The following is a 144,179-nucleotide window of genomic DNA, read 5'->3' as shown; positions in this document are numbered from 1 at the left end:
TGGCAACTCTTGTTGGAAAGGAAAGCAGAGAAACACAGCCTTCACGAAGAGAAGAACAGAGAAAACATTACAAAAGGAGGTATAAAACGGTACGAAGGAAATTCCAGATGACGTGAAAATTTCTCATTCTTGCCTCTTTTTGAGTATGTCACGATAGCTCTGATTTAAGATCAAAGAAGACAGCTCTGTGTCCTTGTAATACTCTTTTTGCTTAGTCTAAGCAAGTGGTCTTCTGATGCTTTCAAAGAAAATTCCTAATACGTATTCTGAGCAGTCCTTGCCTGGTCCCAGATCCCAGCTCCAGACGTTATCCACTGCACACCAGCTTTTGGATGTCACCAATTTTCTGGCTTGCCTCTCCCTCCTTAGGATGAATAGTCTGGGGGAACTGGACCATTAGAATTGTAGTTCATTCACTTAATCACTTGCAAGAATCTGTCATCCCACACTGCACTTCATTTATCCTCACCAATGGCTAAATATTGGACTCTGAAACACCTGCAAAATAGTAAACTCCGACACTTTGAACTCTGCCACACCTATTCTCCTTTCAGATTTCTTACCAATTATTTGCATTACAGCTGATTTTTTTCTTTTGCTTTCTCCTCCTCTCCTTCCCCTAATTTTGCTCCTTTTCTTTCCTTTTCCTCCTCCTCCTCTTCTTCATCTTCTTCTTTCTCTTCACCTTCATCTTTGTCTTATTTCTAAGTAGTGGGGTCTCCATTCCTTTGACTTCTCCACTTACTACCTATCAAATGAAGTCTGCTTTCATTTTCTCCCCTGAGGTTGAATCAACCATCATTTAAATCACCTTCTGGCCAAAATCATGTAGTTGTTCCCATTGCTTTCCTGTCTCACTTTTCTGACAAAGCCACAACACTGGATCTATCCAAATGTCTATTTTTCTCAGAGCCTACATCCAAGCTGCCAGACACTACAGGAATTACCATCACATTATTGTCACTAAGATTCATGTTCATTATACTAAAGCTAGTCCCCCATGCTTCCAGAAAATCCTTCTCTGATTTCTTTTTTATATCTTTCATTCATCTTCCAAAATGCCTGTTCCAAATGAGATACACTCTCCCCAGTCATTATTCCAATTGCCTTTGTTCTTCACAAATACCTCACTTATACTTTCCCCCCTCCATTTGTACATTATAGAGGTAAAAGACATAGAGAAGAGAACCTCCTGGCAGCAAACCTGCACTTGTATCCATCCTAGTTATTCCACTTTAAAGTTTGAATTGTTATCCCTCATTTTGCACTATGTGCTGTCCACCCCAACAGATGCCCCTTTTCAACAAGTATCCTCTCTTATTGACTTCTTATTCTCTGTCTATCCTTTCTATCAGTATTTAAATATACTCGTCTGTCTTGTGTGAAAGAATACATGAAAAGAATGACAATATTTGAGCCTATGTTTCCTTCTATTTTTTTCTTACTTTTCCCTCTCCTAGGCAAAATTATTTTAAAAATTTATCTACAATTACTTTCTCCATTTCTTCAACCATTGAGAATTCTGCAGTACTCCATAGTCTGCCTCAACCCTCACCACTTCAAGGAAATTGCCCTCATCAGGGTCACCAAGGACCTCCTTGTTATTAAAATGGATTGCTCTTAGTTTCATCTTCCTTTAACTATCAATGTGTTTCACATAGTTAATCCTTCCTCTTTTTTCAATTCTGTTTCCTTGGTTTCCATGACAGCATATTCTGACTTCCACTTCAACTATTTTGCAGGTTTCTCACATATCAATATATATCTCAAATGAGAACGCTTCTGATTCTCATTTTTAACAATGGTCCTGGGAGGTCTTATTTATTACCATGGTCTGTGTTACCATTTCTATGATGATTTATCCCAAATATAAGTCTGAGGTTTGGGAGCTCAACTGGAACCTTATATCTATAAATAACCTCTTTTATATCCATTCTTTGGATGCCCAAACATCACTCACCCAAAACACATAATCATTATTACAACCTTCCTAAATAGTGGCCCAGCCTCTATATTTAAAGCAAGTCAGCCTTTGTCCTAGATATTAAAATCAACTTCATGTTATTTATTTTTCTTTGAATTTAAGGTCAGAACAATATTTTCTCTGTTATTTGAATCTATGCAGGGTAAATTAGTAAACAGTCAAACATGGTAAACCATGCTTCTTGTATAACTCATAAAATTATCATTGGAGCACATGAATAAATAATTTTACAATGATTATTTAAAAGACTGAATAAAAGGCATGTTTAGGCCACCATAATCTTCAAACATTGTTACTTATCTTTTTAAAAATTGTCCTCAATTGTAATACAGCACTTCAAAAGGTATTTCCCATTTTTGTGCAGTCGGGTCTTTGAGCAAAATTTCCCCTTAATGTTAAACATGATGAGTTCCCAACTCAGTTTTAAAAATGGCAAGAATGAAGTCCTTCACCTCTCTCACTAAACAGTCTCATTTATCAAAACATGCATGAAAGCCACATCGAATTGAGAATCTTGTGTAAATCAAACAGCTCTTACCTATTTATTGTATAAAGGAATAACTTATTTGGCTCTCACTCACTCTAAAATGCTGGAGTCAAAAGAGAAATGACTCTCCAATATTTTGTCTAAGTAGCACTTTTTCTTCTCCTTGAGAGCAATTCCCTGGCCCATTGTTCTCTATGGCTTTGATTTTGCTTTTGGGAGAAACTATTACTCACATTATATTCCTTGAATAGATGTGTAGGGGGAACTGGAAAGCAAAACATCCATGACACCTGAGACCCTTTCTCAATCTGTTTCCTGCCCAGAAAATAATGAAATAGTTTTAATATATTATTAATGTGGCACTACTAATATATTAGTATAAACATATTATTATATTGAATAGACAATACTTAGTAAATAATACAATATGCCACACAAAACCACTGTAAAACTTTCACCTTCCTTCTCATTTTCAGTTTTTCCTTCCCAGTTAGGAGTTACTAAAAGTATCATCTTCCTACACCCCGGATAGATATTTTTTCTCTTGTCATCTATCTATGAAACTAGACTATCTCAACATATATATCTCAAATAGTAACCACAATATCATCTCTTATGTCTTCATTATTCCTGTTCACTCCCCAAGGAAAATTGCTAAAATGATTTTGATATTTTTGCATAAATCCCTTTTCTTGATGAAAATGATTATGAGAGATATAAATAGTAGAAAAAGGACTAAGAGAAAATCTAGGCCCAGAAACTGCCTGTGTAAGTCAAATATGTTTGCTTATTTAAGGACACTGAGGAAAAAAGACATTCAAGATTAACTGCACAGAGGTCAACAATGTTCTCAAAAAGAGGTGCAAGTGTCAAGGAGTTTATACATTGCCAGTAGTTACACAGCGTAGAGGATAACAGTTGTGAAGATAAGGGTGACCCTTGAAACTTTAGAGTTATATCTACTTTTCTATGCCAAGCCTTCTTTTCAGACATAAAGCTAGGTGAATTTTCTATACATACCCTGTTTGAATACATGCTAGAGACCAACTGACTGGGGCTTGTATAATGCACAAATTTCATTTATACAATGCAAAATATGTATGTCAGTGTACAGCATACAGAATATACTTAGAAACTCAATTTTGCCATCAACCTCACTCCCAGACACATTCAGACTTATCCAAGAACATTTATGAGCTTAACGCAGAGTAATTGAGGCTAAAAAGTTTATCCAGATGATTCTAGAAATCAGGTTAACATTTTCTCTTATTTAACCCAGCTACAGTGTGTATTTCCTCTTATTTAACCCAGCTGCAGTGTGCATTTAACCCAGCTATGGTGTGCAAGTAGAGTTGCTTGGTCATGGAATAACCACATTCGATTTTCTTTTTTATTCACTGCCGAATTTCTATCCTCTATCCCCAATAAATACTGTATAAAACCAAAGTGTGTAAGTTTGTATTTCCTACTAATTTGAGAATAGTAGTAAGAGATAAGTAATAAAAGTTGAGGTCCAACTGGTATCAGAGCCAGAAAAATATGAGAACATTTAGAGCATTGTTGGGACAATGACATTTACAGAATGAAATTGAGAATCAGTTATAGGGGTTTTACAGAAGGGTTGGCATGATATGAATTATTCCTTAAAAGCACCTTGGCCACTCTCAAGAGCAGATGTTAGATTGACCTTACTTTGCTTCTTATTTGAAGAAAGTACACTAGTTGGCTCATTAAATAAGACAATGTCTTGGCCAAAGTCTGGACATAGTGAAAGCTGACAAGATTTTGGACATATTTTGATAATAGAATTAATAACATCTTTGCTATTAATGGACGAGATCTATGTTGTGAGGAAAACCAAAGAGTCAGTGAAGACGACAAGTGTCTTAGGGAACTAGAATGATGAACTGCTGAGGGAGGTTGTAAAATAAGAAGAATAGGAAGGGATGAGAATTTTGGATTTGGTTCTTTTGACTTTGAGATATCTCAGCCATTGAAGGGGTACTGTTGAATTAAAAGTTATACATATTGGTTTGGACTTCAGGAATGATGTCTGGTCTGGAAATTAGGGAATACAGATAGTATTTAAAGCCATGATGTCAGATGAAATCACCAAGATAGTATGTGTATATAGAGAAGATAAAAGATCTAAGGAAGAAGAGTAGAAACTTGAAAGGAGATGGAGAAAGTATAAAATGTGTATTAGGAAATAAAGTTTGGTGACTTAAATGCCAACTGAAAAAAAAGAAGAAAACAGTGATAGATTGTTAAAAATGTTGCTTATTGATCAAATTAAAGGTGGACTGATAATCAAGCATTGTGTTTGGTAACACTGAATCATTGCTGATTTTGACAAAAGCAGTTTCAGTGGAATGACATGGTGAAACCTGACTACAGTGCATTCATGAGAAAATCAGAGAATTAATATAGAAAAAATTTTCAAGATATTTTATTTCATAAAGGAAGAGCAACAACACCCATGTCTTTCGCCTACCTCTATTTTAAATGGTGGCTTCTATTGGAGCAATATGATAAAGACTATTTTCAGAGATGAGGTTGAATAGGCATGATGCTTTTAATGGAACATGGAACACATATTCCAAAGAACATAGTGTAATGGTTTTATGTGTTGGAGGTAAGTAGGAAATGGAACAAAACAAAGGATGTGTGAGCCTTATGTGTGTTAGTATAATATGGTCACAGATGAAGGACAATATGGGACTTCAGAGTTTCTTTTGTTTTGTTTCTTGACAAATAGAGAAGAAATACCTGGTGGCATTAGTGTACAAGAAAACAGGCAAAAAAATTAAATATGTTACCTATGATTACATAACTATTAAGTGGAAGATCCAGATTTTGAACATATCCTAAATGAAGAGTATTACTCTTAATTGCTGCACAACCCTACCAATATTTAAATGAGGGGGTTTACTTAAGACTTCATGTTTTTCTATAAACAAACATTCATTGTTTACTTTCACTGTCCCTCTCTCTGCTTTTAGTATCATTTTCTTTAAGGTTAATCTGGATGGGTGTTTGATGCAAATTTACCTCGGAGATTGAGTTTTATAGAGATTCCTATGTAATCTGGAGGGAAACAGAGCCAGACATTTCACTATTTTTGTCTTTTCTGTGTTTTATGCAGATGCTGCAGGGGAAGTCTGCCCATCAACAAGAGAGAAGTTCCGCTGTTCCCAGTTTTCTGTTACTATGGTTGCTGCAGAAATCTATGGTCCTCCAATGAAACTGTTGTCATATTTTCTAAGCCTCGGTGGAAAATGGATTCTAGGTGTAGGGCTCATACCAGCCTCATGACTCACATTTCTTTCCAGCCTTACAACCTTCAAATAGGAGTTAGGTTTTGCCACATCCTTTCTACTGACTTCTCAAGATGCTGTTTGTCTCAGGATTAAGGATTTTTTAGTTAGGCTTAAGTACTTTCTTATTTTATTTTAATTTTTTCATGTTTAATTTATTTTTTAGAGAGAGGCAGAGAATCTCAAACACACTCCATGCTCCACATGGAGCCCAACACAGGGCTCAATTCCATGATCCTGGGATCATGACCCAAGCCAAAATCAAGAGTTAGACCCTTACCCAACTGAGCCACCCAGGCGCCTCCTAAGTGATTTCTTATTCAGATTACTACCATTAGGCACAGGAATTTTTGGAACTTTTTGGCATATGAAAAACTCCTTTCCTAAATTTTCAGGAGGACTTACAGTTTTTGACAAGTGTCATTGGCCATTTCCCTCATGGTCTTGGAGTTGTATATGTTATGGGAAGAGTGATGGGGGTGTAGGTGACAGTAGAGGAGATTGCATTGGATTCCTGTGCTGAATGTTTATTATTGAAAGGGGAACATAATTTGGTTAACAAATAAAAACAAGCAAAAGAAAAATTAGACTAATACCAATTTTAAGTCAGAAAGATTTTGGAAGAGATCTATTTTATTTTTTAATTTAAAAACATTTTTTTAATGTTTATTTTTGAGAGAGAGACAGAATGCAAGCAGGGGAGGAACTGAGAGAGGGAGACACAGAATCCAAAGTAGCCTCTGGGCTCTGAGCTGTCAGTACAGAGCCCAATGTGGGGCTTGAACTCACAAGTTGTGAGAGGATGGACGAGCTGAAGTCAGCTGCTTAACCAACTGAGCCACTCGGGTGCCCCAGAAGAGGTCTAGTTTAGAGATATTTAGTTCTTTGGCATTTTATCATTTGTTTTGGATGAGTTATCACCAATAGGATGCCACTTGTCTAAAATATTGCAAGCCTAGTCATATATATCTGATAATTTCTCTTCAATTTCACTTGATTATTACTGATACATTTATCACCATCTAAATTATGAGAAGCAATCTCAACATAAATATATACCCTTTGTACAATGGCTTTGATACAATAGTGATATCTCTTATCATAAAAAATTAGTGTTTATGTCATCCATCTCATTGAAGACTAAGGGCTTTATTCAGATCTCTTCTACTTACAGAAAATATCCTCTGTCAATATGATCTTGCATAAATTATGATACATTACAGAATAAGTGAATTTATTTGGCTACTGGTTTCAAGTGACAAGTTCAATTAAGAATGTTTATTCTTGTATATCATATTTTCCAGTTAGTCTGTCTTCTTTCAAACTAATTTTCCTTGTAAAATTTTATCAACAGGAGTAAATTCATCCAGACCTTGCACAAGGCTATTACAATGATAAACTTTATTTTTGTATTCTTTGCTTTACTAATGACAAAACATTTAACAAATTTAGTATGATTATATAATGACAGAGTGACAAAATATCATAATAGAAAAATAGATGAAATGTATTCTAATAACACCTCTGATACCATTCAGATAAAAATGTTTATTCACAGGAGGAATTAAGTTATTTTCTTTAAGTATTAGCCTATAGAATGAAATAAGGGTGAATCCAATGCTTCATGAAATTTTGTTTCAAAATTAATTTTCCATCTCATCTACTAAAGAAATGACACATGAAAATAGTTCTAATTTCTGTGTGACCATGCTAAACAGAGAGCGCATTTTCAGAGCTGGCTTCACTGATAATATTGTTCCAAGGTTAAGTTTATCTGCATCCCAGGAAGATGAAAGAAAGAATGTAGCATAAATGATGGTTCTCACTTTTTCTTGAATAAATGAGCCTTTAATCCAGTGAACTATAATTAAACATTTTAATATTCTTCACCTTGTTCTCTTCTATATTCCAAGCCCAGGAGTGATGCTTGCTAGAAACACCTCTGAAAAATTACATCAATTATAACCTTCTTTGAATTTGAATTAAGACTGTTATCTTGCTTTCTTTTTTCCCTCTGGAAAATCATACCAAAATGTATTCTAATTTTCCTTGTATTCCTAGATAAAATTTATTTTTCACCTAGCTATTTACCAGCAAGAACAATAAACCCGGGATGATAAAATTGAGTCATTTCATTACTTGCACTTCTACATATTAGCAACATTGATAAATTATTGTGAACATTCCTAGAGTCAAGAATTTTTATACTTTAATTGTATAGCATATTTGTTTTTCATTCTCTTAAAATTCCTATTGGCTGGGTACAATATTGTACATTTATTTGGGTACAGTGAGCTCAAACCTAAATGGACAATAAAAGATCTTAAGTAAAAAAGCAATTTTTATCACTTCTTGAAATTTAAACCACAAAGCTGTCAATTAGAATTTCCTTGTGTTACAAGAGGAAATGCAAATCTAAGTTCCTTTTGAAGTCAATTGTTTAGTATCTTTTTAAAAGATATATATTAAATTTTAAATAATTCCACTAAATCTTTATGTGTTTTCAAAGGTTTTTTTTTTTCAGGTGATCATCTGTACAGTTTATTCTTCTGTGTCCTATAAGAAAGCAGACGCTAACACAGTACTTTATAAAAGGAAAACATTCACTAACTAAGCTCAAATCCATAGGGCACACTAACGAGAATCGATTGAGATAAATGGAAAAGTTCTGGAGTCCTATAAATAGAAAAACACAGGAAACTGACAAATAGGGAAAAAGGATTCTAATAAATTTAAAGTTTTCCTGGGACCCTACAGTGTACAAGTTAGCTACACTTTACTGTACTTTACCAAAAATTCTCAGCAAGCTCACATGTGTTGAATTAAAAATCTCAAAACTTTGTCACAATGACATGATTTTCTTGGAGCTCCTTATATGTAAACAATGTGAATTTTGTTATCAGGAAATATCAAGAACACCCCCCAAGCAACATACTGTTAATTTTCAAAGAAGCAAGAATGCATAGACCTTGGCCAATTCATTTTCTGTTTGATAATTTCTACCTGTCTAAAAAAAGTTTCTAGAAAACATTAGGGAACCAGTAGAGTGCTTGTGCAAAAAGAGTTTATAAATGCCCAGGCCTGTCTAATGGGAGACATTTCAGGACTGAGCTGGGAAAGTGGCTGAGTAGGTCAGGGCAGAGTGTAAATCCAGTCTGCATGATATTATCAAAATGTAACCCTCAGAAAATAGCAGTGAAAATACTCTTTCTGCACATAATCCTTTTCCTTTATTCTTCTTTTCCTTGCCTTGTTACCTGTGTGGTAAAGTCAAGACTTCTATATTTGCTTGGGACTGCTTAGCATACTCTAATATTATACACTGCCTAGGTCTGCCATGAACAAGGCTGAATGGCTCCTCTCTGTGGTCAAGCCCAGGTAATCAAGAGAGTTCAGTGGCTTTCAAAACTTCAAATCTTTAGTCTTCCTGGTTGCCAAATATATATATACCAAATACATTTATAAATTTTCCTAAATGATAAGGACAGGCTGTGGAAGGACTGAATAAGTTCAGGAATGCTAGGCCCTAACCAAATACCATTCTTTCAAAAATAGCCTGCAGGAACTTACACACTATCTTTAGTTTGCTTGGGCTGCCCTAACAAAACAACTTAGACTGGATGTCTTCAATAAGAGAAATTCATTTTCTCACAGTTCTGAAGGCTGAAAATCTGAGATCAGGATGCCAGCATGGTTAGCTTCTGGTGAGATCTCTCTTCCTGGCCAACTTCTAGCTATGTGCTCATATCGCCTTTCCTAAGTGTGAAGAGGGAATGAGAGAGGAGAGAGAGAGAGAGTGAGAGAGAGAGAAAGAGAGAGGAATCTCTCTGTGGTGTGTGTTATAAGAGCACTAACCCTACCAGATCAGAGTCCTTCCCTTATGACATCATTTAACCTCAATTATTTCTTAGATGCTCTATCTCCAAATATAACCACAATGGAGGCTAGGGCAGCATATGAGTTTGGAAAACACAAATATCTAGTCCATTATAGGTACTATTTCATTTATGACAGAATGAGAAAGGAAAGTATTAAAAAATACCTTTTAAAATCCTACCACTCCTTAAGAGATGAAGCAGAAATACATCTATAAGTAGTATGCGTACACGTTTTCAGCCCACTTTCTGCTGAATAAATATGAGAATGGGCTAAAGAGAGAGAAAAAGGACAAAGGGAAAAAACAAAATCACACCCAACTCATTAGAATATTGTCTTTAAAACTGAATATACACTGAAAAACAAAATCAGAAGTGAAAGATTACAGTTGACTTATTCGTTCTGTCTTATATGAACAAGTCTTAAATGAACAATTTTTTTCTTTCTTTTTTTAGCAACTGAGTGAACTTGAGATTGAACTGCAAATTGCTGCTTCTACTTTCCCCAGGCTGCTCAAAATTTGAATTTCTGTTAGAGCTGCCAAAGAAAGCCAAAGCCTGAATAGATCAAATCAGCACTGTCAGTTCACTGTGGCCACATTATAAGGAATTAGTTCTAATGAGGAATGACTTCGTAAAGGCGGAGACCCAGAAGGATGAGGAGACAGCTCATGGGTACTCACCTTAAAAGGAAGCTTCATGCTGAGTTTTGTGTAAGGTAGGAATTTTAAAAGTCAATATGGAATAGGATATAAAGTATAAGAGTGCAGAAGGTCCTTGACATTTACTGACAGAAGACTGCATTTAATCTAAATGATAGCAATTTTTCATTGATGGAATTTCAGAAAGAAAAATAATTGGGCCCAAACAGTGAGCATACAAAATAATTGTGAAGAAAGTTAAGAACAAACTTTAGACAGAAATGACCAGACAAGAGAAATTTTGAGACCTAATTATGTGAAGGTAAGAATATAATGAATGCTTTACTGACGACAAGAAATGGGAAAGTTATGTGAAATTAAAACAATAGGATTTAGAAAGTAACAGAGGGTTTAAGTTGAACATGAGTAAAATGTTAAGCTAATGACAATATTGATGATAAGGATAAAATTAGGCAATAAAGAGGTTTCAAGTAGAAACATCAGGTAATATATGCATTTTTTCCCCATTGAATTTTGGGTACTCATGGGAAGGTTTGGAAAACACATTTCACGCAAAAGAAAAAAGTTTTATTCAGGAGTTATTTGTACAAAAATCCTGTGACATTAATTTCTATGTAATCTTAGAAATTAAGACAAAAGTTGCTTTTCATTTACACTATGAAATATTCCCAAAACTTTAACTTTTGGAGTAAAAACTTACTTTAGAATATTAATATGGAATTATAGTATTAGAATGTGAAGGTCGTTTTAATAAAAATCCCCTCTCCCTTCTTTAAAAGATTAAATCACTTCTGGGTACTAAGGCCCTTTTTTGTACATACTTCTTTGGTCACAGTCTTGTCATTGGATTTCATCTCCCTACTATGTGGTAGGTTTTCTTCCACCCTAATTAAAACTCAAAGTGATGTTCAAGGTGTCTTGGGATATTTTTATTAAGTAGAACGCTGGTATGTAACCATGTCAACAATATTCCAAATGAACTTAACCATGCATTCACTGTTGGAATTTAAATTTATCTAGGATATGTCTAGAAAGCTTGTAGAGCAGCAGGTTAATTAAATTCAGAGGAGCCTTTTGAGAAAGACTTCTCATCCTGAAGGATAAAGTACAATGTTGATCTAATAAGACCAGAATCATATCAGGGAAGGCAGAATCTCTTGCTATTTCTCTTGCCCTATCCACTTTTTTTTTTTGCATTTTTCCCTAGGCAACCACCAATCTGCATCCTCTCATAATAGATTAAATTCAACCTTTAGAGTTTATATGTATGATTTGTTTCTGCCTTCTTTCACTCCGCATAATTCTTTATGTATCATTACTTTTTATTTCTGAGAATTTCCCTCTTTCTTTTTTTACTCACCTGGTGATGGAAATTTGGATTGTTTTCTTTTTCTTTTTTTATTTTTATTAATAAACTGGATACAAATATTTGTGTATGGGTCTTTTTTTGTACCTATGTTTTTTCTTGAATAAATAGTTAGGAATGGATTTGCTGGGTCATATGCTAAGTATACATCTAGCTTTACAAGACACAATCAAACTGTTTTCCAAATCAAGTGTTCCATTTTACATTCACATTTAATAGTATCATTCTTTTAAAATTTAGCCATTCTTTTGGTGGGCATGGTATTTCAGCAAAGCAACATTTCATTGTGGTTTTAATTTGTGTTTTCCCAATTACTAATGGTGTTAAACTTGTTTTCACATGTTTATTTGATATCTGTATGCCTTTTTCTGGTGAACTGTCTATTCAAATATTTTGCCATTTTTAAATTGGGTTTGTTTTGTTATTGTTAAGCTTTGCGTGTTTATCATGTATTCTGGATGTAAGACCTTCATCAGATAATATGATTTACAAACGTTTTCTGCCAGTCTTTAGCCTGTCTTTTCATTCTTTTAACAGTACCTTTTGCAGAGCAAAATATTTTACTTTAGCTAGGATGCATTTTATAAATTTATTTTAAATTGTGCTTTTTAATCCAATCAAAGAAATCCTGTCCTATCCCAATCCAACAAAGTGTTTCTTTTATATATTTTTCAAGAAGTTTGGTTTAGGTCTATGCCCTATGAAGGATACAGTTTAGGTACAAGCCCCATATAAGATTAATTTTGGGGCATAGTGTGATGTGGTCTTTGGTTTTATTTTTTACTTTTTCTGTGGATACCTATAACCTTTGTTTAAAATGTTATATTTTCTCCATTAAGTTATTCTCATGGTGTTTTAAAAATAAATGGCCGATTTCTGGCCACTATATTCTGTTTCATTGATCCATATGTTCAGACTTAAGTCAATAAAACAATGCCTTAAGTCTTTTTTCCAAGTGCTCTCAGTATTTATTTGATTCCTTTGACATGCTTTGAGGTAGGACAGACATTTCATAGACACCAAAGTCCTATGATTTGAAGGTCACAAGCCTATATCAGAGGATTATAGATTTATATATTGAAATTAGGTAGCATAAGTATCTAATTTTGTTCTTTTTATTTTTTTCCAAAATTGTTTTGGCTATTCTGAGAAATATTTTGCACTTTAAAAGTTTAGAATCTGTATGTCAGTTTCTGTAGAAGTCTGCTGGGATTTTGACTGAGATTGCATTTAATCTCTAGATCAATTTGGAGGGGATTTACATTTTGATAATATTGAGTCATCTAATCCATGAACATAGTATATATCCCAATTTATTTAGTTCTTTACATTTTCTCAGCAATGTTATGTGATTTCCTATGTATAGATCTTTTACATATATTCTTAAAATTAATAATGAAGTATTCCTTGTTTTCATTCATATTACAAAAAGAGTTAAAATTCAACTTGAATTCTTTATTAATATATAGAATACATTTGAGTTTTATAGATTGCCCTAATATTCTAAGACCTTGTTAACTTTTCTTTGAATTTCAATAGTGCTGTACCCTTTCAGACAATATGTGAGCTGCTCATTTTCCTTTGTAAAATGTAAGATTAGTTTTCTCCAGAGTCTCAATTGCTTATTCCACTTTTTGTTCTTTCCTTGATAATTAGGCCTTACTGAATCTTTTGGTCTAACATGCAAGTTATGGGAGAAAATGATAAGAAAATTCACTTTACAATTCTTCTGCTATTCTTCCTAGCATACTATACCTATCTACCTTCTTTTAAAGTCAAAATTATGAGAAACATATATCTACCACTCATATACAACGTGTACATGTTTAATATCTATTTTTAAAGACCTTAAAGCAAAAATTTCTTCTAATCTTAAAAGTTTCTACTGCAACACTCTTCACAATAATTTACTTCTTGAAGCACATATCAGATAATAACAAAAATGATATTCCTAACATATTAGACAATTTGGTATCACACTTTAAGAAGAAAAAAAATATCTACGTAATCATCTAAACATTTTAAGTACAGAAAACAAGTAATTTTGATAGGATTTTATGAAAGCCATCCTAAGCTTTATCAAACATGCCAAGTTTAAAGAAGCCCATCTGTGCTTAAGATGGAATTAATGGAAAGCCTCTGGAATCAACATATTTATCAATGACATAAAATATATTTTTAATATGAGCTGGATATCATTATATAGAATTATCATTTATTCCAAGTAAATTTTTTTAACAGAGTCACCATTTTATTTTAAAAAATACTATATAACTAAATGCCTGCGTATGAAATTATAACCCACTCCAATGGTATTTCATAATAAGGATCTTCACCCATTCATAGATATACCTTTGCTCAGCTTACCATAAAGTAGCAGCAAACAAAATGAGAACCAAAGTAGGCAAAAATTCTCCTCATTGCCCAAATTATTACACAATACTCTGGAAAAGCAACAATAAGTTATTTTATAGTTTCAATATTTTCCCTTCATGACAGTTCTCTCTTCTACTCATTATTCATTTTCATTAAAAGACCCTTGAAACCCTTTGTGATGGCATGGGGCTAAAACATTTTTTGTGACCTAGTACGGAGAAGGGCATCTACCAACTTATGAAAAAAAAACAAAAAAACCTTTTGAAAAAATGAACTAGCATAGAAATTCTGACACTCACTAGGAATAACAAACTATCTACTTACAAGCTCTCAGGGAGCATGGTGAATAACAACCAATTGGCCACAGACCAATCCCTTGGGCTTGCTTGATCTAAACCCCATTCCTCTTGCTGGCTTTTGGTTTTAAAATGGGTACATGACCCAATTCTCACTAATAGGGCATACGAGGGAAAGAATGCTTGAGTAGATTCTAGGAACACTTTTCCTTTTCCAAAGAAATATCAACATTAAGAGATATTATATAACCTACTTCTAGATATGCATATCTGGGTGTGGTATCTGAAAGCATTATAGTCTTGCTCTAGATCTGATGATGAAATCAGTGATAGGGCAAACAAAATGGAGAGATGAAAAGTTGTTGATATTTCTGTTACTAAATCAAATAACCCTGAAAACCACTCTACCTCTGGATTTGCTAATGTATGAGATAAATAAACACCTTACCATTTAAGACAACTTGAGTTAGAGTTATTGTTTTTGTGGCTGAAGCAGCATAACTGATACAGGTTGGAAGTCAAAACCAGAGATTAAGGTAGGTTTTCAGACACACTACTCACCAAGTCTGTGTAGGTTTACTTTTGGCAATAGACTAAACTTTAGAATGCCAAAGTGTCATTAAGGGAGCAGCAGATTATTTCCAGGTCCTACTCACTGGTACAGCACTTCCTACTATACAGTTGGGTCAAGCTCTTATTTATCAAGGGAATAAATACTTCACCAGGGAATAAATTATCATCCACAATTGAATAGGACAGTGGCAGTCAGGCACTGAAGGATTCCCTAGGTATTTAAATCTTATTTCTATTGTTAATTTTATCAAATACATTTCATTAGTTCAAAAGTTAAATCCTTCCCCTCCCAAAGAAAACTTACAACTCCCAGTGTACAACATTATAGCTCATAGAGCCGAATCGGACGCTTAACCGACTGAGCAACTCAGGCACCCCATCAGTTCTTACATTGTTAATGTGTCTTGTCTTCCTATCTCTACGTTGCTCAGACGTCCAGAAGAAAACTACCAAACAAAAAGGAAAGCAGAAACACTCCAATATTAGAAGAGAGACTACTAGAAAAATAGAGGAACACTGAAGTGTCTTCCTGCGTGGTTAGATAATTTGGGCAACTGATCAGAAAATCTAGAAATGTGTACTTCTGATCCCTTTGACTCATGAGTTCTCTGCAGTATCTATACTAATTCAATTAGGAAGGGGAGCAAGAACAAAGGCAGCATTACTGAACTATGTAATACACACTATGTGCATTAAGAAACACTATTTAAAATTTTTTCAAATGGCTTAGACACACTATACTTTTATGATGCACATGCAACTATGCCATTTTATTCTCTAATCACAGAGGGAATTGAGTTAATCTGAGGGAAAGATAGGAGCTGGCTACCAGATAAAACAAGATATCCCCCACCTTCCATCTCCAGGACATTTCTCCTCATTTCCATGATCCTACTTAATACAACAGTATATGTGGTTTTATAATGTGTATATTTATTACTTAAAAAAATTTCCATATCAAAGACCATACTGAGAGCTCATATGAGCTCTACATTTGTAAGGAACACAGGAAAATAGTAATCAGGTACTTGCAAAGTTTACCTGACTCAGCCGTGGCTCATCATGGTCTATCTGAAATAAGAAAATGTGAATTCTACCATTTGGCTTTGCAGTGTAAGTAGAGACAGCCCTTTCAAAAGAGTTTCAGACAATTTGATACTTTAAAAAAAAATCCCATTAAAAAAAACTTTCTGTAACTTTATTAGTGACCAAAATATCTGGTTGGGTTGTCTATTAAGTAATCTAGTATAGGTCTCCCGTTTATGTGTTCATTCTATTAAATGCTATCCTTTATTGTACACTAGGAATTAAAGAGATATTTGGAAAGAGAAAAAAAAAAAAAAAAAAAAAGAGTTTCAGACAAACTTATAAATAAGCTATTGCCAACTAAGGAACACCATTAAATAACAACACTTCCATTTATTGGATGCTTGCCAAGAAGGCCGAGCAACTTAACATGTCTTATTCCAAGGAATTCTCAGAACACAACATAATAATAAGATAACTATTGTTTACAGATAAGGAAACAGGTTTAGAGCAGTTTAGTAATCACTCATGGTCATACTGTTTACTAGTGTTGGAGCAGGAGTTTAAACTAAGTTTTCTTGAACTCCATCTTATGTAATTAATAAATGAATACCTACCCCTATCAACAATGAAAAATAAAATTTAGAAATATATTAAGCTAAATGATAGTAAACCCTGAAAAAAAGATATAATTATTTTCTTTTAAATCTCTTTGAAGGAAGAATAGGCACATGTATAAACATCTACTATGTAGAGAAAGAAGGAATATATTTATACAAAAAACAAGAAGAGAATTACAAGTATATGTTGCCATAGTTAGAACTGTTTTTCACAGCAGGAAACATATCAAATCAAGGAATCAGGGGCAAAATTAAAAATATCTTAAAAGTATAATATATCATATCCAAATAGAATTTACTCCCAAAGCAGGATAGCTCAGGATAAAGAAAACAATTTATAAATGTTATACATCATATCAAAGTAAAAATATATTCAATAATTATAGAAAACATGATTAAATATAAAACATTTGTAACTAATTTAAAAAATATAATAAAAAGATATATCCTTAACCTAGTAAAGATTATCACCTTAGCAACTTTAATAAACATATGCCTTGCCTTTTGAAGCTGGAAATACAGACTTTAAAATATAATTCAATTGAGATAAATACTGTATTGAAGAGATTCAGGGAAATATGCATAGATAGCATAATGTCATGTGATCTGATGAAGAAAGATGTTTACATCTAAAGGATGGGTAAGAATAAGCTATGTGAAAGGGGAAGAGGTGAGCACTCCGAGCAGAGGGGTGAATACCCTCCAAGGGACCAGAGAGAGAAAAGACTGTGCTAAATCCCAGGAATCAAAAGGTCCAATGTGTTTGTGTTTGGAGAGAGGGGGAGGAAGGAAAAGGAAAGGAGTGTGAGAAGAGAATTTGGCAGAAGACTTAAGATCTATATCTTAAGGAAATGGTCATTTGAAGATTTAATCAGGAATGTTATCATTCATTTGTTCTTTCTTCCAGTTACTCAATTATTATTCAGCTCCTACTATGGACCAGACTGTCTTACATATTGATTTATGGCAGGGAACATAATAAAACTCTGCTCCCAATAAGCTCTAGGAGGGGAAGATAACCTACAAATAAAATCACAATTAATATATAAGATATGAGGAACTCATAAGTACTATTAAAAATAATAAAATCAGTATAAAAATAGAATACTACTAGACTACTATTCAGATTTGAATGTGCATAAGAACTATCTAGCATTCTTGTTAAAGTGCAGAGTCTGACTTGACAGTTCTGGAGTGAAGTTTGAGATCTCCATTTCTTTGTTTTTCCCTTTTTCTTTTATTTCTTTAGTTAGCACACAGTGCAATATTGGTTTCAGAAGGAGAAATCAGCGATTCATTACTTACGTACAACACCTAGTGCTCATCACAAGTGCCCTCCTTAGTACTCATCACCCATACAGCCCATCTCCCACCCACTTTTCTCTATCAGCGCATAGGTTGCTCTCTATAATTAAGAATCTCTTGTGGTTTGTTTCCTTCTCTTCTTTTTCCCTCCCTTCCCATATGTTCATCTCTTTTGTTTCTTATATTCCACATATGAGTGAAATCATATGGTATTTGTCTTCCTCTGATTAACTTATTTTGCTTAGCATAATACATTCTAGCCCCATCCACATCATTGTAAATGGCAAAATTTCATTCTTTGTGATGGCTGCTTAATATCCCATTGTATATATATACCACTTCTTTATCCATTCATCAATGGACATTTGGGCTCTCTCCATAGTTTGACTATTGTTGATAATGCTGGTATAAACACTGGGGTGCATGCACCCCTTTGAATCTGTATTGTTCTATCCTTTGGGTAAATACCTAATAGTGCAATTGTAGGGTAGTTCTATTTTTAGTTTCTTGAGGAACCTCCATACTGTTCTCCACAGTGGCTGCACCAGTTTGCATTCCCACCAAGAGCACAAGAGGATTCCCTTTCTCCACATCCTTGCCAACACTGTTGTTTCTTGTGTTGTTAATTTTAGCCATTCTGACAGGTGTGAGGGGTATCAAAATAGTTTGATTTGTATTTCCCTGATGATGAGTAATGTTGAGAATCTTTTCATGTGTCTGTTAGCCATCTTGATGATTTCTTTGGAAAAGTGTCTATTCATGCCTTCTGCCCATTTCTTAACTGGGTTATTTGTTTATTGGATGTTGAGTTTGGTAAGATCTTTATAGATTTCGGAGATCCACATTACTAATAGCTTCCCAGGGGATGCCGATGTTGCTGGACTGCTCACTATGTTTTGTGTTGCAAGAGGACAGAGAGTGAAGAGTTTATTCAGGAAAGCCTGGTCTGATGGATTACATTTAATTCATAAGTACAAACCTAATAATAAAGCCCTCAAAATATATGAAGGGACAAATAGACAGTTGTATAATAATAGTTGGAGATTTTAATACCCCGCTTTTAATAATGGCTAGAAGAACCAAACAAAAGATCAATAAGGAAATAGGGAATTTGAACAACACTATAAGCCAACTGGAGCTAACAGACATGAACAGAACATTCCACCCAACAATAGCACATTCTTCTCAAGAGCACAGGAAACATTTTCTGGAATAGACCATATGTTAGGACACAAATTAAATCATAATAGATTTAAAAGATTAAAATCATACAAATAATCTTTTTGGATCACAGCAGAGTGAAGCTAGAAGTGAATTACAGAAAGAAAACTGGAAAACTCACAAATATGTGGAAATTAAATGACACACTCCTAAACAATAAATGGGTCAAGAAAGAAACCACAAGGGAGATTAATCACCTTGAGATAAATGAAAATGAAACATAACATGCCAAAATTGGTGGGGTGCAGTGAAAACAGTGCTCAGAGGGAAACTTATAACTGTAAATTCCTATATTAAAGAAGAAGAAAGATCTCAAATGGATAAACTAATTGTACATTTTAAAGAACTAACTTATGAAGAGCAATTTAAATACACAGCTAGTAGAAGGGAGGAAATAATAAAGATCAGAATAAAAATAAAATAGAGGATAGAAAATTAGGCATTTACTTCTATCAACATAAAATACAAGGTAATTATAAACTCCAGTGTAAAATTATTGAGGTAATTCTATAAAGCAAATAAAATGGCATGATTTGGAACAAATTATGGAACTCAAGTAAAGATACTCCATTAAACCTGCAGCATTTTTTTTCCGGGGATTAGGGTATGGTGACACTAAAATTATGACCAAGGAAGCATAATTGTTAAAAACTCATTGACTCTGCAGTAAACAATAATGATCATAACATAAATGTGAATTGATTTTCAGTTATTAGAATGGGCCCATTGACAGAAGATGATAGACACTGTTATATAAAATGATTTGGAAAGAGAAAATTAAATGTGACAAGCTTGACAATGTAAAAAAGTAAAGGCACAACTCTGAGAAGCAGGCAAGAGAATTGCTGGGAGGGAGAAAAAGGTTAGGGAAAAGTAGGTAAATTGGCATACTTGTCTCATACCATGGAGAGGCAAGAAAGCTCCATGTAGTTGAAGGAAAAGGAGATTGAGCATATTGATGTATAATTATAAGCAGTAGAAAAACAAAAGATAAAATATAGCTACAAAGTAGATAGATTAAAGGGTTTTGAGGTGATAGTTTCAAATAAGCTTATATTTCTATTCTTTACAGCAGGGATGTAAAGTCTAAAACTCAGAAGTCAAAATAATGGTGAAATCATATTATTTAAGACCGTGAACCTAAGCACAAAGGTAAAGAAAAGCAGAAAAATGTAGTAGGAACTGCTTCTAGACAAAGTCGAGGGCTGGAGATGTGTGGAGCAAGGAACAACTGATTTTTATTATTAATTTTTCAGAAGATTGGTTTTTTTAAAAAAGAATAAAATAAATTTACCTTTAAAATGAATTAAAAGAGAAAAAAATAAAGAATGTTTCAACAAGTAAAGAAAGAATATTATCTCAAGAAGATGTCCAGATTATTGTTTAAATTCCCTAAAAGCATAAGTTGTCAGTGACTTCCCAGTGAAGTGAACAGGTAACCAGATAGTGCCCCTGAAAAGGAAGAACTATATTATGTCAAAGGCTTGTAAGACTTATGACTGTAATCAGGAAGTTCAATAATTTCCCTTCCTCACAAGCAATCAATCATCCACTGAGCCAGCCATCTTGGAGAAACTATCTCTCACTGTCATTTCATTTTGTTTTTGAAGTCACAATCAATGTAGTACTTTATCAAATGAAACTAAGAAGAGCAAATATTAAAATGAAAGAGACCATAAAATCACTATTTTCAGATGGCATGCTATATATTTGAAAAAGTGAAAGGAATTAGAATTGATAAATTAGTTTAATAAAATAGTCAAAACCAAAGCAAATATGCCAAATTCAATAGTACTCAGTGACATCACCCATATCTAGTTAATGCACACAATGAAGGTAAAGATAGCATCTGACATAAACAAATAAGTATATGAATCTGTAGAAAAAAACTTTTGAAACCGTTGCCTTTTTGAGCTTTCCCAGCTTTTACATCTGTTTACTGCACCATCCAGTGACATCAAACTCCTGTGTTTTCAAAATCCAAATGCACATTTCTCATGAGTTGTTTTACTTAATCTCTTAACTAACCCCACCTCTTTTTTGAAGACCTATTTATTTTTTAGTGTTATTATACCACATCTTCCAATATTGTTTTCCCACTTTAAGGTCTGATCTTTCTCCGTCTAGCTTCCTTTTCTTCTTGATCCACTCTTTTAAATATTAAACTGATTAGGATTTGGTTCTTAGCACATTTTTCTGATTACAAAACTATCTCATGCCCTTCTATAGCGTGCTTCCACCTTCATATAGATGACTGACAAAATCCCAATGCCTACACCGCTCCCCTAATGTTAAGGATGATTCCACATTCCTCACATATTTCAAATGCCACACTTTGCACATGGAATTTATAATTTTCCCAACTTCATGTAGCAGTGCATGACTCCAGCATCAATCCACCAAGCAAGTCAGGATTCTGGGTGTGATATTTGATCCATCCTTCTCTTTTCCCTCACTCATCTAATCTAGCACACAATCCTATAAATTGTTTTTCTAAATGTATCTGGAATTTATCAATTATCTTCACTTCTACAATTCTAATCATAGCTACTGCCAGTTTTCACATGGATTAATACCCCGGGCTCCAAACTGCTCTCCCCCCTCCTCACTTTTGATTCCCTTTAATTCTTTTACAGAAGCTACAAGAGCCACCATTTAATCTTATTATGTTACTCTCCTTCTGAAAACATTTCCATTGTTCACCATCTCTTCTTAGAATGAAGTCTGAACATAAAATAGCCGCTAAGACCATCTGGTTACTAGTTTTTGTTTTTTTCATATTAGCATAACTTTCGTCTCAATGTCCCTCATATAGTTAGCAATTCAGCCTCACAGAGTTTCTTCCAATCCCTTGAAACCCCTATTTTTCTCTTGGGTCTGGGCATGCTGTTTCTTATGTTTAGAATACTCTCCCCTATGTACATTGTTTTGACAGTTACTCCTATTCATTCTTTAGGTCTATTTAAATCACTTGATTGACTATAAAACTGCACCTGATCTTCTCTCTATGTATTTCTGCAGCACACCCCACTTTTCTTTATCACCTTTATTGTCATTATGTCTCCCACTAGGTTGTACATTCTTACATGGCAAGAGGTATGCCTATTCTATTCATTCTTGTCTGCCTGGGGCCGCAGCAAACTTGGCACTTGTTAAGCACTCAACCTTGCTTTCCACTTCATAGAGACATAATTCTTTCAATTTCTCAAGATTTTACCTATAAAAATTCATATCTGAAGTAACTCTTTGTCCCTTTCTTCATTCTCAAAAACAGACTGTTCTGTTTGCTTTTCAGTCTAAGTCAGCCATGTATACTCTTCTTCTGATAGCCTTATGGCTTGATATTGGCTATTCACTTTCCCCCAAGTATTTTAAACTTTTTCCTTTCTAGTAGATTCTATACTCCAGAGTATAAACTGTTCAAATTTTCTTGCTTACTAAAAATATCTCCCCTTGAGCCTCTATTTTCATTGAAGTACTGCCATCTCTCCTTTCCTTCACCATCAAGACTTCTAACAAAGTTTCTAAAACTGCTGCCTCCACATTTCCTTACATTATACTTAGTTCTGTAAGAGAATAAATTCGCTAAAACAAGCATCAACCATTCCTGCACTGATTAGAAACTATTTGATGGTTTGCATTACCTCCAAGAGACTCAAATTGTTTATAGTAGGACATAAAAACACTCTGCGTCTTATTGCTGTCTTATTACAACCATCTTGTACCTGTGGTTCCTTAAAGAAGCCAGAATTCCCAATGAGTCACTTGAACCAAAGTTCCTGGTGGCATTATTATTTCCTCCTGTGTAGCCTATGCACTGGGTTGAAGAATGTCTTCCCAACACTCACTTCTGCCCTGAACCTTGGAATGTGACCTTATTTAGAAACAGGGTCTTTGCAGAGATATAATATAGTGAAGATGGTCATACTTGATTAAGGTAAACCCTAATCCAAGACCAGTCCCCTTATAAGGAGGAACAAATTTGAACACAGAGACATAAATAGAGAGAACCCACCATGAAGACATAGAAGATGGTCCCATGTGAACACAGAGGCAGATTTTGGAGTGAAACCCCTACAAACCAAGAAAGGCCAAAGATTGCAGGCAACTACCTAACAATAGGAAGAGGCAAGGAAGGATACAGGATACTCCCCTAGAGCCTTCAGAGAGGGTATGGTCCTCCTGATGCCTTGATTTCAGACTTCTAGCCTCCAGAACTATGAGGCAATAAGTTGTGCTGTTCTAAGCCACCAGGTTTGTGGTAATTTGTATGGAAGCCCTGGGAAACTAATACCTCAAAATTCAGGGCAACATATCTTGATAGTTGCTGATAAAACACAAGTCAAAATCTCACTAGGTGATCATTTATAAATTATAGTGTTTTTCAGTATATGGGAGCTAGTGGTGCCATTTTCTCCATAGTATTAGAAAGTCTTCTTTATTGTGATATTATCTAAATCACAGGACATTACAAATTTACATTTGGAATTGCCCATAGTCAGTCAAGTTTAGCAACTGTAATCAAAGCAATCAATAATATTTGGGTAACCAATTGAGATCTATCCTCTTTTTGTAAATGAGCCTTTCCATGCAGTTTTTGTTGTTGTTGTTTGTTTGTTTGTTTCTTTTTTTTTTTTACCTTGAACTGGTTTCAGAGAAATCATAAGCAAAGGTGTCTTAAGCAATAAAAATAAATAAATAATATCCATTGTTGCTGGTGTTCCTTTTTCAGTCACCATTGGCAAGACCTGTGACTCATAATTTAGAAGTATTAACAAAGAGATGGCTAGATAGTGTGTTAAACAATTTTCTCAGTCAAGAGAGTCTATACTTGTCAAATCAGTGCTGATATTTGTTTCAGTTCCTGTAGACCCTCAGGAATCAGCTGAGACTTACACATTCATTTCACTTACATGGTCTATTGGGAGGGCCAATGGATCTGTTTAACTTTAAGATAATGGCTATCTAATTTCTTTGCTAGTAGATATTCTTACATTTGTCACGTTTGAATAAAAGCCTGTGCATTTTTACACGTACATGTACACACACACACACACACACACACACACACACACACACACATTTTATCCCATAAATCAAAGAGGATCACCCAACCAATCATTTTGTTTTATCTAAACCTGTGGAGACTGTGAGTTACATTATTTGCATTCAAAAGAAAAGACAGAAAATTCCCAGTGAAATAAAAATGCTTAGTTTTGCTGGTTCAATAAAGCAGAAAAATGAGGGAAGACACTGATTTTCTTTTCTTTTACAATATTTGTACTTCTGAAGGTTAGTGGACTTCTGTGGGGAAAAAAAATCTCTCAGTGATATTTTGGTTTGGAGACTCAAATCTAAAAAACATGAAAACCTGGTGAGAACCGGGAGACTACCTGACAGAGTAAAAAGGTCACTATTCATGCTTCATCCTCTTCTACAAACACAGAAACCTCTGGAGTGCACTTTAGGAAAATCCTGTCAGAAGAAATTGTGCCAGAAGCAACCCTTGATCAGAACTGTAACTGTAATCATAATAATTGCACTAAAACTAATGAAAAATTATATTGGAATTCATCCTTGAAATATTCATGGCAAAGTACCTATTCCTTTCATGCTGTTAGTCATTAGTCTCTGAAAAAGTGTTGTGGGAGTAAATGTCAACCAAACTCCTTTTTCATTTAATGTATCTGCTAAGTTAATAGACAGAAAAAAAAAATGATCCAGACACAGCAATTACATAGATGGGCAAACGAGAGAGAAAACAAGTCTATCTGATGAAGAGATATTTCAAGGGATACATTATTGTAATGCAAATGTTACATTTTCCTGATGTTTTGTTTAAAGAAGAAACTGCTTTATTGCTGTTGTCAATGTAAGGCAAGTATTATTGGTATGCTGGACATCTTGAACTCCCAAGTTCATTTCCATTTTGAAGTATACTCCTCCAAGGAACAGGTAATAAATCTGACTCTCTACCTGGATCCCTGAAGAAGACAATGCTTCAGCTCGTGCACAGTACATATCAGTCTAGGCATTTCTGTGAGAAGATGATGACCTTACAGCAGCCAGTGTCTTCCAAATAACAGACAGATGGCAAAACTAGCCTGACAACACCAAGATGAAGAATAAAAAAAATCAAGCGTAAACAAAATCATTTCAGTCTGGTTCACAGTGAGATGTACTTTGTCATTGAGCTTTGGTGTCAAAGAACACTAAAGAAGATAAAGTTGGCAAGATAATTTATAGGTTACATCTAGCATACTCCATGGCATATTGAAAATGTAACATGTCCATATCAGAAACTTCTGACATTATCATTAACAGCTATGGGAAGCTTGACACTGAATCTATTACCTGTATTTCTCCCTTTCCAAAGACAAAGCAGGCTTCTCATTGCACAAAAATTGTTTTGCTTGTTCTCTTTTCTTTCCAGAGTAAGTAGTTACTGAGCAAGATGGTGGAGAGATTTTTCTCTTCCTGAAAAAAGTGTAATTAGTGAAATGGCCTGAGTTTCTCATCAGAAGAATAGAGAAATGTGGCAGCTTCCCTGCACTGGTCATAAAATGGGTGAAATATTCACTAGTTATTTTTTAGAATATTCTTCTAAAAGATAATCTTATTTATCATTATGGAAAATTATTCCCCTAGAAGTAAAACTATCTCTTTATTATTTTCTGATATATTTATATTCTCTATTCCACTGTGTCTTTTGGAAACTTATATTCTATTTTTCTGCAAAATGCCTTTCATTTTCCAACTGATTTTTTAAAATAGTCCATTTACCTTGTATAATTTTCAAAAAATGAGGCTTCTTCCAGTTACAGCATGTGTTTTTGCACTTTACCTCTTTGATCTTCTTCAACTAAGGGAGAGATTGATTACCAGAGCTCTAAACTACCTTTCTCACTGGCTTATCTCTTTTTTATTCCACTTGATATTGAAGCTCCAGGAAATGCTCTACTCAGGAAGCCCAACACTTAGCTCAGATTTCCTCATAATCCCCATTCCACACCATCATCTTAAAGGGCTTATATGGAAGATCAGTATGAGTTTTCAGCCTTACAGTTGTTTCATCCTCAACTATTTTATTTGGAAAAAATTTTTACATCATCTATGTGTCAGGCAGTGTCCTTCAGAAGAAAGGCAAGTAAAAAAAATGGTAGCTTTCTCAAGACTAGTCCAATGTGGAAAGTATAGGGGTTATACCTCCTATTACTCAGCCTGTCCTTCCATTTGAAAGCAAATAGGCTTGCTTTATAGCAGTCAGCACCTGTATTTATTTTCCTGAGTGCTTTCTGCAAGATCCCCCCTCTCTACCTTGCCCAAAGTGAGCCGTACATGTCAGAGATGGTTTCTAGAAGAAGTACTTAATTAATAACCGGTAGGAGTTTGTGTATTGATATTCTGACTCCTTTTCCTTTGGGTGGGATAATTCTGTGACTCAGATTCACTTTATCCCTTATTTTCTTAGTGGGAATAAGATCCCATTGTTTATATAGTGCTAATTTGCTTTTTTTAAAAAAAAATTAATGCTTATTTATTTTTGAGAGAGAGAGAGAGACAGATGGAGCATGAGCAGGGAAGGGGCAGAGAGAGAGAGACACAGAATCTGAACCAGGCTCCAAGCTCTGAGCTGTCAGCAGAGAGCCCAACTGGGACTCGAACCCATGAATTTGTGAGATCATGACCTGAGCCGAAGTCAGACGCTTAACTGACTGAGCCATCCAGGGAACCCTGCTTCATTTTTTTAATGTTTATTTATTTATTTTGAGAGAGAGAGAGAGAGAGAGAGCACAGGCAAACACAAGGGGGAGAGAGGGAGGGAGGAGAGAGGGAGGGAGGGAGAAAGAATCCCAAGCAGGCCCCATGCTCGGCGTGGAGCCTGACCCAGGGCTCGATCTTGTGAGATCATGACCTAGTCAAAATCAAGAATAGGATGCTTAACTGACTGAGCACCCAGGAGCCCCACAGTAATTTGCTTTAAAGCAGTCATTTCATTGGCACTTTCCCTTCACTTTGTTACTTCTTCCTGTCTTAGTTTAGGAGCCTCCAGAAGCAGAACCTGATACAAATATCAAACACAAGTCATCTATTTGGGAGGTATGAGGAGCATTGACAGAGGAATGAAGAAGTGATACAAGGAAGGAACCAATCCATTCAATGTACATTACAAAGCTAGGGTTAACAACTAGAGTTTGCTTAATTCTAGGGGAAAGAAAAGTACATGCTTCATTGTTGTGTCAACCAGAGGAAGGGAGACCTCGGATTTCACACCAACTCCCATAAATTATTGATTGAAGGCTCTGGTATTCATTTAGTTCCTGATACTTCCAACCTGCCAATCACAGCAGCAGAGGTCTGCATTTGGAGAAAGTCCTTCCTCATGGAGATGCAAATACTGGTTTTAAGGGAGGATACTAAGTGTGTTGAAATGAGATGGTTTGAGAATAGTGGGTAGGATACTGACAATGTTTTCTACCCTTTCCCATTTGTCTCCCAATGTTTCTTAGGATCATTTTTTTTTTATTGTTTACTTATTTTTGAGAGACCAAGCAGGGGAGGGGCAGAGAGAGAGGGGAAAAGAATCCCAAGCAGGTTCCACGATGTCAGCACAGAGCCCCACTCAAGGGCCAAACCCACAAATGGTGAGATCATGACGTGAGCGGAAACCAAGAGTCCAAACCTCAACCGACTGAGCCACCCAGGCATCCCCTGGGATCATTTCAAAGAAATTATTTGCACTATAAACTTTCTCGGAGGGGTTGCTCTTGGAGGATCTTATACTAAGATAACCATGTTTACTTGTAAAGATAGATAAGTTACCATATTCTGATAAATACTAAGATAAATGCAAAAACAATATGCTTTGCAGGGAACGGCAAGGGGGACAACAATCAGGAAATGTCTCTTGAAGAAGATAAAGATTGGGATAAAAATTTTAGAACCAGTACGTGTTAGGTAAGTGAAGTCAGGAAGAGGGAAGCAGGTGCCAAGAAAATTTCATCAAGGTCAAGAGGTAGGAGAGCATGAAGGGCAGGCCCATGGGAGTTGTCTGGCCTGAATGCAGGTAATAAGGTTGTGCATTTACTTCTACAGATTTAAACACAATAATAAAATAATGTCAGTTAGAAATTAGTCCAATTTTTACTATCATATACATACTCTATTCTTTAAAATATCAGTGATAATATATTTTACCTCTGTTCTTAACTATTTTTGCATTGACATAATATATATGTATGCTACATTTTTAATATATTTGTTAATAAACATACTTTACACAGCAGTTTGAAGAACCCAAAGTTATCTAACTCTCAGGAGCATATGTTTTGTTTCAAGAGTTTATAATAGTTCAGAATGATCTAGTTCAATTTATGTCTTCAACCCAGATAATGCCTTATACTTCTGTATTTAAACAGTAGGTTTGAAATAAGAAATGATAGCCCAGAGATTATAACATGAAGAAACAGAAATTGAGTTACTTCTATTCTGTCATTTGTGAATACCTGGAGAAATGACAAAAAGACTATATTCTTACATTGTCAGCAAACATAAATGGCTTGTGTTTGAATAACTTGTTTATATCACAAACTAGACACTATAGCAATAATATCTGCAATGTTTATTTTCAGCTTTTTGGGGAATTTTTATGGGGTGAAAGGTAGCAGCAAAAGAAAATCTTTGAAAGTTTTTAACAAATACATTAGAAATTCTGGGTCATTTTTCTGAGAAGGAAATTAGTGGAAATGTTTTGACTGCAGAAATATTTGAAGCTTTTAAGATTCTCTGGTAACCACCAGTTTGCACTGAGCTTGACATGGGGCTTGATCTCACGATTGTGAGATCATGACTTGAGTTGAAATCAAGAGTCAGTTGCCTAACCCACTGAGCCATCTAAGCACCCCTCTCTGACTTATTTCACTTAGCATAACACACTGTAGGTCCATTCATGTTGTCATAAATGACAAGATCTCATTTCTTTATGGCCAAGTAATATTCTTTTGTCACACACACACACACACACACACACACACCCTCTTTACTCATTTATCTAAAATTGACATTGAGTTGTTTCCATATCTGGCTATTGCACATAATGCTGCAATAAACATAGAGGTCCATATGTCTTTTTGAATTAGTGTTTTCATTTTCTTTGGGTAAATGCCCAGTAGTGAAATTACTGGATCAGCTGGTATTTCTATTTTTAATTTTTTGAGGAAACTCTATACTGTTTTGTTGTACAAATTTACATTCTTGACAACAATGCATGAGTGTTCCCCTTTCTTCACATCCTCACCAACACTTGTTATTTCTTGTTTTTTTTTTTTTTTTTTTTTTTTTTTGACACTAGCCATTCTGACTAGTGAGGAGGTCTCTCATTTTGTTTTGATTTTCATTTCCCTATTGATTAGCCATGTTGGGCATTTTTTCATGTGTCTGTTGGCCAACTGTATGTCTTCTTTGGAAATACACCCTTTGTCAAGCTTGTTAGTAAAAACATCTGAGTTGGGAAATTTCTTATTTAAAAGGTTTTTTAGTATAACTTTTATTTCATTAGTAGTTATAAATTTCTTAGTGTTATTTCATCTTAGATGATTTTGAAGTTTGTAGTTTCTAAGGAATTGGACAATTTCATTATCTTTCAGAATTTATGTGTATAGAGTTTGTAAAATTCCCTCATTATATGCCTGATGTCTAGGGAAATAAAAGCCTATAGTGATATTACATATTTCATTCCTGATATTGGTAATTTATTTTTCCCTTTATTTTATTATCAATTTGAACAGGTTATAATTTTTATTGAACTATTCAAAGAAACAGGCTTTTCATATCAATGTTTTTCCTTATTTTATACTTTCAATTTCATATATTACTCTTCTTTATTATTTCCTTTAGTCTCTTGCATTTTGCTCTTATTTTTTAGTTTCTTAAGGTAGAATCTTAGATTATTGTTTTGAGAACTCTCTTCCATTATAAGAATTTAATACAATAAATTTCCTCTTTGATTTGACTTAACAGCATCCTGAAACTTTTGATATGTCATCTTTTAATGTTCTATCAGTTAAAAAATATTTTAATTTTCCTTGCAATATCCTCATTGACCAATGAGTTATGTTATTTATTTCTAAGTGTTTGATTTTCCTGATAACTCATTAATTTCTAGTTTAATTCTATGACATCATAAAGTATATTTTGTATAATTACAATTCTTTTGAATTTGTTAAGGTATGTGTTATGGCCCAGGATATTGTCTGTCTTTGAGAATGTTCCATATCTGTTTGAAAGAATGGGTAATCTGTTGTTAATAAATGGAGTACTCTGTAAATGTCAACTAGCTGCCCTTGGTTGATTGCGTTATGCAGGTCTTCAACTTTGCCAATTTTCTACTAGTTCTATTTATTACTGAGAGAAATTCTTGACATCTCCAAATATAATTGTGGATTTGTCTATTTCTCCTTTCAGTTTGTCAGTTTTTGCTTCAGTTATTTTAAAGCTCTATTTTTAGATGCTGTGTCAGTTTTCCATTGCTGCCATAACATTTTATCAAAAACTTCATGAATTAAAGCAACAGAATTTTTTTCACAGTCCTATCGGTTAGGCTGGCTTGCCTGGTTTCTATGACCCCGGTTTTACAAGGCCAAAATCAAGGTGTCTGCCAACTGGGTTCTTATTGGAGGTTCCAGGAAGAATCTACTTCCATGCTCAATTATGTTGTTGACAGTCTCTTCTAGCTATAGAATGGAGAGCCCCATTTCTTTGCTTGCTGTCATGCTGGGAATGCCCTTAGGTCTGAGAGGCTTCTTTCCAGTTTCTGCACATTGTCCCCTACATCTTAGGGTCTGCAATATCAGCTAAAATCCTTCCTGTGCTTAGATGAGCTCTGACTTTGTCTTCTGTCACATCTCTTGACTGTAGCCAGAGAAAGTTCTCTTCTTTCATGTGTTCATGTGATTAGATTGAATCCATCTGGATAATTCAGGATAATTTCTCTATCTAAAGGTCCATAACCTTAATTGCATCTGCAAAATCCTTTTTGCCATGTAATAAAATATATTCATAAAATTGAAGGATTTGGGTGTGACACCTTTAGAGAGGGGAGCCTTCTGCTCACTACAGTTTCATACTGATGTATGACAATTACATCTCTGTGATAAACTTGCCTTTTAATCATTAGGCAATATTCCTCTTAATTCCTTGTAATTTTTTCCTTGAGGACTACTTTGATAGTAAATGAGCCTGTGTTTCTTTCTTTTGATGGTTTATTTTTTCCATTTTCTTTAAACAACCTATATCACATGATTCAAGTGAGGTACCTTTAAGCTACCTATATCACATGATTCAAGTGAGTTTTGTATGGACAATGTATAGTTGAACCATTGGTTTTTGTTCATTCTACTATTTAATTGTATGTTCAGACCATTTACATTTTAGTTCTCAATATAGTTTGATTTAGGTCTATCATTTTGTTATTTGTTTTCTGTTTGTTCCTCCTGTTTTTCACACCTCTATCAAGAATATTTCAGTATTCCATTTTAACTTATCTATTATGTTTTTGATTATACACTTTCATATAATTTTTGGCAGGGGCAAGTGGCAGGAAGACAGAGAACAAAACAAAAGCAATGGGGATTGCTCTGCCACTGGGGACCATAGGTCATCCAATAAAAGAAGAAAGCTGCCTTGCCTCAGAGTTTTAGGCTCCCATGGTTCTCCAATGCTGATATGGTCAATGTTACCGCTGTTACAGTTATGGTATTACCTATGGGCAGGGGCATAGAAAAACAGAAAAGATAAAGGGAGAATTCTCTTAATTTTTGTAAGCATTATTTATTTCTTTGAATCAGAACTAGAGAGCTTCTTTGGTTTCTTTGGAGCTCTCTTTTCATTCTTGTGTCTATTTCTTGGTTTTAGGCTTTCCTGTTTCCAGGCCAGGGAAGAATGGAGGAAAAATTATAAACTCATGGCTAGTTTGGAAGTATTTCAAATTTTCCTCATCTTCTTCAATTCACTCACTATTGTTTATGTTTCAGTCTTTAAATAGCTGTTTCATACAGTTGGTCTAGGTTTTATAATTGCCCTTACTGAAAGACACAGGGAGAAGTCTGTCTGGTTCATCTTGTCCTTAAATAAGCAGATAATTTTGATGAAGTCAATGGCAAATTTGTAGGATTTTGGCTACAAAACAGAAACTGTTGCTGGGTAGACTAAGGACACCCCTGGGCCCTTAGGACTTCACCCAGGTCTGTCCTCAGGATGTGGCCAGATGCTCTTGGTCTTGATGTAAGAAAGAATTCAAGGACAGAACAGACACAATGATTAAGTAGTGCAAGTAGGAAAATTTATTAAAGCAAGAGTACATTCTTGAGATGTCTGAGTGGGCAAGCTTAAGAGAGAGCTGCACCTGGGTTTGGGTCTTTATCTTTACTGAGAGTTGTTAACTAGGGGGAGGAATATTACATGGGGAGGGGATTTCTTGGGAGCAGGGTTTTGCCTTTTATCCCTTCCTCAGACAGCGTTTTTGGTCGTCTTTATCTTGGGCCTGTCTGGTTTGATAGGACTTTTTGTGACTTTGTTTTGGACTGCTACCAGGACAGGTCTATAATTTTCTCAATAGGTAGCTATGACTCCCCTTTTGGCAGCATCCTATTAAAACCTAACCAACTGCCTACTCTAACAAAACTATAATATTATTAACTTATTAATAAGGCAATACGTAAATATGTTTTGTCCCCTTTTAAAATCTGTATTAATGAAATTAAAAATTATTTTTCTATTATTGTATTCATATTATTTTAGAGTATTCCCTCTCTCTCTCTCTCTCTCTCTCTCTCTCTCTCTCTCTCTCTCTTTTCCTGGCATAATTATGTACAAATTTCAATAAAATGTCACTTTTTTCTGGCCATTAAAATTTATCTAATTCCATTATTATTAATCGAAATAATTTTGTCAAATAGAAGAGAGGAAGTTAAGCGATAATAACACTCCAGGTTTCAGATATACAAAGGCTTATTTTGCCTTAGGAAGCAGCATTTCAAATGTCTGGGAAGAATGACATAACATGACAATTCTTGGAACAACAAGAAATTCAGTATATGGCTAAGTGACAAGTGAAGAAATTCAGGAGATAAGTATAATGTAGTATGTATAGTAAAGCTGTTGACTGAACATTTGTATTTATCTCTGCTCCTAAACTCAAGCAAATATAGTAAAAGGACAAAATAATAACAACAATTAATAGAAGGGGGGAAAAACAGAGGGAGCAGAAAAAAATAAGGAAAAGCCCAAAATGACAGGTTTAGGTTAAAAGAAGAAAGTGAACAGTCTACACTACACTGAAAAAGTTTTTATTGGAAAAATAGCTTCAAGAAGTTAAAATTAATAAAATACATGACATGTCTATCTTAAGAAAAGATTTATATTTATTTTAAAGAGATTGGAAATGAATTAATAATGGAAATTAAGAAAAAAAAGCAAAAATGCAATGACTAATTCCAAAGAAAACAAACAAAATACAGCCTACCTGAATGGTGCTTACATAGAAATAATAATATGCTTCATGTATATTCCTATCACCAAAAATTATAATATAACAACTGTGGCATAAAGAATGTGATGTTTGACAAATAATTTCTTTCCTCCTGGGTACACAAAAAGAGAAAACAACCCAGTTTGACTCATTCTATGTATGGCTAAGTGGTTATTTCTGACCAATAGAATATGGATGGAATAGTGTAGATCAATTCTAAGTATGACCTTAAATTTTCTCAAAATTTCTTCTACCCCCTTTTTTTTCCCCCCTCACATTTGGCTGAATGAGGAGAATATGACACAGATATTTGAAAGACATCCTTAGTTAGAACAGTTTGTATCCTTGAGTATTTGATAAAAGGAAAACTTCCCAATCTAGAATATCTAGATTAGATTTTGATTGAGAAATAAATGTTATGTTACAGGGCTATTGATTGATTGATTGATTGTATAAGAGTTAGCATTCCTTGGCTTAACTAATACAGAAATTGGAACTAGATTTCCACCATGGGATTGCTGAAGATAGCATGAGTCATTCTGTGTTTGAAGGGCAAGACTACTTTTGAGGTTTGAAAGTGTTCTAGGAATTTGAGCTTTAAACCATAAGACAACTGTAGAATAGGTACAAATTAAAGGGTCAAATTTATTTTCTCCTTCCCTCCCTCCTCTCTTTCCCTCCTCCCTTCCTCCCTTCCTTCCTTCTTTCCTTCCTTCCTTCATCAGGGTTCTTCAGAGAAACAGAACGAATAGGAGATATATATCTAGATTCCTATATATTTATATATATTATAAGCAATTGGGTCATGTGATTATAAAGCTATAGAGTCCAACATCTACAATGAGGGCTGGCAGGCTCAACACCCAGGAAAGCCAATGGTGCATTTCTGGTCTGAAAGCAGTTTACTGGACAATGCCTCTTGCTCAGGAAGGCCAGTCTTTTTGTTCTATTCAGGTGTTCGATTAATTAAATGGGGCCGAGCCACATTATGGAGGACGATCCACTTACTCCAAGTTCACCAATTTAAATGTTAATGTCATCCAAAAACAAAACTTTGAGTTGACACATGGAATCAACCATCACTACACTTCTTTTTTTTCTTTCTTTCCATCCACCCCTTTTCTGATAGAAATGTTTTGAACTGACTTATATACTTACCTGCTGAAGAAGCCATAGGAGAAGAGGCAGAAGTTTTAGGAGAATAAGGTATGATTGATAAAACAGATTGCCCGAATTGTTTACAAAGCACACATGGAGATAATAATCTGAATCACAAAGAGAGAAACTTCAATTGCTGAGAAAGGAGAAATCCTAGTGCTCTCTATTTTCACTGTACTTCCACTCCCTACACCCCTATCTTCAGCTTGGTTACAAATATACCATCTTCAAAATGTAAAATATTGCTATTTTGCTCTTGAATTGAAACCACTCATTTCATTTCCCTATTCATTCCTCCTTTCTCATCAACAAAACTGCCAACCCACCATTCCTCCCAGATCTTTAGTCACAATATTAAAAATTAATAATAATAAGGCTACATTTTTATAAAACCCCAACTCCTTCTTATCTTGCTAATTTAATACTCTTGTTCATTTGCCCTCCCCCTAAATCAGCCCTGTAAGTAGTGTTGGATATATTCTTATAATTTTGTTAATGGGATTCAATAAACGTCATGCTGCTTAACTTCATCCAGGAAGGACATCGGTTAACTTCAAAAACATGTTTGTGTCTTGTTGATTGCATATAGTTGTCAGGGAGGAACAATTTCCTCTGTCTCTCAAAGTCCTTCTGGTTGGACTAAGAGTCAAATTGACATGAGACAGACTAATAAGAGAAAATAAAATTTAAAAGTGTACATATGGGGAATCCACATGGACATGGAAATTCCAAAAACAGTGAAGCAACATGATGCTTATATGAGCTAAGATGAGGGGTAAGGGTCTGACCTTACAAAGGGGAGACAGACCATTAGCAAGAAGGTGAAAGGAGATGTTTGGAAAACAAAGGCTGCCCTTTTATGCACATAAGTTTCTTAGGCAAAGAGGAGTCTCCCTTAATAGCTCTCTTCCTGCTACAGGCAGGCAATTGAGTAGGAGGTAAGGAACTTCTGAAATCTGCCGCATTTTGATTGCTTTTACCTCAAAATAATGTTCATGCCAAAGTGGTCCATCTTGGGGCTGCCTGTCCTTGGCCCTTACACAGTGAATTTCTGGGACCTAAGGTGATTTCAGCATGCAATTTTGCTTCCATGTGCTTCCTTCCTCCTCCTAGGCAACACAACACTTAGCTTACACAACACTGTACCCAAACTGCTGGAATATTAGCAAATCTTGTGACTGAGTCAATAGTCTTTCCTCTGCCTCCATAGCTCTTTATTTCTATAGGATTTCATTATGTTTACCATGTTCTTGAAATAACCCCATCTCTTGGTTTCGTTACTCATTATTTTTCTGTTACCTTGAACTTCAATGAGGAATCAAAAGTTTGGTTTTTCTCTCAAAGTCTCTCAAAGTTTTTTAAATGAGATTTTCTCCTTTTGTACTCACAGTTACAGGGGGGAAAGTTAATGTGGGGAAGTGTTAATGCCTTTTTTATCTTAACCAATACCTAGCAAAGCTTTAGAAGTGAATATTTTTCAAAAGATGTTATTTTCACTAGTTAGCTCAGGACATTTGGAAATGCTTGGAAACAGTATTATAGCAAGCTTTACTAGGTAGAAATGAAAGGACTGTATTGCTTTGATACATAATGAAGAAAATATAACTGGTTGGTCACCTAAGACAGAAGTTGACATAGGTAGAACTGGTGAATAGAGTTTGCACGTATGCAGCTGGGCCTGAAATTAAGGGGCTTGTAAACCACAGGTAGTGCTATTATTAGTATCAACAAAAAGACAAGCATTTTACTAAATTAAGGCTATATAAAACTTGCACAGCAAGGAGACCAACCATAATAACTGTCATACATATAAAGGCTTGTTATGAGAAATAGAATAATAAACTAAGCTTAAATCACAAAGTAAGGGTTCAGACTCAAAATAATTAAAGCCTCCTTCTCTCAGAAAAGGTCATTAAATACTGGGAAGAATTAATTAGGAAATTAAAATCTAAGAAGGTTTTTAATAACAGGATCGGCATCAATCTACATGACATACACACAAGGGCAAGGGGTTCTTGAGAAATTTGTATGCTACATGCTAAGAACCAGGATGTTTACAACGAACTCATAAACAACAGGGTTAGGGTACACCAAGAAAGTAAAAATAATTGGATAAACAATTGCAAACTTCACAAAAGAAAACACAATTTCCTAATAATATTCTTCAGTTCCTTTACTGATTATGCCATTAGAAAGCAATTTATTTAAATTTCATTTCTCATTTTTTCTTAAATTTTAACCAATTACCTAATTGGAAAGGCAATGTGTGTGTGTGTGTGTGTGTGTGTGTGAGATTTGGGGACAATATTACCATTACTAATATTTTTTACTTTACTACTATTGTTTTCCACTGGGAAATACAGAAAGAGGGAAACTTGTCTCAGTCTCTGCATAACAGAGAATCATGCTGCTGACCTAAAGGTGAAAAACTGTGCTTATGTGAGCTCAAACCTTTGATCTATCCAATATACTAACAATATTATTTTTGACAGAGATCCAATGAATTTCAAATCTGGTTTCTATAAACCATTTATAGCTATAAGCAATCGTCATAGGCAGCCTTATTCTGTATTTATGAATCCTTTTGGGGCAGATTTCTTACCATATCTCCATTTTATTGGAATAGGAGAGATGCAGAATATCAATTTCTTACAAAATTTTTTTTGTCCCTAGACACATGTAACCATATTCAAAGAAGAATTTGCTAGAAAAAGTAAAACTCATTCACAATCAATTGCTCCTTTCTACCAAGCAAATTCACTTGGGACTGCACTGATGGATATTTGTAAGATGAGGCAGCAAATGCACTGGCTGAATATTTTGGTATTTAGCTTGAATAAACATTTGTAGAGAATACAAAGTGCTGGAACTCTAAGCAAGACAATGCTATGAATAAATTTTAGAGACATTTACAAGGAGAAAAAATGCCATTCAGAAAGACAACTTCTTTTGTTTTTGACATTCCCAGAATTCAGTAACCTTAACAGTAAGAGCTTGCTTTGAGGATAAAAAGTTTTGGCTAATGAAATAATAGCTCTCACAGTTCAGGGCTGCAGTTTGTGGGAAGGGCAGGGAAATTACCATTGCCTCCAGCAGTCAATGCTATACTTTTATTCCTGGTTCTTTCATTTAATCACAGATATGCTTCTAGAAGCCTATAGCAGAGTTCAAGATCCATGCCTTGATCAAAAATTATTCCCTTAGTGAGAATTACTATAATAATCTCAATATTATTTCTAACATTAGAGATGAAGTTCCAGTATAAAGTTGCACCTTGTGATATTGTGTCTTCACAATAAGTGTAAGGATGGCCTTCAATATTTTCCTTCCATCCAAATCATCACTTTAGTTTTTTATGCTAACCATTATTGAAAAGCACATTGAGGAATCATCGTATGTAAAACTGTCCTAGATTTGGACATGCAGAGCGAATCTCACCTTAAAGGATTTCAAACAAGAGTATTTTAAGAAGAATGAATTAAGGACTGAATTATAATGAAGTAAAAGGTAGAGAATCTCAACTACGTTATACTGAGAAAAGTGTAGATTCACTTACACCAGTAATTTAATTGCCAATTTTTAATAATGCTATATAGTTTCTCCTGGGTATATGGAGATTTCACCATGAACTATTTTTGATATGACAGCAAAATACAACATGAATCACTTGCAGTATCTCAAGTACCTGTATTATTGTATTAATACATTTATACCACTCTCATAATATTTACACCATTGTACTTGACACTACTTAAAATTATTTCTTAAAAAAAAGAAAATTCTATTCTTCACCATGAAGGGCTGTGATAATTTTATGTGTTAACTTGGATAGGCTATTATGGTCAGTTATTTAGTCAAAAGCCAGTCTAGATGTTATAATCCAAGTACACACTTGGGTTATAATTTGATTATAAGCGTGTGTTAAAAATGTGATTAATATTTTAAATCAGTAATATTTGAGCACTCAGATTAGTGTCTATAATATGAGTGGTCCTCATCCAATCAGTTGAAGTCCTTAAAAGAAAACATGAGAGAATTCTGGCTCCAGGCTGCCTTTGGATTCAAGATTGGAGCACCAACTCTTCCTGGGTCTCTAGCCTGCCAGTCTGATATGCAGATGTCAGATTTACTAGTCCTCACAATTGCATGAGCCAATTACTTAAAATAAATACCCCCTATATACACACACACGCCCACATAGATACAAAGACTGACACACATCCTATTAGTCCTGGAGAATCCTATTATAGAACCTCATTCATACTCATTGAGAACCTTCCAAAATTAAAACTGCCTCTTTTATTGTTAATCCTAATATTATGGCCACTTACTTGCTTTTATATATTTATTCAAAACCATTAATTCAAAAATTAAGAGCTTTTAAAATATGACATTTCTAGAGAGTTTTTGCTTATTCATATATTCAAGAGTTATTCATTAAAATTGAACTAAATGCAGACATTGTTCTAGCAGCCAAAGACATAATGGTGAATAGACAGACAAATTTCTGCTCTCAAAGGCTTTCCATCTTTATACAGATGAGTCAAGATCCCTTAAAAAAGTCACTAAATTTTTAAACCTAACTCATATTAAGTATTATCTAATATTCATAATTGCTTACACTGGAAGTTTTTATATAAAATGAAGATGCTTCTAGTTTAAGAAGATCTATTTTATGCCAGTATTTAATGATTTGAAAGCTTTTATTTAATATTTAGCATACAGCTGAAAATATGAATATATAGGAATTGTTTGATTAATTATTTCATTCCTTAACTCATTCAAATTATCTATCTCTTACATGTCTAACAGGTATTTAGGACAACTTGAAGAGAGGCCCAGTCATTGTAACTGTAATTTATGTAGTTAATAGTGTAAAACTCAAAAGAAATAACCAGACACAGAGATAACAGTTTTTCCTTATTAAAATTTAAACTTGGATTATAATTTTTCACAGGAAATCACTTATTTTAAGTGGTTTCTATAAAGTACTTGCGTTTCTAATTCACATTCTGGCTCCTAAGTACTGCTACTGGCCCTAATTGAGGGCTTCATCATTTCTCATTAGGACTATACTAACAGGCTCTGAACAGAGCCGTCTCACCTCCAGGCTCTGCCATGTCCAGCTTATGCACCACATGAATATGTAATTACCCTATGCAAAAATCTTCAGTGATTTCACTTCTCATTCAGAATATCCATCCATGAAGTTTCTAAAAGTCTGACTATTTCTCAGCCCCAAAATTTTGAAGCATGAAAAAGGCAATCAAAGGTTGATATAAAATGAAAGTATAACTTAATTACTGCTAATTAACAGTATAATGTATATGTATATAACGTATATGTATATGTATTTCTTTAGATGTATAATCTAAAGAAATAATATATCAACAAAGAAGCAGGTGGAGCTGCCATAGGATGAAAGTAAATCCAGTAGCATTCAGAGAATGTTTGTTTAAGAAAATATATCAGATTCTAGTTAGATGTTTTGTCAAAAACCGTGAATGGTCTGAGATGCTGAGATGTTATATATATATGTATGTATATATCTATACATACTTTACACTATATATATATATGTATATATATGTATATATACACATATATATATATATAGAGAGAGAGAGAGAGAGAGAATAATTAAATATAGTTATATATAAAACATGAGATACCTGAGTCAAGAAAAAGTTTTTTTCTTGATACAACCAGATCAACAGCCAGAGTAACATGGTTAGCATCCATCCCCCACATCTAGACCTATGACGAAGGCATTAGGAGTAATGAAAACTTTCTACATGAGGGGTGTGTTATATTCTGTAGAGGGAGGGATGGCATGGAGAACCATGGATTTTCTGTTTTTATACAGGAAAGAGGTAGGTGCTTCCCCTTCCCCTCCTAGAAAGATGTAAAATTTGGCTTTATGCAGATGTGATGTAAAGGATCCTAGGTTCTTACTGGAACTCTTTGGAATATGGATCCTGTCTCTGAAGAGCCAGATAAGTCACAGAGTCAAAAGGAAGAACTGGGCTTCAACCTATTGACAGTGCAAACATTTAAGGGGATAGTGCTTCAATTTTCTTGGCACTATGGGAGTTTAATTTAGGAGCTTGGTCTAGGCTGTAACCATTGGTGATCTCGGGTAGGTAACAAGTCTAATTATCCTTTTGCAACAACGCAATTAGCTAGATGAATGACTACAGCTTCAATTCTCATGGTCTGTTTGGAGAAAAATGTTTCCAGGAAGAGAGAAGGTAAACATTCCTTACATTTATATTGTATACATTTCTATATCTAAGGAGGCTGGGGATTTTCTCAGGAGCACTAAGAAATCACCACAATTGGTTTATTCTATTTCAGTGCTAGAATAGTGCATTGGGCTTTGTCATGGCTTGGATAAGATATTAATTAAGGCACAATATCTCTCTATGCCAAGAAAAGTCTGGTTATAATTTGATTTTTTCCCAGTCATAGGAGAAAATGCACTTACTATATTACATTAATGAGTAAATATCTGTTTTTGACTATACAATTCTCTTATTGGTCAGATTAAGGCAAACTAATGAGCATGGTCTTTCTAGATATACCTGATTAAATCTAGCTTTTGTACCTACAAAACTAAAAACTAAATCCAAACTTTTCCCTCCAAGAAAAATCTACCCTGAACTATGGCTGACTAATCTTCAGATTTCTCTAAATAAAAACATGTTCAGATTTCTCCTGGAAATGGTCCATACTTTTCAGAATGGATAGAATTTTTGGAATGGTCAAACCAGTCTTTCTGGTTCACATGCTCTCCATTGCCTAATCTTAGAAAGATAACTTCCAGACTTATATGGATGGTTAGCAAAGACAATCCTTGCCAAAATTGTTTTTAAAACGTTCATTCAAGGGGCATCTGGGTTGGCTCAGTTGGTTAAGCATCTGACTTCGGCTAAGGTCATGGTCTCACAGTTTGTGAATTCAAGTCTGGCATTTGGCGAGCTCAATCCCTACTTCGGGTAAACCTGAGTCCTGCTTCAGGTGAACCCACTTCTCTCTCTCTCTCTCTCTCTCTCTCTCTCTCTCTCTCTCTCTTCCCCCCACCTCGTGAAACTCTCTCTGCCACTTGCTCATTTGCAATCTCTGTCTCTCTCTCTCAAAACAAAAAGATATTATCTATAGAATTACTGACCCATAGTTGTCTTACTCTATTTTTCCTTCCTCTCAAATATTTTTCTGTGCTGTATCTTTTCTTTTCAGGCTAACTATCTCTGTGGAAACACGGTAAATGAACTCAAGGTTTTCTGGTAATGGATGTTAACATATTCATTGAAAGAACAAATGTGTACCTACCATGTACAATGTGAACAGCATGCATATGGTTCCAAACCTTATGTACCTAACAGAACAACCCAGGACAATGTATGTTTGAACAGAAGAGTCTTAATCCATAACTGGGGAGATAGTAGGTGTATTATGAAGAAGGCACTATGTACCTCTGTGTGTATGTGTTTGTGTGTACACATGCATACACATGCATACATACTTTTATTTTTAGTGAAGGCCTTGCTGGAACAATAATACATATAGCTGGAATTCTAAGCTTTGAACATATAAACCAGTTATATTGATAGACTTGGAATTTGGTGCTTTTTTTTTCAGTATATTGTTTCCAAAATGTCTTGTTATAAATGTAATTCTATCAAAATTAGAGTCCATTAATAGAATTCATTACTTTTGTATTCCATTCCTTCTTTCAAATTATCCTGTACCATCCGTGGTACCCATATAGTATTAGCTTTCTATAATAGTGATATTTTTAAATGTATATTTACTTTTGAGAGAGAGAGAGAGAGAGAGAGAGCACGAGTTGGGTTGAAGCAGAAAGAGAGGGAGACACAGAATCTGAAGCAGGCTTCAGGCTCTAAGTTGTCAGCACAGAGCCCAACATGGGGCTTGAACCCATGAACTGTGAGATCATAACCTGAGCTGAAGCAGAAACTCAACCAACTGAGCCACCTAGGCACCCCTATAATAGTGATTTTTTTAATCATAAAAAATGTATGCTCAATAAAGTAAAAATAGAAAATATCCACAAAGAATAGGAAGTGCTCATTAACACAACCACTAGTATTTCATGTTTCATTATTTATCCTAATAAATATCAAAAGTCTGCATAACTTTTTTTTCTAATTTTTCTTCACATTTTATTTAAATTGGACCTTTTGGTAGTTTGTTCATATATGAATTGATTATATATGTTTGTTTTATATTTTTATCTTTTTGCATAGTTTTCTTCATTGGCATGTGGAATGCTTTTGGATGGTGACACTGTTGAAAGTGTGAGTTATGAGACTAATAAGGAATATTTTAAAATCCTATGAATATTACAGTGAATGACACAGAAAAATAATTTTCATGACCTTTGCTTAATTAAAAAATTAGTATTAAACTTGGGTTTTTTAATAAAGATCTGAATCGAGAGAATAAAATTCTGCAAGTTTTAACAAGGTATCTATTAAAACTTCTGTTTGTGATTTTCAATTGTCTTAGGTATTATATTACTATCTTTCTACTAAATTAAGGATAATTAAAACTTTAATTTATATGCTTATTTTCTCCCAGACTATTGAAATTATCCATCATAAAACACATTTTTAATATTTGCAAAAAAACTAAGAGCATTAGCATACAATACTTCATAATGTTTGCCAATTTTTATGTAGTGTTTGTAAACTAGTTTTTTGCTAAATTGGATGATAAAAGAGTAGTAATACTGAATGTTTTGGGCAAAAATATTTTGCTCCTCTCCTACTTGTGAAAGGAAAAGGAACTAATTAATACTATTAAAAAGATAATCTCTGCCATATCTAACAAATCCCCTTCAACATAAGTTTCCATATTCTTATTAGATCCCTGAATTTTTTTCCTTCCTTAGTTAGAAAAGTAGTGGTTACTTAATATAAACTTTAATTTATCTTTTAATTATCCATTAAATATAATAATAAACCATATAATTGTCAAATTAATCACCAAACATTTCCTCTCATACACAGCTCACCAGTATGAATTTAATTGTCTAGAAAGCTGTATACAATACGAAAGCTACTCACAAAAAATCTAAGTTTTCTTTCCTTCAGTAGAAATAGTATGCTGAATTTTGAAAATATTATCTAGATTTTACCCCAGATATTTTATTTTCAATGTGTAGGTATGAAATAAGCCCTGTATATGTGTGTGTGTTTATCTTAAAAGAATTTATGAGGCGCCTGGGTGGCTCAGTCGGTTAAGCGGCCGACTTCGGCTCAGGTCATGATCTCGCAGTCCGTGAGTTCGAGCCCCGCGTCAGGCTCTGTGCTGACGGCTCAGAGCCTGGAACCTGTTTCGGATTCTGTGTCTCCCTCTCTCTGACCCTCCCCGTTCATGCTCTTTCTCTGTCTCAAAAATAAATAAACGGTAAAAAAAAAAAAAAAAAGAATTTATTATTATTTCTGACTACTGCCAGGGTTCAATTAGAAAATGATGGGGCGCCTGGGTGGTGCAGTCGGTTAAGCGTCCGACTTCAGCCAGGTCACTATCTCGCGGTCTGTGAGTTCGAGCCCAGCGTCAGGCTCTGGGCTGATGGCTCGGAGCCTGGAGCCTGTTTCCGATTCTGTGTCTCCCTCTCTCTCTGCCCCTCCCCCGTTCATGCTCTGTCTCTCTCTGTCCCAAAAATAAATAAAAAATGTTGAAAAAAAAAAATTAAAAGAAAGAAAGAAAATGATGCATTTCAGGGCACCTGAGTGGCTTGGTAAGTTAAGCTTCTGACTTCAGCTCAGGTCATGATCTCATGGCTTGTGAGTTCCATCTTGTTTCAGGCTCTGTGCTGACAGCTCACAGCCTGGAGCTTGCTTCAGATTCTGTGTCCTCCTCTCTCTCTGCCCCTCCCCCACTCATGCTCGGTTAAGAATCAACAAACAGTAAAAAAAATTAAAAAGGAATTGATGCATTTCACAAAAATATAGTTTTCGCTGACCACTAAACCTTGATAACAGCAAACACCTTTTCATACTATAAAAGAATATTTTCACTGGAGATTGAGAATAAGTCAAAATGTCCCTGAACATTTCTATTTAGTATTTACTGGGGAAATATTACAGACAACATACTTTACTCACACTGAAATAAAATTAGAATCTACACACACACACACAACTCAGAAATGTCCTTCAACCTGGAAATTTATAGATATCCTATTAAAAATCTAAATAAAAAGAGAAATAAAAACTGAGGTACACAGGTAATGGCAACAAAAACTAGCACTTAGAAAAATTTATAGGTGCAATTTAAGGGGGAACAAGGGGCCAATTCATTGTTCCAGATAGTAGTTTTATCAATAAAAATAAAGAATAAAAATAACTGAGTTAAATCCCTAGCTCAAAAATTATAAAAAAGACTAACCAAGGAAATTTTTAAAAAGTATAATGAAAGAAATAATAAATAAAAAAAGCATTGATTAATGAGGTGGAAAACAGAAAATAGTAGATTTAATAAAAATATTAGTTCATAAAAACATTAACAAAATAGACAAACCACTAGCTAACTTGATCAAGGGAAAAAAGGTGCAAATATACAAAAGAAGAAATAAAATGACATAAGTAACCATTAAAACAGAAAATTTTAGGGGTGCCTGGGTGGCTCAGTCAGTTAAGCATCCAAATCTTGATTTCAGCTCAGGTCATGATCTTACCATTCATGGGATTGAGCCCCACATTGGGCTCCGAGCTTACAGCTTGGGATTCTCTTTCTCTCTCTTTTTCTGCACCCACTCCCCCACTCTTGCTTGCATGCTCTCTTTTTCCCTCTCTTTCAAAATAAATAAACTTAAAAAAAAAAAGACAGAAAACTTTAAAACAGTCATAAAAGACTACTCTGAATACCCTTAGTGAAAAACAAAAATTTTAAGTTTAGCTGAGATAGGCAATTCCTTAGGGAAAACCAAATCACTAAAGTTGACCTTACTTGAGTTAAAGTACTTAAACAGATCAATTTTACATTTAAGAACTTTAGAAAATAAAAAGAACTTTCAATGTATTCACAGAGGACCTTCCTTTCATTCTTTCAGATTCATTCACCCTCCTTCTTGATCCTCGTATCTGTCCAAGCAAGCAGTCCTCTATTGGACTCCCCTCATGTCTAATTTTTGGCAGTGTTTTTGAGTCTGGCTCTATATGTTTCTACATCTATGGACATGATCATACAATTTCTTCTTCTAATTGGCTCTGATGAAATGATGGGTTACACAAAAGGACTTCAAAATACTGAGCCATCCTTTCATGCCTCATATAAATACTATTTTGCCAAGATGAACATTTATAATTATTTCTATTATGCTATTGGTTTCCACTTGTCCATATTTTAAGATTATCAGAAATTTAAAAAACACATTTTATCATGATAAATTCAAACATATAAAAAGAAAGTCCATTTACTCATCACCTACCTTCCATGAAGGCATTCTCTCATTTTATATTATCTGTGCCTCCTCCCAACGCCCAGAACTTCACCCAATGATTGATATCATTATTATTAGTTATTTTGAGGTATATATATATATATATATATACATATATATATACACATATATATATATATGTATATATATATATATACATATGTATATATATATATATATGTGTGTATATATATATAAATGTGCAGATATCCTATTCTGTTGTCAAATATGCCATTCCTGTCTAATTTCTTATGTACTATCCCGGAAAAAAAGTAGTAACTCTTATTACTCACAATTCCATAGTTGTTTTAAAACTTGATTGTGTTGAAACAATATCATTCTTTCTGCATATGTAGTTTCCTAATACCATTTAGTTAGTGCTAGCTACACCACTGTTCATGATGCTGCATTTCATTGGGCTACTTGAGAATATTGGCTTATTGGCTTCCAACGATTCTCTCTAAAGTTATTACTGTCTCACTGACAATGAGCATGAAAAGAAATGTTCTCAGATCATGCAGAAACACATAAATGATAATGCATTTTCTAGACATGTTAAATTTACTGTTTAGAATTTTACAGCATTAAGGTAGAATGACACATTTTCCAATCGTGTTTTCTCTTGAACTCTCAAGATCATAATCAGTGCATGCCTATAATGTAATTCCTTTCAAAGTTGACTAAATCCCTGTCTTACAGACATTGCTATCAGTGGGAAAAATAAGGAAAGGAGTATGAGTGAAGCAAAAAAGCAGTCTGATTTGCCCAAGGAATATGAGTTCCTGTCCAGTATGGCCTAAAACAGGTTTTGGAGAGCAGGGCCTCATCACTTCAGAGGTAAGAGAGAAGATCATAATCTGAAGGGCCTTTTGTCATTGAAGAGCAACAGTCTTGAAAGCTCTTAGATGAGAAAGTCATGGCCACCGTCACAAGAATTCCTGATACATAGCATAAGGGCGGTGTAAGGGTTATAGTGGCCACCCTGGGTGCTGGGGGCAAGGAATACACAGGGTGAAGGATGCCTGACTCCATGTCCACTGTCTTTAAATGCAGTAGACTAGAGGAGACATTGTGGTCAGAGCACAGGCAAGCAAGATCTGACAAATGGAGCCAGATATGCATCTTAAACCCAAAGGGTTGCAGCAAACCTAACAGCCTGGTGCCCTCAATTCATCCTGTGTCCAACATGTGGCAGAAAAATCCAATCCAAAATTAACACCTTTTTGATAATGCAAGCTTGTGTGATCATTCAAAAGAAACAGCCCGGCAACCAGTGAGACTAATAATAATGTGCTTTTCAGAATTCCCTTCTAGAAATGGGCTCAGCTATAGGCTTGGACAACTTAAAGGCTCAATTTACCAAGCACTGTGGGATGACTAGTTGACCCCATGCATGGATTTGAGATAACTAGGAAACAGAAAACAAGGCTTAGAAGATTCTGGACCAGGCTCAGAGCGTTATCCCCAGATGCTACTGCCAGCCCTATATCCCAACTACTGGGAGTAGACTTAGAGGGCCTCCTTGCCAAAGTCAGAGAATGGTACTGCTTTTCTGCCTCACTTTAGCAATTGGACTTTACCGTGGATATAACAGTTGCCTCCAGACTCCAGATTATCTTGGCATATTCAGAATCAACATTGTTAGTTTCTTTCACAGGTGACAGCAGCAGCCTGGTAGCACCTGACCTTCTAACACCTGTGTTCCAGCTTTGCAGAGTCCCTCTTGGAGCCTGAATATTTGAATACTTTGGCCTCTTCTCTACTCCAACCCTAAAGGAGTTTACCTGTTTCCTGTAGTTGTCTTGAGGTGAGCTCAGTTTTCCTTCTTGCTCATTAAATGCTCCAATACCTGCATAGACCATTTTCTACATTAAATTCCCTCTATTGAAATAACTGGGACGATTTCTTTTTCCTTGATTCAACTCTGACTGATACCCTTATAAATTAGGGATAGAGAAACCATTTACTTACTGAAAAAAACTTTCTAAAACCGTTTTGTGCCAAACAAGTATATGATCTACTGGTTTACAATTTATAGCAGAAAAACTGATTTGATTAGGAAAGACCCAAACATCATGCTCCCTTTGTTTTAAGATAAAATTGGCTAATTTATATAGATTTAGAATTAATATGGAATGATGTAACACATAATGGACTATGACACCTCTAAATTAAATTCATTTTTGGGGCGCCTGGGTGGCTCAGTCAGTTAAGCGTCCAACTTCGGCTTGGGTCATGATCTCACAGTTTGTCATTTCAAGCCCCATGTCAGGGCTTTATGCTGACAGCTGAGAGCCTGGGCCCTGCTTCAGATTCTGTGTCTCTCTCTCTCTGTGCCCCTCCCCTGCTCACGCTCTGTCTCTCTCTGTCTCAAAAGCAAATAAGCACTAAAAAAAAATACAAATCACTTCTGCAACAATTTGTTGGTCCTCCTGTAGTTATTGACAACATATGTTAAACATCACATATGTAAACACACATATTTGTTGTGTCACTTTTATTTCCCCACAATTATTAATGAAATTGTAACTTATAAGTAGATCTTGATGCTTGACTATTAGATTCTCACACTTGGTATTGTGTTCGCCAGTATTTAAAAACAGTAGGATATAATCATTGAAAGATACAACTTAGAAAATATTCTAAAACTGTAATGATTAATGAAGATGAACTTTAAACAAAAGGAGTTTTTTCAGAAATGATCCAGTTAAGGGCTTTCTATATTTTATTTTCTCTATTATATAATGCACTTGCAATAATGAAGTAGAAATGAGTGCTAATAGGATTAAATATGAACTATACCATATCCAGCAGGGATATATATTTAAAGCACTGTGCTACAGCATCAGTTAAGTTTCCACAAAGAACAATGAATATAATCTTTTCTCCTGAGTGTTAGCTCAGTTACTGAAGTGGAGAACTGTATTCACAGTATTGACAAATAACACAGACCATCTCCTAATTATGGTGAAGAATACTGGAATCTTTTACTGTGTCTACTGTTATTTCTTATAATAACTTTAAAATCAACAGCTATAGCTCTACTTATGAGATGAGAAATTTTATAGACAGTAGTACATTCTCTCACACTGTAGTAATCAAAACAATGATAAATTATAAAATTGCAAACTGAAAAGGTCCAGTCTTAGTTGGCAAAATGACCCAGACCTATAGGTGAGAATGGGCACATAGAAAATATACATTTGAGCATTTATCTTACTCTTTGACTTATGTCAGAGAGCACAGAAATCTCAAAAACCAGAACTCAGCTTATGAAGACAGGAAGACTTTAATAATTCACTTTCTGGTTTAAATATTTTTGTTTATTCCCCAAGGGTTTGGATGATAGCATTACTGTAATTAGTTTCAGTCTATAATGAGAAAAAATATTATTTAACATACTAATAAAGAATTCTTATTGCATGCTTAAAAAATATTAACTACTGGAACTATAGTAAAATGCATCTTCCTGTCTGTTACCTTAGTAAACCCATGACACTTTGTAGTAAATAATTTAAATTAAAATACGTTTTAACATCTAGAAAGTTAAAGAAAACAGTAAGGGAAACATTGAAAATAGAAATTTAAGATTTAATTGATAATTACATTGCATAAATATATGTATTTATTTATTTGTTCGTTTATTTACAGTAGGTATTGCACCCAGCATGGAGCCCAATGTGGGGCTTGAACTAACAACCCTGAGATCAAGACCTGAACTGAGATCAAGAGTCAAACGCTTAACTGACTAAGCCACACAGGCACCCTTATACTTCAAAGTTGAAATAATTGTATCAGTGAAGTTTTAAAAGTCTATTCACATTTTTGTATTTGGTCAAGATGCAGTAACATGAACTGAATTTATCTGCCCACCTGAAAAAAACAGTAATCAGATACAATATATGAAACCATTGTTTTTAAGATGCTGCTCATCTGGCAATAAAGGAGAGTGATCATTGTGATGTGGGAAACAAACAAGATTATTCTTATGATTATCTCAGCTTATATCTTTCAGAAAGTTTCCAGGCCATAGTACAGGTACAGCAAACCCAAGAGTATTAAGACGGAATTTCTGAGGAGACTGAGCTGAGTATTTGGGAAGGAACAAGGCATTACAGTTTACAGCACAGAACACTGGAGAAAAGAAAATAGCCTTGAAAGAAAGCTGTGGGGATGTGCAGAGGGCACCCCTTGAATATTCAACAGAGCACTGCTCGGTGCATGAATGTGAGGAAATTATCTGAAGCCAGAAGGAGATCCTTCTGAAAGGATTAGAGCACACAACACCCACTGTACACAGGACCAGAAATAATGCCTGATAGATTGGAAAAAATTAGAGTCACCTAGTAGAACATTGGGAAGGGTCTTGCCTCAGTAGTGGGGAATAATTATCCTTAGACTACAAACTGCTCTGAATACCTCTAACAAATACTAAAAACATGGCTCAACAGAAGCAATCTTTTTAATTAATTAAGTTAACCTTATTCCAGAACAGAACTTAAGAATATCTATAAGAATACAAAAAATATTCAGCAAACGAAAAGTTAAAAGTTAAAATTATTAATGTCTGCTATCCAGATTAACAAATATGTAAATGAACAGAATAATATAAAATGTAGTGAAAAAAATCAACCAATGAAAACCAACCTAAAACTTGCACAGATGTTCACATTTACAGACAAGTATATAAAAATTACTATAAATCGCATTCCATATGTTCAAACAGGTAAATAGAGACATGAAATAGATGAAAAGGCCTAAAATAAACTTCTAGAGATGTTTGAGGAGAAAAACCCACTGTACAGTGCTAACAAAAAATTAGATATTGCAGAAGAAAAGATTAGTAAACTTAAAGCTATACCAAATAGTTTTACAGAAAATAGTCAAAAAGAGTGGAAAACGCATCAGTGAACTATGGGAAATTTTCAAGCTTCCTAATATTTGTGCCATTAGGGTCCCTATAGTAGATGCAAGAATGTATTTCTTAAAAAAAATTGAAATAATGGCCAGAAAAATTCCAAGTATGATTAAAATGATACAACTATAGAACCAAGAGACTCGATGAACCCACAAATTCAAGTAATTCAAGCATAAGAAATGTAAACAAAACAAATTCAAGGCATATCATAGTAAAATTGCTCAAAAACACTGATAAATAAATTTATAAGTACACATAGAACCAAGAAGCGTTACATACAGAGAAACAAAAATAGGAATAACAGCAGATTTCATGTCAGACACAATGCAAGTGAAGAGAGATTAGAACAACATTTAGAATATGAAAGAAAAAGATAAGTTGTCCAAATAGAATCCTATACTCGTTAAAAATATCTTCCAAAATATACACAGAATAGAACTTTTATCAGACATACCAACTAGAAATAATTCATCACCATTATACCTCCACTACAAAAACTAAGGGAAGCTCTTCAGGTAGAAGGAAATGGATACTTGATAGAAATATATATCTACTTAAAAGAATGAATATCACTGAAGTGTAACTAACTACCGTTAAATAGCAAGATTTGAAATGGGCAAAATCTTTGAATAGACACTTTACTAAAGGGGATATACAGATGGCAAATATGTACATAAAAGAATGTTCAACATCATATATTTGTACAGAAATACAAATTAAAACTAAACGCTAAATACCTATTAGAATAGCTAAAATAAAGCCGACTGCCCATACCAAGTGTTGAAATGGATGTGGAGGAAATAGAACCCTCTTACACAGCTGGTAGCACTGTAAAATTGCACAAACACTCAAAAAACAATTACCACATTATTAAAAATTTAAACATAAACTTACTGTATGAGCTAGCCATTCTACATCTTGAGATTTAGCTAAATTTGTCATAATAAGAAATGTATATTTGGCCATTGTTCCTCATTCTTAGCACAGGCTTCCTAAAATCTTTGGAATTTCCTGAATTATAAGGGTGATAGGAACACCTTTTGTTCTAGGAGGCAGCCCTTGGCAGACCCCTAAACAGTTTTAGGATTGAAGCTGGATACCAGAAAGACCAAGCCTTGATTAGAAGCTTGGAAATTTCAGCCCTACCCCCAACCTCTGGGGAAGGAAGGGCTGGGAATTAAGCTAATCACTAACAGCCAATGATCTTCAATTGTGCCCACATAATGAAGCCTCCACGATAACCCCTAAACAATGGGATTTAGAGAGCTCAGCTGGTAATCACATCCCTATACTGGAAGGTTAGTGTGCCTCAACTCCATAGGGACAGAAACTTCTGCATTTAGGATTCTTTCAGACCCTGCTCTTTGTACCTCTTCATCTAGCTATTGCAATAAACCAATAAACATAAGTGCCTTCCTGAATTCTGTGAGCCATCTAACAAATCACTGAACCTAAGGAGAGGGGAACCTCCAATGTATAGTTAGTCAGTTGGAAATACAAGTGGCCTGAGATTTGTGATTGGCATCTGAAGTGGTTGCCGTCTTGTGGGATTGAGTACTTTAACCTCTGGGACCTGATGCTAACACTAGGTAGATGGTGTCAGAATTGAATTGAATTGTAAGATATGTAGTTAGTGTCAGAGTTGGAGAAGGTACTGGAAAAGATACTGTGTATTTTGTGTTAGGAGGAAAAAACCCAGATCATTGAGCAAAAGCACAAAATAAACTTGCTCATGCATGTTTACAGGAGGATTATTTTTAGTAGCCAAAAATCCAGAAAACATTCAAATATCCTTCAAAAGGTTCATGAATAAGCACTTTGTGGTATATCCATCAAGTAGACTACTATTCAGCCATAAGAAAGAATAAAATATTGATACATAAACACCATGGAAAAATACCAAAATAATTGTGCCAAAAGAAAACAAGAAGTTCATACTTGTATGATCTGCTTACGTTAAGCTCTATAAAATGCAAACTAAACTACAGTGAACTTGGCAGTGGTTACTTAGAAAGCAGGGCACAGACAGGGAAGAGAGGAAGGGACATGGATTGAAATAGGAATGAGGAAAGTTTGAAGTGGTGAATATGTTCACTATCTTGATTGCAGTGATAGAATCAAGGTTGTATATGTAGGTTAAAACACCATATTTTTGTAGTATAATTGTCACTTATTATAGTTCAATAAAGTTATGTTAAAGTAATATTTTACCTATTTTGCTTCTTATCCCTGTCTTTTCTTCTATTCTCAATTGTGCACGTGAATTCTAATGAAAGCTAGGTAAAGGCAAAGAGATTTTGCTGAGAATAGAAAAAAATTAAAAGGAAAAAAAAAAGCTCGTTGCTTCACGTTGCTTGTCTGCCTGAAAGGATAATAATGCACTTGCTGTTTTTGTCTGTGGTATGAATGCACCCGTTTTCATTGCTTTTTCCTAAACAAAGTTACGTTCACTAGAACTGCCCACTTATTGACATATCAACTCACGTTCACCATTTTGAAGTGGGAAGCCATCCTAAAAATAAAGTATGGCCTAAATTATCTAAAAAAGACATTTAGTAATCTAGTACATTATTAAAAGACCTGGTTAATTATGAATCACTCTCAGAAACATCTATTTACAATATTTTGTAGGCTCATTTCTCTTAAACTGAATTTGTTTTCAGTGAAGAGAAGGGGAACCTCTATTTGCAAATACTTGTAATATGCATGGTGAAATTTATTGAAATTTTAACAGAGTTTTTTCTTAAGATTGGAGACATTCTTCTGTTATTAAGACATTTCTGAGGAAAATGTCACGGATGGTCATGTGTGAGGCTTTAGGGCAAGATCAAGAAATGCAGAGCCTTTTTAAGGTTTATCAGTAATTTATATATATGCAGCAAGATTCTATTCTTTGCTGAGACCATTTTCAGTGATTTTAATAACTGGTGGAATATCCTACTTGGGGTAGCCCATAAGTAGGAATAGAAATAATCTGAATTCACAAAATACAAAGGTTATCTCAGATTTATAACTATCTTAGCAACCAGTACATCCAGAATTAAATTACATGATCAAAGCCAAAAACAAGCAAACAAAAAATAAAAATCCACTCTTTTCAGTAATGGATTTAACTATGAAGCTTCTCACATCACTATAGAAAACGGTAGATAGAATGTAAGTATATCATTTCTTGTAACTTACACAGAGCTCTATTGATTTATTTATATTGAAACTGTCACTCTATCAAGCAGGAAAACACACAGAAGCTAGAAATGTGACTAGCATACCTAATATAATCACTGCAGGAAATAAAAAATTATATAATCCAGGAATTGTCAATTTCAAGGTTGTGTTGTTTTTAAAGTTAAACTAAAAATGTGGAATATTTAGATGCATATCAAGATATGTAGAAAGAAAAAAAATAGAGAGATAGCTCTATTTTCACAATTTTAAATACTTACAAAACAATCTCCTAACAATATTGTGAGAGTGGTGATTGCAGAAGAAGGTCTAAAAACAACAGGAAAATACACTTTTAATTTAATTTTCACCTATAAATTTCCTTTCATATATATGTGTATACGTGTGAGTGTGTATGTGTTTCTAACTATTCTGGCTTTTTCCTTCACCCTGTATTCAATATAGGAACTTCAACACTACCTAAATCATTTTTAGCTATAACACTACATTATCTGACACTTGCTAATAATTTCTGGGAAGTAATTCAGGATCTATTAGGTTTGGAAGGTGAAAATAATATTTACACGTGACTATTTACAAAGCCGTGTGTGTGTGTGTGTGTGTGTGTGTGCGCGCGCGCATGCGAAAATACAAGATTATTTCAAACGTATCCAAAACGCAAGGGGACTAAGACCAAACCCAAATAAAACAATCAAACAAACTAGAACTAAGTGAACTATACTCCATAATTCTTATTCTTCATCTTAATAATGGAAATTCACTGTACAAGAAAAGTGAAGGTGGGAAAGGGGAAGGTGTTTGCACAAGGATTGAGATTCTTGATCAATATTTCCAAGAATTGTTTCTAATTGGGTACTAGTCTCATAATATATTCATAGAAATTTTTTAAAAAAGATTAGAAGGTGAAATAAATGTGGAAAACACAACCTATATACTAGCTACTATAAAGGCCTCTTAGAGGTTTACATTTCCTATTAGTATTTTAAAGACTATGTAGTTCATAGTAGAGAACTTGTTTAAAATATCCAAATCAGAATAAACTATAGTCATTTAACTATAGAAACTTTTTTGGGAAGTATTTTAAATCATCCCTTGGCATTAATGATCATAAAACACATTTTGGGAAATTCAGACCTAGGTTATTCTTAAATTATTCCATTTCTTATTTTTCCATTCCTATAATATGATTCAAGTAGTTTTTCCATTAGAAAGAATATATCTAATTCAGAAAAGATGAAAATTTATAGTGTGCATGTTTGGAAAATTTCTTTAAAGTTAATAGCAGCAGAAAAGGTGTATGGTGTACTTACTGATATTAATTTTCCTGTAATGTTTTTAGATGCTCCTGGAATTTAGTTACCTGCCATTTATGCTCCTCAAGATGAGTTCCTGAGGGGCTAAAAAGTAGCAGATTCTCCCCACTTAAGAAATTATAATTACTCAAAAATTTGGTAAATTACTAATAAATAGTTCTTACATATATATATAAAACAAAGGCAGAATAAGCTGTTTGCTATCTGGCCATAAGAACCAAAGAAGGAACTTACAGGTTTTAATAGATTTGAAGCATACCTATGGTCTTTGGTCCATATTTTGAGAACAGCTTCCAGAGGGGCTCCTGAGTGGCTCAGTCGGTTAAGCATCTAACTCCTGATTTTGGCTCAGGTCATGATCTCACAGTTTGTGGAATCGAGCCCTGTGTGGGGCTCCATGCTGGCAGCACAGAGTCTGCTTGGGATTTTTCTTCCCATTCTCTGCCCCTCTCTTGCTCGTGCTTTGTCTCTCTCTCTCTTTCAAAATAAATAAATAAACTTTAAAAACAGAAGGAGAATAGCTTCCACAGATCAACTTCAAAACATTAGAATAGATTAGAAATTCATAGCAATTTATTATTTAGAAGTACCAAAGAATATGTCTGGGCCTGGGGTCTTCATAATTAACTAGTTCTCCATTATGTAAGAACCTTGTAATATTAACAAAAAGGTGTAAATATTTTATTAATAGTGAAGTGCCACTGTTAATGACTGATTTCTTTCACAAAAGGGATCAGATTAAGGATGAATTATATAGAGGTGCTCGGATTTAGTGCCCAACTCTTGATTTCAGCTTAGATCATGATTTCATGGTCATTAAATAGAGCTCTGCATCGTGCATCGCGTAGGGTTTGGAGCCTGCTTAAGATTCTCTCTCTGTGCCTCCCCTGCTTGCACTTGCTTGTGTGCACGTTCTCTCTCTCTGTCTCTCAAAAATAACCAAATATATTTTTAAAAAAGGATGAATTATATAATTATACCCCTCTTCCTTGCATTCTGATAAATAGTCTTCACTGGAATCAAACAAATTAAAGTTAAGGTGTTGTGTACTGTAAGTTTGAGTTCTATTATTAGACTTTGTAGTACAGGTAAAACATATCTGTCATGTGAGTTGTTGCAGGAAATAATTGAAATCCAGGACCTAGTAATTTATTTTAAGACATCTTTAACATCCCTAACAGGTGTAATTATGTCTATTACTCCATCGAAAATCTCTTGATTTCCTTTGTAGTTCTGCAACACGGACAACATTGAAAGCATTCTGTGAATTGCTTACTCACCTCCTTCCACAGGCCTTCTTGTACTGTAAAGTCTGGAAGCTAAAGGCTCTGTTTCCCAGGCCTCTTCCTGCCAGGGTTTTAGAAGTGAATTTCATTCTACAATTGAATACAGAATTCCATGTAAGATTTTAAATGAAAATCAATAAATGTTCTCTCCCTGCCTACTCCTGTTTTTTTACAGGCAAGTGAACTCACAGAGATCCAAACGTCAAGAGGATACTGCAGCTTTCCAAAGCCATCACCAGATTATAGGCAGCTGTGGAAGGAGCAACAGAGCTGAGATATAAAGAAGTCTGTTCAAGCACCAGCAAGTCCTGTGGCCCCTGTGGTCAAGGGGCCCCTTGACTCCCACTTTGCCACCCTTTCTCATAATTTCCTAAGCATCACATTCCCTGTATTCCATTTCAGCTTAAAATATCAAATGTGGTTTTCACTCCTTACACTGAATCAGGGCTGATACAATAGGGATGACATACAAACTAAATGCTACAGAAAAGGTTTTAAAAGCTCATATTAAAAAATCTGAACAAAATTAAAGCACTAGAAACAAGTTTTCTTTGCAATGCACATGGAAATGCACATGGAAATACATGTGCATTTATTTTCTGTAAAAGTTGTTGAAAAAATTTATTAAAATGGCCTTTCTCCATTAGACTGGTACTGAATAAAACTAGGATTATGTTGATAAAATATTAGTTTACAATAAGCATATGGTTTTAAGTTACTTACATGTTTGCCTCCTTATGCATAGTTTGAGATATAATCAATACTTTGAACAATTTTTAAGTGAAAGAGTGTTATCTGCTTAACTTGATAAAAAATGCTTAAAGTATGACTTTCAAATTATAAAGAAGGCAAAATTCTGCAGTATCTAATACTTTAAAAACATGCAAATACATACACATATACTTATAAATGATATTTTCATATATTAGCTTATATAAATCTCTTAATTTCATTTCAATTACTGCTATTTTGCAGAGGAAGAAAAGGACACCTGGTGAACTTAAATGCTTTGACCAACTGGGTTAGTCAAGAGGAAGAATTAAGATTGCAAGCCAGATGACCTGAACTATGAATCAAACAGTGCTTCTACTGCATTATTATTTCTGTGTATACAGCATCTGGTATTTATTAAATTTTAACTGGCTGACAAAATTATGAACGAAGATGAAAATAAGTACAATATTCAATAAGAAATTAAAGATACATTACTATCTCAGCCCAGATTTAAGTTAAATTCTCATTGAATAAAATTCATATTTAGGGGAATAAAACTTAACTGAAATTATATATATATATATACACATATATATACATATATATACACATATATATACATAATGTATGTATACACATATATACACACCTATATATGGAGTTGTTCCCTCTTCCCAAATCCCATTATACTGATAAATTGCATTTCCTGGAAAAATTATATATGATTTCAAAGAAGAAAGTCAAAATATTATCAGATGTATTGTATATTACCTTAAAAAATATTAAATTAACAAAAGAAGAATAGCTTTCAAAGGAGCTAAGAAATTAGTTAAGAGTTATTGCATCTTGACTCTGGCCTATGGAGACCATGGCATATTAATGAATATAAGTATTCATAAATACAAGTATTCATTCATAAATCTTGATGGATTTATAGTGATATTAAAAAACTGGTAGAACTTGGGATCCAGACTCTTTAAGATCATCTACCTCTCCATTTCTAATCATATTTTCACCATGCAATTCTAAGTTTTCTATCTACATGGAGTGGTGAAATTAGATGCTTGAGTTTGACTGAATTTAGATCCACCATGTATCAAATGTGTGACTCTGGAAAATATTCAACTCATAGTGATTTAGTTCCCTCATATATAAATGAAACTGGTAGTAGCATTACTGTCCCAGGATCATTGAGTTAACACATGAAAAATCCTTAGAAGATGGTCTGACATATGAAAAGTGTTAAATAAGTGCTAGATAACAGTAAAGACTAATTAACATGCATTGTTTTCACTATGGACCAGGAACAAAGTAGACTTTTTTATGCTTTTTTATGATCTCTCTTTTTTTTTAATGTTTATTCATTTTTGAGAGAGAGAGAGAGAGAGAGACAGAGACAGAGACAGAGTAGAGTGCAAGCAGGGGAGGAACAGAGAGAGAGAGGGAAGAATCTGATGAAGGCTCCAGGCTCCAAGCTGTCAGCACAGAGCCTGAAGCCGGGCTCAAACCCACGAACCTCCAGATCATGACCTGAGCCTAAGTCAGAAGCTGAACCGCCTGAGCCACCACGTGCCCCTTATGCATGATCTTCTTATCTTTACAACTCATTTATAAGAGATTTCTTTAGGTGAGGAAAATGTACAATAAAGAGGAACCCACTGATTATCAGTGATTACTCATATTCCAAAACATTTTGTAGATATAAGATTTCTCACTTATGTCTGAGATTCTTAACATATTAGTCTCCTGTGAATTTGGTTACAATGATTTATCCCTAAGAGAGTAATACATTTTAGGAGATCAACTTACTTCATGCACTTGCAAAGCTAAAGATTAAATTTTCAAAAGCCACGAGTGACCTTACAAGGTACTGCCTTCTTATGAGATTTTATTTGACCTCAGATGATAGCTCCACTTTGCCACTTTATAAATTTGAGGACAATTTTTTGTCTACCATTTTTATGGAGTAATTATGAAATCTTAATTCAGATCTTGTAATTTGATCTAAATATTTAGAAAACAGATCTACACATTCTAATATCAAATTCCCTGAGAATATCTATGAAAAATTTTCATGAGCTATTTAATTCAGTTTTACATTGTATGTTCAATAGTCATATGATATGATTATAAATAGACTGACCCAGAGGGTGGGGTAGCAATTTTTTTCTGGATCTCATGTTTACAGATGAAACACTAGAATGACCTCCCTGGTCTCTTTCATCTCCTTTTCTACTCTTCCCTAAGGGAGGGAGAATGACCTCTGAATGGATATGTGCATGGAGTGTGTGAGGAAAAGGAAATTGGTCCCTTAATTTCCTTTAATCTCTGTTTCTCTCATCATGACTGTCATCATCATCATCATCATCGCCATAATCATTAGTATCTTAACCTGTCTGCCTTCAGAGAGAGTATATTCTACTCAGCTTTCATGTATGTGGCAAGTTTAAGGGAGTGGGTTCTGCTTCCTGAGGAAAGGTGCAGGAGGACTAGAACTGACTACAGTCTCATGTAACTGGGGTAGGTAAGTTTATTTTCTTCTGGGATAAATTATCAATGAGCTATTTTGGTCACAGATCGAATATCATATTTTTAATCACTCTTTTAGTAATAATAAACATATGGCTGAATTGTATATCAACCTCTTGATTAGTTCTGAATTTTGGAAGAGGTATGATATTAGTCCTCCCCTAAAACTTTCAGCACATAGGATCATCACAATGACCTTCATGGTGGCCCCATAAAGGTAGAAAGAAAGAAAACAATAGAAGACTAGTTACAAAGCCAAACACTTCCTCCTTCCACATTTCTATTCCACAATGCTTTTTCTGAGGCAATCTTCATTGCCTTAGCATCTTCTAGTTTACATATTTTCTTACGTATTTTCCCTTGGATATTTCACCACTGGAGAAGCGGATGTATTCAGAAGCTGCTTGCCTACAAACTTAGTTCTGACAGTCCATTCATGTAAATTTACTTCACTGAAATACCGTGTAGGAGATTTTTTTAAATAAAATATATATTATGCAAACAAAAATTGTTATAATTCGGCAGGAAACATAACAAAATCAAAGCAAACACTTTGATACTATTGTAAGAGCAGCCAGAAGTAGAACATTTGTACTAAACTCTTGAGACACAAAAAAGAGAACATTATAGGCCATTTCTGCCTTTCATTTCTGTAAGTATTTGGACTCATTAAATACATTACTAAGCTCTCTAGAGATATATATATATACACAAGAATTAATTTGCCTAAAAACCAATTCCATTCCTTTACAGAAAAGTATACAAATTTTTTCATTGTCTATATTTATTAGGGTTAATAGCTTGGTTTCTAGGTAAAAGTCCCCAATATAACCAGGAAATTAGAGGAAACAGGCCAAAGAATGAAAGAAGTAGGAAGATGAAAATAGGTTATTTTGAAGTATTGCTGTCATAATGTCTTTTATATGTAGTCATTTGCTCCTCACCTAACTGGTGTTAAATACTGCTAATTACTAATAACTAAAATATAGAAAATGCTTCCCAGAGAGCTCATTCAAGCAAGGTCAAAGGTTATTTCCCAGAACCCCCTTTTTTTTTTAAATTTTTTTTCAACGTTTTTTATTTTAGTTTTGGGACAGAGAGAGACAGAGCATGAACGGGGGAGGGGCAGAGAGAGAGGGAGACACAGAATCGGAAACAGGCTCCAGGCTCCGAGCCATCAGCCCAGAGCCTGACGCGGGGCTCGAACTCACAGACCGCGAGATCGTGACCTGGCTGAAGTCGGACGCTTAACCGACTGCGCCACCCAGGCCCCCCTCCCAGAACCCCTTTGAGACCAACATCACCTAGAGCTCAGAAAGATAAGAATAGCAGTGCATTTTACTGAAGAAATTCCCAAGAATTGAAAGAATTCAACATATTGTAAAGTTTTAACAGATAATTTTCACTTGTCCTATTAGCAGCTTTAATTAATATTAAAATGGCCTAATATGGTTTTAACATATACCAAGATCCTAATGCATTTATTCATGAAAAAAAGACTAGAAGCAAGGAAAATAAAAAGGAAGGGGAAAAATGACAGTATTTTTTTCTTTTTCTGGACAAGAGATGTATGAGCAGCATCCCATTAGTGATTTGGGCTTTATGATGGCTCAAGGTCTTTGTTTGAAATACCTGCATATATGATATGTACTTGGAGAATGGCATCATACCAAATTGATTTAAGATAGGTAAGGCAAATAAATAGAACTTTTATTTTAAATGTCTAACAAAATATTAACACAGGGACAGAAGAAAAAAGTAACAAAGAATTTTTGAGAAATTACCTGCTATAAACATGTTAGCAATGACCTTATATAAGCTTGAATACTTAACACTAAACCTAACTGTCTAAACATGTATATGCATATGTTAATACTTTGCTCCCTTCCACTTTACCTCATCTTTGTATTAGTAATAGCTGCGGTCAATTTATCTTCTTCACTCGCGGATTTGTGTTTGCTTCAGAACATCGTTAGCTTCTGAAACTTGATGTTCATAAAGTTACAGAAATCACTTATCTATGATCAACTCTGATTAGGTATGGGATATAATGGTGGTATGCATTATAGACTAAGATAAAGACTGATTTTTTTTGGCAGTCTATGTGGGAAAAAAAACAAAACAAAACTCCTGTCTTTTTCTCCTTCTGGCTCCTATACAAATACTTGATATGTATCTGCTCCTTGCTTAAAAATTATAATTGCTGAAGATCAATATTGGAAAACATCTGTGGTTCTTGCTGGCATGGAAGAAATTTTTTGTTGTTGTTGGTTTAAAAGTACAATGAAAATCCTCAAGGAAGAACTAAATAAAATATCCTGCTCTTAATTTTCTATTAATTTTTTCTCATATAGTAATGAAATATATATATAATATTAAAATAAATGCTGTACATATTATTCATTCATAGGCAAAGTATGTATTAATTAATGTTTCTCCTTGTTCCTATGGCAACAATTATATCAAATAAACAGATTGGAATATTTTATATTTCAATTATACTAATTATAATTCAATTTATCATGTTAAAGTAATTTCAATTGTAATAAGACAATTTCGCACTGGTAGGAACTTAAGGGGGCAAAATGAACAATTCAGCAAAAAGCAATTTCCTCTAATTTTCTATGCTAATTACTAAAGCTGCATTTGATATAAAAAATTCAGTCCAGCTTTCTCAATTTTCCAAGCATATATTCTTCTCAATACTTCTAAATACAATCACATCACCTACACCATACACTTGGTACTTATTTTATAGCTCGCTCTTTCTTAACCCATCACATGATTTTTTTTTAATTGTCTTCTTCAAAGTTACTTTCCACTGCCTCTTGAAGACATCAGATTGTATAAACCAAGGAAATATTTCTTATGCTAATCTTAATTAACATAGAGTCAATATCATCATGTAGGGTTTTGTTTTAATGTTTACTTTTGAGAGGGGGAGGGGTAGACAGAGAGGGGGACAGAGGATCTGAAACAGGCTCTGAGCTGACAGCAGATGCTTAACCAAATGAGCCACCTAGGTGCCCCTCATCATGTAGGTTTATAGAGTTGCTTATGGATGAATATTATACATAGATACTTGTGGAACTCTCACATAAAATATATAAAAGTATCATTCAGTTCACATAAATAACCATATGTATCATTATTTTTCTTTTCAACTTCCTTTAGAAAAAATGACTAAGGTCTGTAAACCTGTAATTTTCCTTTCTCCTTCCCAAGAATTGCCTTCCATGTAAAAAACAAAACAAAAAACTAAATATAGCCTTGTAACCACTGAACAAACCATTTAAACAGGTTGATATTCTTTCTATCATGAGTACTCTCCATCATTTTTTCAAACATAAGTATTTCAGATTTTTTTCAAAGTTTATTTATTTACTGACAAATGGAGGGGGGGGGGGTGGAAGTGCAGAGAAAGCAAGAGAGACAGAGAATCTCAAGCAGGCTCTGTGCTGTCAGTGTGGAGCCCGATGAAGGGCTCGAGCCCACAAACTGTGAGATCATGACCTGAGCTGAAACCAGGAGTTGGACACTTAACCAACTGAGCCACCCTGGAGCGCCATCAGTATTTCAGGTTTATTTAATTTTTAAAAAACATTGTTAATGTTTATTCATTTTTGAGAGAGAAAGAGAAAGAGAGAGAGAGAGAGAGAGAGAGAGAGTGAATGGGGGAGGGGCAGACAGAGAGGGAGACACAGACTCTGAGCTGTCAACACAGAGCCTGATGCAGGGCTTGAACCCACTGACCGTGAGATTATGACCTGAGATGAAGTCGGCTGCCTAACTGACTGAGCCATCCAGGAACCCTTTAAAATATTTTTAATGTTTGTTTATTTTTGAGAGAGAGACAGTGCAAGCAGGAGAGGTGCAGAGAGAGACACAAAGAGGGAATCTGAAGCAGGACCCAGACTCTGAGCTGTCACCACAGAGCCCAATGCAGGGCTCAAACCCACGAACTGTGAGATCATAACCAGAGCCAAAGTCATATGCTTAACTGACTGAGGAACCCAGGTGCCCCAGTATTTCAGATTTTTAATAAAACCAGTGACCCACATAATTTGCACCTGTAAAATATATCAAATTTACTTTCTAGAGCTTTTATCCAATACAGACTTCAGTACAATATCATGTAAAATATATTCTTGATATGTTAGAAATAATATTGAATCACATTAAAAAAATAGTAGCTTGACTACAAAGAAAAAAGGGACATTCAGTGTCTTGTGGATTTAATTTTAATTAAGTTAAATGCAACACAGACTGAAGTTTAAGGAATCTGAATTCTTCCCACAACTATATGTGTGACCTTCACGAAATTACTTAATAAATTTTGAAAACATTTTCTTTATTCATAATATGAGTGGTTTGGACCATCTGATTCCTAAGATACTTTCCAGATTGAAAATCTTTTGACTTTATAAAAATTCAGCAAAAATATGTATTCTACACTATGCAATATTGTAAATATTGAAAGAGGAAAGGTATTAACTAAGGTATGATTTTGAATATATTTTATATTGAACAGAGATGTCTGACCTAAATATTTACAGTTTTAATTTTACAGTTGAGGACCCAAATGGCTAATTTACTTTTTTTTTTTGCAGGGAGGAGAAGGTCATCAGTAGAGAGGATCTTCCAATCTACATATTTTGCTTCCCAGTAACATTTAAATTTGGGAATCATTATCCAAAGAGTACCTTGCACATTGTTTGTATAAATTTCCCATTTTACTTGATTTAGTCTACTATTTTTTTTAATTTTTAAAAATTTTTGTTTTTGAGAGGAGAGAGGAATGGGGAGAGGGGCAGAAAGAGAGAGAGAGACTCTTAAGCAGGCTCCATGATCAGCATTGAGCCCAATGCAGGATTCAAGCCTATGACCTGAGTTGAAATCAAGAGTCAGATGCTCAAAAAACTGAGCTACCCAGGTGCCCCAGCCTACTATTTTAACCTTGATTCTGTTTTAATCAAAACAATTTTATTTAATTCAGTAAAGATCAATTACCTTAACCAATAAAGCTAATAATATTTTATAGTTAGTAACAAATGTGTAAAAACTGAAAAGAGGGAAAACGTGACTTTACAAAATCTCCTAACAGTTTGCTTACTATTTGGTGCATTTTTCACATTCTAAAGTTTATTGCAAGCTGTCATTAATTGGTGGAAATTGGTTGTATTTATCTGGTAATAGTTTAGTGATTGTGGAACTGGATGAAATCACCTGAGAAATGGATAGTTGTTAATTATAATTTTAAATTTGAGTATTTAAAAAAAAGCCCGAGAAGAAATAAGGAGTTTGCCAAAGCAATCATTTAAAAGGGAAACAAAAGTTTTATATTAAATTGCCTTCCTTATGAGAGGTAATCTTCATATGTAAATACAATGAAGGCAGATTAGTCTGCACATTCAAGGAGCTATCTCAAAGTCTTCAAATACATTTATTTACACAGTCTATCCAAACAGCTATGAGTATGTAGAATTAGAAATTAGCGGTTAACAACCCCTCTACCAAGACAACATAGAACTATTGTAAAAGACAATTGGGTTGCTATTTTGGATCTATTTTCTTCATAAACCTTAATAAAATACTTTACCTGTCTGAGTCTCTATTGCCTTATCCATTTAAGGATGTCCATTATAAACTTTTACAAGTTTCCAAAATATCCCCCTTCTTTTCCTTTTTCTTTTTATATTATCAGAGAAGATGAAGAAAGCCTAAATATTGAAGAACAAAAAGTAAGTAAGTAAGTAAGCAAGTAAATAAATAAATAAGATGTTCTAGTAGGTGGAAGAGAATATGAATCAGTAAGAGTTCACATATAAGAGAAGGAAAAATAATCTGGATCATGGAGATATACAACAGGGAATGGCTTGGTCCATCTAGAAGCCATCTTGCAGAAAAACAAGAGAAGTCACGAAAAACAACAGAGGAATATTCTTCGAAAAGGAAGAAAAAAGCCACACTTGAATAAGGAGGTGAAGCCAGAGAAATGTATTAAGCAGAGAAGAAGGAAACTCAAAACTTTACACTTCTAGCAACAGACAAGAGGAATTTAAGAGTTCAAAGAAAGTAGGAAACGAAGATCTGACTTTATATGTTTAAGGCAAGATGCTAGTAGCTCTGAGATATAATAGTTGTTAGACTCCTTGGTAATCTGCTTCTGTATTCTTTGTCAGAAGCAATCATGAGACTGAAAATATTGGAACAAAATTGAGTTTTAGAAAACCGAAGCCCAATATTAGAGAGAAAAATGTAATAAAAGAATCTATACATCTTAGTCAAGAAAAATAATTTGCCCAAGGTCTAAGGAAACCTACAAATTCAATAACTATGGCATGTTACTACTTTCTGAGAAATCATGAAGGCAGTACAAAGACTGAATATGGGAAAACGACCCTCTTCTTTTTGAAACAGGGAAGATACATTCTGCAATCCACAGGCCAGTGAGCATGACAGTGAATTAATATTAAAAACAAAACCAAATCTTCTGTTGTGTCTGCAGTAGGAGGAGGTGGGCAATAAATACTTCATGGTCTCCCTAAAATCAATGATATAAAACTTTATTATTATTATTATTTTATTATTTCACACCTTTTAATATTTATAAAATTGGAGTTCTAAAAGATTATATATTGAACAAATAGTACACAGTCCATAAGTGACAATTCCTGATCTAGATTCTAGTTCTCCTGTTTCCAAATCCCATGCTTTTTCCATAACATATCACCTAACCTTGGAATGATAAGTCTGTAACACTGGAGATGCAAGGAACTTAAATGTTTTATTTAAAAAAATACATTTTAGACTACAAATCAGTTGTGTATCACTGTATAACAAACCAGCACCAAAATTAATGCTTTAAAACAATGACATTTATTATTTAATGATATTTTGAATCTACAATTTAGGCTGGGCTCAGCTCTTCAATTGTTCCGGTCTCAGCTGGGGTTCCCTCTTAAATCTATACTCCACAACAAAGTCAGGAAGGTGCTCCATTTCCTGGTATTCACTGGTTCATGTCTGGAAAAACAGTGGTGGCCAGGGAAACTGGACCATGTATGTATTCCTTGTTACACAGCTGGCTAGACAGGGCTTGTTCACATCTCTTCTGGGAAAGGTGTCAAGAGAGAGGAGGAACCATCAATGACCTCTTTAGGCTAAGCTCTGAACAGCACGATGCCACGTCCTCTGAGCTCCCTTGGCCAAAGCAAGTCTAAAGGTCAGCCTGTTTTGATCACTTCCTCTTCATCTAGTGGGTGAGGAAGGGATTTCTGATCTAGGTTATTGCCAAACACATGACGCCTGACTGGACAAATGAGATTGACAGCAGTTTATTAGTCATATACACTCACATCGCAGGGGAAGAGGAGACCACACCGTTGTTGCTCTTGAGGACAGAGGGAACAAGCAGGGGTTATGGAGGCAAGCTTTATTTTGCAGGCTGGCAGGGAGATGAAACCCATTAGATTGAATACTGGGTGGAGTGCAGCTGATGGCTGATGGGGAACCATCTGGGTGGATAGCCTTTCTCACTGGGTGGGAGGCAGAGAAACTTATGGTTAGGCCTTTGAGTCCCTGTGAGATGTAAAGATGTCACTGTAGCACTTAATGTTGCACATCAGTTTCAGGCTTTACACCACACAGCCCAGCTTGGAAGGGGAGAGGAGTAACTTCCAGTTCTGTAGTGGCCTTGTACTCTGCTGATGAACTAAACTAAAACCACGTATTCTAGAATTGCATTTCTTGCATTGTTCTGGGCAAAGATTGGCCACTAGAGAAATCTGATGAGATTTGGAAGTAAAAGAGAAGCAGCAGCCATGCTAATGTTTGGAAAATGAGTGTAAGGGAGGTACTATTGCAACTTATGCCTGTGGTCACACACACGACCCGCTGGTTTGCCTTACTGAGCCACATTGTGAGGCACAGCCAGTCCTGCGGTTCCTCCACTTTCCATGAATTTTTGTCAAAACTGTGAAGGGTCTGAGAGTGTACTCAACTTATGATTTAACCAGTTAGCCTGCCATCGTTTCATAGATGCTGGCAGAAAACACAAAACCCTTGGGTCAGAATCAAAGGACTTTATTATTCACAGCAAAACAGGCAGCAGGAATTTCATTTTTGTGTTAGTTCTCCTGCCCTCAGAAACCCACAGAGGCAACACAGAATTGCACAGGTTGATACTTTATATCAGAACTGAGGAATACTGAGCTTAGTGTGAGAAGTAGGTGAGAGGACTCATTTTCAGAAATATCAAATAAAAGCAGTGCTGTCTAGTTAACAACAGGGTTACAACCTGTTGTTAATATGTACGAACCCCACCCCCACCTCCCACCCCGCAATGGAGTCCCAACAGACACTCACTTCCTGGTTTTTCTTCCCCTCTCCATTCCAGGAGCTTATTTTCCGGCGCTTTGCAGTGAGCATGCGCCCAAGAACTGAAGTCTCTGCAGCACCCCAAGGAATGTACTTTTTGCCTTCTATGGGCATAGGTGACTTCTGGGTAAGGCTGTAACCTCTGTAGTACTCAGCCAATGAGGAACCAGGGGAAGGACTTGCATGCTAGGAGATAAATTGCCTGGGGTGACTGTCCCTAGTGTGCCTGTCCCTCAGACACCCGCTCTTGCAAGAACATTGATTAAAACCTCTGACTAAAGCCTCCTGTGCTCCAACTTTCCTTGTCCCTCCTTTGACTGGGGCAGTGGGATTGTTTCTCACACTGAGGACAGCCAAATCTTTTAGAGGTGCTACAGCCTCTGCGCCTGAGAAAAACAGTATCTTTATTGTATTGATCTGCAAACAAATACATCCTTTTACGTGGTAGGAGAGACTGTCCAACTTCAAAGCTGTGTGATATACAAACATCCTTGATGCTTAGATCCCTAATGAAGGGATCCAGCTTCTCCTGTAGGTTGCCTATGTCACTGGCATTGGGCACTGGAAGCAGGGAGGACAACTACTTCCAGTTTGCATTTGTGGATTCCAGTTAGTTCTCACAGTTTCAAAGTTTGTCTGGCTCTCCCTCAGGACAAATCCATTTTTCTAACTGCCTGACACCAGGTGTAGAAGCAAAAGATATACATGTATTGTTTGATAACCTCCTACAGTTGTCTTGGACCTGATGTTCTTGATAAATCTCTTATTCCAAATAAGTCTTACTGTTTCCACTTCTCCCATTAAATACGATGTCTTAATAAGAGAAACTACAAAATCATGTTGCAAAGGTTGAGGGGTATACCACAGCTTATGAAGAAATGATGAATTTATTCTCTGTAACTTTGTACATTGGCATTACCAATGGGCTTATAGGGAGGCTGATTTCAACTCAATAATCATAAAAGCCATAGCCATCTAAAGATGAATCTTACTGTCAGAAACTAGTGAGTTCCCCTGAACTTCAAAGGCTTCAGGTTTAATTTGGATTAGCATGTGGCAAGGATACTACAGAAAGGAATAAAGCAATTGTTATGTCATGTATATCTCTCCAAATAACAAGAACCAAAAACAGATACATAGGAGTCAGTGTCAGTAAAATGGTAAATTGCATCAGTGAAGGTCCAAGAAATGAGAAAGAGATAGAATTGATGTCAGATTCAACTTTATGGATCTAGGATGGGACCATCTCAAAAGCTGAGGTATTGCAAGTGTTGGCAAGAAAATGGAGTTTTGAAATAAGATTCAGCAAAGCAGGAAGGAAAAGAAATGACAGAAGGGCATGCCCATTAGAGAACACTTTTTTTAATGCAAGAAATTATAAAAAGAAGATTAACAACTATTCATAAATCTGCTACCAGAATATTTTCTCTCAGACATTTTGTTATAAAAATGTTAATATATTTTTATATATTTATATATAATGTTACATATTTTACATGAAAAGTTGTTATTCTGTTTTTTATTAACATATCATACAAATATATATTTCCATTTTTAAAAACCTCAGATATCATTTTAGTGGCCACTATAGTTTCATCCATAATATACCATGATTTAATTGAACATACTTTCTGATTTTTAGTAATATAAAGTTAATACATGTATAATATAAAATATGATAAATATAAATAATATTTTCAGATTTATATGTCTTTCCAAATATTTATTTTACTTGGTGAATCAAAGCATATGAACTATTTAAGGACTCTTAATATCTATAATTAAATTTCTTTTTACATAGATCATACCCCTTAATCCTATAAGAACTTTGTTATCTTACCACAAACTTCCTACAATTAGTAAAATTTAAACATTAAATATTAAACTTTGCTAATATGATAGGGAAATGTGGCACTTTATATATTTCATTACAATTTTTGATAATTCATGAGAATCCCTTTTCATACATTTATGAAGTACATGCATATGATGATTATTTAATTATTTATTAGACCCTAGACATTTTCTTTTGAAATAGCATTAACTATTTACAAGGAAGAAATATTTGCTAACCTTTTGGAAAATATTTTCTATATTCATATTTGTCCTATAGGTTTGCCTGTCCTTATTTTTGTCAAGATATTTAAACTTTTTATGTAATTTAATCTGTAAAAGTTTGCTTTCCCCTTTTCTTGAAAAATTAAGGGTTACCTATATTATTTCAAGGTTTTTGAAATTTTATTCACTTTTTTTCTTAACTTTTTGATACACTTGAAATATAGTTCAGAATTGAAATAATTGCCACCATCAGGTAAATAGCACTTTAAAGCCTCTCCTTCAGTTGATGTATAATGCCAATTTTGTCATGTAACCATTGCATATCTTTAGTTCCATTCTGTGGTGATAAATGTCAATTTTTCTGGTGTGAATTACTGCTAGCATGGGCTATTTCTAACTGCTAATGTGATGTTCCTGAAGTAAGAGATGTGTAGAATCATTTCTTGTGATCTTTTGCCCCGGAGGCGCCAGCATGGTCTGGTTCTGTGTCTGGACTATATTTTTCTACTGACCAACTTGCCTGCTCTTCTGTCATTCACACTGGCTTATAATATGCTTTAATGTCTGTGAAGGCATTTAGCTATAATTAATCTTTTACCAAAATTATCTTATGCACCCAATCATTTTTACAGAAAATTTATAATTATATTTACTAAAACCTCTATTGGTATTACATTTAAGCTGTAAATTACCTTTGAGGAAATGACATATTTATAATAGTCAAAAACTTCTATCAAGAATAAGTATGTTTTTTTAAGTCTTAGTTTATATTTGGTAGAACTTTTTTCCTGTTTTCATTTTTTTCTGTTGCATTCATTACTGTACTCATTTTAAGGTTCATTTGAATTTCCAGTAGTGTGCATTTACCTATTTATGTTACTGTGAAAGAATGGAAGTCTTTTTAGTTACCTATATATCTTCTAATTAATTTTGCTAAATAACTCCTTTGCTACTAATTTGATACATATGCCATTCTGTATCACTGAACCTGAGTCCTTCGGTCGGTTTGGTCAATGCTCTGTCTTTCTAGGTAGAGAGGATGGTGCGGTGGTTAAGAATCTAAGATCTACTACCACACAAACTGGATGTGAATCGGGCACATCCGATTCCGTAATGTACTGGCTGTGTAAACTTGAACCCATGCTTAATTTCTTGTTTTATCAATTCATTCATATTTACATCATTTCCCACATGTGTAAGTAAATTTGTATGACAAGTTCCTGGAAATGGATTGCTGGTCAAAAGGTATCTATAATTTAAAATGTTGATGGATATTCCCAATTGTTCTCTGTACGTATGTACCAATTTACACACCCACAAGTATAGTATGATAGCTCTTATTTCTTCAGAAATTTAACAATAAGAATCATTATTAGACTTTTGTCTCTGATAGGTGAAAAGTTATATGTCGCTAGAGTTGCATCTTGCCTTTCTTATAAGAGAGACTAAACATCTTTTCATATGTTTAAAAGCCCCTTTTATATCCTTTTTATGAACTATCTTTTCCTCATTTCTGTATTTTTTGTACTTTTTTCATTGCTTTGTAAGTTTGTATGTGTAGATAATTTTTTTTAATTTTTTTAATGTTTATTTATTTTTGAGAGAGAGAGAGAGAGCATGAGCCGGAGAAGAGCAGAGAGGGAGATGGAGACACAGAATCTGAAGCAGTCTCCAGGCTCCAAGCTGTCAGCACAAAACCGGATGTGGGGCTCGAACTCACGAGCTGTGAGATCATGACCTGAGCTGAAGTCAGACGCTTAACCGACTGAGCCACTCAGGTGCTCCCTGTATGTGTAGATAATTTTTATATAACTGTTGGATGAGTTGGAAATATTTATAATGTCTAAAGGAATTGATAAATTATCTTGTTTTACTATTTACAAATTATAGTTCAGTTTAAAATTAATTGTTTTTTAAGATGTGAGGAATGGATCCAACTTTACTTTTTCATAACATGACTTCCAGGTTCTAGTACAATTTACTCAGATATTCATATTTTGCCACTTACATAATATTTAACATTTCAATTTGCAATTGAAACTTTATTAGCATTTTCTCTTGCATTCCATTGCTTATTCAGTTTATTCATTAACTAATACTAGAACATTAATTGAAAGTTGATTTAATATATAACAGGATCAGTTTCTCCTCATTGCATTTCTTTCAGAATTTTCTTTCTTTTCTAAATTCTTTTTAATGTTTTTATTTATTTTTGAGACAGAGAGAGATGGAACATGAGCAGGGGAGGAGCAGAGAGAGCAGGAGACACAGAATCCGAAGCAGGCTCCAGGCTCTGAGCTGTCAGCACAGAGCCTGACGTGGGGCTCGAACTCACGGACTGTGAGATCATGACCTGAGCCGAAGTCAGAAGCCCAACCGACTGAGCCACCCGGGCACCCCTCTTTCAAAATTTTCTTAAACATATTTGTTAGTGTATTACTTACCTTAATATCACCCTAACTAAACAATATGTTATATCCTGTAGGCATTTCTTTCTTGGGATTGCTTTAAATTTATAGATTATTTTGGGGAAATATTTTGGGGAAATTTTCAACAATCTTTGTTTGAACATAAAGAAGTGCTGGATTACTTATTATATTATTATTTTGATTTATTGTTTGTACTATTTTCTACCAGATCTCATGTGGTGTTCCAGCTATATATGGTCCAATCAAATGAACAAAGTGGTAATATCCAGCGTGTTTTTCAATTTATATCTCTAATTCATTTCCTTATTTTTTTCCACTAAGACCTCAAATTAATGTTTAAGATAGTGGAATTAATAGACATAACTATCTTTAAAAATTTTTAATGTTTCTATAAATTATTCTTTTTGCATGATGGCATACTGTGATTGAGCTAGATGACTTAGAATGATATGGAAGCATGTACATATTACTATTTTATAGTTTTGTTTGTTGTCAAAAGATAACAGGTGTAGTAATTTATCCAATTGATAAAAAGTATTTTTATCACTTATGTTAGTGATTTTTTCTTAGATATGTTGAATTATGGATTCCTAAATAACAAACCATCTTTTCAGTCCTATAATTCATTTTGATCATTTCCTTGAATTTCTACAACTGATCATTAATATTTTCTTTTCAGAATGAACTAATAGATGCTAAAAGTTTTTGCATGCTTAAAAATGTCTTATTTGAAAAATGAAGTATAAAAAATTTAGGTCATATATAAATTCACAAAAAAAAATGTGCTATAGAGTTTCCTGTCACTTTCTAGGTTTAAATACTGGTATGATGAAATTAAAGACAAAAATGATATTTTTCCTGTAGTGATGATTTTATTTCCTTCTCTAAGGGTCCACAGGACTATTTTTCCCATTAAATTTCAATAATTTTGAAATGAATTCCTGAATGATGGTAGTTTTCTCTTTTCTTTTTAAATAATTTATTGTCAAATTAGCTAACATACAGTGTATATAGTGTAGTCTTGGCTTCAGGAATAAATTCCTGTGATTTATCACTTATTATTTTTCTTGAGTATATGCCTTTAAAATATTTACATTGAAATTTCTATGTTTAGTCTTCATTCTATTTTTTATTTTATGTGTTTGTAGTTATGTTTTTCTCTTCTTAATCTTCCCAATTATGTTTATGTTGGATATCCGGGGTCTTCCTTTAATATCTCATCTTTCAAATCATTTTAATACTTTTAAAGAATTTTTCCATTTCCTTTTTAATGTTTACTTATTTTTGAGAGAGCATGAAGGGGGGAGGGGCAGAGAAAGAGGGAGACACAAAATCCGAAGCAGGCTTCAGGTTCTGAGTTGTCAGCACAGAGCCCGATAGGGGGCTTGAACTCATGAACAACGAGATTATGACCTGAGCTCGAGTCGGACGCTTAACCGACTGAGTCACCCAGGTGCCCCTCCATCTCCTTGTGTGATTTCAAACTTACTCATAGTATCCTTGCCTGATTTTCTTTACTCTTGAGTCTACTTTTTATTATTTTCAGTATGTCTTTCAATTTCAAGTGTTTTCTATTTATTTAACTCTTTTCTTTTACTTAATCTCTTTTTTAAACTCACATTACTCCTTTATATCTCTCCTTAAGATTTCTCCTTTAACTTATTTTATGGGTTTCATTTTGTCTGTTCTTTCTTTGAAATTATAGAGGAGGATTTGTCTAATCTCAGCAGATTCTTTTGGCAACTCCCCTTGTGCTATTGCTTATTTACGTTTGCATACATTTCTTTCCATTTTTCTTAAGTTTGTATGCTTCAGTTCTATGATGGTTTTCTTATGATTCATATTCTTTAAAAAATGTCAACTCAATAGAGGACATGATGAAAATAGAACACTAAATAACTTTAATTTTAATTTTATATTTTTGACATTAATTTCTCAAACATATCTTCCCTAGATGATTTTTGCCCTTAAAGGAGTCTCTTCTTAGTTTCCAGGAATTAGCAAGTTATAATGATTATTAAAGAGATTCAGTTGTGACGGCCTTCCAATCACTGCCGGTCCTGCCTCACCACAATTTCTGTCATAAAAACGTGAGGCTGTAACAAGTAAAACTGTAATATTGATGGGATTTTATCTTCAAGTCCACCCCCTATGTTATACTCTAATGCATAACTGGATCTCTATAGACATACCTCCCCCACCACACACACTTTCATGACATATCTTAGCCAATAGATGTTCACTGGGATCAAAATTGGTAGATAGATCCTTGAAAATGTTACAGCTACTGAACTAGTCATAGAAAAATGTACACCCACTTAAATTCTCTTGAGTTACATGTATCTTGTCAACATCTTATTCCTAGATGCCCAAACTCATAGGACTGGATTATACTTCTTCATAGTTTATGGTTTGGAATTCTGATTTTCTTTGCTTTATTAATACAGACTTCTTTCTTTTATGTTCTGTATTTTGTGGATATTAGAAAGTCTCAAGGATAGTAGAGTATATTTGACTTCAAACTGCCATATATTTTTATTTATTTATTTTGAGAGAGAGAGAGAGAGAGAAAGAGAGAGAGAGAGAATGAGCAAGCAGGGGAGGGGCAGAGAGAGAAGAAGAGAGAAAGAGAATCCCTAGCAGCCTCTGCACTGCCAGTGGGGAGCCCAACACGGGGCTCAAACCTATGAACTGTGAGATCGAACCTGAACCGAAACCAAGAGTCAACGTTTAACTGACTGAGCCATCCAGACCCCCTAAACTGCCATCTTTGTCAAACTGCTTTGCAATGATTTTGATGACTCACTGAATATTAGATGTCTGATCATTTCAATATTTGCCTTTGATTGCTAGGTAAAAGAGTCTAAACAGATTTTTTTTTTCACTCTAAGCTCTTGGAGTTATACTTAAGTCTTTGATAAGTTTTGTTACTGTCTTAGAAGACTGATGAAGAGGTGCATGTCCATTTTATATTCTAAGATTTGATTTCAGAAGTTATAATTTCATTACTTATGTCTTATTCCACTGCTATGAACGATATCTAATTCAAAGAGGTTGTCATTTTCCCTAAAACTTTTGCTGTTAAATTCCTTTTATTCATTAAAATCAAACATATTTTCTGTATAAAATTATACTATGTTTTAATTAGTATTGTCAGAGTTCTCTTTAAAATTAAAGAAGAAATACATTATTCCCATCCAACAAAATTAAAAATTATCAGAAATGATATGGTATGAAGATATTAAACAAGTTATTTTTTAATTTTCCTACATTATTGTAATTAAATAGTTAAATTTAAACTGGTTAAAATTTCCTGAAGCTATCTTACAACACATTTTTAAAAAGAAAAGGCCTGAAAAGTGGTTTCTTGCCAATTTAAAATCACTTACATCCTTATCTCCAAGAGCAATGCAAATGTTTTCCTTTTACTGTGTCTACCTTAAAATGCTCCTTAAAATTGCCAGTTTTACAGTTCATAGGAAGAGAAGCCACTTAAAGTATCCACTTTAAAACAAAATTTAATAAGACCCTTGTCACCACAGCAGGAAAAAGGAACAAACACTTAAGCAACCATGTTAAAAAGTCATTTATTTAAGCAATCATTTCCTTTGACATACAGGAAATGAAATGCATAACAAACTATCTAAATATAGGTTTTTAATCTAGTCCTCAGTAGTCTTTATATTAAGAAGAAAAAATGTTATTGCTACTACAGTGAGTAGAACAGGAAAAGTAAACTTATACATAAAGAAATGTATATAAATGAGAACATTTGTTATTATATTTCTTAACATAAAATGCCAAAAATATAATATAGATAAATATTTTGTAATTGACCAGAATCTATATATAGCAAAGACCCTAGAACTGGAGAAGAAATATCCAGATATGTCTAAGCTCTTGCTACTTTATTTTCTATTAAATTCCTCATTTTCTTTGAGACTTTCACATAAGCACAGACAGTTATAAAAAATAAACCTATTTCTTATTTCTAGAATTGTTAAAACAATAAACAGTAAACCTAGAAATTGGGTAGTAGGCTATACCTCATCTCTTTTCTTATATTAAATCTTTTAACACTCTCTGTTGAGCAATGAATAGTTCCACATTCTTCCTTTCTACATTGTAATTCTTGGTTACTTAGCCAAGGTTAATTGAGACGAGGGGTGAGGAATTAGTGCATTTAACACATCAACACAGATATACAAGTCACATTTTGAAGACTATTTGCAAATATGTTGTATCACTGAGTACATTCTCTATATACATGTAAATACGCTCTGTTTGTGTTTATGTGTGCACATGGGTAATTTGGCGAGTGTAGATGTCAACTCTTTATTCTAAAACACAATTTTAACTAGACAACAACAATACAACTCAACCTCAAAGTAAAAAGCTACTGGTTTTACTAGGTCTTAAGCAGGACTCTTAATAATAAGATACTGCTTTCATTTTCAAAAAGTACATTTAATAATTTACAAACACTCCATCATAAAATGTAAATGTAAAAAAACACTCCAAGCATAAAATATAAATGTAAAAAAACACGTTAAAATAAAAAAATCAGAGAATTTTTTTTAAAATACAAATCAAGAAAAGGTATTTATTAAATGATCATAACTGTATAAAGTATTCATTTAATACTTAACTGGCAAATATAGTCCTTTTGATGAGAGACTTTCATAACCAGTCTAGAAGCTGAAGAATGAAGGTCTCAACTTTAATACTTAAAAAAAAAAATCAACAGAACAAGATATATGTGCTTCATGGTTATTCCCTGTGATGATTAGGGAAAATCATAGAGATGATATCTCAACCAGACCCTAAAAAAAAGGACAGAATTTCAACACGCAGAGACGAATAAGTTATTCCATGTTGACAAAATAACAAAAGTGAAAAGATTTGGGGTTAATAATAATAGGTGAATTACAGGAGATCCTGAAGGCTAAAGGGCCCCAAATTTGTAACTGCACAAAAAGGAGCCTGAAGGTTAGGGTTACGACCAAAGCAGAGGTCTTAGAGTTGAGATGATTGAAACAATTGTGAAAGTATTTACTAAATATTGAAAGTGAGGTTTGATTTAAGAATAAATAAAAGTTTGTCTTCAGTCATTTTGTATGAGGATCCAGGAGATTATATACTTGTAAATGTCCAGAAATTAACAAACAATTATATTTGCACCTGAAAAAGAACATCAGCTATTTGCTTCTATTTTGTCATCAACAAATTTCTCTATAAGATGAAACTTTTCAAAACTGTGCCTAATCATTCTTAAAAAAAAACCAAAAAACTGGATTTGGCAGTAATCTTCATGAAAATATATTTGTTGTAGGTTTGTGAGCTGATGAAACAGACAAATCCATGGATCAGTAATCCTTATGTGTTAAGACAGGTCTTAAAAAAGCTTAAGTGAGGAGAGCTGGAAAATGGTCATCAGAAATGGAGGAGAATTGAGAGTGTATGTGAAGTAAATTTGACAAGATAATACCTAACTGGGTGAAATCAATCCCTTCAAATGTTGTGGAGGCACCAATGAAGAAGACAGAAATTGGAGATAAGAAGTCATCAATGCCCTGTTAGGTAAAGTGTGTGATGAAGGAAGACAGGTGATAAGTTTACTCCATTTTTTTTTCATTAAGATGTGAAGAGAAATAAATGGCAGTTCTAAGATGAAATTCTTCAGAGGAGGTAGGGTCAGTAAGAATGTTAATGATAAGTCAGGGAAAATATAAGTGAGAATCATTCATCAGCCATCTTAGTTTGACAGCACTTGAGACACGGAAGTGCATTATGACCTCAACTAGTTACTCCAATTGTGACACACTCTACTCCATCGTCTCCCTGAACAGCTTCGCTTCTTAAATTTTAAATTCAAACTCATTTTCTTTCCTGAAAGACTCCTGCTTTTCTTCTCATTCTCACTCCACTTATTATCTCCAACAACAGGGAAATTTTTAATTTTCCTCCATATATCAGACTCTTCTGATCCTCATTTTAAACTCCAATTATCTAAGCTATCCAGGCCAACACATCAGGCAAAATCTTGACATTCTTCTATTTCACCATTTTCTTTAATTCTATCCATTTTGAAAATGTGTCACTGGGATAAACCAACTTTTCTCCACACCTTCATTCAGACTACTGTTGAAAGTGATACAATAGCAAAATTTTACCGCAATGAAGAAAACCAAAGCCCCCAAAGTCCACTTCAAAGCTGTCTCATAATGTTTCTAGGTTTCTCAAATCTCATTTTCTTCAATTTTATGGCAACAAATTGAATCCATATCAATTTCTTCAACATACTCTCTTGAATGCCTATCTCCTTCCAATTACTGCCATATCATTCATATCCTCTTTCTAGCCCCCAGTTTTTTAAAATTTCCTTTTCCTCACTTATTTAATCCTCACACATTGCTTGATAGTTTTTTCCCTCACAAAAGCATTGAAACTGTTTTTCACAGATTTATTAATTTATTTTGGATACTAAATCAAGAGGACATGCTAATCTTTTATTACACTTTATTTTTCAACAGCTTTTAATACTGTTCACTATGGCTTCCTTAACCTCCTATAATGATAAAATCTTTAGGATTTTCTCCTTCCCATATTGCCACTTTTTTTTTTTACAAAGTACTTTTGTATCCTCCTATTTTTTTCTGCTTAAGTCATAGTTGGCATTATTCCTCAGAGTCTGTTTTAGATCCCTAGATTTTTCACTCCTCTTGGATTATCTTTCCACATTTTCCATCACAGCTTTAATAAATAACCTATAAACAAATTACACTCAAATCTATGGCTCCTTACCAGTTCTTCCTCCTTAGACCCAGAGTTAAATTGTTAACTTGATATTTCCACTTGGGTTGTCATATTCTCCAATACTGAATTTCTCATTTTGCCCCTAACACCTGTTTCTCATTCTCAATTGCCAATCTCAGTAAAAGTTGCCTAACTTTCTACACAGTTGGTCATGCAGAAACTTTTATATCACTTAAAAAATATCTAAATTCTGCCCCTTCCTTCATTCTATGCATCACCAAAGCATGTCAGTTCTTAGTGCTAACCTTACAAATCCATCCATCGTTCTTTATCCCCATTGGCACCAACATAGATATAGCTCACCTATGTTGCTGAAATACAAAACAAAACAATAAATAGATACCTTTTTCACAAGCCTTTCTGTCCCCAAGTTTTTCCTCCTCAATCTACTACCCCTACTAAAATCAAAAAATAGAATAATAAGTCATAAATTTACTTTGTTGCTTTTCAAAATCATCTCTCTTTTAGAATAAAGTACAATAGCTGCATATGGTCTGCAAATCCCTTCATGATTTGGCCCCTGCTTATCTACCCTGAATCATCTCTTGTCAAGGCTCACACTGTAAAGTGAAATGCATTCCATTTTCACTCCTTTGAATGTGCAATGTAATTTCTAACCTCTGAATCTCTCTTACTTATAACAGACTTTTGTCTCCTTAGTTTATAAACTCTAACATCCTTCATGTTTCAATGTTGTTTATTACTGGAAAATTACTTTTTTTTTCAATTACTGGAAAATTCCTAAACCCACTAGTGGGTAGATGACCCTCCTCTGTGTTTCACAGTGTTGAGACCATTTTGCTGTGAGTTCCTTTGTACTTCATAGTTTTATGAAACTCTGAGCTGCATGGAAGTCAAGACCATTTCTATTTACCATTGTATACAAAAAAGCTATTATTAGGCCCCATATAAGTGCACTAAACGAATTTATTAAATCAACAGATTCACTCATAAAATAAAAACACATAAATGATGGAGCCTGAGAGCATGGGATGAGAACAAATCATACAAATAATTATAATTTCTTCAACAACCAGAATGAATACCTCATGTTCTCATAGGTAACTGAGGTTCATTAGATAGTGATTTTCAACGGGAATCCCAGGTCTCCTGTAGAGGGCCCATTGGAATTTGGGGGTGAGGGCATGCAATTCTGCTCTTCTATAACAGTTGTTCTCAACTGTGCTTGCTTTTGCTACTTAACAGACATTTGGCAATGTTTGGTGATGACATTTTTGACTGTCAGAATTAGGGGAATGTGGTGGGACAGGTAGCTACCAGCATCAGTGGATAGAGGCCAGAGTTGCAGCAAAATATCCTATAATACACAAGGAAGTACCACCACAAAGCTTTATCTAACCAAAAATGTCAATAGTGCTGAGGTTGTGTGGTAGAAAGATTAGAATTAATATTATGTGCTGCCTTGACATCTGATAAAATCAGGAGGACCTCAAAAAGCCTAACCACAAGTTATTTCCCCCTCTGATCTTGTGGGTAAGATCTCCTTCCCCAACAGCTGCCCCTATCATATGGACTAGTTGCAATTCTTGGTTACCAGTTAGTAGCAGGTTTCAATGTCCTACTAGCATGTAGAATAATGCGAAAAACCAAATCACATACTTACTTCTGTAGGAACCAGGAAACTCTCTGGCCTCCTGATGCTATGAAGTCAGCCTCCCACAGCCTCTCCTTGTTACCTCTTCCCAAGTGTGTCCCCTATGTAGCCCTGCATGCAGTCCTCCTCCCCAAGGTTGTGACTATATGAGACTAATAAGCTGCCACTGATCTCACCTGGCCAGTGTTGGGCACCATGTGTTCTCCCATCCTCATGACCTTAGTGTGAGAATTCTTCCCTCACTAGTAGGAAGATCAGTTCAGGTCATGATCTTGTGGTTCAAGGGTTCGAGCCCTGTGTCAGGCTCTGCGCTGACAGTGGGGAGCCTGCTTTGGATTCTCTCTCTCTACCTCTCTCTCTGCCCCTCCCCTTCTTATGGCATGTGCTCTTTCTCTTTCTCTCTCAAAATAAACTTAAAAAAATAATAAAAATTATGTTTATAGATTTAGAATCAGAAGGCAAATGTTTTATTTATGGTTGTTTATATTTGTTACTATACTTATTTATTTGTTACTATACTTAGCTATTGAGTATTATAACAAAATTTAATAATAAATAAGCAAACTCATAGAATTTTGTGATGAGGTCTCATTAGTCTGCCCAAAGTTGGCTAAGCAGAGCAGTTTATATATTTTAAAACTGTAGACATCTATTACTACTCAATTTCCAAAGTTAATTTTCTTATGTTTCTTTCATCACGTCAATAAATATTATTTTATATCCCTATTTTTATGTGTGCATAATTGTTCATCTCATGTGTATACCATGACTGCATCTTGTATTGACTTTTCTTTGGCTTCTACTCTGCAAAAGAATCATATTATAGCTTATTCTGCATGAACTCAATATTGGCTTTTTGTTAATATTTAAGAATAGAATTTGCATTTCAACACTACAGTGAGAGTCAGAGTTGATTTAGAATGTTCTTCTGGGGTGCCTGGGTGGCTCAGTCAGTTGAGTGTCCGACTTCAGCTCAGGTCATGATCTCACAGCTTGTGAGTTCGAGCCCATGTCAGGCTCTGTCCTGACAGCTCAGGGCCTGGAGCCTGCTTCAGATTCTGTGCCTCCCTCTTTCTCTGCCCCAACCCACTCACATTCTGTCTCTGTCTCTCTCAAAAATAAATAAAAATTAAAAATATTTTTAAAAAATGTTCTTCTAAGAGATCATGTAGTAGCTTAGCAAATTTAAAATCAGATATATTTGGGCCATCTTTGTATCTTAATGATATGAAATTGCTTTTAAATTGTTTAGAGACATTTTTATCTTGCTAGATAGAACAGAAAAAAAGAGATAATAATGCTCAGAGGATTCAGGTGGTGAGGTCATAGAGAACATTTAAACTGACCTAGAAGTATGGCTTTTTTTTGAGCTTCCTGGTATTTTGTCCATATTCTAGAAATATATGAATAAGCCATTTTTCTTAGAAAAACAAAACATTCTCTAACAATCTTGACTAAGTCTAACTTTTACATTGGTTTTAATCTAAGTCTTTGTTCAAAAGTTACCCTTTCTGATAAAGTTTGCCTAACCACATCATCTAAAAGATAAGCCCTCACCCCCATCATTCTCTATGCCCTCATCCTGCTTAATTTTTCTTCTTAAAAGTTTCACTTCCTTAATCAGTGATATGATATAAAAACATATAATATAATATAATATAATATAATATAATATAATATAATAATAATTCATTTATCTCTGCAACTAGAATGCAATCCTGGAAGGCAAATACTTTTCCTTTTAACATCTGAATTCCGGTTCTTAAAATACAATCTCTTATATAGGACAAATGGAAATAGTCCCACCTCAGCACAGACCCAGTCAAAAATCTACTGCTTGTGGGAAGAGATAGAAGCAATTTTTTTTTCTCTAGAGAAGGAATAGGGAAACCTTCCACCTCCAGAACACAAGCAAAGATCTACTGCTCCTGGAGGACAGATAAAAGCAACAACCTTCTACACGTGGATGGATGGGCAGGAAACTTGCTGTGACTAACAACATTGCATTAATAAAAATACTGCACTATGTGTGTCACAGAAGGAGGGGTAAACAATCCCCAGAGTCACCAAGAATACAAGTCAGAGTGTGGCTCTCACAAGTAAAAGGGACAAGAATTCTGAAAAAAAGCCCATTCTCAAGGCCAATGATACAGGGCCTACAATACTGAAGCTGAACCAAGAAAACAGAGGCTTCTTTCTGCATTGTATAAGGGCATAAGGGGAGACCATCTCTGTGCTACAGGTGTACAAGGACTGCCGAGAGAGTTTTGGGAAAAAACCCTTAGGCACCCCATACCCTATTCCAGGTAAAAGGTAACATGAAGTCACCACTGAAAAAATGTCCTGTAGTCACCAGAAGATTATGATAACAAAACCCAAACCCAGCTCAAGTCTTGACTAGTTTGATTGAATTCCACATAATAAGGCTTGAGAGAAGATTCATGTTCATGTCTGAGTGTAATATTTATCTTAGTATCTACTATCTTTCACAAAGTTTTTGATATTCAATTAAAGAAAAATTCTGAGGCACAAAAGAGCAAGGAAAAAACCCAACACATTAAGAAAAAAGCAATCAACAGACTCAGAGATGATCCAGACGTCTGATCTATAACACAAGGACTTGAAAATAACTGTGTTCACTATGTTATTGGTAGACAACATACATAAAGAGATAGATCATTTGAGCAGAAAGATTATAAGTATAGAAAAAGTTAAATGAAATGCTAGAAATAAAAAACATAATATCAGAGACAAGAGGAGATTCCTTTGATGGGCTCATCAGCAATTTGGATATAGGCAGGGAAAGAATCTGTGAAATCGAAGAGAAATGAATGAAAATTCATGAAATACAAAGATGGAAAAAAAAGTTTATGTGTGTTTGGGGAAACAGAGCAAAACTCCCAAGTGTGTATAACAATGAGTCAGCATACACACGAAATTGCATTTACAGAAAGAAAAAGGGAAAGAGAATGAGCAAAAGAAATGTTTAGGAAAACAATGGTCTAAAATTTTCCAAAAATAATGAAATACAACAAACCACAGATCCAGAAGGTCAGAAAATCCCAAACAGGAAAAATACAAAAAGCAACACACACACACACACACACACACACACACACACACCCCACACACATCATGATCAAACTGATGAAAACCAAAAGAGTCATTCCTGAAGGCAGCTGGGTGTAAGGGTAAGGAGGGAGAATTAAAAAAATGCAAAACATTTAGCGTAACAAATATAATAGTTACACCAAATTAGTTGTTAGAAACAATGCAAGCCAGAAGATAATGAAGTGACATTTTTAAAGTTAAAAACAAATTGACACAGAATTCTATTCCTACTGACATTACATTTTCAAAAATAATTACTGGGGCGCCTGGGTGGCTCAGGTGGTTAAGTATACAACTTCAGCTCAGGTCATGATCTCACAACTTGTGGGTTCAAGCCCCATGTCAGGTTCTGTGCTGACAGCTGGGAGCCTGAAGCCTGCTTCATATTCTGTGTCTCCCTCTCTCTCTGCCCTCCCCCCACTCACACTCTGTCTCTCTCTGTCTCAAAAATAAATAAACATGAAAAAATATTAGAAAATAATTATTAAAAGACTTTTCCTTACAAGGTGGTGAAAGAATTTATTGTCAACAGACATGCACTACAAAAGATATTATAGGAAATGTTTCCAGAAGAAAGAGTAAGACATCAGATAGAATTCTCAATTTATAAGAAAAGTAAAGATCAACAGAATTTATAAAAATGAATACAAAGGTAAAATAAATTTTCTTAATTTACAGATCTCAAAACTGATCAAATTATGTAATTTGCATATATGTAGTTTATTGTAGGTTAATTATACCCTAAATAAAGCGAATGATAAAAGTGAATGATAATACTAATAGTGTCCTCAAATAATAACAATATTTTGGGGGGTTTATAACATATGTAGAAGTGAAAAGTAGGATAATAATAACACAAAATGGAAAGGGAAAAAATAAAAGTATATGGTTTAAGTTTCTTACAATATAGGTAAAATGCAATAATGTCATTTGAAGGTAGAGTGGGATCACTTAAATAAGTATATTATAAATGCCAGGGCAAACACAAATTTTAAAAAAGTGTAAATTATATGCCAATAATGGGGATAAGTAAAAAAAATGTGCAAACAAACCCAACACTCAATTTATCCTAAATAATGCAAAAGGAACAAAAAATAGATGAATAGAAAAAATAGATACTACTTTACACCCCCATAATATAAACGTTTAAATATTTACTATTAAAAAATATTGAATATTTACTCTGAATATTAAAATATTAAGTTGCTGAGGAGGTGGAACAGTGGGAATTCTCACACATTGTAGGTAGTATAAATTTTATGGCCATTTTGAAAAATTCTTATAGAAGTAAACATATAGGTATCATATCATAAATGTTACTCTTAGGTATTTATGCAGTGAAATGGAAATATATGTTCCTAAAGAACTAATACACAAATATTAATAGAAAATTAGAAAATTATTCATAACAGTAAAATCTAGAAGGCTAAATCATCAATAGTTGACACGATGAACATATTATAGTATATTTATACAATGGAGTACTTCTTATCAATAAAAATTGGTAAACCTCTGTTACACTTACCAAGTAAGTGAAAAAAAGAAGCTTCACAAGAGTCTATACTGTTATTACATTTATGTCAAGTTCTAGAACAGGCAAAAAGATAATATGGCACTAGAAATCAGATCACTAATTGTCTGCAGCATGGGGGAGGGTTGACTTACTGCAAAGACCATGAGGGAAATGTCAGGTATGATGAAAATATTTTATAAGTTGATTGGCACCATTGTAAAAAATCATTTAACCATATATACAGGGTTTATTTCTGGTTCTCTTTCTCTTCTATTGGTCTATATATCTATCTTTATGCCAATACCACACTGTTTTGATTACCGTAGCATTGTAATAAGTTTTAGAATCAGGAAATATGAGACCTGAAAACTTGTTTTGTTTTTTTTTGGAAGATTATTGTGTTTATTTGAAATCCCTTGAAATTCTATATTAATTTTATAATGCATTGTTCAAGTTCTACAAAAAATATATTTAGGAATTTCAGAGATTGAATTTAATATGTAGATCACTTTTTACAGTATTGATGTCTTTGCAATATAAATCTCCCAATCTATGAAGACTTCCAATTCATAAATGGAATGGTGATATGGGGTTCCATTTATTTACATCTTTAATTTCTTTTGCCAATGCTTAATAGTTGTAAGTGTACAAATCTTCAATCTACTTGATTAATTTAATTCCTAAGTATTTTATTCTTTTTGAAGCTATTGAGAATGGAACTGATTTCCTTAATTTACTTTTTGGATTGTTGATTGCATTATTTTGTAATAATAAAATTTACAAATCAAATATTACTCAGCCATAAAAAAAATGAAATCTTGCCATTACAACAACATGGATGGAACTTGAGGGCATTATACTAATTGAAATAAGTCAGATAGAAAGAGACAAAGGCAATATGATCTCACTTAAAGTAGAATCTGGAAAAAAAGACAAAAAAGGCTCATAGATACTGAGAGAAAACAATTTGGTGGTTCCCAGAAGTAAGGATGCGGGTAAAGGGTGAAATGAGGGAAAAAAGTGAAATCGCACAAACTTCCAGTTATAAAATAAAAGAGTCTTGGAGATGTAATAAACACCACAGTGACCATAGTTAATATTAATGCATTGCATATTTGAAAGTTGCTAAGGGAATATATCTTAAAAGTTCTCATCACAAGAAAAAAATTTATAACTATGTATGGTGACACATATTAACTAGACTTATTGTGGTGATCATTCACAATATTCACAAATATGGAATCATTGTGCTGTACACTTGAAAGTGATATAATGTGGTATGTCAATTATACCTCAATAAAAATTATATTTATCTTTTATTACATTTATTCAATTTATTTATTACATTTTCAAAAAATTTATTTATCATTTATTATGAGAAAGAGAGAGAGAGTGCAAGTGGGGGAGAGGTGGAGAGAGAGGGAGAGAGAATTCCAAGCAGGCTCCACACCGTTAGCAGAATCCAATGTGGGGCTTGATCTCACGAACTGTGAGATTATGACCTGAACTGAAATCAAGGGTCGAAGTTTGACTGAGTCACCCAGGTGCCCCATATATTTATTTATTACATTTTTATTAAGCTGTAACTTGTGCAAAATTATGATAATGTATTAAAATAATTAACACCAAGAAATGAGTAGCATTTCTATATGCTAATAACAAAGTAGCAAAAAATTAAGAAAAGTTTCATTTACAATTGTACCAAAAATAAATATATAAAATACCTAGGAATAAACTTAACCAAGAAGGTGAAAAACCTGTATTATGAAGCTATTTTACATTAATGAAAGAAACTGGAGATGGAACAAACAAATGGAAAAACATCCCAAGTTTGTGGATTGGAAGAATTAGTATTGTTAAAATGTTTGTATTAATGAATGCAATCTATAGATTCAATGTAATTCCTATCAAAATACCAATAGCATTTTTCCCAGAACTAGAAAAAATAATACAAAAATTTGTAGGGACATGCAGAAGAATGAAACTGGACCACTTTGTAATAACATACACAAAAATAAACTCAAAATAGATTAAAGACCTTAAACTGTAAAAATACTAGAAGAAAGCATAGTCAGTAATTTCTCTGACATCAGCCATAGCAACATTTTTCTTGAATGTCTCCTAAGGCAAGGGAAACAAAAGAAAAAATAAACTATTGGAACAACATCAAAATAAAAAGCTTTTGTACAGTGAAGGTAACCATCAACAAAATAAAACAAAACACAAAAACAACCCACTGAATTGGAGAAGATATTTGCAGTGATACATCCAATAAGGGGCTAATATTCGAAATATATAAAGAATTATACAACTCAACACCAAAACTACAATTTGATTAAAAAATGTCATAGGACCTCTCTGATCTGGAGCCTGCTTTGGATTCCGTGTCTTTCCCTCTCTCCCTCTCTCTGCCCCTCCCCTGCTCGTGCTCTGTCTTCCTCTCTCAAAAATTAAAAAAAAAAATTAAAAATAGATGAATGGATAAGGAAGACAAATGGATAAGTAATAGAATAGTACACAACCATGAAAAAAACAAGATCTTACCATTTGAGACAACATGGATGAACCCAGAGGGTATTATGCTACATGAAATAAGTCAGACTGAGAAAGATAAATACCATATAATTTCACGCATATGTGGAATCTAAAAAACCAACACAAATGAATAAATAAACAAAAAGCAGAGAACAAACTGATGGTTGCCAGAGGGAAGAAGAGTGGGGGTTGGGCAAAATGAATGAACGGGAGTAGGAGTTACAGGTTTCTGGTTCTGGAATGAATAAGTCACAGGAATAAAAGGCACAGCATAAGGAATATAGTCAATGATATTATAAAATTTTGTATGATGACAGATGACAGCTATAGTTGTGGGGAGCACAGCATAATGTATAGAGAAGTTGAATCACTATGTTGTACACCTAAAACTAATGAAACACTGTATGTCAACTATGCTCAAATTAAAATAAAAATAAAAGTTATATTCAAATAAAAAAGTAGAAAGAATAAACTATAGACTGCTATAACAAATAAAATAAAAAATAGAAACAGAAATAGGAAAAAATTGAGAGAAACAGAAATACTGGGACAATCTACTTCATCTACCTTGGCATTTAACAGATAAAATTGAAAATAAGAGAGAAAGAGAACCATCACAATGATTAATTTATGACGCATCATTAGTTTTGTAAATAAAGTTTCAGTGAAATATACCTAAGGTCATCTATTTACAGAAGTGAGTAGTTGCAGCAGAGAGCATATGGCCCACAAAACTAAAAATATTTAATCTCTAGTTCTTTACAGAAAAGGTTTGCCAACTCCTGATACAGAGAATCAAGCTATTTTTCTAAAGAAACAGTGGCTTAAAGAAATAAAGAATTCCTCATCTTACATTCAAGAAGTCTTATTGCTGGCTATTCACATCTCATGAATAGTGGTTATTATTATCATTAAAACTCAAATTCAGACCCACTTTTGTTTATTCTCCAGAAATGTTTCACATGACTGCTCCAAGCTGCAGAGTCTATGAAGTGGCATATTCTGAGTTGGACACTTACCACTGCAAACATTTTTTATGTCAATAAAAAAAAAAAGGGAGAAAGGATATTTTGGGGCAACTTGCAATGTATGCTATATTTCCGTACCAGTGGAACAATGCACTATTCAAATGCCATGAACCATGAAGTATTCCAAGAATTTATTGTATTATAAGATAAAAATTTAAATCTCAAAGTAAAAATGTGCAGAATGTTTTCTTTGATCCTGATGCCATAAAAGAAGAAATTAATAATATTGGTCCAACTAAAAAAAACTACATATATTTGTAAATTAAAAAAAAAATACTAATCACTTAAATTAAAACTGGGGTCAGGGAGGATGACAACATTACATTTCATGGCCAATTAAGAGAAGAGAAATTATAATAACATACTTCAAACATGGCACTTAAGTTGTATTCCAAAGAAAAAGCTATAATTGCTTTATTATTACACATCAAAAGCTGTACAACGAAACAAACTATAAAAGAAAACATCAAATCTATCCAAACTGGCAAAGGTTTACAAATGAGCAAAGGAAAACAGAAAAATTAATATAGGTAAATATGCACAAAAATACTCATTTATAAAATATAAAAGCAAGATAATTTATAAATACATTGAAGAGTTTAATGGGCGTGAGGTTGTCCTCCTCATATTTTGATGAACACCCAAGCTGATTTTTCAGCCAGTGTGAACCAGCACAGTCTACCAATTGTTTATACCCAGCATCTGCTCTGACTGTTGTCTGTGCTGTGGGGTTATTTGAATATTATGAGTATCACTGAAGTGAATACCCAAATGCTAATGAGGCCTAATGTGAGACACTTACCATTAAAATAAAGGGGACCTAATTGTCAAAATAACTGAAGCAAACTCAATTGAAATATTAATTTCCTTCTCCTGACACAACTCACATGTCTTCAGGAAGTGGAGGGCAGGGGATTAATCTTTAATTCAGGTGAATTGCTTTAAAAGACTTTCTGCTTTCCTGTCCGCTGGTCTCCTTCCTTTCCCTTTTTCTTCCCTCTGTTTTCCTTTCTTCCTTTCTTTCTGTGAATCTCATGGTAGGCACTTGGGTGGAGTATATATTCTCTGTTGGGAATATAAAGCTGGTATTTCTTACGTTTTTGGTTCATGCATGCTGAGCATTGAGATATTGTGAGTGAACTTTAAATATTATTGAGGTTGCAGAGATGCCTGGGTGACTCAGTTGAGCATCCCACTCTTGATTTTGACTCAGGTCATGGTAACAGGGTCATGGGATCAAGCCCAGTGTTAGGTTCCGTGTGAGGGTGGAGCCTGCTTCAGATTCTCTCTCTCTCCCTTTGTCCCTCTTTCCCGCTCCTGCTCTCTCTTTCTCTAATATATAAAAAAATAAATATTATTGAGGCTGCTAAAATTTCTGGGAGGAATAAATATACTGGGGTCATGCTGTAGATCATATGCTACCAGAAAATACTTGCAAAGAGCAGGGAATTTGATTTTTTAAGTAAGGAGAGTAGAATTGAGAAGTAATATAATGATAGACTGGTGTTTGCATTAATAAGAATGGTTGCATAAAGTTGTGTTTTTTTTCTTTTTTCTTTTTCTTTTTCTTTTCTGATTTGGGCTTGGCCAAAGCTAATGCCAGACTCCCATGCTGCAAGCAAATGAACATCACCTTATTTATAAACAACTTATATTCTGCAACTCAGTCAGTCTCTACTTCCTCTGAGTTAAAAAGGGTAATGGGGGTCAGAACTACTCTATAAACATTTAGTATGGTTAATCAGGAAAGATGGAGAAACAAAAGTACAAATATCAGGAACAAATAAGAGCTATTCCTGCAGTTATAGAAGACATCACAGCACAGTAATTATGACAGAAGACTAAGTGAGACATTGTGCTCATGAATTTGAAAACCTCCATAAAGTGGATCATTTGCAAGGAAAACATAGAGAATGAAATTATCCCCGTGAAAGAGAAAAACCAGTAATGTATAAAACTGGAGAAAAGAGTTGTAGAATCATTCTCTAAAACAAATACTCTCATCCATGTTAATTTATGACTCAGATCTTCCAAAATCTCACTAAATAATAATTTTATTAAAAGCTGAATCCAGGCCTTTAAATATGCACTTTAATATATTTCATATGTTTGCCCCTTCCTTATTAACAGATTTTTTATGAGTGTTAATAGGATTTGTTTTCTCAGTGCTCTTACAAATTGGCTGTTGTTTCCTCCAAAGCTATATGTTAACTGGCCACATTAATGAACTCTTTTATTAATTTTTGTATAAGAACATGTTTAGCTGCAAATAAGTGAACACTCAACCAAATTAAGCAAAATATGAAATTAATTAGCTCACATAATTAAACACCTCAGGCCTAATCTGATGTTTTTCAGATGAGGCTTGATTCAGGGTGTAAATAGCATTTAAAATCAGGATCTATATCTGTTTTTTTCCTTCATTTGGGTTGGCTCCATTTTCAGATAGCATCTACTCTTTTGATCACATGAAGCTACTAGTAGAATGACCCCAACATCTACTCAGGAGCTGAGCAAGAATTTGCATCCCAGCACTGCCATCTCAAATCCTGACTGAAACAGATTAGATAGATCAGTTTAAGTCATTTGCCTCTCTCTGAAACCACAATGGTCAAGAGTACAGATTACTGCAATTAGTTCCAATACTAAGAACGCTTTACTAACGTCTGATGTAGTACATAGCTACAGATCCACCAAAACATTTATGTGTCCCTTCCCAGTAGTAGAAATGGTTGCTGGGAAATGACTTCCTACCCATGCACTACCTTTCTCAGCTCCCCTCCCACCAATAAAATTAGGTGAAGTCATGTAACCTGTTCTCACTGATAGAATGTGAGAGAACAGGTTGTGAGTACTTGAATATCAATACACTTCTTTTTTTTTAAATGTTTATTATTAAGAGAGAGAGACACAGCACGAGCTGGGGAGGGTCAGAGAGAGAGGGAGACACAGAATGTGAAGCAGCTTCCAGGCTCTGAGCTGTCATCACAGAGCCGGATGCGGGGCTCAAACCCATGAGCAGTGAGATCATGACCTGAGCAGAAGTCGGACACTTAACCAACTGAGTCACCCAGGTGCCCCTCAATACTATTCTTAAGGGTTGAATTATTCTTACATTAAAAATACATAAATAATCATGGTGTATATCCTTAATATAGTGCACTTATCTTCCTAATGTTCTATTAGCTTTCTGGCATATATGTTAATAAGCAATATGTTTATTTGGGTCCTCTCACTCTCTCTCTTTCCTTTTTTTTTTTTTTTTTTATGAATCTTACTAGAGGTTAATCTTTTCAAAGAACCAGCTCCTGGCTTCATTAATCTGTTCTATTGTTTTTTTAGTTTCTATATCATTTATTTCTGCTCTAAGCTTAATTATTTCCTTCCTTTTGTTGCATTTGGGTATTGTTTTTTCTTCTTTTTCTAACTCCTTTAGGTGCAACATTAGGTTGTTTATGTGAGATATTTTTCTTGCTTCTCAAGGTAGGCCTGTATTGCTATAAAGTTCACTCTTAGAACTACTTTTGCTACATCCCAAAGATTTTGGACTGTTGTGTTTTGATTCTCATTTGTTTCCATAAAATTTATTATTTCTTCTTTGATTTATTGGTTGATCCATTTTGTTGTATTATTTAACCTCTATGTATTTGTGGTCTTTCCAAATTTTTTTCTTGTGGTTGATTACTTGTTTCATAGTGCTGTGGTCAGAAAATGTGACTTGTGGCCTAATATGTAATTTATTCCGAAGAATATTCCAAATGCATTGAAAAGAATGTGTATTCTGAATATGTCTGTAAATCCTTCTGATTCAGTGTGTCAGTGTCAAAGCCACTGTTTCATTGTTGTTTAGTTTTCTGTTTGGATCATCAAACACATTTAAAAAAAATCATACACCACGATCAAGTGGGATTTATTCCCAGGATGCAAGAGTGGCTCAACATTCTCAAAATAATCAAAGTGATATGTCACATCAATAAATGCAAGGATAAGAACCATATGATTGTTTCAATAGATGCAGAAAAGGCATTCAACAAAATACAACATCCATTCATGATAAAAACCCTCTGCAAAGAGGGTATAGAAGGACATACTCAACATAATAAAGGTCAGATATTAAAAACCCACAGCCAACATCATACTCAGTGATAAAAAACTGAGAGTTTTTCTCCTAAGGTCAGGAACAAGAACAAGGATGTCCACTCTAACCACTGTTATTCAGCATAGTACTAAAAGTCCTAGCCATAGCAATTAGACAACATAAGAAATAAAAGGCATCCAAATTGATAAGGAAGAATTAAAATTCTATGTGCAAATGACATGATACTATATATAGAAAACCCAAAAGACTCCACCAAAAAAACTACTAGAATTGATAAATTCAGTAAAGTAGCAGGGTACAAAATCAATGTACAGAAATCTGTTGAATTCCTATATACTAATAACAAAGAAGCAGAAAATGAAATTAAAACAACCCCATTTACAATTGATCCAATAAAATATCTAGAAATAAACTTAACCACAGACGTGAAAGACTTGTGATCTAAAAACAATAAAATGCTAATGAAAAAAATTCAAGATGATGCAAATAATTGAAAAGACATCCCATGATCATGGGTTGGAAGAACAAATATTGTTAAAATGTATATACTATCCAAAGCAATTTACATATTTAATGCAGTCCCTATCAAAATACCAACAACATTTTTCACACAATTAGAAAAACAATACTAAAATTTGTATGGAACTACGAAGGACCTTGAATAGCCAAAACATTCTTAAAAACAAAACAAAACAAAAACAGAAACAAAAACAAAAAACAAAACAAAACAAAACAAAAAAAAAACAGGGGTATCACAATTCCAGATTTCAAGTTTTAAAACAAAGCCATAGTAATTTAAACAGTATAGTACTGGCATTAAAACAGAAACATAGATCAATGATATAGATGAGAAAACCCAGAAGTAAACCCAGAATTACATGGTCAATTAATCATCAGCAAAGGAGAATTAAACATACAATGGGGAAAATACAGTCTCTTCAGCAAATGGTATTGAGAAAACTGGACAGTAACATGCAAAAAGGTGAAACTAGGCCACTTTCACCATACCCCAAAACAAAATCAAAATGGATTAAAGGCCTAAATGTGAGACCCAAAACCATAAAAACCCTAGAAGAGAGCACATGCAGTAATTTCTCTGACATTGGCCATAGCAACATTTTTTTTAGATATGTCTCTGGAGGCAAGGGAAATAAAAGCAAAAATAAACTATTAGGACTACATCAAAATAAAAGTTTCTGCACAGCAAAAAAAATCAACAAAACTAAAAGGCAATTTACTAAATGGAAGCAGATATGTGCAAATGACATATCTAATAAAGGATTAGTATCCAAACTATATAAAGAACAGATACAACTCAATACCCGAATACAAATAATCCAATTAAAAAATGGGCAGAACATGAATAGATATTTATCCAAAGAAGACACATATGGTCAATGGATGCTTAACATCACTGATCATCATGGAAATACAAATCAAAATTACAATGAGGTATTACTTCATACCTGTCAGAATTGCTAAGATCAAAAACATAAGAAACAATAAATGCTGGTGAAGATGTGGGGATAAAGGAACCCTCTTGCACTCTTGGCGGAAATGCAAACTGATGCAGACATTGTGAAAAACAGTATGGAGTTTCCTCAGAAAAATTAAAATTACAATCATCCTATGATCTAGTAATCACATTACTGGGCATTTATCCCCGAAATACAAAAATACTAATTCAAAAGGATACATGCACTCCTATGTTCGTTGCAGCATTATTTACAATAACCAAATTACAGAAGTAGCTCAAGTGTTCATCAACAGATGAATGGATAAGAAAGAGCTGATGGAATATTACTTAGCCATAAAAAATGAAATCTTGCCATTTGCAACAACACAGATAGAGCTAGAGAGTATAATGCTAAACAAAATAAGTCAGTCAAAGAAAGACAAATACCATATGATGTCACTCATATGTGGAATTTAAGAAACAAATAAACAACAAAAAAATAAAGGAAAAAAGAGGGAGAAACAAAGAAACAGACTCTTGACTATAGAGAACAAACATATAGTTACTAGAGGGGAGGTATGTGGGAGGATGGGGAATTAAGGAGTATACTTATCATGATCTATTTTTCATCTATGTCATACATTCTGGTGTATTCACTATATTATCTATTAAATTTCTATTCTGAGATGTGCTTAAAAGTTCATTTTGCCAAATATTTGTATAGTAACTTTCACTTTCTGTTGGTGTTTTTAAGGTGTATCTCTTTTACATCCTTTTATTTTCAACTTCTCTATACTTACATTTAAGTTATGCTAGTTACTATAAACAGCATACGCACATTGTATTTTTCCCATTCCAACAATCATTTCTCTTTTGTAGTATTTAGTCTCTTTGAATTTACTTTAAAAACTCATATTTGTTTCAAATTTTTTATCTTCTATTTATATATGTCCCTTATTTTTCCTTTTCCTTTTCTTCTTCTTTTTTTTAAATCTTTCTTTTTTCTTCATCTTATTTGCTTTCACATTAAAAAAGTATCTTTTTATTGTCTTTTTTCTCCCTGTTAAATTGTTATTTATAGATTCTTTTTTACTCTTTTAAGAGTTATCATAGAGATTCTATTATACATCCTCAATTTATTTTAGTTTAATATAAATTATTTTTACCATTTCCCAGTAAATACCAGATCTGCATCTTGCTGCAAAACAAATACTGAACACTATTTTTGCTTTTTTTTTTTGTAAAAGCAAAGATCTTCTTTAGATTTCTTTCAGTTGGCCAAAACAGGGACTGATATAGGTCTTTTATAAAAGAAAATTGGCTCTAAATAATCCCCAAATAATCTGTAGTATCACACACACACAAACATTTGTATGATATTTGAACTCTGATCAACACTTTCTCTGTTAAGTATTTTATATATTACAGAGAAAGCTTTCATTACCAAGTTAACTGTTAAAATAGTGCCTCTAAAAATATTTGTCTGTACTTTTATACTTCTTATGTCTTTAAAGAAAAATTTTGCTTACAAAGTATTTTTGTTAATAAAATTCTTAGATAATGACTTTATCCCCAAGTATTTACAAGCTTGAGTACAGGTTTAAGAAACAAAACTAAGTACTTTGCCAAAACATTAATATCTTTTCCTTGGTCCAGCTACCTGATTAAAAATGAGGTTAATATCATTCTTTCAATCAGATGGTCAAGTATGCATTTTTAAATCATTAAAATATTCCTTAAGAGTATATATTTCATTGTCAGCTTAATTTCCACTTTCTGATTCAAAATAGTTTTGGCCACAACTACTATGTAGATATCCTAATATAGTTATCCATCACAGAAGCCTCTCCAAGCCTAGTAATTCTGGGGGAAAAAAGATTCAGGCATTTGGTATTTTTTATTTCATTGTTTTACTGTGATTGTTATATTTAGGCTCAAGCCAAACCATTTACCAATTAAAAAATATTTTTCTTCAAAATGTTCATAATTTAATCTTAAAGATATATATTGTTTAGAGCTTCACACAATTAGTACTCTATTTTTCTTTCCAAATATTCAATGTTTGTCTCACTTCCAATTACTCAGAAATAAAGTGCATATTTGACTGACAACTTTTAGATTGATTTCACTTACTCTGTATTACAAAACAGTAAGTTGTAATTGGAGTGTAATTTTTTTAAAGCGAAGAAGGAGGGTTTATTATGTGAGGTAGGATATAGTAGTTCATGGCAGGCCAACAATCCCAATAACTAGAAAAATTGGAATAAATATATTTTTATAAGCATCAGAGAACTAGAGAACAACTCAGTCTAGACAGCCTAAAATACCAGAATAGAGACAAATATTTGGAGCATAGGCAGCCATTTCCCCCTCTGGGCCCCGAGAGTGATTTGTTTTCGTGAGTTTATGAGGAAGGGGTTCTGTAGCAACCAGGCACTTCTGCTTGAGTTCATTTTGCCAAATGTTCTGTTTCTTGATCTGGGTGCCTATTACATGCTTGCCTTCCATTTTTGAAGATTCATTGAACCCTACACTTATGTGTTTGCATTTTTTGTATACATTTTATACTTCAATTAAATAATTTTAAAAGTAAATGAAGAATAGCATCAAAATACACAAACTAGAAATTTGGTAATTTTATGATATCTGGGAACTCGCTGATTTGAGAAATGGAACGAGGCATAATTTAATGGTGTTTGTAAATAACATTTGATTGAGTATAATTGTGACATGATTTGAATGCATTCATGAGTGTCACTGTTTAATTTTCTGTAATCAAAATTTTTAAGAATACTGTTTGCACAGTGACAAGTTCAACAACTTACAAAGCTAGCTGCTTGGCCCTTTTTAGATTTACTGATGAATCTAACAGAATAGCTTATTTAAACCAGCTGACCAGCAACTCTCACTAAGCATGTGACATTACACAAAAAATAATCTGCCCTCTTCTCTCTGTGCTCTAGATTTAACACAACTATATTTATGTCTAGATAGATTTCCCATTTCTTAATAGCACATTGTGCTTTCCTCACTAACTTTTCACCACAAAATACAAGATTGCAAACAATGATATAGAAGTAATGGATTTATTTGCTTTGTGCATATTTGAAAAGAAAAACTTAAACATTTCAAAGACTATAACTACACAGAAGAGATGGCATTTAACAGAAAAGAAGAAAGAAGGAAACCCGTGAATTATTACATGAAACCAAAAGAGTATGAGAGGTACACACAGCGTGTCTTATGCATCTGGCTTCTAGAATAATTCCCGGAATATAGTAGGCATTCAATAAATACATTTGAACTGAATGAATAGAATTTTTTAATTGCAAATTTGTTTTTCTGAATTTTTGAGTAATCTTAAGCCTTACAAAAACATAATCTATGTATCCTATCTTTGAGAGCATCTTGGCACATGGCTGTATTCCCCATAATGAATATCCTAAATTAAGAGGCCCAGCCATAAAGACAAAATTAGGAATATGTTCAAAGCTTAAGACACAAGTTTTTCAACATACCATTCGTTATAAAGTAAAAAGTACCTACACATCAACAAAAGTAAATTATGTAAGAATGTATTTCTTAGTAGTAAATGCATTTAAACTTTTATATATTCATGCATTTACACTATCTAGAAGCATTGCCACACAGTAATTAAAAGCTTAGGGCTTTCTTTTTAGAATTAGATCATACAAATTAAGCACTTCTATCTGACACAAAGTAAATGCAATGTAAACACTGGCATTTCTATTATATGTGTTTTATACTTTTTAGAAAAATGTATTGATACTGTTTCAGGAAAACAAAATACCTCATTATAATAAATTATTTTATGTAGATTTTCATGGCCATGGAAGTGTTTTTGATATGATGTTTAGTGAAACTGTATGTCAGAAAATCATTCATTATATGATTTAACTGCATATAAAAATGTAAAAGTGAGGCTAAAAAAGAGAAAATGTTAATATTCATCTGGGTTTTATTGAATTACAGACTCTGTTGCCTGTTTTTCTCTCTCTCTTTTATATTTTACCAAAATATGTCACATTAAGAATTTAATTATCAAAAACATGGATAATCAATATTCACCTTTTATGGGAAAATGTCAGTATTGAGGCAGATTATGACCAGTATATGCTTGTGACAGTGTAGTGTGAGGGGAACTTTCACATTTCCAGTATATGCTTGTGACAGTGTAGTATGAGGGGAACTTTCACATTTCATCATCTAGGATCAAATCTTTATCACTTTTTAGATATTTCTTATCTTTTCATGTCCTTTTAAGGTTAGGTCTAAAACCTTTAACATGAGACAACTTTTTGCAAAGTAATAATCTTCACCCCAGTATAACAAATGAGCTCTGCAATAAGGATAAGTAGGAGAAAAATATTTTGGGTGGTATAATCTATAAGCCAAACTATTTTTCCATACTTACTCTAATTTAAAAAGTTCAGGTCCCCAATCAAAAGGTTTAGTTTTCCTAGAAATTTATTCTTTTCTGCTCAGAGAAGCCTGGAAATAGCTCATCCCAGGACACTTTCCTTCCCTTGGCCAAGACAGTCCAAAAAGTCCCAAATTTACAATCAGGGCCATGAAGACCATTGACAAAGGCCTAGCTGATTCAGTTAAAGAAAAGTGGAAATAAACTCTCCATTTTCTTGTCTCTCATGACTCATGAAATCATTAAAAGCCAATATTTAATTGAGTCCTTTTCTGTGTCAGTTTCTGACAAGGGCAATTGCAAATTAATTACTAATACAACTAATTAAAGTAAACCAAAGGGAAAAAGCATACTGAGAGAATGAAGCAGGGCTAACTTCATACCATAAAAGTGTGCAATCCTATGAAGAAGATAGATCAGGAGGAACCTATAAGGCAGGGTAATCAAAAATGGGGCCAGAAGTCGAACCAGGAAATTCTTTGTCTGACCCCTCCCATGAAATCCTAAGAAAAACTCAGAACCCCCTTAATTCTTAGTGAAATCAAGCTAGATACAATATATGAAGCATCTACCTTTACCTCTTTTGCAGTACACAACATGTGTGATTTGTCAACTATGTGATATCTGCCTAGAGAGTCTCATCACTTGTTCTGAGTTGTGGCTGACAAGCTACTGTACCTGGAGTGGGGTCGCATCCTTGACAGTCCTGAAAAGAACTAACTTCCCTCTTCTGCATGAAAAATCATGGGTGGTGGAGTGTCTGGTTGCTTTTGTTGGTTGAGTGTCTGACTTTGGCTCATGATCTTATAGTTCCTGAGTTCAAGACCCAAATTGGGTTCTTTGCTGTCAGTGTGGATCCTGCTTCAGATCCTCTGTCCCTATCTCTCTCTGTCCCTCCTGCATTTGCATCCTCTCTCTCTCTCTCTCTCTCTCTCTCTCTCTCTCTCTCTCTCAAACATAAATAAACTTAAAAAAATTGTTAAAAAACATCATGGGTGGCATTGGGCCTGACTGGCAACTTAATGAAGTTTTAACTTCTAATTGATGGTGTGTACCGGTAAGTGGACTATGGAGGTTTCTTTTTTCTTTTCACCTCTTCTGCTTTCCCTGCTTGTTTTTGAACATATTTTACATTTACCTAATTCTTGGATGTTTAACTTTCACCTAAAGAAAAGCTGGAGAAGAGAGAATACAAAATAGATGAAATCTGCAATTGTTCATTTTCACATCTATTTGAAAATACCAATGAAATAGGTTGATGCAAATTATGAAAACAACACATTTAGATGACCTGTGGATTTTCTTTATCTACATCTTTCCTTTTTTCCCCAACAGTGTAGATAATTAAAATATTTATCTCTGCTGCTCTCTCCTGCCACCACCAATTTTTCCCCCATCAGTTGTCATCACTTGTCTTTTTAAGAGTAGAAGAATGGGTGGGGGGGCACCTGGGAGGCTCAGTCGGCTGAGTATCTGATTGGCCCAGGTGATGATTTCAGGGTTTGTGGGTTCAAGCCCCACATCGGGCTTTGCACTGACAGCTTGGAACCTACTTCAGATTACGTCTCCCTCTCTCTCTTCCCCTTCCCTGCTCGTGCTCTCTCTCTCTCTGAAAAATAAATTACAAATTAAAAAAATAGGAGAATGGCTTCTGTATGCATTTTATGTGGACAGACACAGATGCTCTCATAGCCTCAATTAAAGAAAGTAGCTAGGGAGGTGCTGAAAGAATAAGGGCAAAGGGCCATGTTGTTTTTACACAAATGCAAGGATTTGAAGAATGGCTAATGATTTTTAAGGCTTTTACATATTTATATTTAAAAGCATAAGTATATAAAATCACGTGATATGTAATAAAAATCATTTGTTTTACTTTTTATTTTTATTTTTTCAATATATGAAACTTATTGTCAAATTGGTTTCCATACAACACCCAGTGCTCATCCCAACAGGTGCCCTCCTCAGTGCCCATCACCCACTTTCCCCTCCCTCCCACCTCCCATCAACCCTCAGTTTGTTCTGTTTTTTAAGAGTCTCTTATGCTTTGGCTCTCTCCCACTCTAACCTCTTTTTTTTTTCCTTCCCCTCCCCCATGGGTTTCTGTTAAGTTTCTCAGGATCCACATAAGAGTGAGAACATATGGTATCTGTCTTTCTCTGTATGGCTTATTTCACTTAGCATCACACTCTCCAGTTCCATCCACGTTGCTACAAAAGGCCATATTTCATTCTTTCTCATTGCCACGTAGTACTCCATTGTGTATATAAACCACAATTTCTTTATCCATTTGTCAGTTGATGGACATTTAGACTCTTTCCATAATTTGGCTATTGTTGAGAGTGCTGCTATAAACATTGGGGTACAAGTGCCCCTATGCATCAGTACTCCTGTATCCCTTGGGTAAATTCCTAGCAATCACAGTGTATTTAATAACTGCAAAATATGTTAAGACTTTCGGCCTCTTGGTTAAAAAAATAAAGATAATCATCAGCAATATGGATGATTTTTAGTGTTAAATGTTTACTTGAAAAGTTCATTATCTCTAAGCTAGTTCAGAAAGGATTTGACCAGTCCATTAAGTTCACTCTAGTGCTGCCATACAAGCCCTCTTTCGTGAACTGCAGGGTGACTGGTTTGTTCTGGGAAGCAAAAGTGACAGCATTAATAAGATGTGTTACAAACAATGAAACTACAATCAAAGGTTAAAAAGCCTTTATTCCAAGAACACTACTCAGGATCATCTTGAATCTCTTTGAGTAAAAGATAAAGGCAGAAATGTCCCTGTTATGAACCCATATATATGTATAGAATGCTTTGATTTGGTGTCTACAGTTAGTGTGTGAGGGGAGAAACTGACATCTGCAAGAAAATCTCTCTAAACTAATCCGGATTTAATCAGGCCCCAAATGTGTTAATTTGACCCTTGGTCTTCATTTACATTCTAATGAGCTGTGGCAATAAATGAAATATTTAAGGACTAATGTAACAGTGAGTAATTGAAAGTTTCAGTCAAGAGAAAAGTTCATTAGGTTTTAGGTTATTGAATAATGTCAGCTTCACAGAATACACAGATACATAATTAGTGCAATATTCATATTTTCTCTTGTGTGCGCACTTACTTTTGCTTTATATCAGAGGTCTTTGAACAGAGGAATTTCTCAAAGTAAAGAAAATATAACTGAACAAGAAACATTCTCAAACAACAGACACAAGTTCTGAAGAGCTTTCAGAGGCTTTAAATCTTTTTTGAGGTGAAAAGAAAAGCAGTAATGAAGAATATTAACAATTTAAAATAGCTTCTTGGGGATGCCTCAGTGGCTCAGTCGGTTAAATACCCGACTCTTGGTTTAGACAGGTCATGAACTCACAGTGTGTGAGTTCAAGCCCCACATTGGGCTCTGCGCAGACAGCATGCAGCGTGCTTGGGATTCTCTCTCTCTCCCTCTCCTCTGCTCCTACCCAGCTCGCTCTCTCTCTCTCTCTCTCTCTCTCAAAATAAATGAGTAAATAAATAAATAATTTTTAAAAAATGAAATAAAAAAATACCTCTTTAGGAGAATCATTTCTCTAAGGAAAAAATAGTCATTAATAAGATAAAACATTCATTTTGTAGTGTATCTTTTTTACTTTTTTCAGACTTTGGTTTGTAAAGTTTCATATTGAGGGGTGCTTGGATGGTTCAGTCAGTTAAGCATCCACCTTTGGCTCAGGTCACGATCTCATGGCTCGTGAGTTCGAGCCCCACATTGGGCTCTCTGCTATCAGGACAGAGCCTGTTCTGGATCTTCTGTTTCCCTCTCTCTTTGCCCTTTCCTCACTAGTATGCACAGGCACTCTCTCTCTCTCTCCCTCTCTCTCTCTCTTTCTCTCTCTCTCTCAAAAATAAACATTTAAAATTATTTTTTTAAAACTGTCATATTGAAATTGCCAGCCTCTTTGGTTGTTTAGTCAGTCACATATTTTGTCCACGAAGATAAGTTATGATTTGTGCACCAAGAAATGCCTGTTATGCTTGTGAGATAGTTTCCTTTTATTTTTATATTGTTGTTTTAAATAGGTATTGCACATCACTTGCTATGATATAAAATAATACAAGATATACATAGCATATATGGCACTAAGGGTAGGTATTCTGCTTAAAAAAAGATTCTAAGTTAACTTAGGGAAATTCAGTAATTTAGAAAATAAATACACATTTGTCTACTGCTTCATTCATTAACAATAATACTTGCAACAAATGAGTAGAGCTAGAACTTCCATCATATTTCTTTTTACTCTGGATGAACTAATGAATTAACTCCACATTAAATCACCTAAGGTTATAGGCCACAGGAACTCCAAAGATCCATAACACTCTGAGAACCAGAGTATGCTTTGGATCATATACTGTTTCTTTGAAGTAGTGTCACTTTCTTACATGAGGTGGAATAAGTTTCAGAGCAGAACAGAGGCCAAGGGAAAAGACTTATGTCATTGTTTGGTGGGTAAAACAGCGCACAACCTTTCATGATCTTTCTAAGTATCTTAGTAACTGACTGGGGATTTCAACTGAGTTTTAAACAGACTGATGTTTTTACACTGTTTCCTATAATGCTATGCTATTCAACTGACTGCATTTTAGAATTACTAGGGAGTTTGTATATAACACTGGCTCCTAAGTCCTCATTCACAGAGACTTTTATTTAATTGACCTAGAGCTAGGCCCCCAAAACAGTGTTTTTACCAAGTCTGTAGGTAATTCTAAAAAACATCGTGCCAACATTTTGTCTTTAAAAAATATGTTGGCTTGATCACACGTGTAGAGTATGGTTAGCCCAAAAAGAAAAGCAGCAACTGCTACCATCCCCTACCTGGTTATGCTTACTAACTCTTCCCCATGTTTTTAAGAAGGCTAAAAACATGTTTTCTATATTTTGGTATTGACACACCACTTTACAAAAGGATAGTATTCACTTAGTAGTTGATGCCACAGTGTTCTGGAGAATACTATTTTGAAACTTCATATAGAGAAGCCCACTAACACATGAACATCCTTGTCCTTGTATATTTGCCTGCATGACTCTAAGAGCAGTAAAAGCCCACCTTGATCTTGTTATATAGTCACCAACAAAGACTAACTTCCGTAAAAATACTAGTAATGGGCAAGTACTAATGTTAAGCCAGAATATGATTTTGTCTAATTTGTAAGTCTTAGGATAAATCTGTACATTACAGTTAGGCACGTCTATGTATGTATTTTCTACATACATAATTCAACATTATTGAGTACCACTGCTTCTAGCAGTAATTATCATGTAAATGTATACGTGCAACATTGCAATTACTGAAAGTAGATTTGGTGTAAGTTTGCAAGTTAATTTTCCATAGTCAAGGCAATATTTACCCAGAATACTCTTCCAAAAGTAAAGTCATGGGATTAGTGAAAGCAGTATTTACAGGGAAATTTATAGCATTAAATACACATATTGGAAAATAAGAAAACTGTGAAATGAATAATCTAAGTTTGCACTTTAAGAAACCAGGAAAAGAAGAGCTAATTAAACCCATAGTAAGCATAATAAAAATAATAATAAAAGTAAAAGTAGAAATCAATACAATTGAAAACAAAATAAGTAGAGAAATTCAACAAAACTAAAAGCTAATCCCTTGAAAAATTAATACAATCAATAAGACTATATAGCCCATATAACTAAGAAAAAAAGACAGAACACATAAATCACTAATATTAGAAATGAAAGGGGCACCTGGATGGCTCAGTCAGTTAAGCGGCTGACTTTAGCTTGGGTCATGATCTCATGGTCTGTTGGTTCGAGCCCCGCATTGGGCTCTGTGCTGTCAGCTCAGAGCCTGGAGCCTGCTTCAGATTCTGTGTCTCCCTCTCTCTCTCTGGCCTTCTGCCTCTCATGCTCTCTCTCTCCTCTCTGTCTGTCTCTCCTTCAAAATAAATAAACATTAAAAAAAATTAAAAGAAAAGAAATGAAAGAGAAAGCACACTACAGATCCCATGGCCATCAAAAGGATAATAAAGGAATACTAAAAACAACTCTACACCTACAAATTTAATAACCTAAAAGAAATGAATTAATTACTTGAAAAACAAAATCTGCCAAAACTTACAAAAAAGAAATAAGTAAATCATGTGAATAGGCCTATACCTATTAAAGACATTGAATCAATAAATAATTACCTTCCAAAGCAGAAAGCACCAGGCTTAAATGGATCCACTGGATCCAATGTCTACCAAACTTTTAAAGAAAAAATTATACCAATTCTCTCTCTCTTTAAAAAATTTTTAACATTTATTTATTTTTTTTGAGAGACAGAGAACATGAGTTGGGGAGGGGCAGAGAAAGAGAGGGGGAGACACAGAATCCGAAGCAGGCTCTGGGCTCTGAGCTGTCAGCACAGAGCCCGATGTGGGGCTCAAACTCATGCACTGCCAGATCATGACCTGAGCCGAAGTTGGACGCCCAACCTATGGAGCCACCCAGGCGCCCTATACCAATTCTCTACGGTCTCTTTACAGAGGATGGAAGCTGAGGGAATACTTCCTCATTCATTCCATGAGACATCATTACCTTACGACCAAAACCAGACAAACACATTATAAGAAAAGAAAACTACAAACCAATACCTCTCAGGGACATAGATGTAAAAATCCTTAACAAAATATTAGAAAATCATACCCATAATCATACCCATAATCATAGAATTATGCATCATGATTCAGCAGAATTTATTCCAGGTATGTAAGGCTGGTTCAAAATTCAAAACTCAATTACATCACATCAACAATCTGAAAAAGAAAAATCACATGATCTTATCTTTAGATTCAGGAAAAGTATTTAACAAAATCCAACACCTGTTCAAGACAAAATTCTTGATAAAGTAAGAAAAAAAGGTAACATTCTCATCCTAAGGAAAATATACAAAAAACTCATAATTAACATCATTCTTAATGGTAAGAAACTAAGCTTTCCTACTAATTTAATACACAAGACAAGGATATCATCTCTCTCTACTCTTTGTCAATATTATACTAGAAGTCTAGCTAAGCACTAAGACTAGAAAAGGATATAAAAGATATACAGGTTGGTAGGAAGAAGTAAATATGTCTTTGTTGACAGAAGGCATAATCGCCTATGTGAAAAACCAAAAAGAACTATTAAAAAATTCCTGGAACTAATACGTGATTATTACAAGATTTCAAGATATAAGATTAATATATAAATGTCAATCATTTTCCATACCAGCAATAAACAAATGAAATTTGAAACAAATGAAACTGAAAACACAATACCATAGTACACTCAAAAAATGAAATACCTAGTTACAAATCTAACAAAATATATACAAGATCTATGTGAGAAAGACGATAAAACTCTGATGAATAAAAGTAAAGAACTAAATGAATGGAAAGATATTCCACGTTCATAGATAAAAACTCAATATTGATCAAGATCTCAGTTCTTCCCAACTTGGTCTATAGATTCAATGCAATCTCAATCAAAATACCATGAAGTTATTTCATGGATTTTGACACTGAGATTCTAAAATTTATATGGAGAGGCAAAAGAGTCAGGATAACCAATACAATACTGAAGGAGAATAAAGGCAGAGAACTGACACTACCCAACTTCAATACTTACTATAGAGTGACAGTAATCAAGACAGTGTTGTTGGTGGAAGAATAGACAAAGATATCAATCGTACAGAATAAAGAGCCCAGAAATAGGCCTATATATATATAGTCAACTGCTCGTGATAAAAGAGGTAAAGCAATCAAATAGAATAAACATAGTCTCTTTAACAAGGGGTGCTGGAACAACTGGACATCCACATACAGAACACACACACACACACACACACACACACACACACACACATGCCCACAAACACACGATATAATGTTATATGTTAATTCTATCTCAATAAAAAAGAAAATGATTCTGGATACAGACCTTATACTCTTTACAAAAATTAACTCAAAGTACATCACAGACCTAAGCGTAAAATGCAAAACTATAAAACTTCTAGAAGACAACACTGGAGAAAACCTAGATGACCTTGAGTATGGTGATGATTGTTTTAAACACAACACCAAAGGCATGATCTATGGAAGATATAACTGATTAACTGGATGTCAGTAAAATTTAAAACTTCTGCTCTATTAAACACCATCTCAAGACAATGAGAAGATAAGCACAGACTGGGAGAAAATGTTTACAAAACATACATCTGATAAAGGACAGTTATCCAAAATTTACAAACAAAGCTTCAAAATCAACAATAAGAAAACAAACAACCCCATTAATAAATGGGTCACAGAACTGAACAGATACTTCACAAAGATGACATACAGATGGAAAGTGCTCAGATGAAAAAATACTCATCATATGTCATTATGGAATTGCAAGTTAAAACATCAGTGGATATCACTATACAACCATTAGAATGGCGAAAATCTGGAATACTGACATCAAATGCTGACAATGATGTGGAGCATCAGGAATGTTCATTCATTCATGAATCATTCATGAATGTTCATTCATGTTCATTCATTGTTGATGGAAATGCAAAATGATACAGCCACTTTGGAGAATAGTTTAGTAGTTTCTCACATTACTAAACACACTCTTACCCTATGACCCAGCAGACTTTTAAGGCAGATTTTGTGTTACATATATGTCAAAATTTATAAACAGAGAATGGTTTATAGGACTCACAACATTCTTAAAAAAAAAATTAAAGCCAAGTCCTAACAAAAGCTTCTTAGCCAATACTCCTAAAAAATAAATAACAATAAAAATAAATAAAAAATAACAAAATTAAAAAGGGCTTTGGCAGGGAGGTTCATGCTATATTTTTTAAGCACAATAGCAGAAACTTTCAGGCCACTAGACACAGGCTCTAGCCAAGTTTAACTTGCTACAGAAGAAATAATTACTATAACATGGTAGTCATTTGGAATAAAGTAAGGGTGTCTCATAAAAAGTAATGATTTATAACTCATCTTATTTCACCAGTTCTCACTCAGAAATAAATACACATTTTTATTAGGACAATGTCTCCACACTGTAGAATGGCACTTCAAATAAATATACCTCAAATCATTGCAACTTGTGGCGTAAAAATATTGAAAAGCCCTCTGTTATTGGTGACCTATAATACATTTAAAAAAACAACCTCCCAAACAAAAAATAACAGGACAAGTAATAATTTCCTGGAATATCACAGATCTTAGCACACTCATTTATGGTTACAGTCTATCATTTTGGGGAGGAAAAAATACATGATAATTAACACCAGAGGGAAACAAGTGTAGTGAAGCAGAATGTAGCTTTATGTGGGAGTAGTCATTTTAAATGTGAAAAGCAAAACAGCAGTTTGGTTAATTATTATTATTCTAAAATACAGGAAAATAATGTTAGTAAGTGTTACTTATTAACCACATGTATTATAATGAATCAAACTTACTTTCTAAGATGTAGTGTATCTCTTCATATAAAGCTTACAAAATTTATAAAGTTTTAGGTTACAACTTGCCAGATGGGAAAACCTGTAATGTCACAGTTCCTCAATAGAGCTTTATAATCTGATAACAAGCAACAGGAAGGAACAATTGAAGCACATAAAATAGATGGAAAGAAAAATAAAAGAGTTGGACCCTTACTCTCCCCCAACAAAAAGTAGTAAGCACTTAAAGGGAGTTCAAGTAAAAGAAATCAAGAGAGTAGATGCTGAAAGGTCTCCTCATAAAAATAATGGAACTCTTTATAGTGACAGATAGTAACTAAACTTATCATGAGGATCATTTCACAACACACACACACGCGATTTGAAACCAGCCTTGGAAGCCAGGCGCAACAGGCAAACGGGAGGAATAAGGTACTTTATGGTAGGTACCAATAGGAAAAGTTCTGTTTGATAACTGAGGCTTGGCCCATTGTGAACCCAGATGCCTACATTGAGGCAGAAACCTTCCTTGGTGACAAGCCAAAGTAAAAGCAATCCTGCCTGATAAAATCTTATCAAATTTTGGCCTGCAGGATTCTTACAGGTAAAGACCAAGTAATGAGCTGTTAATGTACACATTTATCATTTGATCATATATTATTTCTGGCAACACAGATTTTTCTTTGTCTTATATCCTAGAGAATTACCTGAGTGCAGGCCTTTCTTGATGATATTTTAATTCATAATTTTTCTTAAAAGTTACTATTTTGGAAATTAAAGGTAGGTTGAGCATCATTTTTCTTCCACAATTTGAAGATAGGATTCTACCATCTCTGCTGTCCATTGTTACAGCTGAGACTTTTGTCATTATCTAATTGTCATTCTTTCTTCTGGCTTTGTATTGTTTTGTTTTACTATGATGTGTCTGCATTCTGACTGATTTTTGTTTATTCTCCTTGTGATAGGTCACAAATCCTGGATCTGTGAATTTTTATTTTCTTTAATTCTGAAAAACTGTAGCCATTTTCTTTCAAATGTTACTTCTCCATTTTCTGTCTCTGTGATTCTACATTGACCCACATTAAACCTTTGCATTTTCTCATTAGCTCTTACCTCCTTTTTTTAAAGGTTTATTTATTTTTGAGAGAGGCAGAGAGAGAGAGAGAGACAGAGAGAGACAGAGAGAGAAAGGCAGAGTGAGAGCAGGGGAGGGGCAGAGAGAGAGGGAGACACAGTATCTGAAGCAGGCTCCAGACTCCGAGTTGTCAGAACAGCACAGAGCCCAATATGGGGCTCAAACTCACAAACCATGAGATCATGACCTGAGCTGAAGTCGGGTGTTAACCTGACTGAGCCACCCACGTGCCCCTCTTAACTTCTTTTTCATGTATGTTTTTCTTTCTTTTTGTGCCACACATTGAGGATGTATTTAGGTATATTCTTCAGTTTACCACATCAACCGTCAACTGTTTTCATTGATCAAGCCATCCAGAGTTTTTCATTTCATCAATTATATTCAATTATAGTCTTAATTTCTAGAACTTTATTTCTTTTGCAAATTTATTTGTTCATTCTTAGCAATTCTTTGATCTGTAGCTATTGGAAGACTTATCTGTTGCTTGCCTTACCTTTTACTCTACAAACTTTGGCTATGAATCCGAAAAAATATTGTGTTAGAAAGACTGATGGTGACACTGATTGAGGTGATGATAAAGTAGGAATATTTGCTCTAGCAAGTTATCTTTTCAAGCTGTTATAATTTTAACAGTGTGGAAGTGGGCAGAACTAAACAAATAGACTGAAGAGAATAGAGGTCCTAGAAATGACCCCTGCATAAATGGAAACTTGATACATGAACAAAGGTGGTGCTTCAGAGCATCCGGAAAGGGATAGAGTATAAAATAATCCTAGAGTGGTTGGTTATATGTATGGAAAACAAAAATGTGATAGTGCATTAGTTTGCTAGGGCTACCATAACAAAATGCCAAGGACTGGGCAGCCGAAAAAGCAGAAATTTAACTTTTCACAGTTTTGGAGGCTAGCAGTTCAAAATCAAGATGTCAGCAGGCTTGATTTCTTCTGAAGCTTCTCTCCTGGACTTGTAGGTGGCCGCCTTTTCACTGTGTCCTCACATGGTCTTTCGTCTGTTGCATGAGTGGCCCTGGTATCTCTTTGTCAAAATTCATTCTTCTTACAAGGAAACAAACCATAATGGATTAGGGCCCATCCTACAGAACTCATTTTAACTTCATTACCCCTTCATTACCCTATCTCCAAATACAGTCACATTCTGAGACAGAATGGGTTATAGCTTCAACATATTTATTTGGAGGGATATTATTCAGCCCATAACAGATATCTTACATAAAAATTAATTACAAATTAATTAGGAACTTAAGTGTGAAAACCAAAATCTCATTCTGTTAAAAATGTAAAAAAAAAATGTATTTTTCACTGTACCTCTTGAGATAGTTTTGTTTTGCCCTTAACAGCTGGGTGAATTTTGTCAATCAGCTGGGTATACTGTTTAAGCTTTTACAATATATTACTAAAAAAAATTGACATTCCAATTGCCTTATTTTTCCTTAAAAAAAAAAAAACATAGCGGGGGGGGGGGGGTTGCGTGTGGGTGGCTCAGTCGGTTAAGCGTCTGACTTCAGCTCAGGTCATGATCTCACGGTTCATGAGTTCAAGCCCTGCATTAGGCTCTGTGCTGACAGCTCAACTCCTGGAGCCTGCTTCAGATTTTGTGTCTCCCTCTCTGTCTGCCCCTCCCCTGCTCACGCTCTGTCTCTCTCAAAAAGCAATAAATATTAAAAAAATTGTTTTAAAAAAAGTAGGGAAGGATATATTAAATTAAATAAGACACACACACACACACACACACACAGATTGATCAAATTGTCTGTATTAAATTTTTTAAAATTCTTTTTCAAAGGATCCCATAAATTACAAAAATAAACCAAAACATGGGAGAAGATATTCGCAATACCTATAACCTCTAAAAGGCTGACATAAAGAATGTATTTGTGGAACTTACAATAACCTACCTAAGAATTATGATAAAATTTCCCCATTGCACTGATATCTGGAATTTCTTTTAGAAAAAAATAGAAATTTCAAGAGTAGTATGTACATAGTTGATACACTTAAAAAACTGAAACTTTAAGATTATAGAAACATTTTATAATTAGCATATTAATTAATACTGAAAGACCCACAGAATTATCAAGGAGGATTAGAGACATATTGCAAAGATGAATAAGGAGGAAGATGTCTCCAACCTTCATTCAGGGTATAATAGTTCCCTGATGAATATGCCATCTATACCTTTCCATGCTCATTCACATAGATTGGTATGTTTTGATTTTCATCATAATAACAATAATAAACTCTTATAATATCTTAATTTATTTTAAAATGGTTTAGGTGATAACTATTACTTGCTATTAACTTCGGTGTTTACTATTATGTTCTCATTTACATTTGTCTTGGTACCTTTATGATTTTAATGGTAGTAAATTAATAATAAGAAGAGAGCAATGTGTGTATATATAGTCTTCATCGTTGCTCTGTGAGGATCAAATGTTATCAGAACATTATGTACGAATAAATGTTTTCCAATAGTTCACCTAGAGGAAAACAGTGGAATAACTCACCTAGCAGATTTTACCTCGCAACACAGATATGCCAAACTCACAAGGACTCATGCAATAGCATGAGCACACAAGTCACTTTGAACAACATCACAGTTTCAACAAAATGTCAACTTGTATATCAGATTAATCCTTTTGATTAGAATGTTACTGCTTTCTAGTTTTGCTTGTATTTAACTTACATATTTGCTTTTAGATTTGTAGTTTATAGTTGTAAGATTTTGTAGTTTATATTTGTACATATTTAAGAAACACTACAATAAAAATAATGTAAATAAGCCCCAGGATATGTGAACAAGTTTTTAATTGTTTTTTTAAAAATGGTATTCGTACATTATTCTTGAAAAAGACAGTTTTACATTTTTCCTTTCCTTTTATATATTTATTTCCTTTAATAAATGTATATATCTAAGAAACAGAATGCTTCTCACACAGAGATGCAAAATTAATGAAACAGTGTCTCTCAGTCTCTTCCTAATTCCTAGTTTGGATTCTGATAATGGACAGAAAGGTCTAGATGTTCAGACAATCTAATCTATCACCATTTTAAACTGAGAATAAATTTTAATGTCATAGTTATTTTCTATTTTTAATTTCTTTAGACTTAATCTTATATTTTGGATGATTATATACTTGTCATAATTTACAAAGATGAATGTGTGAATGAATGAATGAATGAATGAATTTTTATTACAATAAGAATTCTAAACATACACCAAAGACACTGTAGGAATCATGTCTCTTCAGAAGAATCAATCTCTGTAACTATAGTATATTATGGTTGCTGCAGGATCCCATCTAGAATAATGTTTCCCACTAGGGGTATAATTTTCCTTTAGACAAACTTTGAATGACTTTCTTGAGTCCTTAAGGTAAATTGAAAGATTTACTGACCACTAGAAATAAATGGAATCTGAAGTAAATTCACTTTAGTCTAACAAATGATTCTCATTATTCAAGTACTAACATTGCCATTAGAAATAGTTGAAAGTTATTTGATTTGGCAATAAATTGCTTATGTATAAATAAAAATAAGAAAAAGTATTCTTTGAAAAACATACTAACACATTTTAATATGGAATGGAAATAGTTATCCAAAAACAAAATCATAAGGCTATTGAATAATATGCTGTAACATAACCACTTAATTAAGGACTAAGATTTAGCAACTATATTAATTTTGCCAAAACAGACTAACATTATCTCTGAGTTCCAATTAATGGGTATTTATATGTCAATTTTGAACTTAAAACAAGAACTCCAAATTGGAGATTAATTATATACTTACAAAGCACTGTCACTTAAGATCATTAAAATTTATCTGACTAACCATATGGTATATAATGGAAAGATCTTAGGTGTTAAATAACAAAAGCACATATTCCAATTTCAGCTTCTGGACTTTCTGTGTTTTTAACTTTTGGTTGACCACCAAAACTATCTGAACATGTTTCCTCATCTTTATTTCATCTATGATGAAATAAAACTTTCATCATAGGTGGTTGCCAAAATTAAATAATATACTATATTTAAGAATCCTAGGTTATGGCAAAATTTATAATAATATGGTAGTTACTGTTCCTACCATGTGCACAATTATTTTTCCATAACTAAAATGCATATTATCATGTCTTATTTTTGAGTTTTGGCTATAATCCTCAGGATAGGAAAACTGTCCAAAAATATTTGTTGAATGAATATACATTGCAAACTTACTGTCTAGGGTCTTAGTTCTCATTAGCAGTCATAGAGAAGCAATAGAATTTTGATTAGACACTGTTTAAACGATGTAATTTGGTATTGAATGTTTTACATACAGGGAAATTATATTTGGGAATATAAATTTTTCCAATTAATGAAAATTGTTACATAGAAGGGCAGAATAGCTTCTAGTTTATATGCATTAAATCAATTTATAATCCACAACACATAAAATGTAGGTAGACAAACATTTAATATTTGTGTACATATTTACAGTGTATAAGATGTTGCACATATAGTAACTCATAAGGTCAGATAAAAGTATTATATTAAACATTATTGAAAAGAAGAAAAAATTATTTTTTTGCCACATGTTTTATAGTAATTGCTATTTGGTGCTAAGAATATACAAGTTTCCTAGTTGGTATTGTAAATTCATATTTTATCTAATAGATTAATATGATTATAGACCTTTGTTAATTGCATCTTCCAATAACAAGTTTCACAGTCAACTACAATAGATACAATTTAATTCAAATTCATATTGACATACTTCTGTATGCATTTCAAATTCACACATACAATAAGCCCTACTTGGTATAAACACTGTTAGGAGGAATAATCATTAACTTTAGTCCATATTGGAAAAAAAAATCTTTGTGGCCAATACAGTTTGAAATTACTAGATTAATTCAAGTGATAAATATTGTATCATTTATTTTGCAATTTCTTACAAAATATAGAGTCATTTTTAGAGTTCATATCAGTAAAAGTAAAATTTCAAGTAAGAAAAGAAACATATCAAAATGAAAATATAAATAGCAATGATACAATAAATGTGTGGACATACCAAAATATAATAATATAAAATTTCACATTTAAAACACTGAAAAAGGGAAATTGCCTCAGTATTCACATAAAAATTCTGTTCATATAAAACATAAAAAGAAACACACCTAAAATAAGCCATTGCAAGTCATGATAGTGGTTAGCCATGTGGGCAGTAGAGACTGGAAAGGGACCAGAAAAGATTTTTATTGTGCTGCCTGTGTTCTATTTTTTGATCTCTGTATTGTTACATGGATGTGTTCAGTTTTTGACAATTTACCTAGATGTACATTTATGTTTGTTCTTCTATGTAATTATTATTATACTTTAATAGCAACTTTAAAAAATAAAGGAAGAATTTTTTTTTAATTCAAGGGAAAGTGAAGAATGTAGATGATAACCAAAGAAGATCCATCATATGCATAATAGGAGTATTTAAGTAAGAAAACCAAAGCAAGAGTAAAGGGATATTGTGATGAGCACCAGGCATTGCATATCAGTGTTTAATCACTAACTTATACACCTGAAACTAATATTACACTGTATGTTAACTAACTGGAATTTATTTATTTATTTATTTATTTATAAAAGTTTATTTATTTTTGAGAAAGAGCACAAGCGGGGGAGAAGCAGAGAGAGGGGGAGTCACAGATTCCGAAACAGGCTCCAGACTCTGAGCTGTCAGTACAGAGCACAACATGGGGCTCAAACTCAGGAACCGTGAGATCATGACCTGAGGCAAAGACGGATGCTTAACTGACTGAACCACCCAGGTGCCCCAGCTAACTGGAATTTAAACAAAAACTTTACAAAAAGAATAAAGAGAAAAGTACTGAAAACTATAAGTCAAGGAAATGTTCTTGAGTAGCAAAAGCAATTAAATGACATATTGGAAGGACATATCACGTTCCTGAGAAAATCAATCCAGAACTACCAACACTGAAACATATTCTCAAAAAATCAATAGAAGTTAGAAAATTAAAAAGAGAAAACTGAAGTGGGCAAGTAAAAATACCAAATCAAAGGACAGACTAGGGGGAAAAAATAGCAAAACTCAATCCCTTCGGCCAGAAGGATGTGAATTAAAACATCTCAGATACCAAAAGAAAGAGTGAACTAAGGATATTATATCTGCCAACAGATTTTCAAAAGTAAAAGCTACAGAATAGGGAAAAAGAGAGAGAAAGTGGCAAACCAAGAAACAGACTCTTAACTTAGAGAACAAAGTGATGGTTAGCAGAGGGGAGGCTGGAGGGGTCATGGAGGAAATAGGTGATGGGGACCCAGGAGCACTGGGTGTTGTATGTAACTGTTGAATCACTAAATTGTACATCTGAAACTAATATTAAACTGTATGTTAACTAATAGGATTAAATAAAAACTTAAAAAATAAAAAATTAAGTAATAAGAAAAGTAAAAGCTACAAAAAAGTGTAATTGATATGAAAGAACTCAGAAAATATTGTTTCCATGGATATTATTTTGAAGAATCTAGAGTACAAAATTACTCTTGAAGAATTTAGAGTGCAAAATTCAGGCAACCAAAATGACAAGCTATAAATCAACATAAAGACTAGTGGTGAACATTATATGTAAGACTGAGATTAAATGTGAATGTAAGAAAAACATAGAGTATTTAATCCTATACTTGCTGATACAAATAGCTGGAGGAATTCCTGTAACATTTACCAGGATAATTACTTTGGAGTTAAATTGACATCACTTAGATTACTGTATCCTGCTACTCACCCAAGACACTTGAGCTTGAAAGTAATAGCTATCAACAAATTAAGTAAGTGCCGACCATGGAGTTGAAGTAAATACCTGGTTATTATTAACGGAAACAGCCTATGAGTTTTAAACAATACTGATAGGCAAATAGGTTCTTCAATTAAAACGTGACCAGAAAACTAAAAAATACTGATATAGTGAGTTAACAAACTCAACAAGGAGAAGAATTAACATCCCACCAGCAGAATAATATAGTCATTGTCCTGAAATTTCAGAATAATGGCATGCAAAAGCTACCCAAAATAAAGGTTTGTTTTAAAAATATATATATATCAATGATGGAGCATCTGTGTGGCTCAGTTGGTTGAGCATCGGACTTCAGCTCAGGTCATAATCTCACAGCTCATGGGTTCAAGCCCCACATCAGGATCTGTGCTGACAGCTTGTAGCCTGGGGCCTGCTGTGGATTCTGTGTCTCCCTCTCTCTGCCCCTCCCCTACTTGTGCTCTCTCACTCTCTCTCTCTCTCTCTCAAAAATAAATAAACATTAAAAAATTTTTAAAACTTGATCAATGATATATAAATAATAGCTATGTATAGGTTGAATTTCTATGTGACATTGCTGAAGAGTCAATTAAGGAAATACAAGACCAAACAAAGGAATTAAATTCTATCACAAAGAAAAAAAGGAATAGCAAAAATTAAAATATTGGAATATAGCTAGCATTTCCAATATTATTCTAAAAGAAGTTAATAGAGAATCTGGTGGGGAGATTAATAAAATAAATAAAACAATATTTTCTAGAACTATAGATATATAGGAATTCATACATTTTAAGTGCTCTTTAATTTCTCTACAAGATGCACATTTATAAATAGGTATAGCTGTAGACATCCTCATATAACTTTAAAAAAGCAAGAGAAAATAAGAATTACAATTTAATCCAGATACAAGTAGGAAAATAAAAAGTATGGTTACAAACAAATTTGGTGCAGAATAGCCATTTTGGATTTTAGAAGGAAATGAAGCAAAGTTTGAGAATACAATTATTTTTAATCCTGCTTTCAACGCAAGATGGCCTTCAGCAGGAAGAATACACAATTATTTTTTTCAGCCATACAATGACTTAGAAAGTATATTACTAGAAGACTATTAATAGAAGAAATAAAATCATACAATTTCAGCTTTAAATATAGGTAAGCGTGTACATGAAATACCAATCTTGAATGTGCAAAGACATTTCAAAATTAACATGCTACAGACAAAACTTAGATTGTTTCCTGTCAGAATAATTTTTTAAAACTTTTCAATATGAATAAATATTTAAATGCACCCATTCAGTTGTTCAAGCTATAAAGCTGATACCAGTAGCATAAAAATACCAATACTAAATTACATTTATATTAATTCAAAAGTAATAGCCCAAAAGTAGTGCATCCCTATTTCTATTTCACCACATAATCTAGATCAGTGTTACTTAAATGTGGTCAGCAAACTATTTGCTAGCAACATGGGATGAGATAAGTACAGAAATAGAGTCAATATTTAGAAATTCTTACAGGAATTTAACAAAATAGTTTGTATCAGTTAAATCTAGTAATAAAAAATAGGATTACATTTTTGTGTCTTTCTTTGCCAATTCATTTCATGGCAATTCAGTTTTATTTTACTTTATAAAGTGTTGGTCTGTAACTGATTGGTGAACTTAAAAAATAGTTTTTACTATCACAAATATTTTGAAATACTGCTATAGGTCATATCTACCAATACATCTTAGTCACATCTACTGTACTTCATCTCCACTGCCACAATATCAACATATGTATAGAAACTCTAAGATTCTTATAGCTTTTCTCTGTGCTTTCCATTGTCTCTTCTCCATTTTTTTTCTCATAAATATCTATGAGTGATGATAGACAGATACATGGGTAGGTGGATTATAAATTGATGGAAGTAGGTAGATGGATTCTATTACATGCTATGGATGTATTGTATCTTATATATTCAAGAGTTTAAAAACATTGCCATTTCCTAAATAGAGGAACACTTCTCAGGGAATGGAGAAATCAGAAGACCTTTTATAGGTTTTCAGGAGTTGAGGAACAAAATTGGACACTTGAGAAATCAAGATCCTGATAAGGAAAAAAAAGGATCAGAGAACTGAGTTTAAATGAAACAGTTTTCTACAAACACACTGAAAACTGGAAGCCACATGATTAAAAGTGATTAAAAAGTAGTAAGAAAATCTCTGTGTGTACAGTACAGTTTTTGAATGTCTTGATGTGTTGAACAAAAAAAGAATTTCAGTTCAGGACATACCAATGGGATATATACTCATGAGGACTGGCCTCTTAATTATACTCTTGGATATTTTTCTCTAGGAATAGGGGAAATCAGTAATTGAAGTAATACCAAATCATCAAAACAGGATGACTCAGTTGTTTCTGGTTAAATTAAGGTAAATATTCCCCATTCAATTTCCCTAATAGAAAGCAGGGTGGATTTTATCTGAAAATGGGATATATCATCTAAAACACCTAAGTTTATCTACAATGTCCACAAGTCAACCAACAAGTATTAGACTTGCCAAAATATGGAAAAATATAACTGAAAATCAAAAAAACTGAAAAATTATAGGATTCAGATATTGGAGTACGCTCACAAAGCCTTTAAAGTTACTATGAGTAAAATTTTAAAAGAAATAGTAGCAGATGGAGAAAATATTTTTTAAGTGGAGAATTTAACAGAAAAATTGGATTTGAAAAAAGCTGGAAACTTCAATAACGGAAATAAACTGAAAATTTCAATAACAGAAATAAGCAATCAACTGGCATAATAAAATATTACCAAAGAGAAGAAGAAAGGATTGGTGATGTGTTAAGACAAGCCAAGAGGAAATATATAAACTAAAACATAGAAGAAAAAATAAAAACTATAGGAAAAAGAGAAAGAATATATGGGACACAGTGAAAAGATTTCATATTCGGACAGAATTAAAAAAAAAAAAGAAGGAAGAAAATTCAACAAAGAGTTGATGAAAGATATCAACATATATATTTAAGATACTCTGAAAATTCTAAGGGAAAAAAAAACACAAAGAAAGCCAGACCCATGTTTCTTAGTAAAATGTCTGAACCCCAATGACAGAAAATTTTAAAAGTAGCTAAAGAATAAGATACCTTCAAGAGAGCAATAGAATAAAACAGATAAGTAATTTCTAAGTATAAGCAAAGACATCTTTAATATGCTGAAAAATTATTGCCAACCAAGATATGCTCTAAAGGAAATAAAAGAGGATTCTTTATGCAGAATGATAATTTCAAATGGAAATAAGGAAAAGAAAGAAGTTATAAAGAACCGGGAAACAAGTAAGCATGGAGGAGAGCATGTATATCTGTGGTGTGTGTGTGTGTGTGTGTGTGTGTGTGTGTGTATGAAAAGTGAGGGGGAATCTTAATGATACTGTTTGTGGGGTTTCAAACATAAATGCATAAAACAAAGGCAAGAGTGAGGTACATGGATGGGAATAAATGCTTTTAAAGCCTAATACTGGGGGGAGACATAAAAGTGTTCAACTTATTAAACTGTAATAAATCCTCTGGTAACAGTTAAAACCATAAAGATATCATATATAGCTAAATGCTAATAAATGGGGAAATGCAATGATAAATATATTTGGTTACTAAAAACTTCCAGAAAGGATTGATAAAAAGAATATAATACAGGTGGTTCAAATAGAAAATACATAGTGAAATGCAGACATAAACCAAAAAACATGAAAAATTACATTAAATATAAATGTAATAAATAACCTTCAAAAGTGCAAAGATTCTTAAAACATGTTATAATATCGAATCAAGATAATATATTGTGGATAAGTGTCATAACCAAATGCTGTTGTGGGAATTCAGAGGTGGTTTAAGAGTTGAAAATCAATAAATTTACCGATTAACAAAAATAAAGGGTACTCAATATGATAAAAAGAATGACTGTATGAAAAATAAATGTTAAGCAAAATAAGGCTGTCACAAAAAATGTTCATGATGACCTTTTATGTATAAAGGTCGACAACAACAAAAAGTAATATATGATGTTAGAAATTAGAATAGTAGGTATTCCTGGGTGGATGTAGTAAGTGGCTATGAACAGGCATAAGGGTATTAATTTACTGTTTACTACATTCTATTTTTTATCTGGGTGCTTATGAAAAGAGCATGTTCACTTTGGAAAATTCTTGTATCTGTCCATGAATATTTGTGAACTTTTCTGTGTATCTGTTATGCTTTTATTACAAAAAGTTTACTTAAGGTGATGGTAGACTTTTCTGTTGGGCTAAGCTAAAATAATTAAGGCAGTCAAATGTACCACCAAAAAACCCAGAAATACCCAGATATAATACAGAAAACAAACAAATAGCAACTACCACAACAAAGTTGTTAGAAGGCAGTGGAGAATTCCCAAAGGAAACAGAACTCAAGTAGTCAATATCCCAAAGAGAAAGGGAAGTACACGTAAGTGAGCTGTTCCTTGGGGTCTTCATCTCTGGGGACACTCGATGATTCTTGGCATATATCCCAAAAAATCCATGTAGGAACTACCACTACTTAAAGGTACAGAACTCGGCAGATATTCTTCCAGTTTCATGGGGCTGGAGAAAAGAAGAGAAGATTATGGGTACAAAAACATCAGAACTTGGGAGAGAGGGAGTTGGTCTAGGGTCTCTACCACAGAGAATGAGAATGTAGCACAGGAAAGAAGACTAGCATTATATTGTTTTTTACCTCAAGGCAACTGACAAATGCTTGAATTTCACAGGGCAGAAGATAAGAAGCTAGGCAGAAAGCTGCTAGTGGTCAAATTGGCGTTTTATGCTGCTGGTAGTGCTGAAAGACAAAAACTGGAATTCAAGACCCACCGAGGAGAGGCACGTTGGTAAACACCTCACCTCATTTGGAAACTCTAGAGGACTGCACTACACTAGAGGGGGCAGAGCAGAAGTACAGAAAACAACAACAACAACAGAAAACATGTTATAGCCACATACTTGAAAACTAAAAAGCAATGAGAATGAATGACCCACTGCTACGGCAATGATGTGAATGTTTCTCATGAGCCCATATTGAGCAAAAGAAACCACAGAAATAAAGACTTAACATATGATCCCATTCATATGTAGCTCAAAAGTAGGCAACGGTAATCTCTAATATTAGAAATCATAATAATGGTCACTTAGAGGGGAAGCAGTGAGTAAGAGGGAGAGGGAGATTTCTTGATGGCTAGTCTTGTTCCATTTATGATCTGTGAGTGTAACATGTGAAAATGATCCCAATTCACATTTATTATTTGTGCATATGTTCACATGTATTTAACATTTCAGTAAACTGTTATTTAATCAAAGGAAGTTAAAAATCCTGTGAATATATGAACACTTAGATCTTTAATGTCATAGAAAAAAACCCATAAGTTAAAATGTTAATTTTATACATATTTTATTGAAGAAAAATAGGACAATCAATAAATAACTTTCAAGCATAAAACAGAGTAAATTGGGAAAAAAATCTGCAAGGCAAGTGGAATGGAAATATGAGTTTAAAGAGGAGAAAGTTATGATATAAAGCCTCAGAATGTTAAAAAGAGCATATTCATGAATTTTTTAGGTGGATGCTTGTGGATACAATTTGTTATGGTATTTATATTCCATTGGATATATTTTATAAACTGTTTTAATATGAAATAATGTTATAATAGTTTTAATTAAAATTTCAATGTTTAAACATACAGAGGTTACAAACTTTACAAATTATAATAAAAAACAATAAATATGTAAAGGAGATTAGATTGTAATAATACATTTGAGGCATATGCAAACAATTTTGATGTCCTCTGTATCATATAAACCTTTTTTCTCCTACTAAAATATAATGAAATATTTACCATATTCTAAGTTCCCAAATATACAGGGCTCTATTTCTGGTATCTCTAAATTCTTCCATTGGTTTACTTGTATGCGTCTGTGCCAATGCTACAATGTTTAAATTTCATGCCACTATGACAAATCTTTCTATTTGTTACAACATATCCTCTTAACATTTTTAGTTTACAACTTTCTTATCTGCTTTTGTTTATTTACATCTTCATATTTATTTAAGGACCAGCTTGTGAAGTTCCATGAAACATCTGACAGGGATTGGAAGTAAATATGTATGATATTTTAGTAGAGTGTAAATGATATTTTAAACAATAGTCAATCTTTCTATATATTAATAGGGCCCACACTCTAGTAACCTCCTGAGAAGAAAGTGAATGAGAGTTAAAATTTTTGAGACTTTGTATACCTGAAAACATGTTTTATTCTGTCCTAACACTTGGTTAATAATTTCCCGTGTATATCATTCTACATGGGCAATGCCTCATCCTAGAGTCTGGCAGGTGTTTCTACCTCACCTTGGAGATTCTGATGTTATTGCCATGATTTTAGTCTCTAAGTCTTTGTATGCACTGGTTTTCCTCCTTTTCTTGCCTTTCTTCTCTTTCTGGGAATATTAAATATCATTCTTCCTCAAAAAACTAAAAAAAACACAATATCATGTCTTGGTGTATTTATATGGAATCATTGTGTAAGGTCTTTTGTGTGCATTTGAATCTGGAAACACATGTTCTTTAGTATGGGGAAATTTTATTATAATATTTTAGCCATTCTGTAACTCATATTATTCAGAAGGCTGTACCGGTTAAATTTTATTTCTAATTTTTCCTTCATTTTGAGTTTTGTAGTTGTTGTTAATGTTGCTGTTTTATCCAAAAATTTTTCTTCATCCTAGACTCCAAATATTTTGTTGTAGTAATTATTTCTACTAAGATATTTTATTTCTATGAATATGCATGCTTTAAAAAATCTTTTTTTAAAAAAATTAATTTTTTAAATGTTTATTTATTTTTGAGAAAGAGACAGAGCATGAGTGAGGAAGGGGCAGAGAGAGAGGGAGACACAGAATCTGAAGCAGGCTCTGGGCTCTCAGCTGTCAGCACAGCACACTGGGCTTGAACTCATGACTTGTGAGATCATAACCTGAGCCTAATCAAACGCTTAACCAACTGAGACACTCAGGTGCCCTCAAAATATCTTGTTTTATAAGAGTAATACCTTTTCTTATTTCTCTGAAAATACTAACTAGGTTGTTGTTAGTTGGTTTTATTTTTCTAGTGATTGTTGCCTTTGATTTCCTTTTAGTTTTATGCATGATTTTTGTATCTTTCATATTAAAGACCTTCCTCAAATTTACTTGAGCATTCATACTTGAGATGGAGGCACTAAAAATTTGCTTAGACATTCTGTTTGTAGAAACAGCATTTGCCCAGTGTTATGCTTTCCTACAGGCAAGTCATATAGGTACTTAGCAATTGGGGATTTCAATTACCCATATTATTATCTTGTTTTTCCTTTGAGGAAGTTTCCTAATTCAGTGTAGCATGACCCTCTGGCCAAGGAGTATGGCTTCGTTTCTGGCATTCTAGAGACAGAGCTAGAGAAGAGTACTGATTATCAATACCCCTGTTTTCTATATGGGCAGGTTCAGGGAAGGAATTTCAGGATTGAAATAGTTATCATAATATCTCTCAACCACACTTTCACTTTGCACCCTATCCCATACTCTTTCATTTCCTGAGGCAACTGATACTTCCTATGTATGTTCTGAGATAATGGCTCCCAGTATTTATACATAGGTTTTAGTATTGTGGAAATAAGTGAAGGCTAACTACAACAGAAAAACGAATGCTATTTATTCTGCTTGCTATGGCAAAGGAGCCAGACACTGTTGTCTGTGTTTGGGCACAGACTCCAAGCCACACAGAGGAGTAGAAAGCTTTATAGTGGACAAAAGTGAAGACTTCAGGCATACCCTGTTTGTCTGGGGAAGCTACAGGCAGCCCAATTAGAAGTGAGGCTTCCTATGTGACTGGTTAGGGATACAGATGTGGCTTTCTCTGATTGGCCCTAAGTTGGAAGCAGGGACAAAAATTAGGGGAAGCTGTCACTAATTAATCAAGTCCTGGCCATTCTGAGCCAATTGTTACAGAACTTATCCTTGAGCTCCCTGAATTGTTACTAGAGATGGCAATCTGGCTCGCTGTAAGACTCACTTGTATATAGCAGGCTGGCTTCCTGGGTTGTTTGATATAGATACGGATTGGTTTCCTGGGCAGTTGTCTGCAGATTGTGATTCAGAGTTCTGGATGTTCTGCCCTTTGTCTGTTTATATACTTAGCCTCTTAACATCCTCTGGCAGTTGACACTACTCTATCACTATTGTTAAAAAGAAAACCACAGGCCCCCAAAGGACTCACTTATGCGATGCCAAGTCACCATACCAGAAATGTAGTCTTAACTGGACAGTCAGCAATTTTCTGGTCAACACTAACAAGGAGATTGGTCACAAGGGCTCTCTCCATCTCTCAAGGGAAGGTGAGGTAATATCCTTAATAAGCACCCTCTAGCTCGTTCCCCTGAGGGGAGGTGACCTTGCCTGAAAAACTCCTTTCTTTTGCTAATTGTCCCACTCCTATTTCTGCCTATACAATCCTTCCATTTTGTGCAGCTTCTTGGAACTCCCATCTACTTGCTAGATGGGATCCTGCCCAATTCATGAATCAATCAGGAATTAATACAGCCAATTAGATCTTCAAACTTTACTCAGTTGAATTTTTATTCTTTAACACTATGTAAATAACATAACTTTGTTGATATCCTTTGTATATTCTTGTCATTTCCCTTGTACATTTTCCTTCTATTGCTTTTATTCCTTTACTCTTCTTTTGCAAATACAAATAATGCTACAATGCAACCTTTTGTGTGTGTGTGTGTGTGTGTGCGTGCGTGTGTAATATACATATTGAACTGTTGGAAGTATTATCTTTAGGGTAAATTCCAAGGAGTAGGATGCTGGTCCTGAAGATAAACAGACAAGAATATTTTTGTTTTTGAAGCTGCCAAATACTCCTACACAAGAGTTGTATCAGTTTATTATCAGTTTGTACTCCCAGGTGCAATGGCATAGAATGTCTGCTTAGCTCAGTCAACAGACTACATTGCCAAGGGATTTAATAGTTGTTAATCTGACAATTGCATCTCTGTCTTATGAGTAGGGGATACTTTTACGTTTTTAAATGCAATTGTATTTTTTAAAATGAATTCCTGGTTTTTATCTTTTACTCATTTTTTTTGAGTGGGCTCTGTGGTCTATTATTCCATTTTTCCTTAATTTTTAAGTATATTTTTTTAAATCTTGGGGGATGTTAACCATTTTTGTGTGACATGTTGCAAATATTTTCTCTAAGTTTATCATTTGACTTTGATTTTGCTTACAGTGTTTTACGTGTTTGTTATTGCTGTACAGGTATGTGTGTGTGTGCGTGTGTATGTGTGTGTGTAGCTGAATTTGTCAATCTTTTCTTTGACTACAAATAGATTTTGAGCCATAGCTAAAAAGTGTAATCTTACATCTATGTTATAGAATAATTTACTCATACTTTCTTTTAATAGTTATATAGTTTCATTTATTGCATTTACATCTCTGATTCATCTACAATTAATTCTTTTGAGATGTGGATCGAAGGTTGTTTATTCAATCAGCCAGCAACGATATTTATTAAAATCCCAATATACTAAATATGTGCTGGAGCACATTTCTACTGCCTGCATATCTATTCAAGCACCTGTATCAAGTAGTTTTAACTTTGAATTTGTACAATCTCCTCCTTATAGCTTTCCTTTTTCAGTGTTTGCCTGACTACTCTTGCATATTTATTTTATCATGTGAAATGAAGCATCAACTAGTTTCATACAAGAGTTTGTGAATAATTTTTGTGAGATAGCATTAAATATTTAATATTTAGGGAAAATTGGAATCTATATGATGTTGAATCAGGTCATCTAAGAACAAGGATGTCTTTATAATTGTTCAAATCTGCATCTGTGTCCTTCAGAAGTGCTTTAAAATTTCTCCCATATTGATTTTATACAGTTCTTTTAACTTTCTCCTTAAGTAATTTACTTTTTTTTTTACTATTGTAAATAGTTTCTCAAACATTATATTCTGTACCAACTGGTTATCCTTCATGTATATAAAAGCTATTGGTTCTTTGTATTAAGTTGATATTGTATACTGTCACTGAATTATTTTATTGTGAGTTAATTTTGTCACAGATTATCTAGGCATTTTAGGTATAAACATATTGTCGGCAAATAGTGTCTTCTTTCTTTCTTTTTTTAAAAATTTTTAATGTTTATTTATTTTTGAGAGAGAGAGAGACAGAGACAGAGATAGAGCATGAGTTGGGGGGGGGCAGACGGAGAGGGAGACACAGATTCTGAAGCAGGCTCCAGGCTCCGAGTGTTGGCACAGAGCCCCACGCGGGGCTCGAACTCACGAACCGCGAGATCATGACCTGAGCTGAAGCCGGAGGCCCAACTGACTGAGCCACCCAGGTGCCCCTTACTTCTTCCTTTCTAATTCTTATGCTTCCCGTTTATTTCTTTTGTTTAATTACATTAGCTAACAATGTTGAGTAACTGCAAAGATTCACAAGTGTGTGTACTGAAAGGAGTCCCAAGCATCCATGTTCTTCCTCATTACACTTTAGCATCACTGTGGCCTGCTGTCTTATTTCTTAGTTGTGTTGATTCCTGGATGATATTTTCACATATGCACATCCTTTCCTCTGGATAAAACTGTCTTTCATCCAATTAATTCATCTCGTGAAGTCCTATTACAACATTAGGTTTTAGTCCAAATGTTAGTTCCTTAGACCAGCCTCCCATGACTTCCATTTGTCCATAATAAGGTCAAGAAAGTAGCTGGATAGATCAGAAGAAATTGAAGTCTCTCCAGATTGAAGGGCAATGGATGTAATGCTAACCAGGTGTTGACGATTCACTAAGAGGATGGATTTGAAAATGAATACTAATAAATAAAGTTGGATATGAAATTCATTGGTGTTTTTCCAATTATCCATTATTCTATATTTCCTATAGCATTTCCCATAACAAAACTCTGCCCTCCAGAAGAAACAACTCTACCAGAGCTTTTTTCATCTTGGGGAAAGGGAAATAACCAAATTCAGTTCCCTTTAGACACCCTATTTCACCTAAGGGGGCAGGCATAGAATGACACTAAGACACACTTCTAAGTCAGAACCCAGGGACCTAGGCCCATGAAAAGACTGTGATTTAATCATAATATTACAGAATGCTTCATTTCTCCACACCTTGCTGCCACATCCACAGGGCTCAAGTGTAACAGTGGACTATAATGCAAAGAGATGGAAAGCACACACAGTATTTAATAAGAAGGACTTAGGGAAAACTAAATACAAAAAGGTTCAAAGAAAACAAAACAAACTAGAACAAACGAACAAAAAGACATTTGAAGAAACTGAAGCCTCTGGCATCTGGAGCTCTAGTAAACCTTAAACACATCCCAGCACCTATCCAGATTAACACGCACCTCATATTAAATGCCTATTCACCTCACTTTCCATTGCACGAAACATCGTGCTCCCCTTTCAATAAAAAATTGTGAAGCAGCTAAAAAGCAAGGCGAAACATGATCCAAAGAGACAAAGCCAGCGCCAGAGCTACATTCATATATAACGAGAACGTAGAGCAGTGGGAGATTTCATTCCTTGCTGGAATACAAAATGATACAGACACTGTGGAAGGCAGTTTGGCATAAGCTAAACAGTCTTACTTACCATCTGATCCAATAATCATACTACTAGGTATTTACCCAATGGAGTTGAAAAATTATGTTCATACAAATACCTCCACAAAATTACTTAGAGAAGGTTTATTCATAATCATCAAATACTGAAAGCAACCATGATGTTCTATGATACATAATTAGATAAGCAAGCTGTGATAATTCATACAATGGACTATTTTTCAGTGATAAAAAAAGAGCTATCAAGCCACAAATAGACATGAAGGAATTTTAAATGCATACTGCTAAATGAAAGAAGCCAGTCTGAAAAGGCTATATACTGTATGATTGCAATTATATGACATTTTGAAAAAGGCAAATCTCTAGAAACCAGGAAAATATCATTATTTTCCAAGGTTTCAGGATGACAGGAGTAGTGAATACAAAAGGACTTCTTAGGGTAATGAAACTATTCTGTATGATACTGAAACGGTAGATACATGACATTTTGCATTTGTCAAACCTACAGAAGTTTCCAAGTTCAAAAGTCCAAAGTTCAAAAAGTGAATTTTCAATAATGCAAATTTTAAAAGATCATTGAGGAGGTTGGGGACTCCAAGGAAAGAACTACTTTACAAATGAAATATGTTACAAATTACCTATATTACAAATGTATGGAGAAATCTCGCTGAAGGGTAAAGGGAATAAGGTGATAATCTATGTAACTTTCAAAATTAATGGAATCTCTAAAGCTAAAGATCAAAGGAATTGCACATAAACACTGTATTCTAGTTGCTAAAATGTTTACCGTGGGGATTTGGCTTAATAATTCTGGTACTGCTTTACATGTATATTATAGGTGAACAATTGAGCAAATAGATGGCAGATAATAGGAACCAGGATTCTCACTGTTGGGAGTCAGGGAATGCAGGCAAGCAAAGGTAGGAGGTTAGAACCATTCATGTGGTAATGGATTACAGTTGCAGACATCAGTAAGAGCTTATGTTTTACCTAATACAGTTATAGATGGCTACACATAAAATATATAAATAGATATCTGTAACAAGTGTTAATGTACACACATTTTTTTTTTGTTCTGGCAAGTGAGTGAGCCTAAAAGAAATGATACCTCAGTGGCAACAATCACACCTAGCACTCAGATGTTGGTTTCTAGTACCATTCTCCAATAAAAGGGACCAAAGCTCTTCGGAGAAATGGCTAATTCCAAGACTGGAGCAAGAAATATACAATATAAGCCTGGAGTTGTGTGTAATGCCAGAAAATAGACAGCATTGAAAAACTGATTAGGGGTTTGTCAAAGGATACGGAGGCCAAATGAAAGAGCTCCCAATGGCCAAAGCTACAAGAACTGGAACAACAAACAAAGCAACACTGGATAATAAAACTTCAATTATAAGTATAAAATAAATATTTATAAGCCCATGCTAATATGAATAAACAACTGAATAAATTAATTGGGAGAGGAGGCATATCTCTCATGTAGAAGAATTCCAAATAAATTATTTAAATATTCCAGCCAAAAACAGAAGGATCATAACTCACTACTCCTTAAGTATAGGCTGTGTTCGGTGTCTTCCTTCCAGAGTATAGTATAGAAAGAAGGAAGGGGCGCCTGGGTGGCTCAGTCGGTTAAGTGGCCGACTTCGGCTCAGGTCACGATCTCGCGGTCCGTGAGTTCGAGCCCCGCATCGGGCTCTGGGCTGATGGCTCAGAGCCTGGAGCCTGCTTCGGATTCTGTGTCTCCCTCTCTCTGACCCTCCCCCGTTCATGCTCTGTCTCTCCCTGTCTCAAAAATAAATAAAACGTTAAAAAAAAAAAAGAAAGAAGGAAAAAGAGAGTAACTCATTGTTAGGAGAAATTTGATAAACACTACCTCATCCAGGTGATCAAGATCAACATCAACAGTCATAAAGCACATGGTAAAAATGGCACCTTAACACTGTGAGCCCTAAAGCCCATAAGCCCAGCATAATGGTGGCAAAAACATGAGACAAATTCCAATCCTGTACCTATACTTGACCAATAATCTTCAAAACTGTTAAGGTCACCAAAAAACAAAGAAACTATCAAAAACAAGAGAAACTTAAGGAGACATAACTGCTAAATGCACTGTGGTATCATAGATAGGATTCTGGAACAGAAAAAGGACTTTACATCAAAACTAGAAAATCTGAATGAACTACAGACTTTAGTTAATAATAATATGTCAATATTAACTCATTAATTGTAACAAATATACCATAGCAATGTAAGATGATAAGAATGGGAAACTGTGTGAGGGAGTATAAATGAACTCTGTTCTATTTGCCCACTTTTTTGTATATCTAAAACTGTTCTGAAAAACAAAGTATTTGTGATCATTTAAAAAGTAAGCAGAATGCTAAGTGAGGCTTCTACAAAAGCTATGGGAGTTTTTTAATATCTAGGGAAAGACCTTGCAGGAGCCACCTGCCTTTTGCTCTGAATCCTTTCCTTCTTACTTAATTCAGGACAGAGATACTTCTTAAAGAGAAGCAATCTTTTTGGGACAGTGACAGAGAAAACTGGACAGACACATGGACAGAGAAGGACACAAAAAGGACTCTTGGTTCTCAGTGACTTTGTTCAACAGTAGTTATAGTCGTATATTAAATTAACATTGCTTACTGCTGTGAAATGTGCATTAAAGGGAAAAATATAATGTCTAATCCCAGGTGAATTAGAATTCTGCAGGCTCCACTACTCATATATTAAGGCACTGAAGCACAATCAAAATGATGCTTAAGAATAATTTTTTTCCCATATTTCATCTAGACCATCACTTTATTTCCTTGGTGTGGTAAAGACCAGGAACTCCTCAAACCTCACAAGAAATTATTAACCTGATCCTCACTCCCTTACAAATGTCTGAAATAAATTGTCAATACTCATAAAATACATTTCAAATTGATAGAATTGTACAATGAGAGAAGCAAAATTTAGAAAAAACCACTTGAAGTATAGCTATTTCTCTATTACATAATCTAATTTTATTCCTGATTCAAACTATAAATCAGCAGATAGATGGTACCTGAACCTCTGGTATTTTTTGCAGACAAAAATCACTTTTATTGATTTGCTTTTAGTCTGATGCCTTCAGTCTATATTGAGTATCAATATAAGGCAGAGCCCTGTGCAACTCCTTGTTGCTTATATTATTTAAAAAACAATAGTACAATATATCAAACTGTACACATCTATGAGGATTTTAGAAGAATGGTTGTCCAAGAAGTGTTATATTTCTTCTAGGTAATTGGATTATTTTAATGAACACTATGAATTGTGCAATGATTTATGTTTTCACTTTAACATTAGCTGGTAGAATGCTTTGAGTCAAAATTTGGGATTATTTTAAGCAAGTACATAAATAAAATACTGACAAATACATGAAGCCCTTTTGCCACTATTCTATCTTACTAAATCTTCAGTTTATAATAAGAACTGATCCCAGCATTTTTCCTGTTGAGAAACCATACAGCCTCACCATCAGCCAAGAGTTTCAGTCAGGCATACTGATTAATTAGACCAAGTTTATATACATAGTGTGGATTAATATCATATGCATATTGATTTTCCTGATTTCTGGAGGATTTCATGTTCCTACAATTAGTTTCTTTCTTCTCTCACTTTCACTTTTTTTGAAGTTTTTATTTAAATTCTAGTTAGTTAACATACAGTGTAATATTGGTTTCAGGTATAGAATTTAGTGATTCATCACTTACATAAACACCCAGTGCTCACCACAGATGTCCTCCTTAATGCCCACCACCAATTTAGCTCATCCCCTTACCCACCTGCCCTCCAGCAACCCTGTTTGCTCTCTATAGTTGAGTCTGTTTTGTGATTTCCCTCACTCTCTTTTTTACCCCCTATGATCATCTGTTTTGTTTCTTAAGTTCCACATATAAGTGAAATTATATGGTATCTGTCTTTCTCTATTTCGCTTAGCATAATACTCACTAGCTCCATCCATGTCATTCCAAATGGTAAGATTTCATTCCTTTTTATGGGTAAGTAACATTCCAGTGTGTGTGTGTGTGTGTGTGTGTGTGTGTGTGTGTGTGTGTATACCACATTTTCTTTATCCATTCATCAGTCACTGGACATTTGAGTTCTTCCCATAATCTGGCTATTGTTGATAATGCTGCTATAAACATCAGGGTGCATGTATCCCTTTGAATCAGTATTTTTGTATCCTTTGGGTAAATACCTTTAACATTTCATTGTTAAGCAAGGGTGGTTTCCATTTCTTTTCCTGCCTTGATCCTGGACCTTGACAACAAACAACACCTGCCAGTTTTGAAAATACTCCTTCTAATCTTATTTTAAATGAAACTCTTCTTTCTCATCACTGTGATCAGTCCAAAGAAAACACATTTAAAGACAATCCTCAAGAATTTTTAAAGGATATTTTTATGAAATATTGAGTAGATAAAAAAATAATACTCATAAAGTATACAAGGAATAAATCATTGCAACCCAGTTCTTAAAATCTTACTGGGTCTTGCCACTTATAGGTGTGAGAGGTTCTCTTTGGTATTTAAGTTGAAATAGAATCAATTGGATCATAAAGCATGTGCTTTTTCAACTTTAGAAAGTAAAACCACATTATTTTTCCTTGAAAGTGTCCACACCAATTTACACTTTACCCAGAACAGTGTTTGTATTCTATTTGCTCTATATCTTTGTCAACACTTACTACTGGTAGGGCTTTTGTTGTTTCCCTCAAAGTCTGGAGTTTGTGTAATGGTAGGTCACTTTGGTTTTGTTTGTAAATCCCTTGTTAATTAATCCTTTGTTGTTAATAAATTTGAACATCTTTTCTTATGTTTATTAGCCATCTTCTTTTGAATAATGTTTATTCATCTCTTTTGCCTGTATTCCTATTGTGCTATTTGTATTTTTCTTACTGATTATAACAGTTTTTAAATAAGTTCTGGATATTAATCCTTTGTAAATTTTAGGTAGTATTTATAAAGCTTTTCCAAGTTTTTGAGTTGTTTTTCATTTCCTTTATTTTGTCTTTAGATTTAAGAAAAAGTTTTTGGTTTTAATGTGCTCAATATAAATTTTTCATTTTCTTTGTGCTTTTTATATATATTTTTAAAGTTTATTTATTTTGAGAGAGAAAGAGAGAGAACACATGCAAAAGCAGGGGTGGGGTAAAGAGAGAGAGAATCCTAAGCATGCTCTGTGCTGTCAGCATAGAGCCCAATGTGGGGCTCCATCTCATGAACCGAACCATGAAATCATGACCGGAGGTGAAATCAAGATTTGGATGCTTAACTGACTAAGCCACCCAGGTGTCCTGTTTTTGGTATATTTTAAAGAAACATTCCTCATGGAAGAAAATGTTTGCAAATGCTATATGCGATAAAGATTAATATCCAAAAAATCCAATAACTTAGTAAAGCACCCGGGTGGCTCAGTCAGTTAAGTATCCAACTTTGGCTCAGGTCATGATCTCATGGTTCATGAGTTCAAGCCCCACATTAGGCTCTCTGCTGTCGGACAGAGCCCACACAGGATCCTCTGTCTCCCTCTCTCTCGGCCCCTTCCCAACTCTCTCTATCCTTCTCGCTCTCTCAAAAATAAATAAACATTAAAAATCTTATTCAACTCAACACCAAACACCCAAATAATCTGATTAAAAATCAGCAGAGGACCCGAATAGACATTTTCCCAAAGAAGACATACAGATGGCCAATAGACACATGAAATGATGCTCAACATCTAATCATCCCTAATAATGCCCTAATCATCAGAGAAATGCAAATCAAAACTACAATGAGATATCATCTTACACCTGTCAGAATGGATAGGCAAAAAGACAAGAAATAATAAGTGTTGGTGAGGATGTGCAGAAAAAAGGGACCCTCAAGACTGTTGGTGGAAATGTAGGCTGATACAGCTGCTGTGGAAAACAGCATAGAAATTTCTTTAAAAATTAAAAGTAGAGGGGCGCCTGGGTGGCTCAGTCAGTTGAGCGTCCGAATTCGGCTCTGGGAATGATCTCACAGTCCATGAGTTCGAGCCCCGCATCGGGCTCTGTGCTGACAGCTCAGAGCCTGGAGCCTGCCTTGGATTCTGTGTCTCCCTCTCTCTCTGCCCCTCTCCTGCTCATGCTCTGTCTCTCTCTGTCACAAAAATAAATTTAAAAAAAAAATTAAAAAATTAAAAATTAAAGAAATTAAAAGTAGAAATACCATATAATCTAGTAATTCTACTAGATTCCAAGGATATGAGATCAAGGAGGAAAAATGCAATTTTGGGTTTGTCCAAATTTATTAGTTATGAGTACACTTTCTACAGATTTTTGAATTTAAAGTACAAGCTTGAGCAGCTGCAAATAGCACTCACAGTTTTCTTGGTTGCTTAGTGAAATGCCAGAAACGCATGAAAGTAAGCTGAGCTGCCAGAACTTCTGTGGTATGATGGAGAAGAAAGACTTCAAATGGATGAGACATGCATTGGTGTTGAGAGAGTAAAGAAACAGGTTTCTGCCAGTAATTTTTGGATATCTTCATGAGAAGAACTCCCTCTACTTAGGTATAGCAGAAAACAGAAACCATGGATATTAGTTTTATGGGATGGTGGCCTTTCTGAAATTCCTGCAGTTCACCTTTCTAATCTTTGTTCCGGCTTGCAAAGGTTCTGTAAACCTTTACTTTCCTAACATGAGCCTTTCCCATATTGATTGCCTAGGACAGCTCCTGCTTTCCTTACCTAATTCTGATGATTTCCCTTCCAAGATCATTTTCACCTTGGACCAGACACACCATATTCCTATATGGGGAACATGCTGGATGCTTGAGAATCTGGTATCCTGGCAGCCATGCTTCCTGCCTAAGTAAAATAAACTCTTGGTAGAATTCACTAGGTTTCACTAGATTCACTACTGCGAACCCTAGGACTTCCTGAAGGCACTAAAATCTCTGGTTTCAGACCTCCCTGCATCACAGCTGCACCTGCCCTTGCCACATGAACTTATGCATTCTCATTTTTCCCTGAGTTATTTTGAGTCAGGTTGCTACCATTTGCAAACAGAAGTCTCAATAAACACAAATATACACACACATAAGCACATGAGCAAGACCTCTGACATACAGACATGCTATATATTCAGCATGTATAGGAATCAGTCAAAATTGGATTAATTTGTATTGAGTTTTATAAAACAGCTGATTCTTACCATTTGGTCTATAGACTGTAAAAAATGAGAAAAATATTCAAAAAATAATCCTATTACATAGAAGGTAGAAAAGTTCATAAAATATTGTGATGTTGATGATTGTACAGTATAGAAACCTCAGAATTTGGGGGAGGTTTCTGCCAAGGGTGTGCGCATATAAAAATATTATAAATGTAATACATACATGTGCATTTTATTTACAAATCATACCATGTAGATATGCACATGTTTATAAATTCTACTAAAAATTATGCTATTATTTGATCCCTGATATATACTTCAGAAATCAATTATAGGATTCAATCAATTGATATCATAAGTACTGTAAATGTGTGATCATAAAATATACATATTTAACAAACCATTGAAGTTACAATTTTTTCTTGGAGCTAACCAGAAAAAAATTCATGTATAATAGACTATACTCATCTCTTAAGCGATGGGTCCAAATACTTTAGCTCTAATACAGTGTCATTGTTTCAGCTATAACAACTTCTTATCAAATCTAGGCTCAGAAGTCATAAATATGATAAAACTTTCTGTTATGCCAAGTGATTCTATGCAGTGACACTTTAAGCTTATATTCATTATCCAAAAGAGAAAGTAGATCATGTCAGCATTTCGGATGTTTAAAAGTATGCTTTTGATATAATTTTAAAGAGAAAGAAACAGCAGCAATCTGCTCTGTGTTTTTTTTTTTTTTCTAGATGAAAAAAGAATAATGAAGTAACAAGTAAACAAACTTTGCTAAAGCACAAGCCTGTCTTATTTTGGAGCTTCCCAAACTTTTAGGAGAATACACTTTGACATAATTTATCACTAATTATGCATCACATGGACAATGACTATCTCTGTCCAGTTCAGCATCTTTGAACTTAGGTTTCCTGCCCAGGGGATAATGAGCAAGGCCTGAATTTCAATAGTGAAATTCAAATTTATATTCAAACACAAAAGTTAAAAGCAATTAATTCAGAGTGTTTAACAGTCTCTTTAATTTTGAATCCATCTGTGCTATACTAAAAGCAGATTGCCTTATCTAGATGCCACAGAAGACTGAATTAGTCTTTCCGGCCATTAAGGCATTATCTTTAAAATTACAGTCACATTCATTCAATGTTCTTCCAGTGACCTGAAAAGTAAATATACTTCCAAATGCCTTAATTTACATTCCACAAATTTGGCAATTTGTTATCTCTTTATCATATTATAAAAGGTCCTTTTTTACCTGACTCTTTACTATCTTGCCCTCTTTATCTATCATGATTATTCTCATCAAATTTTATGCTTTATGTTCCTGCAACACTTTTTATAGTTACTTGAACAAAACTTGCCGCTTTACTTTTTACTTACTCTTTTCTCATCACCCCACCAGTAAATATTTAGGCAAATATTTACTCCCTTTTTTATAATACACTGTTATACATATGCTTTCTATCACTCTCTCTGCTTCTCTCTCTCTCTCTCTCTCTCTCTCTCTCTCTCACACACACACACACACACACACACACACACACACACACACAGAATACAGTAAACCTTCAACAAACATTGACTCTATGTAATAAAAGGGATGATTAAAGGGCTGTGTGAAATGGATTTCCTTAGTCATTCACACATATGAGCTTCTATTAAATACACACTATGTGTAAAGACATATATTAGGAGAATATAAAATTGAGTAAGAAGAAATGGCACTGTCTGTAAAGGAGTTAGAAACTCTTGGTGGTTTTTAATTAACTATAATGTGAGACAAAATGAAATAACTTCCACAAAGCAGGTGCATATGTCTATGGATATATCATGGATAATACAGCTGAAGAAATAGGGAAGACTTCATGGGTGAACCATTTAATCTAAGCAAAGAAAACAAAACTTTAATGAGTATATAAAGGAAAGAAGGACATGAGATAGTTTGTTTACTTGGTTGTTCCGCATTGTAACCACATATTCAGAGGCACCCAAGAACAGAGGGTAGTTAGAGAAGGCCATTGTGGCTAGAACCCAGATGCACAAAAATGATGGATGTATTAATTAGCACTGATTGTTTTCAAGTGATAGGAACAAATTGGGGCTAGTTTACAAAGTACAATAGGAACAGGACCGGGATAAATTTGTCCTAAGAAAACAGAGTGATCTCACAGAACACAATGGTAGGGATCTGCCAGGGGACAGAGAAGTTGTAACCAGGACATGGAAAGTCACTGAGATACTTTTAAAATCTTCCACTTTTTCTTCTCTTTGCATATCTAATTATTATATTTCTCTCTTGTTCCCCAGCATTATGGAAGACCTAATATGATCATACCATAGTTCCCATGCTTCTATTTACCATTCTTACCACCAGCAGAATAAAAGCCAGTATGTCACTGATGTCCATGTCTAGTGTGCTGAAAGCTTCTGACAATTCTCTTGTCATGAATCAAGTATCTACCACTGGTCTATTGGGCAAAGAGTAGTGCATACACGGCCTTACTTCATCCTCAGGACAAAGCCTCTTATTGCATACATGTTAAAAATTAAGCAAGATGCTTAATGAGATTCAGCAACTTATACAAGTTCACAAATCAAATACTTGGGCCATTGGTACTATTAGGATTTCAACACAGCCTGATATCAGACTTGGAAGACTCTACCTTTAGTCACCATGTTATACTGTTACTACTTCACACACTTAGCCCACTGTCTACCTGAGGAGAGAGGAAAGAATGTATGGAAACTGATTTTTAGCATAACTAGAGCAAGTTCACATCCCTATTCTTACTGGTAATGTCTTTCTTTTCTTTTTCTTTTCTTTTCTTTTAAGACTGTAATTGTTAGCCATCTTGTGGATGAAGACACATGTCCATGATAAGTGTAACAGGAGTTGCATAGTGTAGTTTAAGATGATAGTTTCTACTGTTTCTTCCAGTATGTGCATTATAAAAAAAATAAAATGAAATAAATAACAAATTCGGACTGTTTCCAACTATTACAGAAAAAAAGTCAATTTATTAAAGAAAGCAGTGAATGAGATGTCTCACCAAACAAGCAGCTTACCCAGTATATAAAAGAATTTGTATTCCAGAAATGGAGTTAGAGACACTATATATCAATTAGTTAAGAGTGGGAAGAAAATTCCACACCCTTATTATATGATAAAATTCATCTTCTCTTTATGGATAAATTAGTTATATTTCCATATGCTCATGGAGGAAGAACAGGATAATGGGGTCAAAAAAGATATTCTCATGAAAGAAATAGAATATAAGATTCAAGAACCTGTAGAAAGACAAACTTTTAAAACAATATATTGCATTAAACAGGAAAAAAATTGGTACAAAATATTTGGTTTGTACTGTTAACGAAATTCAGAAAAAAAAATAGATCCTCCTGGAAGTAATATGCCTACCCGTTTTCATTTATATCTATCTGAATTTGAAAAGGTTAGATATGTCTTTCTGCCTTTTTTCAGTTGGTTGTTTGATATGAGTAAAAAAACTAGGTTTGCCAACAAGAAAATGTGGATGGGATATTCTGAATCCAGGTCTCCCCTTATGACACATTCTGACCTTTCTCATCTATGGCATTGACTGTCTCCACCAATCTTGGGTTTTAGTATTAGTTACTAAAGTTTTACTTGTGTTTTTATAACTGTTAATTTAACAATTGAAAAACTGCAACCTATACACTATTTAAGAAGTCGTGAATGTGCAGGGGGCACCTGGGTGGCTCAGTTGGTTAAGCATCTGACTGCGGCTAAGATCACGATCTTGTGGTTTGTGAGTTCGAGCCCTGCATCGGGCTCTGTGCTGGCAGTTCAGAGCCTGGAGCCTACTTCAGATTATGTGTCTCTGTCTCTCTCTCCCCTTCCCCCGCTCATGCTCTCTCTCAAAAAATAAACATTAAAATTAAAAAAAAAAGTCTTGCGTGTGCTATATTTTATGATTTCAAAGCTGATGAAATCTTGTATGATGTCAAAGATCAAGGTTAAACACGGATATAGGATGCAGAATTCTGTGGATCTGAAGTTTATTAAGGTTAAAAATCAGAGATAGGTAGCATGAATGTTAGAAGAATAATCTCCATAGATGTTGAAGCCCCACAAATGATTACAGTTGTTGGAATGAGCCAATGATAAATAATAGTTAGTAGATAACATCATAAGAAGGTCCAATTATGATCAGATGGCATGGCTGCAAAGAATGAGGTTTTACATGACAATGAGTATGTAATGGACTACAGTAGTAATAGGACCTGGGAATATGTGTTATCAGAGTGAGCACAATTCCCTTAAAGGAACATCTTCAAAGAAAAGGCTTTCCTTATAACACAGTGCACTTAAGACAAAAGATAGACAATTACTTCCATGAACAGTTAATTTATATTGATCCTGAAACAGAGCTTGTAAAAGACAGGACAAAGGAGCTTGAGATGGTGACTACATTTCTTAAATATTTAGTAAATACCAACTCCATATCATAAAACCAGACTTTAGCAAATTCCATTAAGTTCTACCCATTGGTTTCAATGGTGAACACAAAAGGCAACAGAGAACCCGCACTCATGAAGCTTAGTGTAAGCCCTATTTATAACTAAGACTGTGCCTGCTTAAAGAACATAAAATGAGGTGTATTTATTATTTGCAATATCTCCTTATGACAGCTTTTTGGAAGAACTAATCTCGGTGATATTTACATCCTAAACTCCTTTTTTTGTCTTCAAAACTGCACCTTAAAAATGTTTAATTAGTTTAGATAAGCCAGTGCACATAGATACCAAGTAAACATCAACAGAATTAAAAAGCCCTCAAACATCAGGTATTAAAAGTTTAAATTCAGGAGCTCCTGGTGAGTTCTAATTTTTCTTTAAGAAAGTGCTTCCATAAGCAACTGCAAAAGAAAATGTACAGTTACATTTCTAGCTTATATTTTTTCTATTGCCACATTGAAGGCACTATCTCCCAAGGGAGAGTGAGGTAATTATATTGTCCTTGGTGGTGCTAATAGTCAAAGGCACCATGTTGAGAACTGCAGACAGCAAACAGCAAAGCAACCTCTCACTCAACCAGCAGCGGCGACATGGGCAGTTCACTTGGCCTATGTTGCAGGTCAGACGTTGACCTTTGTATCATCTTTGGGTACCGATTCTATACCCCTGGAAATGGCCTTAAGTTTTTTTATGCTGGGTGTTTAAGATAAGGTACTATATTTGCCATATGAGAAAACCTGGAGTTGACAAGTTTCTTTCCTCAATTGTCATTGAATATTTTATAATCATAAAAACCACCACAAAAAAAAAAAGTCTCTTTTGGCTGAAGTAGGCTTTACAAAAATCAGGTATCCATAATATAATTACTTTATCATCCTGTTACCTTTCTTTTTTCTTTAGTGTTCACTTTCTTATAAGAAATTTTTACAGTTGCTACAGAGAGACATTTCTGTTTCTCATTTCATTTAGATGAGAAGTTCCTGGAGAAGACAAACATGCTTAGGAAGGCTGGAAAAATAAAAGTGACAGGAGAAGGATTGGGAACCCATGCCCAAACCTGGGTGTGAAGATGTTTATTACCAGCTATGTCACAGATCTCAGGACCAATGGTAGAAAAACCTGACTACGGGGAGAGACCAGGATTTTTTTTCTTGAAAATATCTATAAATTGCTACCGTGTTAATGTTTCTTACGACCAGATTTTCTCAGTGAATTCCTTGTGTTTTTTTTTTCATTAGTGTTTCTTATTATTGACCAATGCATTAATTAATAATTTCTTTATACTTCTATGTTGTAAGGAAACCCAGTAAGGTCCATGGAGTGGAACTAATGCTTAGCAAATGCATTTGCAAAAAATTCAATACAAATTTTGCACACCAAACAGAGTATCTCTGGAGCTGGACTACTGAAAAACTTACTTGCAACCCTGGAAATGCCCGTTTGTGGGAAAGAGGAATCATAACAACTTGTGTGTAATTATACTTGTCAGCAGCACCTATAACTTGAATGTAAGTTTTGGAGGACTGCGTTTATTATATCAAAGGCAAATTACCAGCTGCGCAAATGAGGATGGTAGAATTTTAATGTAACATCTGCAAAACAGCTTTACATATCTAGAATCAGCTTTTTCTCCTGCCGAAGAGCTTTCAGTGAGTCTCATTGATAAACTTCTCACTCCATATGTCGCATACACTGTTTCATACTCTCTATAGTAACAGATATTTTAACTGGTATGGCTGAGCACAAAAACCTTTGTGTCACTGAGACTTATCCATCTTATTTATATCCCCTTCAGATAACCCCCAAGGTCACTGTAATGTTTCTCTAATTCATAACCGTGTCATACATTTCCACATTAGTCACTTATCAGAATAGGCCTAAATACTTGAATAGGCTCAGACTAGTTTTGCAGTCTCTAAGATATTTTAAAACATAATTTCTCTTCTCGATGAATCTCCCTTGGATTTCTAAGAAAATGATAACCCAGTAATATGCCCAAGCCCTGTCACAATAACACACAACAATAAAAGGAGAAGAGAATACTTTCAAAATAAGGAAACTCTGGTATGATTACAGATAAAGAAAAGTATTATCTACATACCACAATACAGCTGCTTTTCTTAGATGATCGAGTTGAAAGATGTCAGCAAAAACACATGGCCCAGAATGAAAGAACCATTCTGTACTGTGAAAAATTATAAAGAAATCTTAAAAAGAAATGAGTGGATGTCAAGGACAGATGAGAAGCCTGGCCAAACAGAGGAGGCAAACATGAAGCTACCTCTAAAGAGAGTTCATAGGCCATGAGCATTCTCTCTTATTCAGATTTTCAAAATGTGGCAAAGTCATATGAGGCAAAATTGACCACTCTTCTGAACTAAAGGTAGATTTCCATTTGTAGCAACTATTGCTTCAACAGACCAAGAATGAGCCTTGGAGGGTTACACAGGGTTGGGCCAACATGTGTGGCAACAGGACCCTGGGAACCTATGGACTGTACACCTCTTTCATTTAAAAAAAAATTTTAATGTGTATTTACTTTTTGGCAAGGGGAAGCAGAGAGGGAGAGGGAGACACAGAATCCAAAGCAGGCTCCGGGCTCTAAGCTGTCAGCACAGAGCCCAATGCGGAGCTCGAACTCATGAACTGTGAGATCATGACCTGAGCTGAAGCCAGATACTTAACTGACTGAGCCACTCAGGCACCTAGTAGGCCTCTTTCCTGACTCCACTTCCCCCTGGCATTGTTGAGTCTTCCCTTGAACTGCACAAGCACTTTTCTGAATATGAAGGACAACCCACACTGAAGTGTAATGAAAGAACCAGGGTGAGATAAGATATACTAGTTCCACTCTGTGAGTTGATTAAAGACCTGACAACCCTGAGAACACAAAGCTGGTTTATGAAATAGGAGATGTCAATGAGAACATACTATTTACAGAAGGAAGGGCAAAAGAACAAAATCATGGAAAATGGCAGAGAGCATATAATGGACAGCAAAGAAATAGTGATCAAACATACAGATCAAACAATTATTCTTCTTCCTCACCACTTTGGCCACCAGAGGACTCTGAAGAAGTGTATATAATGATCAATCTAAAATGCTCCTCCCTTCCCTGGTTGAGAATCACTGGCTGCCAGTCCAATTAATGAAGGGAGGATGATGCATTTCTCAGGTGGGGATACTGAAGTATCCTCAAGTTATGGCAGGAGCTAGTGTGAAGAGAAAACTGTGAACCAGTTTCCAAGACTGAAATGACTTGAAGGAATTGACCTAGTAATTAACAGAAAATAGTAAAAAGGGAGAGGGGGGAGAAAAGGAATAAAGCCAGTTGGCAGGAGCCTCAATGAAAGAGGTATTTTACAAATGAAAGATAAATGTTTTGGAAGCAATAAGACTTAGTTACAAAAATATTGTCAGCTCCTGGTGTTTTGGAAAGAAGTTTTAAAGGTGAAAACCTTTTTTAAAGATGAAATATTTTAAAAACATGTTTGAGGAGAGACTCGGTTTTTAGTCAGGGCAACAATTTCGGAATCTGTATGCATATTTAATCATCTGTGGAGAATTTTGTTTAGTTGCTTATGTAGTCCTGATTCAGTCTTTGGTTGCAGTCAAGTACCAGTATTTGAGAACTACTTAAAATAAGGGTGAGATGATGAAAGGAAGCACCAGAAAATGTAAGTTTGCTGGCTGCAGGCAGAGAGGAACAGAAGATACTTTG

This window comes from Panthera tigris, chromosome B2 (genome assembly GCF_018350195.1).
Source record: "Panthera tigris isolate Pti1 chromosome B2, P.tigris_Pti1_mat1.1, whole genome shotgun sequence".
Classification (NCBI taxonomy): domain Eukaryota; kingdom Metazoa; phylum Chordata; class Mammalia; order Carnivora; family Felidae; genus Panthera; species Panthera tigris.
This window is presented reverse-complemented; position numbering follows the sequence as displayed.